Below are 144,179 nucleotides of genomic sequence, written 5' to 3' on the forward strand. Positions count from 1 at the left end.
TTGATTAGATCATCTTCAGTGACAAGGCAAACTGTGAAATTCTACCCATTTGTAATATGTATTAACTATTTAAATATTGATTTTGTACATTGAAAATAATTTGTCCAAACAATAGCATATAAATTGGTCTTTTGTACTAGTTGTGCCCTGTAGGTGACATATTGTGCAATTTTGTATGTGTCCACAAGGCAATGAGAATGTGCCCTACAGGCCTGCTGTCTGGTCAAATCTTGCTGCCTTGTGGACACATTTAATTTGACCGGTTTTGCAATATTCTAGCATATAGAGAGCAAAACTTTTACCCAGTGGACAATTTCAAGCCAACCAAAAAATTTATTTAGCTTTAGTTTTTCCTTCATCTAAGCAATGCCTACCAACTAGAGAACCTTTTATAGAGTTGATTATCATCTCACCTTCAACCATTTAACAAAATAAATGTAGACAAATATAGACATTAAAAGTGGACATTAAGTTTACATAGAGCAACAAAAGGAGATGTATTGTATTTGTCACAAAGTGAAAATACATTGAGTTCACAAGAAAACTTGAATCCACTACAAGGGTTCCAAAGTAAATTGATTCCAATACAAAAGTTAGTTAGAAAAAGAGGTTTTGACGTCAGAGGGTATCAGTCATGCCTTAGGCGATGTGCAAAGGCCACGATTGCTACACGCTTGGCATGGACAGCACATAAGAACATGTCTTCAAAGAAATTGATCAAATAAGCCTCTATAGCCTCCTGAATTGATGCAAGGGAAATTGCAGACATCCAAAGCTCTGTATTGTAGCTTTGTAGCATTTCCTTACATGTCTGTGCAAATGGCGCTTTCCTAATAAGCAGGTCTGCTATCTTCTGGTAATGCCAAATTTCAGCAAACACTCGAAAAAATCGTCGTGTTCTTTGAGGTCCACGTTGTGGGGGCCTTTGAGCTCCTTGTGGATTTTCTCTCTGCAACTTCCTAGAGAATTTTGACCTTCAATGGCACTTGGGAGGTGGCGGGAGGGCATCTTCATCCGGATCATAATCCTCATCATCACTGATATGCTTATCATTGTTGGGTTGATCAGAAGGCATGGCACCCATTCCTCTGGGTAGTGACTTTCCGGCCACAATGTGGCGACCTGGGCCAGATGGCATCGCGCCCATTTGGCATGGCAACGTCTTTTCGCCCACCCTATGATTCACTAGGATGTCCTCCCCTTCCCACGGTGGATGTTCATCGAACGTGTCCGTCTCTATGCGTTCCGGGTCAGCTAGCTCTTCTGGTTGCCAATTTGCATGCATCTTCTACTTTCTACGCGCCTCAATGGTCTTTGAATTCCTCTTTGCAGTAGTCTGTTTGGTCCTTGCCATCTAGAAAGTCTTTTTGGGGGGCTTCTTAGAGCTTTTTTGGTGTTCAATGAGGGAAGGAGTGTTATGTGTTTGTGGGGGGGGGGGGGACTGAACCCTCTTCGAAAAAGGCCTTGCCTTTAGTCCACTCATGGGCGTTGGTTGGGCCATTTCCTGAGTGCTTGCATTGTTCTTCTGTGCAACAATGGAGGTGTTGGTCTGATGACAACCTATTGAATTAAAGAGCCCTTCCACTTTTGAGATAGCATCAAGCGACCTCTCTGCAAGCTTCATTGTAAAGGCATAATCAATATAAGCTTTAATAAACAATCAAAGATGCGCATAAAAGCATGAAGTGTGCAAAAAATGCACATTTTTTAGAGGGAAGTTAATTTTAGGGTTCCATTCACTGTCTTTTGTGGCACGATTGGGCTCCTTCAGCATAGGATATCGTAGAACCGACTGCTCCCACACAAGTGTAATTTGTGAATTGTCATCTTCCTCTGTTTCGTTGACCATTATGATCTTGTGTGCATTCCCCTTATAGCCCTTAATGAAAAATGGACAAGGATACAGATCTCCTGCCCCTTGTTTGCACCCTAAAATGCACTTGATTGTTTTCAAATCCCCACCTAAGTGCCAGTCAACTTCAAACTCCCCTATGCCATCTACTTGGAGTTTTTCCCCAGCTAGTTGTGCCTTAATGACATCTATTATCCATAGAATGCATCCAAAAATCCAAGCAAGCACTCCATGGGTCTCCTTGGGAACCTCAATAGCACTAAGCCACCAAATTTCTTTCTTCGACTGCACACTGAAACATGGTGCACAATCCTCGTTCATAGCTGTATGTTTTGCATGAAATAATTCCTCGTTCATGAGAGTAATACTTATCCTTTCTAATCTTTGTTTCTTCACAATCTGACACTCATCTAACTTGAGCACAAACACCAACTTTGAACCTAGCACTGCAATGTCCAATATAACATAAGGAAAACCATAATTGAAAAAAAAAAGACTACATTACTGTAGCCTCACCATTATGTGGTACACCATAAAAATTTATCATTGCCATTTGAAGCCTTCTCAAATCAACAAAAATATTATTTGAGATTGAGTAAGGAAAGCCCTTGTCCACCCTGTCTGCACCTACGCTTGCATTGGTATGTTTCTTACCTCCTTTGGACTGCTTGGTAAAGATGGATGAATGCATTATCTCCTCTATGTGCAAATAGCCTCCTATTCGAAAGTACACGTCTTCGTTCAAGGCCTTCTTAGCAAGATTGACCTCAAGTGGTATAGAAAAAACATTTCAGTAATTCCTCTTTCCCTTAAAGAATCCTTAAGGAGACCATATAAGGCAATGTATCCCTTAGTACTAATTTCAACTTCATCACAAGCCTTATGTACATCAACATTGCTCACAAGATTTGAAAACTTTCGCATTACCTCCTTACAGCATTGTTTAAATGTTCTGCATTTGGTGCTCGTAAAATGGCTATGACATCCAATTTCTTAAGGCACAAACTTAACAAATGGATGCGAACCTCCTAGTTGTGGCCGCCACATAGCTCTTTGATAAAATTCCTATAAGAATGAACAAAAACATTACCACAAAATTCCTACAAGAATGGACAAAAACATTACCACAGAAACATAGATTGGAGCATAGAAAAATGTACCTTGTAGATGTAACCCTTGTTTTTCTAGCATCACTTTCGGGGGCTAAAGTCTCTATGGCATTGAATCTCCTCGTACGTTCCCTTGCACCTAAGGGCATCTTTTTAAGATGCAAAATCTTATCTTCAAGCTTTGCAATCTTAGCATCCTTCTCTTCCACCTGTAGCTTAAGAGTTTCCACTTCCTCCTTCGCACGAAAGATCCTTTCGCGCAATCCACTAGTGGTATGGGAAAAAAGTTGACATTGATGCAAAGACCATTGTGCGCTATCAGCTCCAATAATCGACAATCGCTTGTAGTATCCAAGAAGACTTTGCTCCCCTCTACCTACATATTGTAAGAATGAAGCAAGGCTATTGAATGTTGGATACACGTTGATGGCTGTGTCATTAGGATAGAGGCAACCATGCACCCAAAGGTCCACATTGGTGTGACATGCACCACGGTGTTGTTGTGCAGTTTGCAAGTAATGATGCTTTGAGGGTGCGAAGTCCTTTGGCAACCGAACATGTAGAGAAACCATTTTCGAATTTGATGATCTTACTGTGGATGGGAGGTTTGTAATGTCGCTAGCTCCAAGGCAAGGGGAATAAAGCTGACCTCAAGCAAGAGTGGAAAGATGCATTAAAGGCACGGAGTGGAGAGGTGAGCTATGGAGTGAAGAGCTATGGGATGGAGAGATTCAGGAGAGCTACGGAGTGGAGAGGAGAGCTATGGAGTGGAGAGCTGCAGGAGAGCTACGGAGTGGAGAGGAGGGCTATGGAGTGGAGAGCCATGGGGGGGAGAGCTGCAGCAAAGCTATGGAGTGGACGTGCAACAAAGAGAGGGAAGGAGGAAGAGTGTGTGCTGAAAAGTAGGAGAGAGAAGAGAGAGAGAGAGAGAGAGAGGGGAGTGATTTTGGAGGGAAATAAAAACAGGTGGAAAGTTTCATATTTTGCAAGTCTAGCAGTGAGATTTTGAAGAGAAAATTGATTTTTGGGTATACATATAGGTTAGGGAGAAGTTTTGAGTAAAAGTGAGGCTTTTTTGAATTTTTTTGAAAAAAGTGCTTTTTTGGGCTGAGGCTATGGATGGCCTTGATGATGTGACAAAAGAAAGGGGAGGAGGGTAGTTATTGTCATAAGGACCACCACTCTTTTGGGTAGAGAGAGAATGTACCTATCCTCCCTCCCTAGCCTTTATTTCAACCTTCAAAAATCCTGTGAGAATACCCACATTCAATGGCCTTGTCTCCTAAACCACACACATTTTCAGCCTTATTCCCTTAAAATTAGGGATCCTTACCAGGCCCTTTTGGGATTCATATTTTTTCTAATTTAGGGTCGTTTGAAATCCCTCAAATTGAGTATAGAAGTATGATATTATTTCTGCTCTCAGTAAGTCTTGCCTAAAGCTTCCCAGGTGATCACATGGATCTTCAGATCCACTGTATTTTTAGACCCATTTTTGAAAAGTAGCTAGTCTGACTCTACTGTTATGCTCAGAACCCGCTCTTCTATGTAGTGGTCCTTTGTTTAGGCCTTCAAGCTAGCTTCTTGGTAGCGATAACTCATTTAGTCCTCTTCTAGTCTTGGTGTTACCCATTCTTTTGCCATTTATTGTGGTTTGTGTAAATCTCACCCAATTCTCATCATTCAAGTGGGTTCCTTGGTCTACATTGCACTGTTGGTTGGCCACACTATGGAAAGATATTTTGGTTGGTCCAAAATTTGTTCCATTTTAGGCTCCATACCCATAATCATATCTTTGATCAAGTAGCCCTAATATCTGGTTTGTTTACCTCTTTTGGAGTCATCATAACAAATTTACTGTTATAACAATCTCTAAAGAGGTGTACAAGAAGTTTTGCTAGATCCTTTCTCTAATCTTGAAGATGTAATTGCATTAGTTTAGCATGAGCTATCCACAACAAATACGTTATGCTATTGCCCTCTCAACAATATACCTTAAGTCTTGGGTTATCAATCAGTATGCGCTTTAGAGGTTCAAATTCTACTTGGTATTCTACCAAGTCTCTCTTGATGGGAGAATCTATAATACAAAAGCCTATTGGTGAAGGGGATCGGGGAGCACCACAGATGGAGAGTGAGAGAGAGAGAAGGAGACACACACACAATGTGGGTGGGGAGACTGTGAAGTGGAAGCTCCCCCTATACAATATACTCACTATAAGTATAGGGTAACAGTGGGCGGGTGCCCATGACCTGGGCGACCAGTCAAGGCACATAGGCCTTAACCCCAACAACCTCCCACTTAAAGGCCAATGTGCCTTTAAGCAAGATCTACTAGTGTACAACTAATAGAAGGTGAGATATTCTCTCAACCTATGCCCACTGACTCTCGATGAGCTAGTGCATCCGGCTCTACTGATAGACAAACATCCCGCTGCGGAAGCCACACAGAGCTAGCTCCAAGCTCTGCAAAGAGTCTATAAGAGCTCATGCACTCCTGCAAGTATCGGTCCAATACCTGCAAACCTCCCCTATGCTCTATGCCGAGATCAGTCATCGAACAACTAATCAACCCTGCTGCAAATGCTCCCACTGTAACTGCTATGTCGGGCCTCGAGATCAGCATCTCGTACATGAGGACACCGAACGTTGATGCAACCTTGGCAACCTCTGCCACCTCCAACTCAGAACTCAACTCATGGCAATCCTATCCCCTATCATAGAGACCATGGCACTCTGACTCCGAGCTCTGGAGTGACTCCTCGTGCCCACCACATATCACATGTGTACCAAGAGTATCCATCTGTCTTGAATCTTCATCAAGCTCTGGCATAAGCATATCAAGAAATGACTCCACAATAGCCAACATCTCATCATCCATGTGAGTCATCTCTGTCATCACCTCTGATGAATCATCCTGTTGTGACTTACTAGAGCTGTCCCGCTCTACCTGTGCATCCGTAGACGCAACCTTGCACAACAAGGTCACTGCTCTGCACTCCATGCAAAGCATCCTGCAACCCACAAGCAAAAGAGACTCGCCTGCTCTCTCGCTCTCTACCTGGCTGCATGATCACAGAGACAACACCGTCTCTCCCATGATCCACGTGCAATGGGTAACTTGTACCACTCCTGGCACCTCTCGCAATCACTAGCGAACCCAAATGCATCACAAAATCTCGCTCTCGTAGCGAAATCTGACATCCACAATCTCTAAGCTGACCAATCGAGATCAAACTCACTGTCAAATCTGGTACATAGCGCACATGTCGTAGCAAGTAAGATGCACCACTCGGTAATGACAGTCTCACATCTCCTGCACCTGCTATCACATGCACCGATCCATCGGTCAAACGTACACTGCCAAGCATCCCACTAGAATAGCTACAAAACCATTCACGATGCGGCGTGACATGAAACATAGCATCTGCATCTAGCAACCACTGCGAAGGGAGTGTACTATCCACATGTATAGCATCTTGTGCATAGCTTGAGGTAAAAGTGACATCCCCGTCACTAGTATACTCCGACACTACATCTGCTTCAACTGTCAAAGCAACTGAGTCCATGGCATCACTACATACATCTCTGAGACTGTCATGTCTCCTACGATGTTGCATACGACGAAAACAACGCCGTCTAACGTGTCCAGAATGACTACAATACCAACATGTCACCTGTCGGCATGCTCGTGAATGTACATGTCTCACGCGAGTCCGTGATGACTCGGATCTATCATACATATCATGTAATCTGCGCCAAAGTGCTCTCGAAGTAGTCTCATACATAACAAGAGCATATACAGATTCCGCAAGGTGCAAAGAGAGTGTAGATAGTGCCATCTCCTCTAGCTCTTGCCACTGATCGTCAGACATGTTTGAAGGTCTACTTGCATCACCACTCAATGGTCGATGCAACCCTCGCTGTGTCAATGCATCAAGCATACACTCTCTCCATGCTGCAAAGTCTGACCCATCAAACATGCACATTTCAGAGAGATCATAATCTGAGCGATCACCTGTCTCTGCCATGAGCACAATGTAGCAAACTAGAAAGCAAAACCACATCACCAACAACACCTGGAAACTGTCTACAAATATGGCCAGAAACACAATGTAAAACCTGTGAGACACACTCCAAAATAGAGCTCCCGCAATGTCAATACAAGCCTCGCCTGTTGTGTATCACACTGCAATCTGTGAGCTAATCACCAAGCCCACACTGTGCAGTATCGATGCATACACACGCACAAATCTCCCACCTACAGAGAACACCGCACGCAAATGATGAGTGCAACCCGCAATCTCTACCTAGATCGCATAAATGATACGCATAAAACTCCTGGGAAAATTTCTCCAGAGTTTCGACGCACAATGGCTATCAATACAAAATAACCATTGTCCTGCAAGCTCAATAAAATGAGCAATCAATGCGCATCAAACTACACTCAACATACATGCATAAGCTCTGCAAAACTATGGCAAACAATGCTCGAGATCACAAGACTCTCCCACCCGAGAGCAAACCACTGTCTCAAGCAAAGAAAGATACACAACTCCTCACTCTTTCGAGAGTGGATACAAAAACACAAAACTGTGTCCAAACTGACAAAACCTGTCAAAGTGAGAGTAAACACTCGATCACAAACTATGGCGAGAATCTGGGAAAAATTCGACAGAATTTCCCCTGAAAATTGAGCAAAAAACTCAAGTACAATCTCTACCATAAACCATAACACTACTCAATGCCAATGAGTAGAAATGCCAAAATAGAGCTCCCGCAATGTCAATACAAGCCTCGCCTATTGTAGTATCACACTGCAATCTGTGAGCTAATCACCAAGCCCACACTGTGCGGTATCTATGCATACACACGCACAAATCTCCCACCTACAGAGAACACCGCACGCAAATGATGAGTGCAACCCACAATCTCTACCTAGATCGCATAAATGATACGCATAAAACTCCTGGGAAAATTTCGCCAGAGTTTCGACACACAATGGCTATCAACACAAAATAACTTGATAGCAATTGAAGGGGATCGGGGAGCACCACAGACGGAGAGTGAGAGAGAGAGAAGGAGACACACACACAATGTGGGTGGGGAGACTGTGAAGTGGCAGCTCCCCCTATACAATATACTCACTATAAGTATAGGGTAACAGTGGGCGGGCGCCCATGACCTGGGCGACCGGTCAAGGCACATAGGCCTTAACCCCAACAATTGGAAGGGGGACCGGCTCCACAAAAATACGGTCCTCAATTGTTTTCAAATTCTCTAAACTCTCTCTCTTGCAAAAGTATTGTTCATGCCAAGTTAATTAAGAGCTTTGGTTATGTTGCTACCGCTAAGTAAGTTCACCCTATATGTTCTCAAAGTAGTCTCACAAAAATGCTCTCTAATTCTCTTAATTCCGCTTCTCAAAGTTCATAGGCCATTTCCATTACATTGGTATCAGAGCTATTGGTTTTTGTTTTCTTGCTTAAGAAGAGAGGCCCTTAAGTTTTCCATGAAAGGTTGGGCCTGTTTATTACAATAGGGTAAGTGGGACAGGGATCTATTATCCTGCTTGAAGAGGACTTACTTTGAGGTACACCGTTGGGAACTATAATCTTAATAATGGAGTCTCTCGAGGCTTGCCTTTGGCTTAACCATTATTGAGCTACTAGCAAGCTCAACAGGAACTATAATCGAACGAGCAATGTTAGACCCTCTCCACTAGTCTTTGCAATCAACAGTGTGTAAACCATGGGTCTGGCTGCTTGTCATAAAAATCAATATCTAATTCTCCTAAATGATTTTCTCATATTAAACTGATCATTTAATGTGGGGAAGTGCCAAGGGAGAAAAATCTAGAATATTGGTTAAGCTAGTAGACCGGCCACAGTAGGGATCCAAAGGAGGGAAAATAGGGATCCAAAGGGGGGGCCATCTGCAAAAGAGCCATGTGAAACAATGGGCCAAAAAGACCCTAAGGTTCAGCCCATTAAGACTTCCAAAATGCTAAGGTTCCAAAATTCAAAGGTTGTGTCCAAAGGTCAACCCTATGGAAAATTGGATGCTTAGTGTGTGCCCTAAAAAGTCTTTGCACATCCCTACATGGGAGGGGGCGAGCCCCAAAGCTAGGGGATGAGAGAGAAAGCCACACACACACACACAGGCTCCCTTTACACAAAGGGAATGAGGGACACATGTCAGCTCCCTAGGCCAGATGCCCACAAGGTGTGCCAAATTCCTATTGGAAGACCCTTGAAGTGGACCAATGAGAATTAAGCTAGAGTAAATCTAGTTTAATTAATTTAAAAACATTTAATAAAAGAAACCAATGAGAATTAAGTCTCCTAGAAGACTATTGGGCAGTCTCCCAAGGGGTCCAATGAGCATTCAGGAGCCCCATGGCTTGCCTGATTCCTATTGGCCAGGAGGCAAAGGGGTCCTATGAGAGTTTAGTTTAATTATTTAATTACCTAAAGCTCTCACAAAAGGGGAAAGGGGGACACATGTCAGAAGGCTATCACTTATGCTGCTTAATTACTATTGGCTTGACCTGGGGAGGTCCAATGAGGCAAAAGCCAGACCTATTTAGCAGCTAGGGCTCGTCCAAGAGAGAGGGGGGGCTGATTTTTGCTTGGCATTGACACACACACACTCACACTTGACCATGTGTGAAGGAAGAATACTCTATCTCCTCCCAAGCTTTAATGGAGATCTCATCACCTACTCCAAGCTTGTGAGATAGAAGCCTACATCAACACTCTCTTGGCATGTGGATGCAAATCCAACCAAGAGCCAAGCTTCAATGCATGCTCATCTTCTCTACCAAGCTAATTACTAAGCTAAGCTATGCTAATATGAGTGATTATGTGAGGAGATGTACATCTTTCTCGTAAGATACTTCTTTTTCTTCTCAATCTACTCTCATACCCTGCTAGCTCTCACCATCTTCGAAGGTGTGTGAGGTCTTGGGTCTGAGAACGGGGATAATTCAAGTTGTGTTTGATTAAGTGTTTTGCTTGGTGTATGAAGCTTCCATCTTCATTGCACTAGCTAGTCTTGAAGGAACACAAAGAATTGTATTGTACAATGTCTCTCTTGATGGGAGAAACCATAATACAAAGCCTTTTGGAGGGGGGACCGGCTCCATGCAAATCCGGTCCTCAACTGTTGTCAATAGCTTAATTGCTCTCTCTCTTTTGAAAGTATTGTCGATGCTATCTAACTAGGTGTTATGCTTTTTGTTGCTCTCTCCACCCAAGCACTCTTGTAATTCTCATTAGGAATCTATTCTAATGAAATGCCCACTATGTTCATGCTAATTTCCGCTACACATAAGATTTTAGGCCATTAAATGTTACATTGGTATCAGAGCTCAAGGTTTCTCTTTTCTTGCTCAAGAAGGGAGGTCCTCAAGCTAGCTACAAATGGTTGGTATTATTAATTGCCTGTGAGTAAGTAGAATAGGGATTTTTCAGCCTTGCAGTGCGCCTGCCTTTGTGCAGTTAACGGGGCATCACCGTCGAGAGCTATGGTCTTAATAGTGGAGTCCTACGGGGCTTGCCTACGGCTTAACCACTATTGAGCTATTAGAAGCTTGACAGGAGCCGGTGCTGTTTTGGTGTCGAAAGACCCTCTCTTCTATTCCTTGCAATTAATGGTATTCGAGCCGCGGGTACAGTAGCTTGAGTGCTTTTTCTAAAGGGGTAAAGAGGAGTAGCAACTAGGGCTTGAAGTGCCAAAGTACACCTAAAAAGTTTACACCTAAAAGTTGTTAGAATGGCTGACAATAGTAAAGAGAGTGAAATTAATGTTGATAACTTTGATTTTGCTCATGAGCAAGCTACTAATGATGCTTCAATGCTTGTTAACTATCTTGTTTCTAGGCTTCAACAAGCCATGGGCAATCCATCTCTCCAAAGTGAAGTGCAACGGCAGCTCCGTGCTCACGGGATTCTCCAAGCTCATCACCATGACGAGAGAACACCTAGGAAGCCTCCTTGTGAGACTACCAAAAGAGGTCTCTCTCCGATTCGGGAAGAAGAAGAGAATCCATATGAAGGGCTCAAGAACTTACTTCTTGATGATGCATCTCCTTCCCAAAGGAGAACTCAAGAGCCTCCACCGAAGGAACGAGAAAGAAGCGAGTCTCCCGCCACCTCGGCGGAGATGGCTCCACGAAGACGGCGGGCTAAACGCTCTCCATCACCACCAAAGCGGAGAAGACCATCACACTCTTCTCCACGCCATAATTCAAAGAGGGATGATAAAAAGCAAGAGAAGAAAAAGGCGAGAAAGAGGACACCCTCTTCTCCATCTTCTTCATCCTCTTCCTCTTATGAAAGCTATCGTGAAGACGACAAAGATCAAGACAAGAAAAAGGCAAGAAAGAGGTCACCCTCTTCTCCACTTCTTCAAATTCTTCATCTTCTGAAGAAAGTGATGGTGCAACTTTTGAACCATCAAAAAGAAGAGGCCATAGGAAATCCTATGCCGCATGGAAGAGGTTGTCCAAGCTGAAGAAATTCAAAGAGGGAGGGAAGAGCATCTCTTTCCTTACCTATGATGGCACCTTCGGTGCTACAGACAAAGTTTTGGCCTTTATCCAGCAATTCGATGCGGCGTTTGGAGATGAGGGCTTCACGGAGTCCTCTAAGCTACGCCATGTAGCTATGCACTTTCAAAAGTCCGCCAGACAATGGTGGTCTAGCCTACGAGCCAACGGTGAAGCTCCACGAACATGGAAGGCTTTAAGAGCTTCCATTATGAAGCAGTTTTTGGCCACCGATGCCAAAGACAAAGTACTCACCGAATGGCGAAGCTTAAAGCTTCTCCCAATGAATCCATCCACAAATATGTAGACAAGTTTTGGGACCTACAACTCAAAGCCACTGTCTTCAAAAAGTTGGATTTTGGAGAGCAAAAGCAACAATTTTGTGCGGGCTTAACCGAAGAAATGGCGGAGTATGTCAACTCCCAAAGGCCACGTACCATATCGGCGGTAATACACCATACTATGGTGGCCTCGCGAATCAATTTCCAAACGGGGGGTAAAAGAAATAATAAGCCCCCGGAAAACAAGGGTTCCAATGAGCCTAAGGGGAAGGACAATGTCCAAAAGTCTCCTAAGGGCAATTCCAACAAAGCTAAAGAGAAGGGAGTTTACAAAGGAAAGAATAAACTCTCTCCTGAAGAGCTTGAGCGTTATCGTAAAGATAACCGGTGTTTCAAGTGCGGCGAACAAGGGCATGCGTACCGCGCTTGTCCCCAAAAGAACAACCGCCAAGATCCTCCTAGAGCTTCTTTGGTTGAAATCCAAGAGGAGGAGATTCATCAAACTCACCACAAAGGATCTCCTCTATGCCATGCTTGGGGAAAGGTAAGAGAACATGATGCTTTTATTCTCTTTGACCCTGGTTCTACTCACAATTTCATATCTATGGAGTTAGCCACCAAGCTAGGCATACAATCCTACGAGATGGGAGATATCCTACCCGCAGACAGTGCCTTCAAGGGGCAAGAAGCTTCAGTCACTCCCTTAATCGGGAAATTGAGGCTTCATGTCCAAGGCTATGTGGACAAAGAGGATTTTTTTATCTCTCCTCTCAAGCATGAGGATGTAATCCTAGGGGCACCATGGTTTGACCGCCTGGCTGCCCATGATAAATTTCCTGAAAGGAGAATCTCCTTTAAGTTCAGGGAAAAGGACATGTATATAGATGCTAAGGAGATGGGTAACACCATCCCCATTGTACATACACCAGCTTTCAACAAGTCAATAAAGAGCTCTATTTCCGTGTACATGATTTTTGTTAAAGATTCTCAAAATGAACCTAATGCTTTAGCAAAAGAAAATAAAAGCAACCAAAAGGAATTAGAGTTATCCAATTTTCTCAAGGGGTTTCAAGATGTCTTTATTGACGACATCCCTTGTGAGCTACCTCCTAAACGAGGTAATGACGACCATGCAATTGAACTTCTTCTAGGAAGTTCACCGCCTAACAAACCTCCTTATAGAGTTTCTCAAGCTCAACAAGAGGAGATTATGCGGCAAGTGAATGAGTTAGTTGAGAAGGGCATGGTTAGGCCTAGCTCATCTCCATTTTGCTCACCTGTGCTATTAGTGCAAAAGAAAGACGGCACATATCGTATGTGTGTCGACTATAGAGCACTAAATAGAATCACTATCAAGAATAGGTTTCCCGTTCCACGGGTAGAAGACCTATTTGATAAGCTACAAGGATCGACCTACTTCAGTAGGATTGACCTAAAAAGTGGCTATCATCAAATAAGGATAGTTGATCAAGACATTGTAAAGACCGCATTTCGTACTACATTTGGTCTTTACGAATACATTGTCATGCCTTTTGGCTTGACTAATGCACCAACCACATTTAACCGCTTGATGGAGAAGCTGTTCAGGCCTCATCGAACCTTCACTGGAGTGTTCTTTGATGATATTATCATCTACTCTAATTCATTGGAGGAACACAAGCAACACCTCCAGGTAATATTTCAAGTTTTAAGAGAGAATAAACTTTATGTTAATCGAAAGAAAAGTGAATTTTTCTTGCAAGAGATTCAATATTTAGGTCACATTATCTCTCAAGATGGAATCCAAATGGATCCATCCAAGTTAGAGGTAATAAAAGGATGGCCTAAACCAAGGAATCTTCATGAACTAAGAAGCTTTATAGGTATGTGTGCATACTATAGACGCTTCATAGAAAAGTTCTCACAAATTGCGGGACCATTACATGACCTAACAAAGAAAAATGTTAGGTATACGTGGTCTGCTAAAGAGAACAATGCTTTCGAAAAGCTTAAAGAAAAGCTTATCTCTCAACCTGTGCTTACACTACCGGATCTCTCAAAACCATTTGAGGTCCAATGTGATGCTTGTGGTGATTGCCTTGGGGCTGTTCTGCTCCAAGAAGGGCACGCCATAGGCTATGAGAGTCGAAGGCTCGACCCTCTTGAGCAAGCTCTAGGCATATACGAAAAAGAACTCCTTGCAGTTCTACATGCCTAAGACTCATGGAAGCACTATTTATTGGGGACTCCTTTCATTCTGCGAACGGATCACCAAAGTCTTAAGTACTTCATGACGCAGACCAAGCTTTCCGACAAACAAATGAGGTGGGCAAATTTCCTTTCGCAATTTCATTTTCATATTGCTCACATTGCTGGCAAGCATAATCAAGTAGCCGATGCACTCTCAAGACGACCGAGAGTGAATGCGGTTTCCATAGCAACTCACAATGATCTATCTTCAATGATAGATGAGTATGCTATTGATCCCGATTTTAGAGATGTGATTTCAGCCCTTGCATTAGGGAAGAAAGAAGAACCATTTACTTTACAAGATGGTTATCTTCTCTATGGCAATAGACTATGCGTTACTAACTCACTACGTGAGAAAGTAATGTATGAATCTCATGCTCCCCCATATGCGGGGCATAGAGGGATTCAGTCTACCCTAAAGGGAATTGAAACATATTTCTATTGGCCTACCATGAAAGTGAACATACACGAGTATGTTTCCAAATGTGTGGTATGTCAAAAGACAAAATTTGATAGAGGGAAGCAACTTGGATTGCTTCAACCCTTGCCAATCCCTAATTCACCGTGGGAGAGCATATCCATGGATTTTATCTTTGGATTGCCTAAGTCTATCCATGGGAATACGGGAATATGGACGATAGTAGACAGGTTTAGTAAACAAGCTCATTTTATACCTGTCAAAAAGACTATCAAAGCCCATCAAATGGCAACCCTCTTCATTTCACAAATTTTCAAGTACCATGGCTTGCCAATGTCCATAGTGTCGGATAGAGATCCTAGAATGACCAGTAATTTCTGGAAGGGTCTCTTTGAGAATTTAGGAACAAGGCTAAACTTCTCTTCGGCCTATCATCCACAAACTGATGGCCAAAGTGAAATAGCTAACCTAACCATTCTTGATCTACTAAAAGCCTATGTAACGGAAGTAGATCAAAGATCCCAATGGGAGAAGTACTTACCCTTAGTAGAGTATGCTTACAATAACACTGTACATACTTCCACAGGAAAAGCACCTTTCGAGGTAATTGAGGGAAGATCAAAAAGTCCCTTGCTACTTAAGGTACATGGGAAGATCTTCGCTGCAGATGAGTATAGCCGAGACCTACAAGAATCTTTCCAAAAGATTAAGGATGCTATCTCTATCTCGCAGCAAAGGCAAAAGGCTACTGCTGACAAGCACAGAAGAGCCCAAGCCTTTAAAGAAAACGATTGGGTCTTGTTAAAGTTTCCCAAGGCTCGATTAAGGCACACGACGGGCAAGAATCCTACGGGCCACCAAAAGTACTATGCTAAACTAGCAAAAAGGTATTATGGTCCCTTCCAGATTCTTAGGCCAATCAATGAGATGGCCTATCAACTTAAGTTGCCCAATCATTGGCTCATACACAATGCTTTTCATGTGAGCCTATTAAAGCCTTACAAAGGAGAGCCACCTCAAGAACCAACTATTGAAGATCCACCGGAGATCGAGGACCACGAGGAAATGCTGCAGCCCGAGTCCATTCTCCGACATGAAGACAAGGTATTAAGAAGCGGTAAGACTATCCGACGATATCTTATTAAGTTTAAGAATTATCCTTTTGAAGATGCTAGATGGATGCAAGGCATACAATTAAAGGATAACCTAAACCTTGTCAATGCTTACAATGCTTCCCAAGAGTAAGCAAATGTACAAAATGTTAAAAATGAACAAAAATTTTTGTCTTATAAGACTCTCTTTTTCTTTATTTGTGCACAAAAATGAAGTAGTATGCATGCTTAGATCAAGTTTGCGGAGACGACGTCTCCCAAACACCAAGTAGAGCTTGTCACTCTACTATGGAAGACTGATAGGACTAATGTGCAGACATGCTTGCGGCAGCCTCAGGCTCTCAAGCGCCAAATGGACTAGTCATCCATTATGGAATGATGTCGTAGGGTAACATAGGGATCCTCTACCCGCTAAGAAAAGGACTCATGCATATGCTTTATCTTCTCTACACCATAGTCGAGGACGACTATGATTTCAAGAGAGAGGTAATGTCATAAAAATCAATATCTAATTCTCCTAAATGATTTTCTCATATTAAACTGATCATTTAATGTGGGGAAGTGCCAAGGGAGAAAAAGCTAGAATATTGGTTAAGCTAGCAGACCAGCCATAGTAGGGATCCAAAGGAGGGAAAATAGGGATCCAAAGGGGGGGCCATCTGCAAAAGAGCCATGTGAAACAATGGGCCAAAAAGACCCTAAGGTTCAGCCCATTAAGACTTCCAAAATTCAAAGGTTGTGTCCAAAGGTCAACCCTAGGGAAAATTGGATGCTTAGTGTGTGCCCTAAAAAGTCTTTGCACATCCCTACATGGGAGGGGGCGAGCCCCAAAGCTAGGGGATGAGAGAGAAAGCCACACACACACACACAGGCTCCCTTTACACAAAGGGAATGAGGGACACATGTCAGCTCCCTAGGCCAGATGCCCACAAGGTGTGCCAAATTCCTATTGGAAGACCCTTGAAGTGGACCAATGAGAATTAAGCTAGAGTAAATCTAGTTTAATTAATTTAAAAACATTTAATAAAAGAAACCAATGAGAATTAAGTCTCCTAGAAGACTATTGGGCAGTCTCCCAAGGGGTCCAATGAGCATTCAGGAGCCCCATGGCTTGCCTGATTCCTATTGGCCAGGAGGCAAAGGGGTCCAATGAGAGTTTAGTTTAATTATTTAATTACCTAAAGCTCTCACAAAAGGGGAAAGGGGGACACATGTCAGAAGGCTATCACTTATGCTGCTTAATTACTATTGGCTTGACCTGGGGAGGTCCAATGAGGCAAAAGCCAGACCTATTTAGCAGCTAGGGCTCGCCCAAGAGAGAGGGGGGGCTGATTTTTGCTTGGCATTGACACACACACACTCACACTTGACCATGTGTGAAGGAAGAATACTCTATCTCCTCCCAAGCTTTAATGGAGAGCTCATCACCTACTCCAAGCTTGTGAGATAGAAGCCTACATCAACACTCTCTTAGCATGTGGATGCAAATCCAACCAAGAGCCAAGCTTCAATGCATGCTCATCTTCTCTACCAAGCTAATTACTAAGCTAAGCTATGCTAATATGAGTGATTATGTGAGGAGATGTACATCTTTCTCGTAAGATACTTCTTTTTCTTCTCAATCTACTCTCATACCCTGCTAGCTCTCACCATCTTCGAAGGTGTGTGAGGTCTTGGGTCTGAGAACGGGGATAATTCAAGTTGTGTTTGATTAAGTGTTTTGCTTGGTGTATGAAGCTTCCATCTTCATTGCACTAGCTAGTCTTGAAGGAACACAAAGAATTGTATTGTACAATGTCTCTCTTGATGGGAGAAACCATAATACAAAGCCTTTTGGAGGGGGGACCGGCTCCATGCAAATCCGGTCCTCAACTGTTGTCAATAGCTTAATTGCTCTCTCTCTTTTGAAAGTATTGTCGATGCTATCTAACTAGGTGTTATGCTTTTTGTTGCTCTCTCCACCCAAGCACTCTTGTAATTCTCATTAGGAATCTATTCTAATGAAATGCCCACTATGTTCATGCTAATTTCCGCTATACATAAGATTTTAGGCCATTAAATGTTACACTGCTTGAGAACTGATTTTCAAAGGTAAAGAAGAACAGCGACTAAGGTTTTTGAGCGTACTAAAGCACAAAGTAATTTTATACATAAGTTTAATTAGCATGGCTGACAATAACCAAGAGAGTAGAATGAACATTGATAACTTTGATTTTGCACATGAAGGTGCTAATGATGATGTCCCCATCTTTGTTAATTACCTAGTTACTAGGTTGCAACAAGCTATGGGTAACCCTGCTTTGCAAGCCGAAGTTACTCAACAACTTCGTGCTTATGGGATTTCCCCTCTCCAAGAGGAGAGAGAGATTAGGAGGCCTCTTGATGAGACCCCCAAAAGAAGACTCTCTCCCATACAAGTGGAGGAATCCAAAGAACAAGAAAGTAATGAATCCCTAAGTTCCTCTGAAGATGTGGCTCCACGAAGACGGCGGTCTAGACAATCGCCAACTCTTACCAAGAGGAAACGGTCAACCCACAAACCTCCTTCTCGTCACTCCGAAAGGGAAGAGAGGAAACAAAGGAAGAAAAGGGTAAGAAAGAGGTCACCCTCTTCTTCACCTTCCTCCTCTTCTGATGAAAGAAATAGCTATTCTCCTAGAGAATACAGAAGGGGAGGACATCGCAAATCTAACCCTGCATGTCGAGGTCCCAATAGCTCAAGAAGTTTAAAGAGGGAGGAAAGTGTATTTCTTTTCTCACCTATGATGGCACCTTTGGTGCTACCAAAAAAGTATTGGCCTTCATCCAGCAATTTGATGCGGCCTTTGGAGATGAGGGCTTCACGGAGTCCTCCAAGCTACACCATGTAGCTATGCACTTCCAGAAATCGGTTCGTCAAGCCTCAAAGACATGGAAAACTCTATGAGTTTCCATCATGAAGCAATTCCTTGCAAGCGATGCAAAGGACAAAGTGCTTACCGAATGGCAGAGTTTGAAGCTTCTCTCTCATGAGTCTATCCACAAATATGTGGACAAGTTTTGGGATTTACATCTCAAGGCTACTGTCTTTCAAAAGATAGACTTCACCGAGCAAAAGCAACAACTTTGTGTGGGATTACATGAAGAGATGGCCGAGTACGTCAACTCCCAATGGCCTGGTTCTATCACCGAAGTAATCCACCACACTATGGTTTCTTCGTGCATCAATTTTTGACAAGGGGCTAGAAGGAATGTCAAGCCCATGGAAAGCAAAGAAAAAGTGATGCAAAGGGGAAAACCAATGCCTAAAATTCTTCCCAAGGAAATTCCAACAACAACAACAACAACAACAACAACAATCGGTCCAAGGATAAGGGAGTTGACAAAGGTAAAAATAAACTCTCTCCTGAAGAGCTTGAAGCTTTCCGAAAGGACCACAAATGTTTTAAGTGTGGGGAGCAAGGACATGGCTACCGTTCTTGCCCAAGAGAAATGCTCGCAATGAGACTCCTAGAGCTTCCACTATCGAAGCTCCAAAAGAGGATGCTCATTGCAAAGGATCGCCTCTCTCCTATGCTTGGGGAAAGGTAAGGGAGCATGATGCCTTCATTTTGTTTGACCCTGGCTCTACTCACAACTTCATATCAACGGACTTGGCCACCAAGTTGGGCATTCAAGCTTTCAAGATGGGAGATATTGTAATTGCTGATACAAATTTCAAGGAACAACAAGCCTCTGTTATTGCCTTGATTGGGAAGTTAAGGCTTCATGTCCAAAGCTATGTCAACAAAGAAAACTTTTTCATCTCTCCTCTCCAACATGAGGATGCTATTCTAGGGGCACCATGATTCAACTGCATGGCTACCAACATGAAGTTCCCTAAAAGGCGAATCTACTTTACCTACAAGGAAAATAGCATGTATATAGATGCTAGTGAGTCTGGTCGTACTATACCACTTGTAAATCCTCCTGCTTTGATAAACCCATGAAGAGCTCAGTTTCTGCGTACACGATTTTTGTCAAAGAGTCCCTAAAAGGTCCTAATGTTTCATCAAGTGTAAATGGTAGGAACAAAAAAGAGTTAGACTTGTCTAATTTTCTAAAAGGATTCCAAGATGTGTTCATCGACGATATCCCTATGGACTTACCTCCAAAATGAGGGGATGATGACCATCGAATTGAGCTCCTACCAAAAAGCTCACCGCCTAACAAGCCTCCTTATTGAGTTTCCCAAGCTCAATAAGAGGAGATCATGAGGCAAGTACAAGAATTGGTAGACAAAGGGATGGTGAGGCCTAGCTTCACTCCCTTTTGTTCTCCAGTCCTTTTAGTGCAAAAGAAAGATGGTACATACCGCATGTGTGTGGACTATCGCACAGTAAACCATATCACTATCAAAAACATATTTCCCGTACCTCGGCTAGAAGATCGCTTTGATAAGCTTCAAGGCTCTACCAACTTCAATAGGATTGACCTTAAAAGTGGCTACCATCAAATAAGGATAGTGAATGAAGATATCCTAAAGACCGTGTTTCGTACAACGTTTGGCCTTTATGAATATCTAGTCATGCCTTTTGGCTTGACTAATGCACCAGCCATGTTCAATCATTCAATGGAGAAAATCTTTAGACCCTTCTGCAAATTCTTTGGAGTGTTCTTTGATGATGTCATCATCTACTCCAAGTCCTTGGAGAAACAAAAGCAACATCTCCATGTGATTTTTCAAGCATTGAGGGAGAGCAAGCTTTTTATCAACAAAAAGAAAAACGAATTTTTCAATACTTAGGTCATATTATCTCTCAAGATGTTATCCGTATGGATCCATCAAAGTTAGAGGTAATAAAAGCGTGGCCTAATCCAATAAATCTACATGAGCTAAGAAGCTTTATTGATATGTGTGCATATTATAGATGCTTCATAGCAAAATTCTCTCAAATAGCAGGACCATTACATGAAAGAAGAATGCTAAGTACTCATGGACTGCTAAGCATCAAAATGCTTTTGACAACCTCAAAGAGAAGCTTACTTCCCAACTAGTCCTTATGCTTCCGGATCTCTCAAAGCCATTTGAGGTCCAATGTGATGCTTGTGGTGATTGCCTTGGAGTAGTCTTGCTTCAAGAAGGACATGCCATAGCATATGAGAGTCGAAAGCTCAATGCCGCCGAACGAGTCTTGGGCATATACGAAAAAGAACTTTTAGCTGTTCTACATGCCATAGACATGGAAGCACTATCTATTGGGGACTCCATTTATTTTACGAACAGACCACCAAAGTCTCAAGTACTTCATGACGCAAACCAAGCTTCTGACAAACAAATGAGGTGGGCAGATTTTCTTTCGCAATTTTATTTTCATATTGCTCACATTGCTGGTAAGCACAATCAAGTGGCCAGTGCACTTTCACGATGACCAAAAGTTAATGGGGTGTCTATAGCAACTCACAATGATCTATCTTCTATGATAGATGAGTAAAGAGATAATGTCAGTCCTTGCGTTGGAGAAGAAAGAGGAACCATTCACCTTGCAAGATGGTTATCTTCTCCATGGCAATAGGCTATGTGTTACCCACTCCCTTAATTGTGAGATAATGTCAGTCCTTGTGTTGGAGAAGAAAGAGGAACCATTCACCTTGCAGGATGGTTATCTTCTCCATGGCAATAGGCTATGTGTTACCCACTCCCTTTGTGAGAAAGTCATGTATGAATCCCATGCTCCTCCTTATGCAGTGCATAGAGACATTCAACCTACTCTTTGAGTAGTAGAGACATACTTCTATTGACCTATCATAAAAGTGGACATACAAGAGCATGATTCAAAATGTGTGGTATGCCAAAAGAATAAGTATGATAGAGGGAAGCAACCTGGATTACTCTAGCCATTGCCAATCCCTAATTCACCATGGGAGAGTATATCCATGGATTTTATCTTTGGATTACCCAAGTATATCCGTGAAAATACGAGAATATGGACAATAATCAATAGGTTTAGCAAGCAAGCACACTTTATTCCTGTTAAAAAGATTATTAAGGCACACCAAATGGCAACTCTATTTATATGCCAGATTTTCAAACACCATGGATTGCCAACATCCATCGTATCAGATAAGGATCCTAGAATGACCAGTAATTTATGGAAAGGTCTCTTTGAAAATCTAGGTACAAGATTAAATTTCTCTTCGCCCTATCACCCACAAACGGATGGCAAAAGTGAGATAGCCAATCTTACGATTCTTGATCTACTAAAGACTTATGTTACAAAAGTAGATCAACGCTCTCAATGGAAAAAGTATTTACCTCCTGTAGAGTATGCGTACAATAATATTGTCCATACTTCTATCGAAGCACCTTTTGAAATTATAGAGAGAAGACCTAAAAGTCCCTTGCTACTTTAAGTACATGGGAAGATCTTCGCTGCCAATGAGTATAGCCGTGACCTACAAGAACCTTTTCCAAACATTAAGGAGGCTATATCCATCTCTCAACAAAGGAAAAAAGCTATTATTGACAAGCACAGAAGGGCCTTAACGTTCAAAGAAAATGATTGGGTCTTACTTAAGTTTCCCAAGGCTCGATTGAGGAAAACGACGGGCAAAAATCCTACGGGCCATCAAAAGTATTATGCTAAACTAGCAAAAAGATACTATGGTCCTTTTCAAATCTTGAAGCCAATCAATGAGATGGCGTATCAACTCAAACTGCCCAATCATTTGCTACAAACGGAAGACGTGGCGTCCCTGCAAAATAGATAAAAATAACACGCTACAAACTATAAAACGATAGATATGCATACCTGACGCATCCACGAGCACATAATCGACGATAAGCGCAAACAGAGAAAGATAGAGAGCGAGAGAGAGTGACAGAACACATGCAAGCGCACCTCCTAGAGCGGAGTGCTACGCCGGCATGGTAAAAGAGGAGGGAGAAGAGAAGAGGAGAAGACACAAACACTGGGTGCAATCTCTCCCCGTGCAAGAGTGACCATTTCCCTCTTGTACGTATTTGTTTTATAGATTTCTTGAATAGTCAAATTGGTTACAAACAAGCCGGCTGGTCATAAATGGCCAAAGCTCATAAAGAGCACTTGAATAATCAAATATACATAAAATATAATATCCTTCTGCATAATCCATTATCTGCTAATGCTTTTGTCACCTGTCAGCTGAAATAAATGAATAAATATCATTTGCATAACATCATTGGATCATACACAATGCTTTTCATGTGAATCTACTTAAGCCCTACAAAGGAGAGCCACTAAGAGAACCAATTATTGAAAACCCCCCAAAAATTGAAGACCAAGAAGAGGTGCTACAACCAACCTATCCTTCGGCAGCATGAGGACAAGGTACTACGACATGGTAAGATTATCCGATGGTATCTTATTAAGTTCAAAAATTATCCTTTAAGGATGCTAGATGGATGCAAGGAACACAACTTAAGGATAGTATGAACCTTGTCAATGCTTACAATGCTACATTAGAGTAAGCAAATGTACATGTTTCTTTTAAATGATCAATTTTTTTGTCTCATAAGACTAGCTTTCTTTTTATTGTGCACAAATTCAAATAGTATTCATGCTTTCAATCATGTTTGTGATGGCGACGTCTCTCAAACACCAAGTAGAATTTGTCACTCTACTTTGGGAAAATGAAATAGTCTAAAGACCAGACATGCTTGCGGCGGCAGCTATGTCTCCCAAGCACCAAATGGATTAGTCATCCATCTTGGAATGATGTCGTAGGTAAAAAGGGATCCTCTACCCGCTAAGAAACATTGACTAATGACTAAGGCTTTATCTCTTCTACCTCATAGTCGAGGAAGATTATGATTTCAAGAGAGAGGTAATGTCATAAAATCTAATATCTAACCAACCATATTAAACTGATCATTTAATGTGGGATAATAAACTGGAACAAGGGTTAGAATATAGACATGTGCATACGGGTCTATCTCAACACGGGGCCAATGGTAAAGGGGTCCAAATGAGATATGATATGTCAAAGAGCAAGGCTAGCTAATGGATATTAAAGACCTTAGGGTTAACTTCATTAAAGACCTCCAATGGTTAGTGTTAAAAGTCGTTTGACCTTAGGCAAGCTAGGGCTGAGCTTAAGGTGGGAACCCGACCCAAGCTTGAGGTGCTTGTCGTGCTTGCTGACTAGGGTGCTTGAGGTGCTTGTCATGCTTGCTGATTAAGGTGCTTGAGGTACTTGTCATGCTTTCTGACTAAGGTGCTTACGGTGCTTGTCATGCTTGATGAGTAAGGTGCTTGAGAAGCTTCTCATGCATGGGGGGTAAGGTGCTTGAGTCAAAAAGAGATCCTACAAAGGAGGGAGAAATCCCGAAAGTTAGGGGAATCTTTGACTTAACCTCCCACTCACCCAAAGGGCACCCCCTTTCTCAAGGGGCACATGGACACATGTCAGACTCTCCCTATGCTTAGCCACATGGTGTGCTTGAATCCTATTGGTTGGGTTAAAGAGGGGTCCAATGAGCTTCTAGTTCAATTCAACAAATATCTAGAAATTTTCAAGCTCTCTCTCTCTCTCTCTCTCTCTCTCTCTCTCTCTCTCAAAGGGATAAGGAGGACACTTGTCCAAAGACTACCAATGTTGCTTGAAATGCATTGTGCATGTGATTGGCTAGTCTTAGAGGGGTCCATTGAGCTTCAAGATTGAGCTACAAGGAGGGGTTGACCAAAGCAAGCAAGGGGTGTGCTTGGGGGTATACACCCTCTCACATACTCATTTTTCACACATTCTCACTTGGTGAAAGTGCAAGAACTCCATCTCCTTCTCCAATCTTGTTGAGAAGTTGAGAGCCTACACCAACACTCTTGGCTATGGAATGAAAATCCAACCAAGAGCCAAGATTCAATGCTTAAGCTTGCCATCTTCTCCATCTTCATTACTATGCTTTATGTATGCTAGCAAGAAGAGTGATGATAAGTGAGGAACTATCTCTTTCTCCTATGAATGTTTCTTCTTCCTCTTCCCTACCCTCATTCCCGGCTAGCTCACTCCACCTTTGAAGGTGTTTGAGGCCTTGGGATTGAGGCTGAGGATGGTTAATGCTTTTTACAAAAAGTCTATGTTATGCTCGTGATGCATGAAGCTTTCCATCTTCATTGCATCACTTAGGTCACAAGGAACACAAAGATTGTATTCTACCAAGTCTCTCTTGATGGGAGAATCTATAATACAAAAGCCTTTGGAGGGGGGACCGACTCCACATAAATCTGGTCCTCAATTGTTGTAAAGTTCTCTAAACCCTCTCTCTTGCAAAAGTATTGTTCATGCCAAGTTAATCAAGAACTATGGTTATGTTATTACCGCTAATTAAGTTCACCCTCTATGTTCTCAAAGTAGTCTCACAAAAATGCTCACTCTAATTCCCTTTATTCTGTTATTCTCAAAGTTCATAGGCCATCTCCATTACATGGTCCATACAATTGGCCGTTCTCTCGAGTGAGAAGCTCCTTGCTTACCCACTCTATGTGCTCCATAAACCATAACTCTTGCCATGTCAAAGTGGGGTTTGAAGAAATCTTATAACAATAGCAAGAGAAGGAGGTTTCTCTAAATTCTCTTTGAGATTCTACGAATGACAATACTCTTGGAACGTCGCTTTCATTCTCTCAACTCCTCTACATCCACATTCTCAACATTGTCACATGCATCCCGGATCATGGTGTCAAATTTCTTCTCTTTCAATACATGGTCATACTCCACTTGCGCTCCTTCAAAGCATTCAAGTCCATAAGAGAGCATTTACATTCATTGACTTTCTCTTCAAGTTGCATCAAACGTGTTGTTTGCATCTCAAATGTCCTCTTGAGATTCTCATTCTCAACAACAAGAATCCTTAGCGTACCATTCTCTATTGCAAGTGCATGTAATTCTTCATGTTGCTTGTATATGGTCTCTTGCAACGATACCAAGTATGCCATGATCATGGTTTCCGATTTCATTGGCAGAGTAGTTGTGTTGCTATCTCCACACTAATGAGATTTGGGATCACTTTCTACAACAGTTGTGGACCTTGTTGAAGAAGAAGAACCCTTACACGTGCTAGAAGACATTGTATGTAAAATAAGGGGTAAGAGTCAATTTTTTCGAACTTGTTTATTTCAAAAATGCTAATGCAAAAAAGCCTTCCATAACTCTGAAACTTTCTCTGTTTACATAAATACGTAGAGGGCATCGTGCTCTTCAGTTAAGGCTATAGATCACCCAAATCAGAGTTTGGATGAGGAAATGGTTGCACTAGAGAGAGAGAGAGAGAGGCACAGATTGAAGAGAGGGATAGATAGAGAGAGAGGAAGAGAGAGAGAGAGAGAGAGAGAGAGAGAGAGAGAGAGGTAGAGATGGATAAAAATAACAAAAATCTCTCTCCCAAAAGCTCGCTCCAATAGCTCCAATCACCTTATAAGCAAGAATTTTGGGTAAAATACAACATCTAAGCGATATCCAAAAAAAGCTCACTACAAAGCTCGCTAAAAAAGCTCGCTCCAATAGCTACAATTGCCTTGCGAGTGAGCGTTTTCGGTAAAATACAACATCTAGGCGATATCCAAAAAAAGCTCATTCCAAAGCTCACTCCATTGCAATCCCCTCCATCCTCTCAATGAGCATTTGCAAAACTTGACAAAAGAAGATGATCTTGCAACACAGTGCCTTATTCTTGGTGATTTCAATGTGCATTTTGATGCATCTCAGCCTGCTTACAAAAGATCGTGTAATTCACTCTACACAAAACACTTTATCCTAGTCCTGGAAGATGTAGTCACTAAATACAATTCAACACTTGACCATGCTTGACTCACAAACCGTCCCACTGCAACATTGTTGCGACTAGGATTCTACTTTTGGTTTGACCACTCTTCCATCCAAATACTTATTCCAAAACAACAATGACTTTAACCAATCTTGTCTCTTTTACTCTCTAAATACTTCTATATCCCTTCTCCCTCTCTCTACCGTCACAATGCTTTGCACTCTGACTATATACAAATAAATATTTTTTCTTTTTATGATCTTTAAAACCTCTACATTAAACCTACATATATTGTATACAGCTATTCGCAAGCGTATATGTATATGTGTGTGTGTGTACGTGTGTATATGTATGCATATAAACATTACGCAATGATCTCAAAAACCAAGTTGAAATTATGCGTCTATACTATTATAAAAGGGGGAGGGATTCCGGCCCCCTCCTTGAACACGTGTCGTTTCCTACTTGCTTCGACCACCTGCAACGATGCAGCCAGAGAGAGAGAGACAAACACTGCAAGAGAGAGGCGACCGAAGGCCGCTGGCAGTACTAGTATGAATAAAACAAATAAGAAAGATTGCAATCTAACACTAATAAGCAGCACACACAAACAAATATTTATACAAATATACATACACACACCCATACTACGTTTCTTGATTGGGAAATTTACACCAGAAATATCCCAGACGTTAAAAAGTTCCTTTCAAGTCTGTTCCTCCACGTCTACGACGACGCTCTCTCTCTCTCTCTCTCTCTCTCTCTCGACGTACGTACCTCATGGCTGTGACTGTGGAGGGGATAGTCATGGCTGATCAACCACAAGTCGTGGAACGGAAGCTTGCCTCTTTGCAAGAGGCTATCAACACTGGCCGTTTCGAAGAACTTGCAAGCATGTGCGAAGCCCTCGAGCTGGAGGTAAGGTTCGCGTGTCTTCTGTTCTGGCTGGCTATTACATATAGTGAGAGGGTGCTATCTTGATTTTAGGTTTCGCTCTGCAAATACTTTTTGATCGGCGCCCATATTTTTTGATGATTCAGCATTATTGGGTTTAGAAGATGGAGCCTCGGTGTTTTTAACATGCACATTAGAGAGCCTATTGAGGGTGACCGATGCACAGAATGCTCAAGACCCATAGACACTTGAAATAGACATGGACCAACTTTGTTTTTGGATGTTCTCCGTGTGGGAACGCATTGAGCAAATGCTTGGAAAGACAAAAGGCTACTCTCTTACAACATGAACAAAGCTTAGATAAGTGCTGGAAGGAAGTTGTTTCCAAACATTATGACATCTTCCTTTTAAGTACGGTAAACATTTCATATTCTGATATAGCATGGTGCTTGAAAATAGATGGCCTTTTCATGCCAATTTTACCCACATTGGTGAAGTTCTCAAGACCAAGTGGACTTTTCAAGGTGCTCCTTTGTGGTAATAACTCTTTGACCAAGCGATCAATGCTACTAGGAGTTTTAAAAATGATAGGTATGAAACGGGAATTGTATGCATGAAACGATTTCATACAATTTCCAAAAGAAAAGAAACCATAGTTTCAGGGAATGGCCATTTTTAGGCTTCTGTTCCCCATTCCCATTCCAACTTCCTGTTCGGAGTCCCCATTCCGTGTTGTTTTAGATGTGAGTATCCATAACAGGGAATGGCAATTCATGCCCATTTCCGCTCCCGATAATTATGAAAGAAACGAGTTTAGTACACATGTGTGTATGTATGTGTATATACATACAACACGCGTTGATACATATTTATGCATATACAAGTGTGCGTGTGTACATATAAATGCGTGATTAATTGATAGGGAATGTCTACAAGCACATGAACTGGAGGTGGGGCACTATTCCCTCGCTTTGTTCTGAAATTGGAACTCGATGGAACTCAAGAGAAGAATTCTAGGAGAGAAAATGGAGAGACATAGGCCTTGCATGCAAACTCTACTACACAAAAGAGATACAAGGTGCTCCACAATCTCCCAGAATAGAGGACGCCCCACTTCCTTGTATCGGGGTACAAAACTCCTTGACTTCCCTACAATACCTCATGATCCATGTCACAAATCAATGACATGGCATGGCCTAATGGGCAGCCTCCGGTTGAGGGGCCTAAATTCTAATGAAAGAAGCATAAGAAGTTTTCACCAACTTGCAGGTTTTGTAGAGTGGCCCAAACGAGGGCTAGGAACCTAATCCTACCAACTTACAAGACTTGGTCAAGGGGACCTAAATTCTTAAAACTATAAAACAAGGACCCAAAATTGAGTGCTGTACAGATTTCTGTGATCTGTGCTCAGATTTAGCTTGGGAGCCTTGAAAGGAGGACCCTCAGACATTGTACCTTGCGAAGAAGATAAATAAAGAAATACCGAGAAGGGGCGACAGTCTTTGGGGCCAATGCATCTAGGCGTTGAACTATGCCGTGCCGTGTCGACTCTCTCTCTCTCTCTTTCGAGTTTTGCCAAGTCATTTGCAGTTGCTCACGTGTTGCTATATATCTTTGTCTTGGAGTGTCCAAGTCTATTATAGTGGTATCAGGGCTCAGATGATTCTTCTTCTATGAAGGATCCGATCCCTTCTTCCGCAACACACATGGGTTCTGACAGTGAATCTGACAAGGGGGAAACTGTTCCATCTACACGCATGAGTGAAGAGAAAGATAGAGGTTCTAGTGGGAGTTAGCCTCTTGGGAGTAGAGTATGGCTCTCTTCCACCAAGTGACCTCGACAGGATGGAGTCCCAACGTCAACTGTAGGTTGACACTTGTGCCAACCAAATGCTTAAATACGCCAAGGATCCACAATACGCAAAGTTTTTGAAGAATCTGTTAGAGTTACACCACCGTTGCTTCGCCATTTTGTACGGCTAGTGATTGTCTCGGGTTGGCCACCCATCGCACATCATGTAGATTACATGGGCGGACACTTTAGCACGTGTCCAGCCGGTCATTTTTTAAGCCTGGCTGGGTGCACACATTTTTAGCCATTTTTGGGCTTGTATGTTTTTTGCACCTGTTACACAATTTGCCCTACCTCAACCTAAGATTCTATAAATAGAATGCTTAGGGTCTTGTAGTCATTCAGATTGTGTATTGAGAGTATCATTTGCAGAGCACTTGTGTTCTCTCTCTCTCTCTCTCTCTCTCTCTCTCTCTCTCTCTCCGGTGTTTTCGGCACGCATGGCTCACACCCTCTTCGTTGCTCACTCTCACATGGTATGAGTCACCAGAACTCTGTGATTCCCTTGCGATCTCCCTTCCAGAAGCTAGCGCTAGCAGTTTTGAGCCCCTCCATCACCAGAACTCGGAGATTCCCTTGCGATCTCCCCTCTAGCGCTAGCAATTTTGAGCCCCTCCATCGCAAGAAAACTGCAAAACGCTGCCAAGGGTTTTTTTTACCAAGCCTAGCGTTTTTGGACTAGCTAGCGTTTTCTGTACATTAGCCTTGCGCTTTTGCATCTGAAGGCATCGATCGATCTTTCCCTCTCTTGCCGCCCCCTCCTTGCAGAGTATTGCACCAACATGCACAAGATAAGCCCTGCGTTTTTCTAGGCATACCTGCGTTTTTTATGCAACTGTTGCATTTTCTGAGGTTGCTGCATTTTCAGTAAACGCTAAGCCTTTTGTACGACAGGGAGCGGCCAAGACTTGTACGGGAGACCCTTCTATTGCCAGGCACTTGCAGATCTACACCTTGGATGTCAGTGCACATCTAACCCCATGTGTATGTGGACAAGCTACTCTATGACATGGGTTCAGTTCAGTTAGAATAGAAAGTGTTATGGCACTTTTGTGAGTCTGTTTGCAGACCGTGCATGTCCAGACATTTAGAGTAGATGCATATCCTCTGGTTGCACATAGCATGATCATCAGATTTCCATCGGAACCCATCAAGAGCATTTTTACAGTGCATAGACCTATTTTCCCTATTTTAGCCATTTTTCACTTATTATTTTTAAGTGACTTTTGTTGGAAACTAGGTAGGGCAATTTTGATAAGCAAGTACATAAGAAACCTAGCGCTAGCACTTTCTGGCAGAAGAGGCAGCAGGGACCTAACATCCAACAGTGCACCTTCTCAGTAAGACCCCCCCCCCCGGGCAGGAGATAGCGTTTTCAGCCAAGGAACAAGCCATCGTTTTCAGCTTTGCAAGATCTCCTAGCGTTTTGCAACTTGCCGCAGCCTGGCGACAATAGAACAGCATATCAGCCCTAGCGTTGTCGGAACAACACAGATTCAGCCCTAGCATTTGTGGTTTGCAGATCAGCCTCGGCATTTTGCAGATTCATCGTGACAGAACCGGCATATACATTAGCGTTTTGCATTTTCAGCATCAAGATATCGCAATAGAAGTCCTGATCCTCACAGATCTCATCTTCCCACAGCAGATCCTCGCCGCACGGTTAGATCAAGGAGCGTTTGCAGATTTAGCCTGGAAAACGCAGATTTCAGCATCTGTGTTTTCAGCGCGTCGTCGTCATCGTCATCGTCACTGACATAGAGTCAGAATTCAGCAGATAAAGATTTGCAGATTTCAGCCCTTAGCGTTTTCAGATGTCAGCCCGTCTCGTCATCGTCCTCATCGTCGGCAAGTCCAAAGCATTGTAGAGTTTTGTGCAATCAATAGTAGACCGCTCTCGCCATAGAGAGTGGGGCCTTCGGAGGAGGGTTTGACAACATTCTGGTGTCGTATTCTTCTCTCTCTATCTCTCAGTCTCAGCACCTTCATTCACAGTGTTTATCCACTTGTTTGTGATCACTTGCACTCTCTCACTAAAGGAACGGAAGGCTCTCCCTTCCGTAAGTAAAAGGAACCTTGAGCACAGTTCGGAGCACTCATCTTGAGCAAAGTTCAACATTCACTTCCTCTGCACCTTACATTGGTATCAGAGCTTTGGCAGTGTTTTGTATCACTCAAGGAAAGAACCACAAGATTTTTTTTTTTGCTTGTTGCGATTGAACATAACCCAAGACCTCTTGGGCGTGTCGATTCCTAATCGTGTTTTTGAAGAGTGACAAGAAACCCAAGAAAGAAGGGCTTGTCCAACCTCCCCTTGTTTCTCTTTTCACTCATTGAGAGCGGACCGTGCACTTAGCGGCCGGCGAATTGACGTGAGGTGGGAAAAAGCAACCTTGGTGTGAGCGCAAGGCCGCCAAGGGGTGCGCCCGTAGCAAAGAGAAGAGCTCGGGTAAAGAGAAGATCCTTCTCTAACACAGATTGCAAGCTACTGAAGCACCTCAAGAACCTGACGAACCCAAGAACCTCAAGAACTCCAGAACTCAAGAACCTCAAGAACTCAAGAACCCAAGACCCCAAGAACCACAAGAACCTGTCACAAGACGGGTACCACGTGCCAATAGAAAAGAACAGACTGAACAACTTTAAGCACTTCAAATAACAACTGAAAGAGAGAGACAACACGTGACACGAAGTGGCGGAATTCCACCCCAGAGAGTATTGGCCCCAAACCTTGGCGCCCCTTTTTATATTGCATCGACACAATACAAGCCGGTACTCCAGATTCTGCACCTTCTCCCGGAAGCATGCCAGAGAATGAGCCCTAGCCTCATATTTAAAGGCCCTTGGCTTGAAAAGCAGTTACAGTAAAAAGCCTTTAAAACTATTTACGGAAATTTGTACAGCCTGCCACATCATCAGCTAGCGCAAAACGCGGAAATCCGTACAGCCTGTCACGCCATCAAATCTGCCACGTCATCAGTTTTTGTGTGTGCGGGTCCTGCTTTATTTTAATCCCTTTATGTCACTGGGCCCCATCGGACGGGGTCCCCATAAGTTGGTAGGACTTCGTCTTCTTGTGCTACTTGTTCTTCTTAGGGTTTAGGCCTCTTGGCCGGCATATGTAAGTTGGCCCCATTCTTTAGGCTTTGACACGTCAGCAGTTTGTGACATCTCCCCTTCTTGAAAGAGAGTAATCGTCCGCGATTACAACATATCTGCAAAACAACTCAAGTTAGCTCAAGAATTTCCGAGGGACATTCTGAAACACAATCAGTTTACTCTTTTTATTGAGGAGTTAGCTTCTCCTTTCTGCTCTTATGATCAAGGAGTTAGCTTCTCCTCTTGACTGTTTTGATCAAGGAGTTAGCTTCTCCGTTCTGCTCTTTTGATCAAGGAGTTAGCTTCTCCTTTCGTCCAGATTGGAACTCTTGATATTCCGGCGTAGTAAAATTAGCCATCACACCCAGACCGTACTGATCTTCTACGGGTGTCTTGATGCACTAAAATTACATACCTAGGCAATCTCATCCAATTAGGAATATTCAGTAGTTGGCACACCACAATGCAACACAAATGCTCACATATGCATGTTACAAGACAGAAACATAAAGCCGCCGATGAACACTCCTCCCGCATAACCTAACAAGGTCTGGGCCGGGAGATATTCAATGACTCCCTCATCACTCCTCCCGCTAACATAAAAAGGTCTAGGCCGGGAGATATAGAGGCCTTTTACAACCAAACGCCCCCCAGACCGCAGCCTGCGTCGTTTGGAGGTGCTGAGAGTAACCACTGCTCAGACTTCTTAATACTCCTCCCGTATAACCATCCAGGTCCGAGCCGGGAGTCACAACAACAATTATTTTACAAGCATACAACCAAATGCTCCCCAGGCATCGGCCTGCGTCGTTCGGAGGTTTTCTAGCATACAACAAAATGCTCCCCAGGCATCGGCCTGCGTCATTCCAAGGTTCAAACAATACCAAAACAGTATTTCTCACTTCTCCACTCGGGAGTAAAATCACCAATCAATGAAACCAATATTAAAACTAGAGTCAAACATTTCAAATCGGCACCAAGACAGGTTCAAAACAGATGCCATCCATTTCAAACAAAGTTTCAAACAATACTTTCTCAAACAAAGTTCAAAAGTATCTAACTATAAAACAACTAGAGAGTTCATTAAGGATTTTGTTCGGACAACCGAACTTTGAGGACGACTGGCTTGCCCTTCTGCATCACGGTGATGGTTCGGTTCCGGACTTGGAGAGTCGCATCATTCTTGTCATGCTAAGGCATGCCTAATAGAATGTCACAATTGCCCAACTTCATGATGTGGAAATCAGCTTTTCCATGATAATCTTGAATAGTCACTGGAAGAGCACCAATGAGTGGTACTACTCTCTAAGTTTGCCCTCTGGCTAGCTCAGCTTCAATTTCTCCACCCTCTGCATCATAATCAAAGTGCATCTGCTTTAAGAATTCTGGATGGATGAAGTTCTCTGTAGCTCTGAGGTCAAAGAAAATAAGGGCTTTGAAGCCATTGACTTTGCCATATGCTCGACACAATTCATTTGTACTCTCAAGGTGTATGCCATAAATATCAGGAACTAGTCCAATAGCGGGTCTAGCTCTCTTAGCAGGAGGTGGCGCTGGGGTTCTGTCGACTGTTGGTGCAGGCGTCGGCTCCTCTGGTCTATCAGTGCGTTTGGGACAATTAGAATGATTATGCCCTGTTTGAAAGCATCCTAAGCATCGGCCTTCTTGTAGTAAGGTTCCTCGTTGTTTAAATCAAATATAATACTAGCGTGCGAATACTCATAAAACAAAGGATAGACAAGGAGCTTTGAAAATAAACTTGAGAGATTAGCAACATGGCAAATTTGCCTACACGTTTCGACTTCTAAGAGTCTCATCAGGGCTTACCATTTGCTAACCATCTCTCTTGGGGAGTTCATATATAGGAACATAGAAAGCTCTTAAAAAAAGGGAGGGAAAGTTGGTTGAGTATTTGTAAAAAGGGAGGGAAAAGTGGGTGGGTTGTCTTTATTGTGTTTGACTAGGCTTGAGTCTATGAACTTTAGAGAGTACACACTATCATGTCCTTTTGGGAGTTGTACTTTGCCATAATTGTGGAAAGCTAAATGAAGTTGGATAATGAGAGAACGAGAACACACGTAAGGGAAAGATTTACAAGAGCATAGACGTTGCGTCTTGAGTGTTACATAGGAGCAAGTTACCTTTGGAAAATTTCAAGGAACTTCAAGTATAGAGGCTACAACAAGGGTGGCTAATAAGAGGCATTGTCCTGTTGGTGGGTAGGTTTGCATACAACAACTTGGTGGGTGATGATTTGGCGCAATTTCAAAAATCTGCAGTACAACTGCCACATCATCATATTTGCGTGTGTGTATGTGGGTCCTGCTTTATTTTACTTCCTTTATGTCACTGGGGCCCCATCGGACGTGTCCCCATAAGTTGGTAGGACTTCTTCTTTTGTTACTTGTTCTCTTAGGGTTTAGGCCCCTCGGCCATCATCTGCAAGTTGGCTCCATTCTTTAGGGTTTTGACACGTCAGCAGTTTTTGACATCTCCCCTTCTTGAAAGAGAGTAATCGTCCGCGATTACAGCATATCTACAAAACAACTCAAGTTAGCTAAAAAATTTCCGAGGGACAATCAGTGTGCTCTTTTTATTGAGGAGTTAGCTTCTCTTTTCTGCTCTTTTGATCAAGGAGTTAGCTTCTCCTTTCGGCTGTTTTGATCAAGGAGTTAGCTTTTCCTTTCTTCCCGATCGGAACTCTTGCTATTCCGGCGTAGTAAAAGTAGCCATCACACCAAGACCGTACTGATCTTCCACTGGTGTCTTGATGCACTAAAATTACGTACCCAAGCAATCTCATCCAATTAGGAATATTCAGTGGTTGGCACATCACAATGCAACACAAATGTTCACATATGCATGTTACAAGACATAGAAACATGAAGCCACCGATGAACACTCCTCCCGCATAACCTTACAAGGTCCGGGCCGGGAGAAATTCAACGACTCCCTCATCACTCCTCCCGCATAACCTAAAAAGGTCCGGGCCGGGAGATATGGAGGCCTTTTACAACCAAACGCCCCCTAGACCGTAGCCTGCATCGTTTGGAGGTGCTGAGAGTAACCACTGCTCAGACTTCTTAATACTCCTCCTGCATAACCATCCAGGTCCGGGCCGGGAGTCACAACAACAATACTCCCCCCGTAAAATAACCACAAGGGTCCGGGCCATGAGTAAAAACAACACTTTTCAATCATTCAATAGTCCCCCCGCAAATAACCACAAGGGTCCGGACCATGAGTATGAACAAGCATTCTCAAACATAATTTCTCACTACTCCACCCAGGAGTAAAATTACCAATCATTGAAAGTAGTTTTAAAAGGGTAAGTATAGCTCTTTGATGATTCACTGAGCTCCTCTTGCAAATAATGTTGTCATGGCCCATGACAAGTGCACATTTAATGTAGCATCTGAGTGAGGTGGAGACAAGGCACTGCCCTTGGTGGCTGGACTTGCTTGGTCAATGGGCACCAGAGGAGGAATTAGAGTTGTATGAATTGCACAAGACACAATTGCAGATGGGGACAACAAAACATCAAGAGCGAGGGGGGACTCAATATCTCACTTTGCCTCCACTGGGTCAGCAGTATCTAGGAGTAGTGGCACCAAGACAGGTTCAAAACAGATATTATCCATTTCAAACAATATTTTTTAAACAAAGTTCAAAAGTATCTAAGTATAAAACAACTAGAGAGTTCATTCAGGGTTTTGTTCGGACAACCGAACTTTGAGGACGACTGGCTTGCCCTTCTGCATCACGGTGATGTTCCAATTCCGGACCTGGAGAGTCACATTATTCTTGTCATGCCAATGCATGCCTAATAGAACGTCAAAATTGCCCAACTTCATGATGTGGAGATCAGCTTTTCCATGATAATCTTGAATAGTCATTGGAAGAGGACCAATGAGTGGTACTACTCTCTGAGTTTGCCCTGTGGCTAGCTCAGCTTCAATTTCTCCACCCTTTGCATCATAATCAAAGTGCATCTGCCTTAAGAATTCTGGATGGATGAAGTTCTCTGTAGCTTCGGGGTCAAAGAAAATAAGGGCTTTGAAGCCATTGATTTTGCCATATGCTCGACACAATTCATTTGTACTCTCAAGGTGTATGCCATGAATATCAGGAACTAGTCCAATAGCGGGTCTAGCTCTCTTAGTAGGAGGTGGCGCTGGGATTCTGTCGATCGTTGGTGCGAACGTCGGCTCCTCTGGTCTATCAGTGCGCTTGGGACAATTAGAATGATTATGCTCTGTTTGAAAGCATCCAAAGCATCGGCCTTCCTTTAGTAAGGTGTCTCATTGTTGAGGTGTCAAACGAGGCCTCTGCGGCTGATTTTCACGAGACTCTCGAGACTTTGTTTGTTGTTGCCGAGAGTTGTGTTTAGTGGCCGGAGATTCTTCTGTGGTAAACTCTAGCTTTCGCTGCATCAGTTTGTATCCGATCACGGCATGGTCCATAAGTTCTTGCATGGTAGAGACTTGCTTTGATAGACAATATTCCTGCAATGGTGATGGTAGTCCAATGGTGTATCGCTCGCATTGGGCCTCCAAGGGAACAGATCTAAAGGACACCGGAAGGTACACATCGAGAAACCTTTGGTTATATTCGTCCATGGTTTCAGTGGCAAGCATTTTCAAGTTGCCCCACTCTGCCAAAATCCGGACTTCAAACATAGAAGTCACGTAACTACGTGCAAAAACTGTCTTGAAAGCTTGCCAGGTCCTTGGAGCATGCGGTTGTGTCGCGATTGAACTCCACCATTGCATAGCATTATCTTTAAGAAATCCCGCTGCTCAAGAAATCTTGGATTCTTCTGCATAGTTCCCTAAAGCATAGATGTTGTCGAATTGCTGTAGGAACTGCAATGCTTTCTTGCGATCTTTCGCCCCGGAAAAAGTGAAAAATTTGACTGTCGTGCCACCATCTTTGAAATCTTTGGGTTGGTTAGGTGCATATCCCCGTTATGGATAATAAGGGTATCCATATGGGCTCCAACCATTGTAGCCTGGTGGTGGCGGTGGTGGTGGTGGGGGCAATGGCGGTGGCAAAGGCGGTTGCACTAGATCAGGGTCAGATGGTTGCACCATATTCTTGAAGACTCCCCCAATCGGAACAGACAGTTGAGAAGGTTGCCAATTGCAAGCTCTCGTACTTTCTGGTGCCGGAGGAGGAGGTACCACCTGGGGCATCAGAGGGGGTAACTTGTAGTTCAAAAATTGTTGAAGACTCTGTAGATTGCAAGATTCTATTGAGGATGCCGCGAAAGAATGTCGTGGAGTTCGTTGAGCAAAAACTGCGAATATTCTGCTAATCCATGAGTTCCAAGTCTGGGCGAAGATACCTCAAATAAAATTCCAATAGCTCTGATAAGTCCGGGTTGGAGGGCGAAGATACCTCAAATAAAATTTCAATAGCTCTGTCTCCTCTTTTGTAGGACTGGTATGCTTTCAGAAAAGCACACGCCTGATGCTTTGATACCACTGTCACAAGACAGGCACCACGTGCCAATAAAAAAGAACAGACTGAACAGACTTTTAGCACTTCAATAACAACTGAACTGAAAGAGAGAGACGACACGCGACACGGAGTGGTGGAATTCCACCCCAGAGAGTATTGGCCCCAAACCTTGGCGCCCCTTTCGGTATTTCTTTATATTGCATCAACACAGTACAAGCCGGTACTCCAGACTCTGCACCTTCTCCAGGAAGCATGCCAGAGAATGAGCCCTAACTTTATATTTAAAGGCCCTTGGCCTAAAAAGCAATTACAGGTAAAAGCCTTCAAACTCAAAAGCATCTGGTCCAAAAGCAAAGCCAAAAAGCTGCCAACATAAATCACGGAAATCCGTACAGCTTGCTACGTCATTAGCCAGCAACGCGGAAATCCGTACAGCCTACCACGTCATCATGTCAGCGCAATTTTCGGAAATCTGTCGTACAACTGCCACGTCATCAGTTTTACGTGTGTCTCTGTGGGTCGTACTTTATTTTACTTCCTTTATGTCACTGGGGCCCCATCGGATGGGGTCCTCATAAGTTGGTAGGACTTCTTCTTCTGTTACTTGTTCTCTTAGGGTTTAGGCCCCTCGGCCAGCATCTGCAAGTTGGCTCCATTCTTTAGGTTTTTGACACGTCAGCAGTTTGTGACAGAAGATATGGAGCTTGATCAAATGAATGTCATTACAGCTTTCTTACATGGTGATCTCGAGGAAGAGATTTATATGCAGCAACCTGAAGTGTTTGTGCTGAAGGGCAAGGAACATTTGGTCTGTAATGAAAAGTCTCTATGGCTTGAAGCAATCATCCAGACAATGGTATCAAAAGTTTGATGCATTTATGCGTTCCCTAGGCTATAAGCGTAGTAATGAGGATCCATGTCTTTACATGAAAAGACAACCCAATGGACAGATTATTATGCTTATCCTTTATGTAGATGACATGCTTATTGTTGGTCATTCCAAGGACATTGTTGACTTGAGAACCAAGCTGAAAAGTCAATTCGACATGAAAGATTTGGGTCAAGCCAATCACATTTTAGGTATGCGCATTACTCGTGACCGTAAGAAGAGGTTGTTGTACCTTTCTCAAAAAGAGTATGTGCACAAGGTTCTTGATCGTTTCAACGTGCAGAAGGGGAAGGCTTTGAGTACTCCATTGCTTGCATATTTGAAACTTAGCAAGAAAGACTGTCCCAAATCTGTTGAAGAAAAAGCTGCGATGGCTAAGGTTTCTTATGCTTTAGCTTGTGGTAGTTTCATGTATGCCATGGTGGCTACAAGTTTTGACATTGCACATGCAGTGGAAGTTGTCAGCAGATTTATGTCTAATCCTTGTAAAAAGCATTGGGATGCTGTCAAGTCGATTCTCAGATACTTGAGTGGCGCTGCAGATAGACAGTTATGCTATGGTCATGGAGAGTTATCCATTCAAGGATTTGTAGACAATGATTATGCAGGTTGTGTTGACAGTCGTAAATCAACAATAGGTTGGATTTACACATTTGCTGGTTCTGCTATTTCTTGGAGATCCGTTCTTCAAGATTGTACGTCCATTTCTACCATAGAGGCAGAGTATGTTGCATTGAGTGAGGCATGCAAAGAAGCTATTTGGCTTTCTCGCCTAGTGAAAGATCTTGGATTGAGGTAGTGTACACCAGTTCTTCATTGTGACAATCACAGTGCTATTGCCTTGGCTAACATTCCAGTATTTCATTCTAGAACGAAACACATTGATGACGTTATCACTTCAGTCGTGAATGCTTGGCAAACAAGAGCCTTGATTTAGTGAAGATTCCTACGTCAGAGAACACAACGGATGCACTGACTAAAAATCTCTCCAGCCATCAATTTCAGCATTGTCGTGCGTTGATGGGCATTTAGTGAAGAGTAGTTCTCTTCCAGTCTTATGGTCTCCCACATTGGCCATCAAGTGGGAGAATGTTAGGTTTAATGGCCATGTGGCCGACCGCCCATCACTTACTGCTACTAACCCTAAAGTGTACAGCTATACATTTGTGTGAGCCACTAACACTAAGTACAATGTGTATTGTGCCTTAGTGCATAAGATAGAGAAGAAAGAAAGGGGGCACACAGTACGTGTTGGCTCTCCCCCTCCAACCTGTGTGTGGCTATGGTGGTGTGTGTGTGTGTGTGCGTGCATCTTCCTCTTCCGCTGTGCTCCCGGCTCCTCCCCTTCAGGAATCGCTTTCGCAAAGGACTTGTTTGCTGAATTTTTCTTTTGCTGACCCCCTTTCACGCTGCTCGGAAACCCACTGTCCTCTCCCTTCAACAAGGCAAGACTAGTGTTGGCAACTTGCATAAGCTGAGTGAGGGTAGCCAATCTGTTCTTTGTATAGTTGAAACCGGCCCGTAGGGCGGTAGGCGTTGGCTTTCACCCGAAATTCTTTACTTTATACACACACACAGAGCACTTTGCAAAGAGAACCTGCGACGGGAGTTAACACTTGAATACACACAGGGCTCGGAAGCTAGAATGCTCCGAGCAGACGCCGACAACCTGTAGGCCCCAAAATTGGCGCCCCTTTCGGTATTTCTTTATTCTTTAGGAGGGTAAATTACAAGGTAAGGTCTTGGGAATCCTTCACGTGTATCCACCTAGATACCATTTGATTTGGCCAAATTTCGGCAACATAACAGCCCCAAAACTTGCGCGAAACCAATTCCCCTGCTGGAACTCGCTTGCACTGTCGTATACCCTCTGATTCCTGTCCAAAAACAGTAAATTCAGCACGCTGTATTTACTGGTTGTTGCCCTGTTTTCAGCCCCAAACAGTCCCCTAACTGTCCTCTGCCAGTGGGGCACGATTCCCAATGGTCCTGGCGTCCGTATGGCTGAAAAACAGTGAATTTACAGCGCATACACAGCGCTGATTTTGCACCTGTACGGTGAGGTTATGACCCTCACCAGTGCCTGCTTTGGAGCAGCAGCTAGCTACCCTTGTTCCTGCTCAAGGAGGCTCTTGCCTCAGCACAAAAGCATGAACCCACACAACTGTACATCAGTCAAATGAGGAGCCCTCTTGTGGGGCATCACATAACTGCACGTAGGGGAGAGAGAGAGCGCAGTGTGTAGTGTGCAGGGCATCACTCCTAGCACCACACTGTACATGAGAGGGAAAGGAAGCACTCCATAGCTCTTAACATGTGACAAAAGCTGAAATGAGGCCTCTCCCAGCATAAAAATCAGCGCCCATTTTTCTGCAAGAGGAAAGTTCACGAAAATGTGACACTTGGCGCATTTTCAAGCATTTTCCCGTTTCGGGTTCGTCGCTTAAAAATATCCCAACCGACGCGTCAGTTGACTTCGCGGCAGAGATATAAAATGTTCCCCTAGTCATACCGGAGGTAATGACGCGAACACATTTCACGGCCCAAAATAGCAGTTCCCTAAATTTTAGGAGATGCTTCCGTTGGGCTCCCACTGGTCTTCTGACCATCTATCCTCATTGGGACCGCATCTAAAAATGCAATGTGGCCCAACTGTCGGATACTTTTTGTTGGTAGTCCCACCTTGACTTCACGCCTTAATTGAGTTCACTTCCTAGTATCCACCAACTTGCTAAGTGCGACGGGGGGACCTATATGATCTTGCTCTGAGCCTAGACATCCTCTTACCATACGAATTCCAGTGCCGACCACTTCCCGTCTGCGGGTGAATCTACCGTTCATATTGGCCATACAATGTCCGACCGTTTGCTACTTCAAAAAGAGGGTCTCAAAACAAATAAAATAAACCCCATTGGAAAGAAACCAACAACCAAGGTTAGCAGTTGCCACATCTCTGTGACATGGTTAATAACTGCCACGTCCTCGTGACATACCCCTCTCTTGAAATCGCAAACGTCCTCGATTGCATACCATAAATACACGCCACTGATGATCTTGTGCTATTAACACTCTTTTATCATCGCATGTATCCGCAAGAAAGGTCGTAACATACATAGATACAAATGACTTAATGAGGCCTTCATACTTTTGCCATTTCTATCTATGGCACTGAATTCATATGTACATTTGATGTACTAGCTCTATCATTACCCCTCCTTTGCACACGTTGGGTTGGGCCATAAGTAGGCTGTAACCCAAAGGCTTCAAGGTAGAGCTGCAATACATTTGGTGACTCTGACAGTTCATGCTCTTCCATCCACTTTGCATCCATAGGTGGATAGTTCTTGAACTTCACCAAATAACGTCTTGCAACTTGTCCTTTAACTTTTCTGTCCTTATGTGCCAAAAATTGCTCAGGTACCAGGATCTCATCAAGTTCCTCAACTTCTGGCTGATCCTCAACTGGCATATCTTCTGGCACATCACCCACGAAGGGTCTTAGAAGACTCACGTGAAACGCATTATGAATCTTCCACGTATCAGGCAGTTTCAGCCTGTAAGCCACATCGCTGATCTTGTCAAGCACTTGAAAAGGCCCATAGTAACGCATGCTGAGCTTAGGAAACAGCCGTTCCTTGCCCTTCATCTTCTTTAACCTTGCCTTTTCGAACCTTAGCAGAACCCAATCACCAGGTGATAACAACAATTCACGACGGTGACGATCAGCAGCCTTTTTCTGCTTTTGCTTGAGTCTTCTCCAAGGCAGCTTTAATTTTCTTATACATCTCATCCATGTTCTCAACATATCGATCTGCCTCAAAGATCTTGTCCTTCGTATGCAAAATGGAAGGAACCTTTTTGCCGCCTTCAACAATCTCAAAAGGTGCTTTGCCAGTAGACGAATGCACCGTATTATTGTACGCATACTCAAGCATAGGCAAAGACTGTTCCCACTTGCCCTTATTATCTGACACATAGCATTTCAGCAGATCTAAGACAGTAGAATTGGCCTCTTCTGACTGTCCATCAGTTTGTGGATGAAACGAAGACGAGAACTTGAGCGTAGTACCCATGTTCTCAAACAATCCTCTCCAGAACAAACTGGTCATGCGAGGATCACGATCACTGATAATTGATTGTGGCATACCATGGTACTTAAACACATTGTACATGAACAAGCATGCCATCTGATCAGATTTTATCTTCTTCCTGACAGGGATAAAATGGGCTTGCTTGCTGAACCTGCAGATAATGGTCCATATACCATCATTCCCTGTTGGCGTCCTTGGAAGATCAAAGATAAAGTCCATAGCAATGCTTTCCCATGGCTTATCCGGAATCTGCAGTGGTTGTAACAACCTTGGTGCCTTTTGCGTGTCAAACTTGACCTTTTGGCAAACTATGCATGCTCGCAGAAAGGCATCCACATCTCTCCTCAAGGTAGGCCAATAGAAGAACGTCTCTACCGCTTTAACTGTTGCATCAATGCCACGATGCCCTGCATACGGTGGGACATGACTCTCTTCCATGACCTTATGTCGCAGTGGCCTAGTGACACAAAGTCTGGCATGCATCATCATAAAACCATCTCTGAGGAGGTAGTGCTCGTGATGTTGCCCCTCTTGTAACTGTTCAAAGATCCTTGCAAAATCTTCATCAACAGTATACTGTTCCTTCATGTCATCTAACTCATGATGATAAGGAATTGACACAGCTGAAATTTGTGGCTTTCTTGATAACGCATCAGCCACAACATTCTTCTTGCCTTCCACATGCATAATCTGGAAGTGGAACATGGAAAGAATGTTTGCCCATCGCGTATGCTTTTCGGATAACTTTGACCGTGTCAAGAAGTATCGCAAGGTCTGATGATCTGTTTGGACAACAAAATCAGCACCTAAGAGGTAGTGCTTCCAGCTAGAAAGCGCATGAATCACGGCCAAGAGCACTTTCTCATAGACTTGCATAGTCCTCTCTGGCCCTTGCAAAATTCGGCTTTCATAGGCTACTACCCGTCCATCTTGCATTAGCACTGCTCCGATGCTACTGCCACACGCGTCACACTGGACCACAAATGACTTCCTGAGATCTGGCAAAACAATAACTGGATCTGAAGTCAACTTTTCCTTTAAGAGACTAAAAGCTGAAATCTCTTTTTGGGTCCATCTGAAAGTGACCTCTTTCTTTTGCAATGCGTGAAGAGGCGATGCTATCTCTGCAAAATTTCTGATAAACCTTCTATAGTAGGAACACAATCCCAAGAAGCTTCTGACATCGTGCACAGTCTTCAAGTCTGGCCATGTCTTGATAGCTTCGACCTTTGCGGGATCCATTCTAACACCATCCTTTGAGACTATGTGGCCCAGAAAGTGGATCTCTTCGAGGAAGAATTCACTTTTCTTAGGATTGACAAGTAACCTGTGACTGCGCAGCTCTTCGAACACAATGGTCAAGTGACGCCTATGCTCCTCTTCATTCTTCGAATACACAATCATGTCATCGAAGAATGTTCCAACAAACTGTTGATGCGAGCGGAAAATCCGGTCCATCATTCTGTTGAACGTGGCAGGCGCATTTGTTAGCCCAAACGGCATCACTAGAAACTCATAAAGACCAAATGTCGTTCTAAACGCAGTCTTGTGCACATCCTCTGGGCTTATACGAATCTGATGGTACCCACTCTTAAGGTCTATCCTGCTGAAAATTGCAGCACCCTCTAAACGATCGAGAATATCATCAATGCGAGGAATAGGAAACCTATTCTTGATGGTATTCTTATTCAACGCACGGTAATCAATACACATGCGCCGTGAGCCATCCTTCTTCTGCACTAGGAGCACTGGGGAGCAAAAGGGTGAAGAACTAGGCTGAATCAGCCCCTTCTCTAATAACTCCTCAACCTGGCCCATAATCTCTTTTTGCTACGCCGCACTAACCCTGTAGGGAGGTCTATTTGGTGGGCTACACCTTGGCACCAAATCTATCCGATGGTCCTCAGGTCTCTCTGGCGGCAATTGCGACGGTAATGAATCAGAAAAACAGTCACTAAACTTTTGCAAAAATGCTGACCTTTCTTTATCTAACACAGATAAATTTGACTGATCACTATCTGAGACATCACGTGCAAAAATCAAGTACACAGAAAGATGATTCTTTATTACAGAAGTGATAGCAAAAGCAGATACAATTGGGACCGACTCTCCTTTAAGCTTAACATCCAAGATGTGAGTTTTGCCCCTATGCTGTACAGTGATCTTTTTGTTGTAGGCATCCAAGACTCCATGCACTCGGAACATCCACGGGATCCCCAACAAGGCGTCACAACCTTCCAGCGGCATGATGTAAAACTCTTCAGTGTCCACATACGACTGAATATGCAGACGCAGTTTTCCAATGATGGGAGTAACACACTTTGAGTGGCCAGGACATGCCAACCCTGCCTCTGCGGTGTACCCCATCTCTTCAGCTCTGATGCCCAGCTTCATAGCTAACTCTGGTGAGATAAAGTTGGCTTTGGCACCTGGATCAAAGAAGATGAGTGCCGTCTGATCCCTAACTTTACCCCATGCCCTGCATAACTCACTGGCATCTGTGCTGGGTTTGTCACCCACCATGTCTGGCAATAAACCTGCCGTGGGTTTAGGCTTCTTGCTTTCTGGTCTTCTTTATCCTCTGAGTCAGCTGGCCTTTTCCTTTGTGGACAATTGATAGAAATATGACCAGGCTGCTCACATATAAAGCATTTGTTCTCAGCCATTAAGACCTTCTTTTCCTCGAGCGACTTGCGCACAAAAGGCTTCCTTTTCTGTTTCTTTGCCTGCGCTCCAGAAGTCCCAGCTGAATCCTTGTCTTTGGTGGCCTGTTCTGACCCCTGTGACGCATCAGGAGCCCTTTTCACAAAGGGCTTCTTCGCTGAATTTTTCTTTTGCTGCCCTCCTTTGTCACTGCTCGGAAATCCACTGTCTTCTCCTTTCAACAAGGCAAGACCAGTGTTCGCAACTTCCATAAGATGAGTAAGGGTAGCCACTCTGTTCTTTGTACAGTAATCACGAAGCCCTTTAGGCAGCCCACAACAATACTTCTCTATCTGCTCTGTCAATGGCACAAATCTGTAGGAGGTCATTGAGAGTAATGCTTTACAAAACCTCCTATTGTACTCCAGCAAGCTCTTGCATGAAGCTGCCGTAAGCTGGTGCCAATCTGTCAGGACATCGGCTTCAAATTCATTTGATAGCCAAGCAGATGCAAACATTTGCTTGAAGTAAACCCAAGTGGCGGGTGCCTGTCCTTGCATTAACAATGTCGTCCACCATGTAAGCGCATTGTCCTTTAAGAAAGTGGCAGCTTTCCTGACCTTCGAGGCCTCTGTAAAATTCCCTCCCGCATAAGCTGTATCAAACTGCTGGAGGAAAGTGAGTGCCTTTGTCTTGTCCTCGAAACCACTGAAGGTACTGAACTTTACCGCTGCACCACCTTCTTTGTAAGCCTTCGGCTTCTCTAGTGCCCCCAAGTTGTCATACGGAATGGTCTGCAACATGGGCACTGTACTAGGCATGATCGGCACGTGTTGGCCATTCACATTTTGTATCAGAGGTGCGATATCTGACTGCTGTCCAGAAAAACCAGCCATGCCAAAATGACCCTGTGGCACCCCAAACTGGCCCTGGTTGCCGTGGAAACCTTGCTGCATGCCGATAGTACCATACATGGGGTTTGGCATGATGCCTTGCATACCCCCGAACACTGTTCCTGGCATGTACGGCTGACTTCCAGACGCATAACCAACCATACTTTGGAACACTGATCCACCCCCGAAATACCCAGGATGTACCGTGGGTGGTGGAAAAACTGAGTGCATAGCCTGGTATCCAGCTCCCTGTCCATTCAAGACAGCATGCTGGCTCTGAAAGGTGGCGGGCTGAACTGGCATAACCTGTGGAATAGGCGTTCTAGCCACCTGTTCAAGCACGGGAGGAACCTGCTTTGGAGCCCCCGACTCCGCAACATGCGAGTGTTCCCTTTCCTCCTGCGCCTCATGAAGTACCTGGGCTTGAGCTTCAACAAGCTCCGTACGCGGCGTAGGTTGCCTATTTTGCTGTTGCACTGGTGGCGCTTGCAAGAATTCCATAAACCTCGGATTCTGCACCAGCTGCGAAAAGACATTCACCGCGGCAACTAACTGAGTCTTAAACGCATCATCCTCAAGTTGCCCTGTCATAAAGCCCTGTACTATTGGAGGGACATTCACGTTGACAGGAGGTACAGACTGATGTGGCCGTGAGCTCTCGCCAATCTCAAAAACCATAGGAATCTCCTGCCTGTCTTTACCCTGAACAATCCAGGCTCACTCTTTGAGGAAAAAGTGATTGATGTCCCGGCAATGGAACCATGAAAACGGCCCGTAGGGCGGTAGGCGTTGGCTTTCACCCAAAATTCTTTACTTTATACACACACACAGAGCACTTTGCAAAGAGAAACTGCGACGGGAGTTAACACTTGAATACACACATGGCTCGGAAGCTAGAATGCTCCGAGCAGACGCCGACAACCTGTAGGCCCCAAAATTGGCGCCCCTTTCGGTATTTCTTTATTCTTTAGGAGGGTAAATTACAAGGTAAGGTCTTGGGAATCCTTCACGTGTATCTACCTAGATACCATTTGATTTGGCCAAATTTCGGCAACATAATAGCCCCAAAACTTGCGCGAAACCAATTCCCCTGCTGGAACTCGCTTGCACTGTCGTATACCCTCTGATTCCTGTCCAAAAACAGTAAATTCAGCACGCTGTGTTTACTGGTTTTTGCCCTGTTTTCAGCCCCAAACAGTCCCCTAACTGTCCTCTGCCAGTGGGGCACGATTCCCAATGGTCCTGGCGTCCGTATGGCTGAAAAACAGTGAATTTACAGCGCATACACAGCGCTGATTTTGCACCTGTACGGTGAGGTTATGACCCTCACCAGTGCCTGCTTTGGAGCAGCAGCTAGCTACCCTTGTTCCTGCTCAAGGAGGCTCTTGCCTCAGCACAAAAGCATGAACCCACACAACTGTACATCAGTCAAATGAGGAGCCCTCTTGTGGGGCATCACATAACTGCACGTAGGGGAGAGAGAGAGCGCAGTGTGTAGTGTGCAGGGCATCACTCCTAGCACCACACTGTACATGAGAGGGAAAGGAAGCACTCCATAGCTCTTAACATGTGACAAAAGCTGAAATGAGGCCTCTCCCAGCATAAAAATCAGCGCCCATTTTTCTGCAAGAGGAAAGTTCACGAAAATGTGACACTTGGCGCATTTTCAAGCATTTTCCCGTTTCGGGTTCGTCGCTTAAAAATATCCCAACCGACGCGTCAGTTGACTTCGCGGCAGAGATATAAAATGTTCCCCTAGTCATACCGGAGGTAATGACGCGAACACATCTCACGGCCCAAAATAGCAGTTCCCTAAATTTTAGGAGATGCTTCCGTTGGGCTCCCACCGGTCTTCTGACCATCTATCCTCATTGGGACCGCATCCAAAAATGCAATGTGGCCCAACTGTCGGATACTTTTTGTTGGTAGTCCCACCTTGACTTTACGCCTTAATTGAGTTCACTTCCTAGTATCCACCAACTTGCTAAGTGCGACGGGGGGACCTATATGATCTTGCTCTGAGCCTAGACATCCTCTTACCATACGAATTCCAGTGCCGACCACTTCCCGTCTGCGGGTGAATCTACCGTTCACATTGGCCATACAATGTCCGACCGTTTGCTACTTCAAAAAGAGGGTCTCAAAACAAATAAAATAAACCCCATTGGAAAGAAACCAACAACCAAGGTTAGCAGTTGCCCCATCTCTGTGACATGGTTAATAATTGCCACGTCCTCGTGACAATAGTACACTCGAAGCCCTACTTCTCAATCTTCTTTGTCAGTGGCACAAAATCTGTAGGAGGTTACTGAGAGCAACGCTTTACAAAACGTCTGATTGTACTCCTGTAGGCTTTGTTCTGGCATGTTGTGGGACATGGATTGCGATCCATGTCCAACAACATTTGACATCTGTGATCACAGCAGTAGAAAGGCGCTTTCATGTGCAGCATTTTGCACAACTTTTCTTTGAAATCTGGGGTGGGGGAACATGGATTGCGATCCATGTACTACCCCTTTTGGAAACTGTGATAACATGTCCAAATTTTGCTCATTGAGAGGAACATTTTGATGCGAAAATTCTGAATTTGGACTAGATTTGCCCATCCAAATGCCCTTTGACAATTTGCCCAAATTCCCACTTTGATTTGATTCATACTTTTTTTTGTGCTAATGTTTAGTTTGTTTGGCCATCCACGACTATGCGTTAGTGAGCTAAGTATGCCCATGTGGCGGGTGTGTGTCCTTGCATCAATAGTGTTGTACACCATGTAAGCGTATTGCCTTTCAAGAAAGTGGCAGCTTGGAGGCCTGTGTAAAATTCCCCCATGCATAAGCTGTATGAAACTGCTGGAGGAAAGTAAGAGCCTTTGCCTTATCCTCAAAGCCGCTGAAAATATCAAACTTTACAGTTGCACCACCATCTCTGTAGGCTTTTGGCTTTTCCAGTGCTCCCAAATTGTCATAGGGAATTGTCTGCAACATGGGCACTGTAATAGGGATCATCGGTGCCCCTTGGTCGTTGACATTTTGCATCATTGGTGCCATATGTGGCTGCTGGTCGGAAAATCCAGCCATGCCAAAAGCGACATGTGGCACCCCAAACTGGCCTTGATTGCACTGAGCACCCCAAACTGGCCTTGATTGCACTGAAACCCTTGCTGGATGCCAATGTTACCATGCATGGGGTTTGGCATCATGCCTTGCATACCCGCAAATACTGTTCCTGGCATATATTGCTGGTTTCCAAGCGCATAACCAGCCATACTTTGGAACACGGATCCACCCCCAAAATACCCAGGACGTACCGTGGGTGGCGGAAATACTTGATGCATAGCTTGAAAATTGACTCCTTGCCCATTTAATCCAACATTTGGGCTCTGAAAGGTGGTTGTTTGAACTGGTATAGCCTGTGTCATAGGCGTCCTAGCCACCTGTTCATGGACGAAAGGAATTTGTCTTGGAGCCCCAACTGACTCCGCAACATGCGAGTGCTCCTTACCCTGTTGAGACGCATTAGGAACTTGGGCTTGAGCCTCAACGGGTTGGCTAAGTTGCCTTGCCTACTGTGACACTGATGGCATTTGTAGAAACTCCATAAACCTGGGGTTCTGCACCAATTGAGTGAACACATTTACAACAGCAACGAAGTGTGTCCTGAATGCATCGTCTTCAAGTTGCCCAGTCATAAACCGTTGACTTTGTAACAAACTTGGACACTCCAAGTCAAGAATCAACCGCGACAGCACCAAATAACCACTTCAAAACAAGTCACAGATCACAATAGATGTACACTGGCCCGGCGGAGTTCCGTGCCTAGAGATATTGGCCCCAAAGACTGGCGCCCCTTTCGGTATTTCTTTTTATATTAATCAAATCAAAGTACAAGAGAGCGGTTAGGGTTTCACTGTCAGACTCTGCGTCCAGATGCTCTGAGAAGTGAAGCCCTCACCACTTATTTAAAGGTTACAAGGGATGCCCAAAAGCAGAGTCCCAAAAGCTTGAAAGCAAAAGCAGATTCTCTCTCTCTCTCAATGAGAGTCAGTAAAAAGCAAGTTCTCTTTTTCTCTTTCTTTCTCCCAAATCAAAGCGAAAAGCTGAGATTTGCGTCGCCGGAAATTAGGGTTTTTGGCAGAAATTAGGGTTTCTGCTATCCGCCACGTCATCACTTTGTGACATACCCCCCTCTTGAAAGCATTGTAATCGACCGCGATTACGCCTGCAAAACCGACAAAAGCCATAAACCGTCTTAGCAGACACTAACTTTTAGTACCTACGTACTAGGAACACACATCTAGCACATGTACAAAATCGACAGTCACATCACACGACATCACAGGACATCACAGGACATTCAACATTCATTCGGATCTTAGACCATGATTTATCGGCAATGTAGCTAGCAATCACATCTAGGTCCAATCGCGACCTCATCGATGTCCGATTGACTAACCCCTATTGCAACCATGTCTATTCGAGATCAATCAGACCAAAATGCTGCAGTCATTTCGGCTATCAGTTCCTGCACTCAAAAGAAGTCAAGAACAAATCAGTATCATTATCAGGAATTCCATTTCATAAAGTCATCCAGTAGAATACTGTTAGCTCTTAGTATCCCTGAAGCTCAAAGAGACATTAGTGACTTTAGTATCAAAATTGAGGCATCTGTTGACAAAGGAGCGGAGTGACTCCCCTCTTGTGCATCCCACTGCACCAGATCTTCGGCCAAGCTGAGTTTCTGGGTTTCGTTTGGAGTAGACTATGCTAAACCAAAACATCGAGGTAAAGTTTCACAATCCGAGGAGTATCTGCTAGGTCCTCCTCCTCCATTCACTTCGCATCAAATGCTCTGATACCATTGTAACAGACTTGGACACTCCAAGTCAAGAATCAACCGCGACAGCACCAAATAACCACTTCAAAACAAGTCACAGATCACAATAGATGTACACTGGCTCGGCGGAGTTCCGTGCCCAGAGATATTGGCCCCAAAGATTGGTTCCCCTTTCGGTATTTCTTTTTATATTAATCAAATCAAAGTACAAGAGAGCGGTTAGGGTTTCACTGTCAGACTCTGCGTCCAGATGCTCTGAGAAGTGAAGCCCTCACCACTTATTTAAAGGTTACAAGGGATGCCCAAAAGCAGAGCCCCAAAAGCTTGAAAGCAAAAGCAGATTCTCTCTCTCTCTCAATGAGAGTCAGTAAAAAGCAAGTTCTCTTTTTCTCTTTCTTTCTGCCAAATCAAAGCGAAAAGCTGAGATTTGCGTCGCCGGAAATTAGGGTTTCTGGCAGAAATTAGGGTTTGTAGGAATTTTAGGGTTTTTGGTAGAAATTCAGGTTTCTGCTATCCGCCACGTCATCACTTTGTGACAGACTTGGTGGAGCATTCAAATCAACAAAAGGTATAGACAGTGGTGGCCTTGAACTCTCGCCAACCTCAAAAACTGGAGGAGGAGGAGCCTTTTTGTCTTGTGAAGAGGGACCCTGTTCCTTGGTGTCATTCGTTTTGTCAGCCATAGTGTAATTTAGAGTTCTTGTGCTCTGTGTCTTCACCAAAATCCAACCAAGACTCACTTCTTAAGGAAAAAGTGATTTTGTCCCGGCGACGCAACCATGAAACTGGCCCGTAGGGCGGTTAGCTTTCACCTGATCTTTACTTAAACTTTACGACACAAAGGAACTTCACAGGTAAAGCTGTGATTGGAAATTAACACTTCAAAGGAACTACACGGCTTGGCAGCTAGAGTGCTTCCAAGCAGACAATGACACCCTGTAGGCCCCAAAGACTTGTGCCCCTCTCGCTATTTCTTTATTCTTATTGCAAATAAACGATTTGAATGCTTGCACCTAACTCTCACCAAGCTGTCCAAACCTGTCCATGGCTGTAATTGCAGGTTTTTGACCGAATTTCGCAAGCATAACGGCGCAAAAATCCCTGTAGGTCAAAAGTACACATCAACGACACTTTCCCTTGCGATTTAGAAGCTTTCCAGTGAGCTGTAGGTCAATTTCAGCATGCTGTAATTCCCTGTTTTATCACTGTCAGGTGCCCAAAACCTTGTTGAAGCATTCCACGGCTTTCTCGAGGTTCCCCTTGTGATGTCCTGTAGTTTAGGTGAGAAACCCTGAACCTGCAAAAAAACACAGCAGGCTGTAATTTTCTGTTTTGGATCGTTTTGGGCAGAGCAAACACGTCTGCGCGTGTCTCAGACACTTCCGTACACAATGGGACAGTTCCCCTTTGCAATAGACGAGTTTCCATGTGAGAAAACTCTCCGTTTTCGTGATTCTTTGCGATGGAACTGTGCGTACCTGTGGGGGATTAGCAATTAGCTAATCCTTTACCTGTTCTTGCCTTGGCAAATGCGCATAAAACCCTCAAAACTGTACATGGTCAACTAAGAAGCCCATCTATTGGGGCATTACCATATGTGCCAGAAGGGAGAGATGCGTGAGAGCAAATAACTGCGCTACATGAGACAAGGGAGAAGGCAAGCTTTCCATTAAAGCTGTGAAACCTGCACCCACTACTCACCGACACATTGTAAAGCACAATGCACAAAAATGAGCCTCCACCCTCAACTTTGGGCGTCTCCTCTTGGATAAGGCTTCTAGGAGGTGTGTGTTGGCCTGCATGGAGCTCCCCTACTGCCATGTGTCCATTTGACTCCCTTTGGTTTAATTTCCTAGTACTCACTTACTTATAATGTGTAGTGAGGGGCCTAAATGACTTCGAACTGAGCCTAGACACCCTTTTACTGCTCGGATTCCAGTGCCGACCGGCCCGACCATCTCGTGGCGACCTGCCCTTCAACACTGCGGATGAAACTCTTGGCTGTCGGTCATTTCATACTGGCCACACAATGTCTGGCCATTTGTGACTTCAAAAAGAGGGTCCCAAAAATTAAAGAAAAATCAAGGGAAAGAAACCTAAGGTTCGTGGTTGCCACAGCCTTGTGACACCCCCCTCTTGAAATCGCAAACGTCCTCGATTGCATGCCAAATATACATGCCATAGATGATTTAGTGTGATTAGTACCCTTTCATCATCGCATGTATCCGTTGAAAAGGTCATAAAACATAGATACAAATGACTTAATGAGACCTTCATACTTTTATCATTTCAACTATGATAAAAGTGAGCATAATATCTTTAGCATTTGTACAGCAGTGTCCACTTCTATTGCATTGAATCCGTATGTACATTTGATGTACTAGCTCCATCATTACCCTTGCTTTGAGCACGTTGAGTTGGGGCATATGTAGGCTGTAACCCAAAGGCCTCAAGATAAAGCTACAATACATTTGGTGACTCCATAAGTTCACACTCTTCCATGCACTTTGTATCCATAGATGGAGAGTTCTTGAATTTCACCAAATTAACTTTTTTGTCCTTATGTGCCAAGCTAAAGTACCAAGATCTCATCAAGTTCTTCAACTTCTGGCTAATCTTCATCCGGCATATCTTTTGGCACATCACCCACAAAGGGTCTTAGAAGACTCGCGTGAAACACATTATGAATCTTCCAAGTGTCAAGCAATTTCAGCCTATACGCAACATCACTGATCTTCTCAAGTACTTGAAAAGGCCCATAGTAACGCATGCTGAGCTTTGGAAACAGCCTTTCCTTTCTCTTCATCTTCTTGAACCTTGCCTTTTCAAACCATAAAAGTACCCAATCACCAGGTGAAAACAACAATTCGTGACTGTGACGAACAAACACCTTTTTCTACTTTGCGCGAGTCTTCTCGAAGGCAAGCTTGATCTTCTTATACATTTCATCCACGTTCTCTACATATTAATCTGCCTCAAAAATTTTGTCCAAGTTTGATCTTCTTATAAATTTCATCCACGTTCTCTACATATCAATCCGCCTCAAAAATTTTGTCCTTTGTGTGCAAAATGGGATGGACAGAGGTGGGAGAAGAGGGCTCATCAAGAGGCAAATCAAAATCTGGGTCTCCAAGTATCAGCAAATTGGGGGTCGTCGTGGAAGATTTGGGAGCGGATAAAGTTGAGATCCCTCGGAAAAAGAGTTGTAGCCGACAAAAATCATTCTCCTCTCCTTCGGTACATGGACATAGGCATCACTCCCAAAAATCCAAAAGTGGGAGACGTCGGGCTTCTTACCAAAATAGCCTTCAAATGGGGTCTTTTTAGAAACTGAAGAGGTTGGAGATCGGTTGCAACTGCCTCTGCCCATAAAGACTTCGGCAAGTCTCGATGCTCAAGCATGGTCCGTGCCATTTCTACCACTGTCCTGTTCTTCCGCTCCACAACACCATTCTCTGAAGGGGATCCGGTATTCGCAAGCTCTCGCTTGATGCCATATTACGCACAAAACTAAATAAAAGCATTGGAGGTAAACTCCCCACCTTTGTCCGATCGAATAGTCTTCAATACTTGATTGCTTTCCTTCTCCACAAGAGAACGCCAATTCTTGAAGAGGCTAAATGCCTCATATTTGTGTTGTAGAAAGTATACTCAAGTAAAGCGGCTGAAATCATCCACCAATAACATGAAGTAAAGAGCCTTGCCGAGGGAAGGGGGGGTCTGCATAGATCCACAAAGGTCGGTGTGAACTAACTCCAAAATGGCAATGACTCGGCGTGTAGCAAGCCTCTGGATAGATTCTTGATGTTGCTTGCCACAAATGCAGGTAATGCATTTCCCATGCTTACTCCCAACATTTGGTAAGCCAAGCATCTGCTCACGGCTCACGAAAAGCAAGCCGAAGAGCATCATTGTTCAAATGACCAAATCTGTAATGCCAAAGATCACTTGTGGGTATCGGAGTCGTTGAAGAAAGAGCATGGAGTCTGTAGAGTCCGTTCTCCATTGAGCCCCCTCTGACCTCTTTGCCAGATTGCTGATCCCGAATAGATACCGCATCCTCTGTAAAGATGACCTCTATGCCTAGCTTGCACACCTTGTGTACAAACATAAGATGAAATCCTAGCTTTGGAGCTTTGGAGTATAAAGTACCTTGGAGGTATGCATACCCCCTCTGTTGTCGGGAATGAGCTCCATAGATCCCTCGTTGTGAATAGGACTTGCAGATTTGTTGCCAATGAAGATATTACCACAATGTCGTCGCTTGTTGGACAAAAGATCCTTCAAAGGTGTCATGTGCCTTGAGGCACCACTATCCAGAATCCAATCACGATCATCTCGACCCGCAAGAGTCGATGCAACCTCCCATGTCCTTGGAGAGTCCTGTGAAGAGAGAATCTCCAAATGAACAATGGCTGGTGACTGTACCATTGCGCCGAAGAAGTTGAAGCATCTCCAACTCGCTTTGGACACTTCCTCCAATAATGTCTTTTCTCACCGCAACTGTTGCTATGCTGTTCCGCCTTCAAGGCGTCCCATTCGGTATCACTCTTCTTGTCTTTGGTGTTGTTGCTTTTCTTCTCACCCTTCTGCTTCTTGTTGTTGGAAGAACCGGTCAAGGCTTCGGAGCCCGACTTCTTCCTCGTATTGAACCGCTCCTCCTGTGTGAGTGCGCGTGTGCGGAAGCGTGAGAGAGAGAGAGAGAGAGAGAGAGAGAGAGAGAGAGAGAGAGAGAGAGAGAGAGAGAGAGAGAGAGAGAGAGAGAGAGAGAGAGAGAGAGAGAGAGAGAGACAATAGACCACATACGCAAGATATGGTGAAGAGGGGGCTGATCATGACTACCAGAGCAAAAGACCCAATACACATTGACCAGATGATCTCTGTGTGATGAGATGTGGAAGTAGGGCAAGGCCTGATAAAATCCCCACGACCCAACAAAAAAATGAAATATATGAGGGCGCCCGGACAAAGTGGGCAGCCGGCCCCAAACTAGGGCGGTCGGACCAGGTACAACCTAAACTATGGGTGACCAACTCGGAGACATCAGCCCGGAGACATGCTATCCGTACAAGTATGCCCTAGACCTGTGAAGCAACAGAGTGGTGTAAGTCTTACACCCCCTCTCAGCACCTGATGCTGAACAAACCGCATGAAGCCTAAGATGTGAGGCAAATGATGAAGATGTTTGTTGCAATGTTCACTAAAGGACAATATGCCGACAAACTCCGTGAGTGTAGCAGCAGTCTGGGGTGTCCAAACCATCAAGAAATCTCCGTGGAAAGATGTTGTCACGAGCAGTGTAGCAAATTGTTGTACTTCGTCAATACGGGGTGTAGATATTGCGTGAAGGTCCCGAACTCCTTGTCGTGAAAGAAGTGCCAATAGACCTGCAAGTGTCCTGCCCAATAGGATCTGTGGTGTCTGTAGTCAAACCGTTTGGAGAAAATGGAGAAGCCCAGGAACCGTCATGAGAATGACCGGAAGCCTGTCAATGCATGAACTTGTAACCTAGTGTGGCCAGGTGGCTAAGCTGTGTAAAACTCCAGGAAGGCGAGATGTGGCAATCTGCGTCATAAACGTCCTCCGAAACAAGGAAGGCCAGACTAAACAATCTGCATCGTAGAAGCTACTGTAAGCTGCAATAGTCACCGATAGACCGCACGGACTACCATCGGATGGTATCCTGTCAGTAGGTAGGGTAATTCAAGATGAGGGGAAAGCAAGGCTCAACAGTCTGCGCTGTGAATGGCCTCTGAGAAGAGGTGTGGTCAGACCAAGCTGTCTGCACCCTAATCATCCTGTATGAAGAAGGGAAGCTAGACTGAGAAGTTTGTGCTGTGAAAATTCTCTGAGAAGAGGAAATGCCAAACCAATCTGTCTACGCGTCTTGCCTGTATCTTCTGTCTCCAATCCTCCGATGTCAACCAAAACAGATTTCGCGCCAACAACGCCACCAAACCGCAAATTGGTGTGGCTCTCAATGTGAATGAGCTGGGAGTGGCCTGCTGCCCAAGTCGGGGGATAAGTCTGTTGCAAGGTTACCAATGGTGAGTGTAAGTAACTCTGAAGGTAGCAATCCAAATGATGAGGAGTGTAGAAGAGCAACTACACTACCATCCAAGCCAAGCTCTGGGTGACTCCGGATGTAGTCGCGGGATGCCTGATCTCTCGCATCTTATGGGTAAACTCTCCAAGAGAGTCCAAAGAACTGAAGTCCGACTCCAGTTTGTAGATCCAAGCAGTGAACCTGTCCAAGAAGAGATCCAGGATCCTCTTCCTAAGTCCATGTAGATGCTTCTGTGTAAGCAAGTGATCTGACGTGTCGAGGTCAAGTGGTAAGTGTCAAGTTGTCTGACGTGTGGATGTCAAGTGGTAAGTGTTTGTCCACCCAAGATGGTGGTGTCTTCTCTGGGAATGTCGGAATCCCATATGCCATGAGCATGGCCATATCTCGTGTGAACTCCTTTGATGAGTGCATAGGTATGTCCACTGTCCATAGCAAACCACAAGTCACCACCCCCTCTAGAGTGCGCAACCGCGGAATGATGGCTGGGATGAATGGATCTCCCAAGGATCGTACGCCCGTAGATGATCAAGCCGATGTCGAAGATAGTGTGTATTGCAACAGTCACTGAGAGACCACACATACCACCACTGGATGGTGTCCTGGAAAGAGGTAACTTCATCCTTTATAAAAAACACAAGCCAAGTGTCTGCTGTCCACCCAAAACGCAACTGCGTGGTGATGAAAACGCTGCTGTCCAGCGATTTTCAGCGTGCTCGTACGCTCCCAGCATAGCCCGAAGAGGTGCAGAGGGTGTAGGGAGGGTGGGGAATCAATGTAGCAACCTTAGGTGGGCTGAAAACAGAGTCAAAACAGCAGGTGTATGGCAGAAATCTGTAGCAGATGAAGAGGATTCTCGCTGACAATGCACCGGATGCAAGCTCGGGTGGGAAGGCAAGATTTGGAGGGTCCAGAAGCTGAGAGCTGCTCCTCCATGCTGAAAACACAGGTAGAAGATTAGGCATTTCCGATGACGAAACAACCTAACAGAGGTAGCACTGGCAGCCAGAAGCAAATACGCTGGCTTGATTTGCAAAAACGCAGGTGGAGGGGGGTCCTCTGCGATGAAAACACGGTTGTCCCATTGCATGCCTGGTTGTTTGCAAAACGCTTGCAGATTTGATCTTGGGAGTGAAACCTGATGCGGAGATGTGCCCTCAATGCTGATAACTGATGGTTGACTGTTGAGGATAATGAAAGACCGGATTCGAGCATTGACACTCTCCCATAACTTTGCCCCGCAGGGTCCTTTGGCTTTTGAAAGTTGCTCGAGACAAAATCTTCAAGCTCGTAAGAGTCAAAGATCGCCATCATGGTAGCTTTTGAAATGGCATAGTTGTCTCCATTCAATTGCCGATCCGAGGGAAAAGTAGGAAGGGTAGGTATCTTGATTGGTTGATCACCTACGCCTGAGTAGAACTGACACCAATCTCCCACTCCTCGTTGATAGTTGGTTCACCACCGCCGGTCGCTTCCTTATGATGTACTTCGTCATCACGGTTGAACTTGTTTCCGAATCATCACTCTTCTCCATGGTGTTGGAGAACTTAGGCATGTGATAAGGGTAGGTCGAGGTAGAAGAGAGTAAATTTTCAAATATGCCCACAACAGTTGAAATCAGCCCCAAAAGAGTGAAAAATGCAGAAAAAACAGCAAACCGTCTCTTTTCCTCGCGCAAAATCAGCACCAAGAGCTCGCACAAATCACCAATCCGATCCAAGAGCACGCCGTGGCTTTGATACCATGTCAAAGGTGTAGCGGAAAAGGGTGAATCGGCTGATGGACTTGTTTGCGACTGCGAGCAAACCTCCTCTCCGTACTAGGCAGCCAATAGATTTTGGATCTATCGCGATGGATCTCCTCGTTGTGAAGCTCCTAGCACGAACCGCCCACCGAACAGGCACGGGAACTCTCCGTAGGCGATGCCACATCGAGAGGGTGTCCACACGACGGAGGAGAGAGAGCGCTAGCTAGAGAGAGAGAGATCGTTGATGAATAACCCCAGGGAGAGAGAGATCGATGTGGTGAGAGAAACGAGAGAGAGTGATCGCACACAACAAAACGCTAGCAATCTGGAAAACGCTAGAGAGAGGGTATGCGCCTAAATGCTAGATCTCTGCACTGATAACACATGCCAAAAGTACAAGAAAGGGGGGGGGGGGGGGGGAGGGGGTGCATATATAGGCATATCTTTTATTTGCCCTACCTGCAGCAAAACCCCACGATCCCATAAATGGCCTAATAAATGCTAATAAATATGTAAACTCACTAAATGTGACCTGAGACACATATTTAGTAGCAGAACTACAGAAGACTCGAGACTCTGACCCCGGAAAACCCTAGGAACGGGGGTCCATCTCATGCCAGCCTACCGGGTGAGCAACACAGTGAAGTGCACCATCGTGAACAAGTACGTCTACCTCAAGTATGGCTGGGGACAACCACAAAACAGCCCTCACTCCCTAATCTGCTCGTGGGAGATACTAGAGCTACCATCGGACAAGAAAATGAACTCTAATACAAACCTGTCCCATAACTGGTGCTAACAAGCTCACAAGAGATCGTAAACTGTCCCACAAGTGATGGTGACAAGTCGACAAAAGGGCAAAGGAATGACCAAATCTGTAGGGCCACACTACCACCCGGGAGAGAACATGGAGATAGGAGATGTCCACACTCCAAGAAAACCTTGATCAAATCTGTAGGGCTAGACTACCAGCGGGAAAGGAGAGAACATGGAGATAGGAGAAGTCCACACTCCAACAAAACCTCCTCGAACTGTTGTCATTATTGGCAAAGGGTCTGGCACCACATGCTCCACCTCTAAACCTCATCCAAAAAAATCGGATGTGGTTCTAAAGATAAAAATAATATCCTCTTTGCCTGTCAAAGCCAACTCCAACACGTGCACTGGAACATGCATCTGAACTGTTGCATACCGGATGAAGAAGAGTCTACAGAAGCCGGAACTAAAACTCTTATCTTTAGATGGACAATGAAAAATCAAAGAGCAGCCTCTGCTTCAAGAAGGAAAGAGATCCCCCTCCGTTATCCACAATCCACAATGTGGTACAAAAGTGCATCAATGTGCTACCCTTCAGGTAGGTAGCTCCGTTGACAATTCCAAGAAAGATATGCATTTGCAAAAGGCACAACAAATCTCCCAATCCATCTCCTCGAAGAAAACACAACCATAGAAACCTCCTCTAGAAGTGAGGAAGAAGATCCTATTGTTGTCCAAACACTTTTTTTTTTTTTTTTCCGAGAAAAAGATCCTTCTATTAGTTAATGAAAGCTGCCCATAGGGCTACATCCACCTCTGCAAGAGAGGGCTACAACAAACATGATGGGGAGACTCTCCCAATGAAAAAACAGCATATATACAATGGGGCTAAATCAAGAGATGGGAGGAGGGAAAAGCCACACAAGTGGACAGTAGTGCCATCTGAGCACCCCCTGGACCATGGAGTAAAACGGCCCAGGGCGCCAGAGACGAAGGAAAGCCTCACGGCGCTCCCGCATGCGGTCGGAGCTGCCCTGTAGTCCCTCAAGCTGTCCTCTGAGAGTATGGATCAGCTCTAGCCAAAAGTCACGAACAGTCTCTGCTGGTGGTACAAGGCGAGCCTCAAAGATGCGGAAACAACGGGCCCGCCAGATGAACCAGAGAGCTAGGCCGCTGATGAGCTCCCAACACTCCACTCTCTCACTGCTCCACTCCTGTGGAGTAAGGTCTATAGCAGGCTGGAGTGTAGGTCGACCCCCCTGTATCACTATCATCCTGCTGGTGGAAGATAGCTCAAACTGAAGTGCCGGGCCCGTGAGGGTGGACCAAGCCGCCGCCCCCCAAGTGTACTGTCGAGCCGTGGAGAGGGCAGGCATCAGCCGAAGAACTCGTAGCCACACCTGCTGGGCCGAGGGACAGTCCCAAAGACAGTGTCGCTGACTCTCCACCAACTGGTCACAGGCTGTACATGCGGCCGAGAGACCACTATGTACAAGCCAGCTCCCTACTGCTGTGGCTCTGTGTGCAACCAACCACTGGAACAAGGTGACGCGCCTCGGCTGTCTGGAGTCCCACAGCCTCTGCCAAAAAGCTGCCAAGAACTCAACAATGAGACCCTCCTCCTGCCAATGACGTGCTGCAGCGGGGCGGGCCTCTCTCTGTGCTGCAAGTATATGACGTCCAAGCCGAACAGTGTACTGAAAGAAAGGGACTCCTGGGCGGTCTGCAGAAGAGAATGGGTCCCTCCAAAGCCACTCACCAGGGTCCCACTGTACTCGTGCCAGTGGACAGCACTCCCAAGCCCATAGCCTCCAGTGTCCTGTCTCAAGAGCTGCTGGGTCAGGATCTATGACGCAAGTCCTCCCACAGATGCCCACAACTCGGATCCTCTGGAAACAACACTCTGCTACCTGCGGGGCCTCTACTGCAACTCTCTGTAATCGTCCCCCACCCTGAAGCTCGAAGAACAGGGCTGGGACAGTCTCTGAGCAAGCCCTGACTGAAATGAGAACCTCCAGTCGTGTGAAGGCTCCCATCCACCGGGGTGCTACTGGCTCGAGAGGCGTGAGCCAATCAGCTGGAACTGACTCTGAGATGTCCTGACACATGCTCTGAACCCCTCTCATGCCCTGTAGCTGGACAACCTGCACCTCCTCTGACAAACCTGTGAACTCTAGCCAGTCACCTAGAGAGCGCGCAGGACCTGCTGCCATGGGACCCCAAGAAACATGAGGCCTACTCCCAACCAAGTGGCCTCTCTGAGTGCTAACCATGGGGTTCCAGACGAGGGGCTGCCGTAGGCGCTCCTCCGTGCACGTCGGCTGTCGCTGCTCTAGGCCACGCCGCAATAGCTCCCAAGAACGAAGCAAACTCACTGCGAATCGGCCCTCCAGTCTCTTGCTCAAACCAACTCGGCGCAACTCTGTAAAGATCCATTTGGTCGAAGGTTGCCAAGGGCCTCCTGACTGAGGCACCCTGGCACGAAGCCTCTGCAACAAGAACTCCTTCCAGGGCTCCTCGCCTGGAAGAAGTCCTCTGACGACGAACTTCCCAAGAAGGGCTCTGCTCTGTTGTGCTGGATCAATGATCCCAAGCCCTCCCTGAGAACAAGGAAGTGTGATGACCGACCAAGCCACCTTGGCTCGGGCAATCTGAGTGTCGCGACCTGACCAAAGGAAGTTCCTGATCAGCCTCTCTACCTGGCTGCTCGGGGGACAAATCCAAACCAACCTGACAACCCAAGTACCGAACTGCAGTCCCTGGAGGAATCCACCTGAAACCCTCTCCTGGCATCCAGTCTGGCACAGGAGCACTACCAAGTGAGAAAGCCACTGTCTTTCTCCAGTTGATCAATGCGCCCGATGCACAGCAGAAGGTCTCCAAAGCCTGCCCACATCTGTGTAAATTGGCCTCCTGGCCCTCTAAGTACAAGGCTGAGTCGTCGGCAAACTCAGCGTCCAGAAGCTCATCTCCCCATATAGGGAGTGCTAAGCCCCTCAAACCAACCTGCTGTGACACCAAAAATCTGCTCATCGCCTCCGCATAGAACAGAAAGAAAAAGGGGGCAAGAGGACAACCCTGTCTGACCGATCGTGTGAGCATGAAGCGCTCACCTCTACCTCCTGCCAAAAGCACCTGACTGTGGGCCTGTCTGTACAAAGCTGACACCCCTCTGATCCAAGCCTCTGAGAAGCCCATCCTGCGTAGCGTGCCCTCTAGAAAGTCCCAGTCAACTCTGTCGTATGCCTTCTCAAAATCGAGAAGAAGAATCACAAGGTCCTCCCCACGGAGCCGTGCAAGGGCAGAAGCCTCCCAAAAAGTGAAGATGTTGTCAAGGATACTGTGTTCCTTGACAAAACTTGTCTGAGTCCCATGTATAAGGCTCTCCAAAAGTGGCTGAATCCTCAAACTCAGAGCCTTGGCAAGAATTTTGTAGGCTGAGTTGAGAATGGTGATGGGGCGCCACTGTCGAATCTCATCCAAGGAGCCACCCTCCTTTGGAATGAGGTAAATCAGGCCCTCACTCATGCTATCCGGCATCACTCCTGTGTGCAGAATGTACTGAAAGGCACTACAAAGATCTGGGCCAAGCAGGTCCCAGTACTCCAAGAAGAAGCTGAAAGTCAGCCCATCCTCACCTGGACAGCTACCACGAGGGAGGGCCCTAAGAGCCGTGTGCAGCTCCTCAAGCTGAAGAGGTAACTCAAGCCTCTGCCGCATCTCCTCAGTCACAAGACAAGGCATCTGTGCCCAAACCTGCTCCCTGCATGCATCCTGTCTCTTTGACTCGGGCTCAGCCGACAGTAGCTCACGGTAAAAGTCAGTAGCAACTGCACGCATATCCTCTGGCTCACAAACAACTGACCCATCGGGTCTCCTCAACTGATTGACCTTGGCATGCGAGTGCCGAGGTCCCACTGTCTCAAAAAAAGCACCTGTCACTCTGTCACCCACCTGAGTCCACTGAGATGCTTGTCGGTGAAAGGCAAACTCATGGCGCCTCTCCTCTATGCAAGCAAGCTCCTGTCGAGCCAGCTGTAACTGCTCCTCCAACCATGGACTGTCTGGATGCTGCTCCTGCATCCTCTGTAGTGAAGCAATGCCTCGTCTGAGACGCTGCTCCTCCTCTCTCGCTGCAGCCCGTCGAGCCAAAGACTCCTGGAGAAAGAAGTGGCTAAGCTGAACTAGGCCTGAGGCCACTCTGTCTGCAGGTGGAGCCTGGCTGTCCATGCCCTCTGTCCATAGAGCCTCGACCCTCTCTCTGAGTGCTGAGTCCAACAAGACCCGCTCTGGGATGCGAAGCATCGTGCTCCCACTCCTCTGCCTGTCTGCCACTGTGAGGATCATTGGTGCATGGTTTGAGAAGGATGTCCCTGCCAAGATGCCCACTGATCCCCCCAAGTCACTGAAGTGGTCACTAGTGTAGAAGCGATCTATGCGCGATAGATTCACTCCTCCCACTCTGCGGTCCGATCTAGAGAAGGCAAGACTCTCTGGAGGCCTCACAAAGCCAGAATGCTGCCATGTATCCGAGACCCTCAACGTCATACAAAACCTCTCCCAAGCTGCTAACTCGACTCCGTGCAAAGTAGCATGGCTGCCTCCGAGCCTGTCAGAAGGGTCCTCCAACATGTTGAAGTCCCCTCCTACACACCACTGGTCAACCTGTGGCAAAGACTCAACAATCTGTGACCAAAACTCTGCACGAGCACTCGCCACATTGGGTGCATAGATGTTCAGGAAACCCACAAGGCTACCCTGAACCTGCATAGTAATCCACTGAGCCCTGCCTGGTACAATAATCCCTCTGCCCACAATGGCCTGCTGTAATGAGTCCGCAATAGTCATACATACCCCACCCTGGATGCCTCCAGGTCCAAAAGCAGCTGACCAAAAGGTATCATAGCGTCCACGCAAAATCTGACCACATCGCCGAATGCGGCTCTCAGACAAATGGTGCTCCTGAAGCATAAGGAGATCAATCTCTCCTCCCACAAGGCAACGCCGAAGCTCCTGACGCAATCGGCCCCGCTGTCGCTGAAACTGGGGCCCACCTAGTCCCTGCACGTTCCACGAGACGATCCTCATGGGGAGCGAGAGAGAACAGATGCTGCCGCAGCAGCAAGACGAGCTATCTTCGAAGCAGGCTTGGATGGGGAGTAATCCGCATCCGAGCGTCCTCTAGATAGGCGAGACTGCAGTGAGTGCCTGGTCCAAGCCCAAGTAGAGCGAGCCGTGCGTAAAGCAACCTCCTCTGTCCAGGAGTCCTCATGAATGAATACATAGCAAGGCAAACACTGCGTATCAGCAAAAAAGTACACCACAATGTGTCTACATCCTGCTGAATCTGGGGGTGTCACCGCAAACTTGGCCAGTGGCCACAAAGTTTGCAGCAAATCTGTAACGCCCAGTTCTCCCATGTGGTGAGAGAACTCGAGAACCTGTGTATGCAACCATCCCACCACTGAGTCGAGGGACCACTCTGTCTCAGTCCTGCCACAGAGGGGGAAGGAGAAACCAACTGCTGAGTCCAAGGCCTCTGTCCCCCTAGCGGCGAGGAACAAAGCTTGGACTCTGAAGCAGGCTGCCTCGTGGTCTGCTGCGGAATCGCCAAGAAAACGAGTAAACCCGTAATCGAAGAAATCCCAGCGGCGCCGGAGGTCAAAGCTCGTCAAACCACGAGGGATAGCTGCAAGAGGAGATGTCTGAATCTGCAGTGGGGGCCGCATGAAAGGCTGACCCTCTCTCGCTAGGTGACTCGTGGCGAAGGCGCTGCCAAGAGATCTCCTAGCCGCCGGCGAGGGTCCAGTCTCCTGAGCCGACTGTGGTACTGAAGCAGAAGGAGGGGGAGAAGGGGCTGGGGGGGCGGGGGAGAGGAGAAGCGGGGTGGGGCGGCAGAGACATGGGGGGGGCGAGGTGGGGAGTGAGCGGTAGCAGAGGGCGGGGGAGGGCATGAGGAGGAGGAGGGGAGATCGGAAGGCGGAGCGGCTGGCGAGGGTGAAGCGGAGGTGGTGGCTGGCGTAGGGGGCTCCTCCTGCTCAAGAGGACCAAAGCGGTTCCCCGTGGGAACCCACTGCTGTTGAGTAGGCACCTGGGGGCCACTCTGAGTGCCAGGCTGTCGCTGTGGCCCCTGGCGTCGGCGGCCACGGGCCTGCTGCCACCCCTCCTCTGCTGGAGCCCCAGGCTCGGAGGGTGGCGTTGAATCTGTGCTCTGTGTCGCTGGCTGTGGCTGCGGCCCAGCCTTGGCAGGCTGGGGCTGAGGCTGGGGTGCGGGTCGTGGTCTCCTCCGTGGACAGGCCTTCGCTAGGTGGCCCATCTGTCTGCAAATGAAGCACTGGTTCGGGAGACCCGAGTACTCCACACTCTGTCTAAACCAACCCCCACTCACCCGAGGCAGAAGGATGACCTTCGGGAGCGTGTGGGTATCTCTGACCAAAACTCGAACTGAAGGGATGCCAGCCGCCTTGGCAGCTACTGATGCTGCCGTACGAGGTGTCTCCAGGACAGTTCCGATGGCGGAGCCAATCCTGGAGAGAAGTGGAAGGTACTCCCTCCGTAAACCCGGAAAGCAGACTGAGATGGGGATGTCCGCCTCCTCTACTAGCACATCCGAAGACGGGTCAAAACCATGTCGCCACTGTCGAAAGTGGGCGCGTGATGCTCGGATGGCCAATGGACTCATAGCTATGACCTTGGAGGCCATCTCGGAAGTCTCGAACTCAATCTGGTAGTACCCCCGTCCGAGAATCTGGACATCCAAGATCTTGCCCACCTCTGCGAGGAGGCGGGCCTGGAGAAGGTCTCGCAGCTCTCCTCTGCTGGGACGAGTGCCGAGAACCTTGCAGATGACAGAAGTCGCCTGCAAGCGTTCTACCTCTGTGGCAAGGCTCGCTTGCTCTGTCGGCGTAAGAGCAAGTCGAATGGTGGGCTCAGCGGGGTCGGGCGATGGGGCTTCAGGCGAGTCCCTCTGAGGTGAAGCTGGAGCCTCCATCTGTGTCTACTGCTGAGTGGAAGAAGCGGGCGGCGAAGAAGAAACCTGCAAACAAGTCAGCCAGGCACTTTTCCGAAGAGAAAGTGCTGCCGAGCCAGGTGCAGAGGGCCTTCGGGAGCGAAGAGGATTTGGGGGGGGGGGGGGGGTGATGAGGAGACAGCGAGGGCGAAAAGGGCAGCCGTGCAATGTGCGGGTGCACAAGCAGCAGCGAGCGGGGGGGATGGAGCGGGGAAGGCAGAGCGAGAGGAGGGCAGCGGGCTGCGGCAGCTAAGGGGCAGTGCGCAGACAGGGGTGGGCAGCGGGCTGCGGCAGCTAATGGGGCAGCGCGCGCAGATAGGGGGGGGGCAGCGGGTGGGTTGAGAGGCAGTGCGCAGGGGCTGAAGGGGGTGTGGGGGCAGCGAAGGGGCAGCGGGGGGAGGGAGGGGGGGGGGAGAAGAGCGATGGCGCAACAGCAAAGGGGGGGGGGGGGGGGCGAGCAGCAGTAGCGGGCCTCGATCCAGATGATCTCTATCAGAGCCAACACATATTCTGTGATTCACACAATTAGGTTCGGCAAAAAAAAAAAAAAAAAAAAAAACACTTCTTTCCAAAGAAGCTGGAAAGGAATAGCTCCCCCTCTGGGTCCAAAAACTGCATGCTTGCTTCCCTTGTGGAAAGGCACAACAACATGACTCCCGATAGGAAAACCAAGGCAATCCAGCACTGCTACACATCCTGCAACCCCCATCAGCTTTCCTTCGGTGAAGAGAGGTTGGGGTAAACAAGGGTAAAGACGGGGAAGTCGTAGATGAGGATCCAAGGCCTCAACATACCCAAATCTGCCCCAAACTTCGAGAAAACCAGGAAAAAACAGCAAGCTTCTTTTCTTTCAGTCATGTCCACAACTGTACCAGATCAGCCACATCTAAGCATCCAAGGTGGTCGTAGCAACATAGGGATCTGGTACCATGTCAAAGGTGGTAGCGGAAGATGCAATGAAGACAAGAACTGACTCGTGATCCGGTGGACACTTCGACGCCAATTTAGAACACCTGCAATGCCACACATGAACAAGGCACACTTGTAGAGAAGAGAGATCACTGAGGTAGAAAGAGACGGGACATCTGAGAATGAGAGAGAGAGAGAGATTTGGGAAAGGCTTTCCATGCTGATAACAATCTGCTCATACAAGTGACCAAGGGTGGTCCTGACATATATCTGACAAGCCTCACGGCTAGACCCGAGGCACACACAACTGCAGCTGCTACTGACACTGCCAACTGCTCTTGCACACGAGACCATTGACATGGCCACAACATGGGCTGGGCTCCCCAACACAAATCCACCTCCTTCCAAAGGAAGAACTGGAGAGAGACGAAGGCTTCAAGGCTGCTGGTACCGCTGCCCTGAGGAAGTCGGGGTCTCTACTCCCCTCAGCCTGTTACTGCAATGCTTATTGTATGGGCTGCCCTGAGGAGAAATGTGGAAGGGGATATCTGTTGCCCATCTCCATAGACGATGAAAACCCGCAAGCACTGTCCGTCACTGCGGCCAAAATGCTGCAAGGCTGCCCAGCAAAAATGCCAGAGGGCTGGCCATGGAACGTGAGGAGAGTCCCCCTCTGGCTGCAAAACGCTGGACATGGGGCTGCCCAAAAACGCTGGACAGCCCCTCCTCATGCCAGTGGCGTCAGTCTCCAAGCTGCCCACATGTGGAAGGGGATATCTGTTGCCCATCGCCATAGACGATGAAAACCCGCAAGCACTGCCCGTCACTGCCGCCAAAACGCTGCAAGGCTGCCCACCAAAAACTCCCATGGAAACGTGGGGAGAGTCCTCCTCTGGCTGCAAAACGCTGGACATGGGGCTGCCCAAAAACGCTGGGCTGCCCCTCCTCATGCCTGTGGCGTCAGTCTCCAAGCTGCCCACTGGGGCACCCTAGGGAGGGTGCCCCCTGTTGGGGCCAGTCTGCATTGCTCATAGGCTCCCCCCCCTCTGCCTGCCTATATAGGTCCAAGAAAAAGGCTGGTCATATGCGGGTCTCGATCAAAAACTATAGATTGTGGTATCCCGTGAAGGCGGGAAAATATGGTGTAAGAATAGGGTTGCCATCCAATCTGCTTTGATAGTTTTCCTAACAGGGATGAATTGTGCTTGTTTGCTGAAGCATTTAATAATGGTCTAGATGCCATTACTACCCGATGATGTAGTAGGCAAGTAAAAAATAAAGTCCATAGCAATACTTTACCATGGTCGAGTCGGAATAGGGAGGGGCTGTAACAACCCAGAGGCTTTCTGCCGGTTGTACTTGACTTTCTGGCAAGTGATACATTGAGAAACATACTTCTCAACATCTTTACGGAGGGTAGGCCAATAAAAGAAGGTGTCAATAGCAAGATTTGTTGGGTGAATACTACGATGCCCTGCATATGATGGGGAATGAGATTTGAGCAAGATCTTGGGTTGAAGCGCTTGGGCAATACAAAGCTTTCCATGATATAAAAGATATCCATCCTTCAATGTGTAGTCCGGAATGGAGAATCCAGACACGATTCTTTCGAAGGTATGGGTGAATTGGGGATTTGTTGAATACTAATTCTTTTGGGCATCAAGTTATGGACGAGTTGCAATACTAAGAGAAGCTGCGTAGGGTCAATGGGAAAGTGCTTCTACCATCTGCAACTTTGTTAGTTTTGCCTTGGACTAAGTTTATTTGAAAGTAAAAGAGTGATAAGTAGTTTGCCCACACATGAGGAAGCCATTGCTGAATTTTTCTTCATCGAAGGATATCACTCGTGCATTCGACGTGCAAGAGAAGACAATCGGTTGTGTGACTCATTGGTAGGCCTTTGGGGCGGCGCACAGACGGGTGCGTTTCTCCAACTCTAGTATGTGCTTGTAAGGGCAACACATGCAAACGAGGGGAAACCAACAAGATTGTTTGCTTACTTGTCTTGCTGGTGATTCTATGCTGAAAATCATCCTACTCACTTGTAAATTCTGGAGGAATAGGTCATGTTCGTGTGAAGGGGGCCTGGCCGCGGGTCAGCACAGTGTCAATCTCTCTCTCTCTCTCTTTTTCAAGTCATTGCTGAAATTTCAAGCAGAAATTCAGTCATAACCATTTTTGTAAGTGTGTGTAACAATAAATAAGCTTGTGGCGTTTACAAAGCCGAGTTTCAAGTTTTCTTTAGCAGTTCATTCACAGACGATGGGCACTCAGAAGTGTTTGACTTGTTAGAGCTACCAACTCAGTGGTGTTAAGACTTGTTGGAGTGCTATATGTTTGATCGGAAGTGTCAGTGGGCAAGGAGCTCGTTCGACTTGGGAGGCTCTTGCTATCAAGATGGCAGCTCTCTTTGCACAAGATGATAGTCTCTAAGAAGTAGCAATTGATTGCTGTTGGCACCACACCTTGGTTTCTAGTGGTTTCTCTTAGTCTAACATATTACACGGTGTCTTGATATGTGTTATTTGCAGTGTTTGTTATCTCAGTTTTCTCCTAGTTATGGTGTCCTTCATGTGGACCTTTACTCATTTAAGGTGTTTGAAGGTCTTCTAGTGTGCAACTTTATGGGCTAATCTGCCACATGGGCTTTATGGACAATGGCCTCTCTGATTGGTTGTGAGCACTGCTTTTGCAAAGCTGGAGAGTGAGGCTACAATTTGAATTCTTTGTCGTAACAGGACTTCACGTGCGTAAAGCTTCTAACACTTTTTCTATCAGTCAAGGTATCTTTGGGTTAGTGATATGTACTATAGGTTTTGGTGTTTACCTTGGTTTTAAGCTTAGCATTGTAACAAGGACTATATTTAGACCTTTATATATTTGCTCATGCAAATGGGTTTATATGAATGTGATCTGGTGATTGAGCGCAGCATTCTTTTATTTTAGTGTTTGAATTAAAGTAAAAAATTCTATTTTTTCAGTACTTCAGGATGTTCTAATTGATCTTTGTGGTTTACAGCTTGCTGCAAAGGGACTGGAAAAGCCCTCCGATTGGCCATATCCTATTCACTTGCTTGGATACATCATCGTTTCAGACTTGTGAGTCTTGAGGAATTTTTTCTGTTAATATTCTTGAATGAGCTTTTGGCGTGGTATTATTGGCATGTCTTGGAATTAAATTCTTGTAAAATATTCAACCGGTCCCCCAACATAGTTCCACTGCAATTAAATGTGTTTTGACTGGTGTATGAAGCTGCTTGGTCCCTTCCTCTCTAGTCGGGAAGCATAATCACCAGAAATGGGAAATGAATGGGGGCCTTAAAATGCAAAAACGGGTTATAAAGCAGAGAAATGCTCATTTCTTGTGTTGAAACCACTTGGAATTGAGACACGGTAATGGAATTATGCAGTTGATCAGGATCTAAAAGAACAGAAACGTCCAAACGCAATGCATCTAAAGTGTGGCCAGCTCAGGACTAACTTCTAGCTGTACATAGTGGTAGAATGCTTGTACTGTGAAGCAGCTGGAGCCTGGAGATGACTCAAAGTTGAAAACAAACGAGGAAACATAGGGTTTGAATAGTGAAGCTCTTAATTAGTAGTTGGGAACGTACTTCTGAGCGACCCTCACGGGTTTTAGGTCTACTGGTTAGGGCATTACTAAACAAAGGGGTCTTTTTTCCAACTATATACTTTCTGTTTTTGTGTTAAGGTTCTCTTTTGATACCGTGAAATCCCAGGAATGGAGCAAGATTCTTATGGAAGCGCATACCGGCAGCTGTTAAACAAAGCCAGCCTGAATTAGTCGCTGCGTGGAAGATTGGTCAGTGCCTATGGACATACGATTATGCAGGTTTTCATAATGCTCTTCAATACTTTCCCTGGAGCCCGGCCGTTCAGCAAATTGTGAATGCAATAAAAGGTTAGCAGAATGAATCGTAAGTTATGGGAACGCTAATATTCTGCTAGGATGGGTGAAAGAAGGATGCTCAAGTATGGGAGGAACTTGAAAATGGTTTTGGTGACTGCTTTGTCCTTTGGTCATCACATAAATTTGTGGCCCTTGCAGATGATTATTCACGGAAGAACTTCAAATTGCTTTCAACGGCTTATTCCACCATCAGTGTCGCTGATGCAGCCAAATTCTTGGGGCTGACAGAGAGTGAAACAATTAAAAGTAAGAAAGCTTAGGTCTATGTCAAATTATGAATGCTATCAAGGATCCACAGGCTTTACATTGTGCATGTCAAACTTACTGATGGTATACTTGGGGATCGACATTGTTCATGTCAAACTTTTTAAAGCATCTGCATGAAGATCTATGCCATTCTGCATCTTCTGGCCATCAGCAGTGCATATTAAGCTTGAGAATCGCATTTGGTTAGTTGTTGGAAGTGTGTCCCTCCCCACTCCATAGATCCTCATTGAATGTGTGCGGTTGTATATATATATATTTAGATAGACAGATAGATAGAGAGAAAGTGTCTAGAAAATGAAATGAAGTGTTATATTAAACGTCTTCAAAAGGACAAAATGACCTATGAGACCAAACCGATACAATCCTAGTGGATCTATTACAATGTCTGGGTACAAAATATAATGAAGTAAAATAAAAGCTAATATGGATATCGGTATCTGAGCCTTGAGGATGTCCAGCATCGGGCACTGTTCGAGGATGTACTGCATTGGTCGTTGAAGAATATTGTCAATGTCCGTGCTGGTAAATAGTGGTACTGGACATCTCCCATGCCGTTCTAGAATAGTCCTGATCCTCTGATGGAGATGTCGTGGTGGCTCTCGTAGACGTGGGTGTCTAGCTCTCCCAAGCTCAATGGCTCTGCTGGTATAAGTCTTTGCTCTAAAGACATCAGTGATTCCCCTCTATGAATGTCTACCACTGTCTAATCTCCTTAGAAGACTCTCCTTGTGTCCGAGCTGCTCTAGCAAAAACAACTAGAGGCATCTCTGATCTTGATATCTCACGGGTCCAAAGCTTTCTCTGAATAGACAGTGAAAGCGGCCTCGTATCTCATAGTACATTGGACAATGATGTAACTGTCTTTGGCTCTATATAACATACGCGGTAAAGAAAGTGCATGTCTATGGGCAACGCTCTGGTGGGTCGGGTAGAGACTGCTGCCTTGGAACTGTGTAAAGAGATGCTGCATATGCACCCCAAGTCTTAGATGATGTGATAGCCGGTGGGGGGGGAATGCTCATGAAATGCCTCGCTTGAGTCATGACATAGGAGTCGTGAAACCGGCCCGTAGGGCGGTAGACTTTAGCTTTCACTCGAATCTTTATTTGATAAACTTTACTTTACTTTACGACACAGGAAAACTTCACGAATAGACCTTTGACTGGAATTAACACTCACACAAAGCACGTGCTTCCAAGCAGACATCGACACCGGGCGCCCCTTTCGGTATTTCTTTACTTTTATAAAACTTGGGAGAAAACTTGCAAGTTCCTACGAGTTGTCCCGCTTTTATCGGGCTGAAAATGGCCTACTCTAGCCCGATTTTGGCAGCATAACAGCAGTAGGAGGCTCCACAAACAAAATCCCCATGTAGAAGATGACTTTCCTGGTGCATACGGGCACTTTCTTAAATCTGGCGAGAATCTGCAGCACGCTGAATTCTCTGTTTTCTGCCCCGAAAATGCACCCGATCACCTGTACAGTGATCCCAACGCTTCCCCGAAGGTCTTGGGGGTATCAGGGATCAATTAGGGTCAAAACCCTAGACCTGCAAAAATACACAGCTGGCTGTATTTTTCTGTTTTGGGCTCTCCTTTGCGTGCCGGTCGCATCCGTAGCAAGCCCTCGAGCTCCCGCACCTATAGGGCTACTTGCCCTTTGAATCGGACGAGATTTCTCACGTGAAATCTCTCCGAATTCACGTGTACCTGCGGGGGATTAGCAACTAGCTAATCGAGTACTTGTTCAAGAGGCTCTTGCCTCAACAATCGTGCTTGAACCCACACAATTGTACATACAGATGAAAAGCCCTCGAGGGGAGCATCACGTTTTTGTATTCAAAGGGGGAGAGAGGTGCTCGAGAGCGGAATCATCACGCTACATAAAGCAAGGGAGAAGGCAAGCTTTCCATTAAAGCTGTGATCACTTGCACCCACTACTCACACACAATAGTTCACTCATGAGCCAAATCAGCCTCCCAGTAGCCCCACATCAATTTTGGGTGCTTCCTCCAGCTGATGTGTCTGACAGATAGCTCACAGACCGCCATGTGTCCAATTTGCCTCTTTTCAGTTAATTCCTAGTACCCACCGACTTATTAAGTGTAGCGAGGGGCAAAAATGACTTCGAACTGAGCCTAGACACCCTTTACTGCTCGAATTTGAGTGCCGACTGGCCCCACCATCTCGTGGCAACGTGCCCTTCCTGACTGCGGGTGAAACTCTTGGCCATCGTCGGCCACTTCATACTGGCCACATAATGTCCGGCCATTTGTGACTTCAAAAAGAGGGTCCCAAAAATGAAAGAAAAATCAAGGGAAAGAAACCAACTACTAAGGTTAGTGGCTCCCACAACCTCGTGACATACCCCCCTCTTGAAATCGCAAACGTCCTCGATTGCATGCCAAATATACATGCCATAGATGATTTAGTGTAATTAGCACCCTTTTATCATCACATGAAACATAGATATAAATGACTTAATGAGATTTCCATACTTTTATAATTTCGTCTACAATAGAAGTGAGCATAATACTTTTAGCAGTTGTAGAACAATGTTCACTTCTATTGCATTGAATCCATATGTACATTTTGATGTGCTAGCTCCATCATTACCCCTCCTTGGAGCACGTTGAGTTGGGGCATACGTAGGATGTAACCCAAAGGCCTCAAGGTAAAGCTGCAATACATTTGGTGACTCTAAAAGTTCACACTCTTCCATCCACTTTGCATTCATAGATGGATAGCTCTTGAACTTCACCAAATACCGTCTTGCAACTTGTCCCTTAACTTTTCTGTCCGTATGTGCCAAAATCTGCTCAGGTACCAAGATCTCATCAAGTTCCTCAACTTCTAGCTGATCTTCATCCGGCATATCTTCTGTCACATCACCCACAAAGGGTTTTAGAAGACTCACGTGAAACATATTATGAATCTTCCAAGTATCAGGCAATTTCATCCTAAGCAACATGTTACATCGCTGATCTTCTCAAGTACTTGAAAAGGCCCATAGTAACACATGTTGAGCTTCGGAAACAACCTTTCCTTGCCCTTCATTTTCTTTAACCTTGCCTTTTCAAACCGTAAAAGTACCCAATCACTAGGTGAAAACAACAATTCACGAAGGTGACGATTAGCATCCCTTTTTTGCTTTGCCTGAATCTTCTCCAAGGCAAGCTTGATCTTCTTATACATTTCATCCATGTTCTCTACATATCTATTTGCCTCAAAAAATTTGTCCTCCGTGTGCAAAATGCTTGGGATAGGAAACCTGTTCTTGATGGTATTCTTATTCAACGCACGGTAGTCAATACACATGCGCCCAGAGCCATCCTTCTTCTACACTAGAAGCACTGGGGAGCAAAAGGGTGAAGAACTTGTGTTCAATTTTTAAAAGGATTTTTTGAGGGACACATGTCTAACAACAAGAAGTGAACAAGCCCTTTCTCTAGCAGCTCCTCTAGTTGGCCCATAATCTCTTTTTGTTGAGCCGCACTAACCCTGTAGAGAGGCCTATTTGGTGGGCTACAACCTGGCACCAAATCTATCGCATGATCCTTTGGCCTCGCCGGCGGCAATCGAGACAGTAATGAGTCAGAAAAACAGTCATTAAACTCTCGCAAAAATGCTGACCTTTCTTTATCTAACGTTAGTCAAATTTATCTACGTTAGATAAATTTGATTGACAATTATTTGAAAGATCACGTGCAAAAATCAAGTACGCAAAAAGATGATTCTTAATTATAGAAGTGATAGCCGAAGCAGATACAACAGGGACAGACTCCCCTTGAAGCTTTACATCAAGGATGTGAGCTTTGCCCCTATGCTGAAGGGTGATCTTTTTGTTGAAAACATCCAGCACTCCATGTATACGGAACATACACGAGATTCCGAACAACACATTGCACCCTTCCAGTGGCATGATATAAAATTCCTGTGTCCACATATGATTGGAAATGCAGATGCAACTTTCCAGTGATAGGTGTAATACACTCTAAGTGGCCAAGACATGCCAACCCTGCCTATGCTGTTTACCCCATCTCTTCAGCTTTGATGCCCAGCTTGATGACTAACTCTGGTGAGATAAAGTTTGCTTTAGCACTTGGATCAAAGAAGATAAGTGATGTCTGGTCTCTTACTTTACCCCACGCTCTGCATAGCTCACTGGCATCTGAACTTGGCCTGTCACCCACCATATTTGGTACTAGATCGGCCGTGGGTTTAGCCTTTCCTGTCCTGTTTGTCCTCTGAGTCAGCTGGCCTCCTCCTCTAGGGACAATCTTTAGCAAAATGGCCAGGCTGCTCGCATATAAAGCATTTGTTCTCATCCATTAAAGCCTTCTTCTCCTCGAACAACTTGCGCACAAAATCTTCCTTTTCTTTTTCTTGGCCCGTCCTTCAAACGTCTCGGCTGAGTCCTTGCCTTTGTTTGCCTTTTCTGACCCGTGGGACGCTTCAGGAGTCACTTTCACAACGGGCTTCTTAGCTGAATTTTTCTTTTGTTGACCCCCTTTCACGTTGCCCTGAAACCCACTATCCTCTCCCTTCAACAAGGCAAGACCAGTGTTAGCAACTTCCATAAGCTGAGTGAGGGTAGCCACTCTGTTCTTCGTACAATAATCTCGAAGCCCTTTAGGCAGCCCACAACAATACTTCTCAATCTGCTCTGACAGTGGCACAAACCTGTAGGAGGTTATTGAGAGCAACATTTTACAAAACCTCCGACTGTACTCCTGTAGGCTCTTGCAAGTAGCCGTAGTGAGTTGGTGCCAATCTGTCATGACATTGGCTTCAAATTCATTTGACAGCCACGCAGATGCAAGCTTTTTCTTGAAGTATACCCATGTGGTGGGTGCCTGTCCTTGCATCAACAATGTCGTCCATCATGTGAGGGCATTGTTTTTCAAGAGAGTGGCAGCTTTCTTGACCGTAGAGGCCTTTGTAAAATTTCCCCCTACATAAGGTTTTTTTTTTCGGAGAAAAAGATCCTTCTATTAGTTACTGAAACTGCCCATAGGGCTACAACCACCTCTTCAAGAGAGGGCTACAACAACCATGGTGGGAGATTCTCCCAATGGAAAAACCAGCATATGTACAATGGGGCTAAATCAAGAGATGGGGGGAGGAAAAAGCCACAGAGGTGGTCGGTAGTGCCATCGGAGTACACCCTGGACCATAGTGTAGAAAGGTCCAGGACACCAGAGTCGCAGGAAAGCCTCTCTGCGCTCCCGCATGCGGTCGGAGCTGCCCTGTAGTCCCTCGAGCTGTCCTCTGAGAGTGTGGATTAGCTCTAGTCAAAAATCGCGTACAGTCTCTGCTGGTGGCACAGAGCGAGCCTCAAAGATGTGGAAACAACGGGCCGGCCAGATGAACCAAAGTGTCAGGCCACTGATGAGCTCCCAACACTCCTCTCTTCACTGCACCACTCTTGTGGAGTAAGCTCTGTAGCAGGCTGAAGTGTAGGTCGCCCCTCCTGCATCACTATCATCCTGCTGGTGGAGGATAGCTTAAACTGAAGTGCCGGGCCCGTGAGGGTGGACCAAGCCACTGCTCCCCAAGTGTACTGTCAAGCCGTGGAGAGAGCAGACAGGCATCAGCCGAAGAACTCGTAGCCACACTTGCTGGGCCGAGGGACAGTCCCACAGATAGTGACGCTGACTCTCCACAAGATGGTCACAAGCTGCACATGCGGTCGAGAGACCACTATGCACTAGCCAACTCTTAACTGCTGTAGCTCTGGTGCGACCAGCCACTGAAACAAGGTGACTCGCCGCGGCTGTCTGGAGTCCCACAACCTCTCCTAAAATGCTGTCAAGAACTCAACTGTGAGACCCTCCTCCTGCCAATGAGGTGCTGCAGCGGGGCGGGCCTCTCTCTGTGCTGCTAGTATATGGCGTCCCAGACGAAGTGTACTGAAAGAACGGGACTCCTGGATGGTCTGCAGAAGAGAAGGGATTCCTTCATAGCCACTCACCAGGATCCCACTGTACTCGTGCCAGTGGACAACACTCCCAAGCCCACAGCCTCCAGTGTCCAGTCTCCAGAGCTGCTGGGTCAGGATCTATGACACAAGTCCTCCCACAGATGCCCACTACTCGGATCCTCTGAAAACAGCACTCTACCACCTGCGGGGCCTCTACTGCAATTCGCTGAAGGCGTCCCCCACACTGGAGCTCGAAGAAAAGGGTTGGAACAGTCTCTGAGCAGGCCCTGACTGAGATGAGAACCTCCAGTCGTGTGAAGGCTCCCATCCATCGGGGTGCTACTGGCTCGAGAGACATGAGCCACTCAGCTGGAACTGACTCTGAGATGCCCTGGCACATGCTCTGCACCCCTCTCATGCCCTGTAGCTGGAGACCCTGCACCTCCTCTGACAAACCTGTGAACTCTAGCCAGTCACCTAAAGAGCGCGTTGGACCTGCTGCCATTGAACCCTAGGAAACATGAGGCCGACTGCCAACCAAGTGGCCTCTCTTAGTGCTAACCATGGGGTTCCAGACGAGGGGCTGCCGTAGGTGCTCCTCCGTGCACGTAGGCTGTCTCTACTCCAAGCCACGCCGCAAGAGCTCCCAAGATTGAAGCAAGCTCACAGCGAAGCGGTCCTCCAATCTTCTGCTCAAACCAACTCTGCGCATCTCTGTAAAGATCCATCTGGTCGAAGGTTGCCAAGGGCCTCCTTCCTGAGGCACCCTAGCACCAAGCCGCTGTAGCAAGAACTCCTTCCAAAGCTCCTCACCTGGAAGAAGTCCTCTGACGATGAACTTCCCAAGATGGGCTCTGCTTTGCTGTGCTGGATCAATGATCCCCAGCCCTCCGTGTGAACAAGGAAGAGTGATGACCTGCCAAGCCACTTTGGCTCGGGCTATCTGAGTGTCACGTCCTGACCAAAGGAAATTCCTGATTAGCCTCTCTACCTGGCTGATACAAGAACTTGAGGAGATTCAGCAAGAAGTGATGTATCACATAGTCGCCAACAACACCTGGTTGGCAACTACTACTTTGCCAGCCAAAGAAAGTCGTGCTGAGCTCCAATGTAACAACTTTCTCCTGATAGACATGAGAAGGGGAGAAATTTGCTGCTCGGGAGACAAGTCCAAACCCACCTTACAGCCCAAGTAACGAACTGCAGTCCTTGGGGGAATCCACCTAAAACCCTCTCCTGGCATCCAATCGGGCACAGGAACACCACCAACCGAGAAAGCCACTGTCTTTCTCCAGTTGATCAGTGCGCCCGATGCACAACAGAAGGTCTCTAGAGCCTGCTCACACCTGTGAAGGTTGGCCTCCTCGCCATTTAAGTACAAGGCTGAGTCGTCTGCAAACTCAGCGTCCAATAGCTCATCTCCCCGAATAGGGAGTGCTAAGCCTCGTAGACCAACCTGCTGCGACACCAAAAACCTGCTCATCGCCTCCGCATAGAACAGAAAGAGGAAGGGAGCAAGAGGACAGCCCTGTCTGACTGAGCGTGTAAGCATGAAGCGATCACCTCTACCTCCTGCCAAGAGTACCTGACTATGAGCCTGTCTGTACAAAGCTGACACCCCTCTGATCCAAGCATATGAGAAGCCCATCCTGCGAAGAGTGCCCTCTAGAAAGTCCCAGTCAACTCTGTCGTATGCCTTCTCAAAGTTGAGAAGAAGAATCACAAGGTCCTCACCACAGAGCCGTGCCAGGGTAGAAGCTCCCAAAAAGTAAAGATGTTGTCAAGGATACTGCGTTCCTTGACAAAACCTGTCTGAGTCCCATCTATAAGGCTCTCTATAAGTGGTTGAATTCTCAAACTCAGAGCCTTGGCAAGAATTTTGTAGGCTGAGTTGAGGATGGTGATGGGGCACCACTGTCGAATCTCATCCAAGGAGCCACCCTCCTTGGGAATGAGGTAGATCAGTCCCTCACTCATGCTGTCAGGCATCACTCCTGTGTGCAAAATGTACTGAAAAGCACTACAGAGATCTGGGCCAAGCAGGTCCCAGTACTCCAAGAAAAAGCTTGGAGTCAAGCCATCCTCACCTGGACAGCTACCACGGGGGAGGGCCCTAAGAGTTGTGTGTAGCTCCTCAAGCTGAAGTGGCAGCTCAAGCCTTTGACGCATCTCCTCAGTCACAAGACAAGGCATCTGTGCCCAAACCTGCTCCTTGCATGCATCCTGACGCTCTGACTGGGACTCTGCCGACAGTAACTCATGGTAAAAGTTAGTAGCAACTGCACGCATATTCTCGGGCTCAGAAGCAACTGACCCGTCTAGCCTCCTCAACTGACTGACCTTGGCATGCGAGTGTCGAGGTCCCACTGCCTCAAAGAAAGCACCAGTCACTCTGTCGCCCACGTGGGTCCACTGAGATGCCTGTCGGTGAAAAGCAAACTCATGTTGCCTCTACTCTGTGCTAGCAAGCTCTTGCCGAGCCTGCTGTAACTGCTCCTCCAACCAAGGACTGTCTGGATGCTGCTCCTGCATCCTCTGTAACGAAGCAATGCCACGTCTGAGACGCTGCTCCTCCTCTCTCGCTGCAGCCCGGCGAGCCAGAGACTCCTTGAGAAAAAAGCGGCTAATCTGGGCTAGGCCTGAGGCCACTCTGTCAGCAGGAGACTCCTGCCTGTCCAAGCTCTCTATCCAGAGAGCCTCTACCCGCTCTCTGAGTGCTGAGTCCAACAAGACTCTCTCTGGGATGCGAAGCATCGTGCTCCCACTCCTCTACCTGTCTGCCACTGTGAGGATCATTGGTGCATGGTCCGAGAAGGAGGTCCCTGCCAGAATGCCCACTGTCCCTCCCAAGTCAGTGAAGTGGTCACTAGTGTAGAAGCGATCTATCCGCGATAGATTCACTCCTCTCACTCTGCGGTCCGACCGAGAGAAGGCAAGGCTGTCTGGGGGCCTCACAAAACCAGAGTGCTGCCAAACATCTGAAACCCTCAGAGTCATACAAAACCTCTCCCATGCTGCCAGCTCAACTCCATGCACTGTAGCATGGCTGCCACCAATCCTGTCAGAAGGGTCCTCCAACATGTTGAAGTCCCCTCCTATGCACCATTGTTCTGCCTGCGGCAGAGACTCAACTATCTGGGACCAAAACTCTGCATGTGCACGAGCACTCGCCACATTGGGCGCATAGATGTTCAGGGAACCCACCAAGCCACCCTGAACCTGCATAGTAATCCACTGAGCGCTGCCTGGCACAATAATCCCTTTGCCCACAATGGCCTGCTGCAAAGAGTGTGCAATAGTCATACATACTCCAGCCTGGATGCCTCCAGGTCCAAAAGCAGCTGACCAAAAAGTATTATATTGTCCACGCAAGAGCTGACCACAACATCTAATGCGGCTCTCACACAGATGGTGCTCCTGAAGCATAAGGAGATCAATCTCTCCTCCCACAAGGCAGCGCTGAAGCTCCTGAAGTAGTCGGCCCCGCTGACGCTGAAACTGGGGCCCACCTAGTCCTTGCACGTTCCATGAGACGATCCTCATGGGGAGCGAGAGAGGACAGATGCTGCCGCAGCAGCTAGACGGGCTATCTTCGAGGCTGGCTTGGATGGTGAGTAATCCGCATCCGAGCGTCCTCTAGATAGGCATGACTGCATCGAGTGCCTGGCCCAAGCCCAAGCAGAGCGAGCCGTACATAAAGCAACCTCCTCTGTCCAGGAGTCCTCATGAATGTATACATAGCATGGCAAGCACTGTGTATCGGCAAAGAAGTAAACCACAATGTGTCTACATCCTGCTGAATCTGGAGGTGTCACCGCAAACTTGGCCAATTGTCACGTGACACATCCCAACCCTATGTGTCCGTAGACAAGCTACACCGCAGCAGGGTTCACTCAGTCCAGTCAGTTTCGATTAGCAATGATTTGGCACTTTTGTGAGTCTATTCGTAGATCGTGCATGCCCAGTCACTTAGCATAGATGCATATCCTCAGGTTGCACACAGCATGATCATCGGAATTCCCATCAGAATCCATTAGCATCAGTTAGGGGAATTTTCCAGTGCATTTAGCCTATTTTGCTATTTATTGGTATTTTCACTTATTATTTTTAAGTGACTTTCCAACAAAAGTAGGTAGGGCAATTTTGCTAAGTTACTATGTAAGCAGACCCAAGTTCACACTTTCTGGCAGAAGAGGTAGCAGGAGCTTCCCGCTCAACAGGCAACTTCTCAGCAGTACCCCCTGCAGTAGTAGACCATCGCCATACTTCCCCATCCCTTGGCGTTTTCCCTTCACAGAAGCCATCGCCATCAACCTCCCGTGCTTGGCGATTTCAGCCTCAGCCCACAGCCAGCCCTGGCGTTTTTACTAACGCTAGATCATCAGCCTTTTCAGCGTCTTCTTCAGCAGTCACTAACGCTAGGGAAGGACAGCAAAACATCAACATTTTGCTAGCGTTTTGAAGCGGGACAGCGTTTTTGCTTTCAGCCTTCATCAACAGCAGATCCACGCATTTTTCAGCCTATGCACAGTAGCAGATCAGCCCCCAAGTTGGTTGCAGATGCTCCCCCATTTTCAGCCATAAAAACGCAGCCAAAACAGTCTTTTTCAGCCACCGAAACAGTCCCCGAATTCAGCGATTAGAGGATCACAGATTTCAGCCATCAAGTCGTCGTCGTCATCACCGTCATCGTCATTGGCATAGTCCAAGTTGCATCAGTCCATTGCATTTGCATTGTACACCTTTGTGCAATCAAAGTAGACCACTCTCGCCGACGAGAGTGGGGCCTTCGGAGGAGGGTTTTACAACTCTCGGTGTCGTATCTCTTCTCTCTCCTTCTCTCAGTCTCATTCACTTGCACGCACAATCCACTCACTTTGTTCGTGATCATAATACTCTCATAAGACGGAAAGCTCTCTCTTTCTCTAAGAACTAAAAGGAACCTTGAGCAATAAAGATCACTAATCTTGAGAAAATACAACATTCATTCCGCTGCACCTAACATTGGTATCAGAGCGTGGGAAGTGTTCTGCATTACTCAAGGAAAGAACCACAAGAATTTTTTTTTGCTTGTTGCGATCGCACGAACTTGGGCGTGGCGATTCCTAATCGTGTTTTGATGAAGAGTGACAGGAATCCCAAGAAAGAAGGGCTTGTCCAGTCTCCCCTTGTGTCTCTTTTCACTCATTGAGAGCGGACCGTGCACTTAGCGGCTGGCCAATCGACGTGAGGTGGGATAAAGCAACCTTGGTGTGAGCGCAAGGCCGCCAAGGGGTGCGCCCACAGAAAAGGGTAGAACTCGGGTGAAGAGAAGATCCTTCTCCAATGCTATTTGCAAGCGAAAGAAAACCTTAAGAACCCAAGACCCCCAAGAACCCAAGTTCCTCGTGAACTTAAGAACCCAAGACCCGCAAGAACCCAAGTTCCTCGTGAACTTAAGAACTCAAGAACCCCCAAGAACCCAAGTTCCTTGTGAACTCAAGAACCCCCAAGAACCCACAAGAACCCACGATTGCAGAATGGTCATCACTCGAAGCGGAATGGATACTTCGCTTGGAAGTGATGAGCATGAGAGAGGCGAAGAAGATTTACCAGGAGGTTTTTCTGACCCTCCCCCATCTGCGACACTGATTGCATTAACTCCAATGGAGGAGTTGGAGCTGTTGTTTATGAAACATAATTTACAATGCAAAGCAAGAAATGCCGTAAGAATGGCAGCCATAGCGCGTGAGCACGGGCAAGCACGCTTGGAAGCCAAAGAACGACAAGCCAAATTGGATCGTGAATTCAAAGAAATGGAACGCAGACACGCAGAAGCCGAAGCAGAAAGACAATCAGCGAACAAAGCAAGACAAGCAGAATTTGATCGCGAGATCAAAGCAAGAAGGGAAGAGCTCTTGTGACTCTTTTCTCAAGCTCAGGCACAGATGCAACAGAATCGGGAAAAGGAGACTCTCTGTCTCTTCTTCTCCAAAGCATGATACACAGGATTTGCATGATTGTGTGAAGCATGATGATGATTTGAATAATGATGATAAGCCTGATGTTTTGAATGACAATAATAAGCATGATGATTTGGATGCCAATGATTTGCATAATGATTTGGATGACAATGACAAGCATGATCAAGATGTGATTGCTCACAAGCATGATGAGTTGCATGAAGATGACGTGATTGTTCACATGGATGATGTGTTAGTGGATGCTTTTTCTAGCGAAGCTAACCTCGTTGTAGATTCGATCAATCACGAAGGATCGATCTTGGCTCTCGAGGCTAGGTCAACAGAACCCCCTCAGAAAGAACCCACTCAAGAAGAACCCCGTCAGGAAGAACAGATCTTGGCTCTCGTGCCTAGGTCTCAAGAACCATCACAAGAAGTATTATGTGTTCGCATTATTGATACGCACGCATTGTTCGAGTGTTTCATTTGTGAAGGTTTCCTGTATTTTAGTCAGCATCGTTATGTGATCCCTTTTACTAGGCATGACATATTGTATGTTGAGCACGTTTCTCTCATGGATGAGCACGAATGTATGCGGATTGTTCATGAAAAGTTGAAAAGGTTGTATGTCAAGAAGTCACATTCCATGTCTCTTCCGTGGCATGACACAGTTTCCGAAAGAGCACATGATAGTATGAGTACCAAGCATGGGCATTTCCATTGTGATTTGCCACAGTTGATTGATTTCGATCACACAGAAAAGATTCGATCGCATTGTTTGCATGTGTTTGATGAACGGGTTGTCACTCCGTCTCTATGTTCATCTACATTGCATACACAGTCTTTAGAGAAGACAAGATTTTTTTCCTTCACTTTACATGGAATGGGTATGTTCATGGTTTTGTGTTGGAGATGGTTTCAGGAATTTTCAGCCATGGAGATTCTTGAAGAAGAAAGAAGCAGGACTCTAGACGAAGTTGAAGCATCAAAGGAGCCACAAAAGACTTTTGAGTCGCTTTCAACGCGGCCCAAAGAAGCAAGCGTTGCAGACCTTTATGAAGTTCAAGTACCGCACGACCCACACATCAGAGTGGGCCGACGAAGAGTCCCTTCCAGGATTCCGGATTCTGTTGGTGATCTCCCTTGACGCCATACAATTCGGTACCAGTACCTCACTTTGAAAAGGAGGGGATGTCACGTGACACATCCCAACCCTATGTGTCCGTGGACAAGCTACACCACAGCAAGGTTCAGTCAGTCCAGTCAGTTTAGAGTAGCAGTGATCTGGTACTTTTGTGAGTCTATTCGTAGACCGTGCATGCCCAGTCACTTATTATTTTTAAGTGACTTTCCAACAAAAGTAGGTAGGAAAATTTTGCTAAGTTACTATATAAGCAAACCCAAGTTCACACTTTCTGGCAAAAGAGGCAGCAGGAGCTTCCCGCTCAACAGGCAACTTCTCAGCAGTACCCCCCGCAGTAGTAGACCATCGCCATACTTCCCCATCCCTTGGCGTTTTCCCTTCACAGAAGCCATCGCCATCAACCTCCCGTGCTTGGCGATTTCAGCCTCAGCCCACAGCCAGCCCTGGCGTTTTTACTAACGCTAGATCATCAGCCTTTTCAGCGTCTTCTTCAGCAGTCACTAACGCTAGGGAAGGATAGCAAAACATCAACATTTTGCTAGCGTTTTTGAAGCAGGACAGCGTTTTTACTTTCAGCCTTCATCGACAGCAGATCCATGCATTTTTCAGCCTATGCATAGTAGCAGATCAGCCCCCAAGTTGGTTACAGATGCTCCCCCATTTTCAGCCATAAAAACGCAGCCAAAACAGTCTTTTTCAGCCACCGAAACAGTCCCCGAATTCAGCGATTAGAGGATCACAGATTTCAGCCATCAAGTCGTCGTCGTCATCACCGTCGTCGTCATTGGCATAGTCCAAGTTGCATCAGTCCATTGCATTCGCATTGTACACCTTTGTGCAATCAAAGTAGACTACTCTCGCCGACGAGAGTGGGGCCTTCGGAGGAGGGTTTTAAAACTCTCGGTGTCGTATCTCTTCTCTCTCCTTCTCTCAGTCTCATTCACTTGCACGCACAATCCACTCACTTTGTTCGTGATCATAGCACTCTCCATAAGACGGAAAGCTCTCTCTTTCACTAAGAACTAAAAGGAACCTTGAGCGATAAAGATCACTAATCTTGAGAAAATACAACATTCATTCCGCTGCACCTAACACCAATGGCCACAACGTCTGGAGCATGTCTGTAACTCCTAGTTCTCCCATGTGGTGAGAGAACTCTAGGACTTGTGTGTGCAACCATCCCAACACTGAGTCGAGAGTCCACTCTGTCTGGTCCCTGCGGCAAAGGGAGAAGGAGAAGCCAACTGTTGAGTCCAAGGCCTCTGTCCCCCTAGCGGCAAGGAACAGAACATGGACCCTGAAGCAAGCTGCCTCATGGTCTGCTGAGGCGTCGCCGAGAAAACGAGTGAAGCCGTAGTCGAAGAAGTCCCATCGACACCGGATGTCAATGCTCGTCAGACCACGAGGGATAGCTGCAAGGGAAGATGTCTGTACCTGCAGAGGGGGTCGCAAGAAAGGCTGTCCCTCTCTCGCTAAGCGACTCGTGGCAAAGGCGCTGCCAAGAGATCTCCTAGCCGCCGGAGAAGGCCCTGCCCCTGGGTCGACTGTGGAACTGAATCAGGAGGGGGGGGGGAGAAGGAGCTGGGGGGAGCGGTGGAGAAGAGGGACGGGAGGGAGCGACAGAGGTAGAGCGGCGGGGGGGAGGATGAGGAAGAAGGGGGAAACGCTGGGGGGGGGGGGGAGGGGCTATCGAGGGTGAAGCTGGGGTGGGGGCTGGAGCAAGGACCTCATCTTGCTCAAGAGGACCAAACCGGTTCCCCGTGGGAACCCATTGCTGCTGAGTAGGCGCCTGAGGACCACTCCGAGTGCCAGGCTGACGCTGTGGCCCCTGTCGTCGTCTACCACGGTCCTGTTGCCATCCCTCCTCCGCTGGAGCCCCAGGCTCAGAGGGTGGCTCTGCATGTGTGCGTTGTGTCTCTGTCTGTGTCTATTGGCCAGCCCTTGCAGGCTGGGGTTGAGGCTGTTGTGTAGGTCGAGGTCTCCTCCATGGACAGGCCTTCGCTAGATGGCACATCTGTCGACAAATGAAGCACTGGTTCGAGAGGCCCGAATACTCCACACTTTGTCTAAACCAACCCCCACTCACCCGAGACAGAAGAATAACCTTCGGAAGCGTGTGAGTGTCTCGACCAAAACACAAACTGAGGGAATGCCAGCCGCCTTGGCAGCTACTGAGGCTGCCGTGCGAGGTGTCTCCAAGCCAGGCCCAATGGTTGAGCCGATCGTGGACAAAAATGGTAAGTACTCCCTCCGCAAACCCGGAAAGCAAACAGAGATGGGGATGTCTGCCTCCTCTACTAGAACATCCGAAGCAGGGTCGAAACCATGTCTCCACTGTCGAAAGTGGGCATGTGCTGCTCGGATGGTCAGTGGACTCATGGCTATGACCTTGGACGCCATCTCGGAGGTCTCAAACTCGATCTGGTAGTAACCTTGTCCGAGTAGCACGTCCAAGATCTTGCCTACCTCTCCGAGAAGGTGGGCCTGGAGAAGGTCATGCAGCTCTCCTCTGCTAGGTCGGGTGTCGAGAATCTTGCAGATGACAGAAGTCGCTTGCAATCGCTCTACCTGTGCGGCAAGGCTCGCTTGCTCTGTTGGCGAAAGAGCAAGTCGAATGGTGGGCTCAGTGGGGTCGAGTGAGGGGGCTTCCGAAGAGTCCCTCTGTGGCGGAGCTGGAGCCTCCATCTGTGTCTACTGCTGTGGCGAAAAGAACGGGTGGTGGAGAAAAACTGTAGACGAGCGCCGAGCACTTGCCCAAAAAGACAGTGCTACACGAGCCAATATGCAGGAAGGGGGGGGGGGATGGCAGCGGGCGGCCTGTGGGGTAGCGCGAAAACAGGGGGGCAGCGGGCGGGCTGTGGGGCAGCGCAGGAGTGGCGGGGACGGGGGGCAGCGCGCAGGGGCTGGCGGGAGGGGGGGGAAGACTAGCGATGGCGCAGCAGGGGGGGGGGGGAGCAGCAGTAGTGAGCGGCAGTACCCCCCCTGCATTTTTATCAAGCTGTTGAAGGAAAGTAAGAGCCTTTGCCTATCCTCACAGCCGCTGAAAGTATCAAACTTCACATCTGCACCACCTTCTTTGTATGCTTTGGCTTTTCTAGTGCTCCCAAATTGTCATAGGGAATTGTGTGCAACATGGACACTGTAATAGGGATCATCGGCGTCTCTTGGCCATTGACATTTTGCGTCATTGGTGCTATATGTGGCTATTGGTCGAAAAAACCAGCCATGCCAAAACTGCTCTACAGTACCCCCAATTGGCCCGGATTGCACTGAAACCCTTGATGCATGCCAGTGTTACCATACATGGGGTTTGGCATCATGCCCTGCATACCCCCAAACGCTGTTCCTGGCATATATTGCTGGGTTTCCGGGCGCATAACCAGCCATGCTCTGTGCACCCCAAGTCAGAAATCGGGCACGATATACGAGAGAATCACTTAAAACACTTCACAACTTTAAATCACTGTTCAATTTCGTCAACATGGCCCGGCGTAGTTCCGTGCCCAGAGGTATTGGCCTCAAAATCTGGTGCGCCTTTCGATATTTATTTTTATATTGATGCTTGAGCAAAGTACAACTCACGAGGGGACCTCTGCTCTAAGACTCTGCGTCCAGATGCTCTGCAGAGTGAGACCCCTAGGGTCTATTTATTCTTACAAGGGATGCCCCAAAAGCAGTTAAACTCAAAAGCAACTGGCTCAAAAAATAGCCAGCACAAAAGGTTGAAATCTGTACAGTAGGCACGTCAGCATGTCAACGCTTTTTGTAGAACCTCAGTATGGCCGCCACGTTAGCAGTAGTCAGCGCAATTTACGGGACCCGTCTGTATAGCATGCTTCCACGTCATCTGTCCTTTGTCCGAGCAGAGTGGTGCCACATCATCATTTTGTGACACTCTGAAACACTGATCCACCCCTAAAATACCCAAGATGTACCGTGGGTGGTGGAAAAACCTCTTGCATAGCCTGGAAACTGGTTCCCCAACTGCATGAGACGATTGCCTTGTCCGCTGTGGCACTGGCGGCGCTTGCAGAAATTCCATAAACCTAGGATTCTGCACCAACCGAGAGAACACATTCATAGTAGCAACCAACTGTGTCCTGAACGCATCCGTGTCTAGTTGCCCAGTCATATACCCTTGATTTTGTGGAGCATTTAAATCAATAAAAGGTACAGACAGGGGTAGCATGAACTCTTGCACACTGGAGGAATAGCCTGTCAGTCCTGTGAAGAGGAACCCTCTTCCCTGGCGTCATTTGTCCTGTCAGCCATAGTGTAATTCCAAGTTCCTGTGCTCCGTGTCTTCGCCGCAGATCAACCAAGGCTCACTCATTAAGGAAAAAGTGATTTTGTCCTGGCGATGGAACCATGAAATCGGCATGTAGGGCGGTAGACTTTAGCTTTCACCCGAATCTTTACTCGATAAACTTTAGAAAAACTTCACGAATAGACCTTTGGCTGGAATTAACACTTCACACAAAGCACGGCCTGGAGCTAGAGTGCTTCCAAGCAGACAGCGACACCTTGTAGGCCCCAAAGACTGGCGCCCCTTTCGGTATTTCTTTATTCTTATAAAACTTGGGAGAAAACCTGCGAGTTCCTACGAGCTGTCCCGCTTTTACCGGGCTGAAAATGGCTTACTCTAGCCCGACTTCGGCAGCATAACGCAGTAGGAGGCTTCATAGACAAAATCCCCATGTAAAAGATGACTTTCTTGGCTCATACGGGCACTTTTCCAAATCTGGCGAGAATCTGCAGCGCCCTGAATTCTCCATTTTCTGCCCGGAAAATGCACCCGATCACCTCTACAATGATCCCAACGCTTCGGAAATACACAACAGGCTGTATTTTTCTGTTTTGGGCTCCGTTTCGTGTGCCGGTCGCATCCGCAGCAAGCGCTCGCGCACTTGTAGGGCTACTTGCCCTTTGAATCGGACGAGATTTCTCGCGTGAAATCTCTCTGAATTCACCTGTACTTGCGAGGGATTAGCAACTAGCTAATCAAGTACCTGTGCAAGAGGCTCTTGCCTCGACAATCGCGCATGAACCCACACAATTGTACATACAAATGAAAAGCCCTTGAGTGGGACATCATGTTTCTGTATTCAAAGGGGGAGAGGTGTGCGCGAGAGCGGAATCATCGCGCTACATAAGAAAGGGAGAAGGCAAGCTTTCCATTAAAGTTGTGATCACCTGCACCCACTACTCACACACATAGTAGTTCACCTATGAGCAAAATCAGCCTCCCAGGAGCCCCATATCAATTTTGGGCGTCCCCTCTAGCTGATGTGTCTGGCAGATAGATAGCTCACGGACCGCCATGTGTCCAGTTTGCCTTTTTTGAGTTAATTCCTAGTACCCATTGACTTGTTAAGTGTAGCGAGGGGCTTGAATGACTTTGAACCGAGCCTAGACACCCTTTTATTGCCCCTTTCGGTATTTCTTTATATTGCATCAACTCAGTACAAGCCGATACTCCACGCTCTGCACCTTCTCCCAGAAGAGTGTCAGAGAATGAGCCCTAGCCTCATATTTAAAGGCCCTTGGCCATTAAAAGCAATTTACATGAAAAACTTTAAACTCAAAAGCAATTGGTCCAAAAAGCATTTGGCCCCAAAAGCAGCCAGCGCAATTTACGGAAATCCATACAATTGCCGCGTCAGCAAGCCAGGCGAAATCCGGAAATCCATACAATCTGCCACGTCAGCAGGCCAGCGTGAATTGCGGAATTCAGTACAATCTGCCACATCAACAGCCAGCGTGAATTGCGGAATTCCATACATCTGCTGCTTCTGCTTGTTCACTTAGGGTTTAGGCCCCTTGGCCGGGATCTGCAAGTTGGCTCCGTTCTTCAGTGGCTTGACATGTCAGCAATTTGTGACAGTTGCCACAACCTCGTGACAAATCGCTTGTACAACTCCTCTAATCGAGCAAGATAAGTCCTCTTCTTCCATCGCACTAGGTGCCGGAAGGCTATCTGTGACTGTCTACGAGTAATGGCTCCCAGGAGCACCTCTCTATGGAGTGTGGCTCTCGTCTCTCTACACTCCTCATCATACCAACTGTTTTGGGGCATACCCACATAACGTCGTCTGTGCCCGGGTTGGGTGTGTGGGTATGCCTCTACTGCTGCATCATGTAGAGTCTCCGTAAATATCTGGGTAAGCTCTTGTAGTGGGCGTCCCCGGCTTCTTTGTGGTCAAGCGTCTGTAAATACTATCCATGTAGATAGAGTCAGTCTCCGATGTAAAAGTGTATCGAGTGTGCATAGGTGTCTGGGCCAAAGGAGGTGTACTAAACTGGAATGAAACTGTAAATGTGAGGAGGGCGTGATCTACTGCTACCCCGACAGGCCTGGGGCCGACAATAAAATCCTGAATAGATGGTATAAAACTGGACTGAGCCATAACACAGTCCACCGTGCTAGCCCCATGTCTGTGAGGAAAACAAGTGAACCCATTCACTGCTGGAAATTTGGAGAGAGTGAGCGAGGGTGCGTCGGGTGTCTAGAGCGAGGGGGAGTGGGTGTCTAAAGAGAGGGAAAGTGGATTTCTCGAGAGAGTGAGCGAAAGTGCGTCGGGTGTCTAGAGAGAGGGGTAGTGGGTGTCTAGAGAGAGGGAACCAGGTGTCTAGAGAGAGAGAACGAGCGGTTGGTCTGGGTGTCTAGAGAGAGAGAGGGGGGTGGATCAAATGCAAATTGTGATTGCAACCTTGTTTTTTTGAATGTGTCATTATCTTGCTGGAGATATAACACAAATGCTTAAGGCAACCTTATTGTTTTGTCCAGCTACCACTCAGATTGGATGGACATTGGATCCGGCTTCAAACATGCTTACAGTTCTGCCTGCGGTAAGCGTGGCAGCCCAGAAATTAGATTCAAGCAAGCTACAAGATTTGACAGAGTATGTCTTTCATTTGGAACATTAATGGTGAGATGGTGGAAGGAGATTGATCCTTCGAATATAACCCATAAGGGGTCAACAGAATCTAAACATCAAAAGCCCAGAAAGTGTCGTATGCGATGTGGGAGCATGTCTTCATTTGTTGATCTTCCCTCTATGGTGTTTTTGCCCTCTAAGATGCGCTGGGTCTCTCCATTGCGGAACAATGAAGCTCTACCCTCCCCCTCCAAATGACTTTGAAACACAGTGAGGCTGTGACACTCCATTGTGCCATCACAGCCGCTTGAGTGAGGTGGTGGTTTTGCTACAGTTTTTTCAATACGGCTAGTGCTTGTTAAAAGTATGCGAGTTTTTCTTTTATATAATTGGTCCTTCACATTTAATCACGACAATCTGGCAACTATTTCCGCTGGCTTTTGTTGAAATCACACCAAAAGGGTTTGAACAATGGCAAAGATAATTGGTTTTCAATGTTTTTCAAGTTGCTTTGAAAAGCATTGTTCATTCACATATCTGAAATGTGGGCTCTATTTTTTTTTTTTTTGGCTAACTTGGGAAGTTAGACAGTGGTCTCGTGATGCATACTTGTCATAAAAAATGTCTTTATTTTTACTGTTTTATGCCATTTGCTAGTAGCTAGTTGAGTCATCTTAATTTCATGTTTATGAGGCAAACGTCCTTCCACCTTTTCTGTGAAACAATATTGTTTTGAGGGTGTAAGAGCATATTGCCCTATACATGTGTATAGAAGATACTAGGAAGAGGTGCCGTCATCGGTAGCTTGCATCATGTGACGGGCGAGCTCAAACTCTCTCTCTCTCTCTCTCTCTCTCTCTCTCTCTCACACACACACACACACACACACACACACACACACACACACACACACACTACGTTACTATAGTTACTTGGCTATTTCCCCCCCCCCCCTTCCACAACACTCTTTAATCTTGTCCGACATTTAAATGGGATATTGCTTACAATAAGCCATGAATGGGCTATTTGCCCTTGCATAATAATAATAAAGTATATTTTCCTTGGAGTAATGAGCGTGAGTAAAACGCCTTGCTCTCATTACTTTGGGTAGGCGGCCTGCGCTTCTTGGCTATGGATCTCGCCTTGCAATGGTTTCTGTGTACCGCTTGATGACACCACACAGCAGGGCGGCTCGTCTCTCTCATCTTTCACGCTCTGGAACAAGCAGTCCAACCTCTATAAATAAGGTGAGGGTGCACCTTGCCCCTCACTTAGCCTCTGGTTATTTTTTGTTGTTTTTTTTTACTAAGGGGATTTACCGCTTGCTTCATGGTTCAAGCTATGGAGCTCACTACTCAAAACTTCTCAGGTTTTCTTCTAGGCCTTTACATACCTTTTGCAAAAACACAGTAAGGAAAGTTGTTTGAACATTGGGGTAGAACTGCTTGACTGGTTTTTTTCGACAGTCATCTACTTTGGTTATTAGATGTTTCTAGTAGCATGACATATGGTTGCTACTGCTTGCATATGCTTTCAAAGATGTGGTAGCGTTGTATTGTTTACAGACAGTTTTTTCGGCTTATATTGTGGGTCTCTGCTTGATTGGTTTTTTTTCGGCAGTAGTCTACTGTGTTTTTTTGATTTTTTAATAGCAAGGCATTTGGTTGCTAAATGCTTACCTAAACTTTCGATGATGTGGTTGCGTTGAACTGTCTGCAACAGTATTTTATTGGTTTTTTATGGGCCGTCTTATTCTTAGTTTTGATTGATTGCGCTTGGTTTTTTGGGGGACTTGCATAGTAAATTGAACCTCTGTTACAGTCCACTCTCTGAGGTGAGTATGGTTGGTGCTTTTTTACTCTCTAATGGTCGTTCTTCTCATGGTAAGTATATGGCATTTTTTTGTTGAGAGGCCCTTCTCAAGCCGTTACAGGTTGTATCGATTACTGGCCTTACTGGTCTTCGACGTTAAAACTGGTCTTTTTTTTTGGTTAAAAAGTTAAAAGCTAATCTTAGCTTTGTATCATTTAAATCATGGGATACCTTGTACGGATTCACAAAGTGGGAAAGGATAGCCTCTTGCTTAGCATGTCCCTTGGTTTTTAAAGGGAACTACCAATGGTTGACCATTTTGCTCTTTCTGAAGGTAAGTATATGTTTTTTTAAAGGCTTGGCATGTGGAAAGGAACCGGAAAATGACTACTCTATTTGGACCGCTGGTAGACGTGTTAGATCTGCCTTTTTGAAATTACCTATGGAGGTAATGTCAAACTGTTACATCTTTTTGGACTTATATACTAGGCTATGATACCTTCATGAGTTGGAACATGGTCCATGGCTTACTTTAAAAACAACCGGATTACTGTAAGCATTTAGATTGGTATGTATATTCTTTGAACATGACATACCTCTACCTATTGGCTAGCCATTTGTGTATAAGATGAAATGTATATTTAACCCCACTCAAGGACAGTATGATAACATATATAAATTAAAAGATTTTTTGGAATTAAAAAAAAAAGAAAACTCATGATAGTTAGGGTTCTTGGGGGATTGTATCACTATGATTAAAAGAGAGATTCTGTCACTTAGATTGGAAGAACCAGAAACATTTAACTAATAAACCTAGCTTGTTAAAATGAAAAAGTTCTTTATAAGAAGGATATGGATAACAACTGGTATGGTCCATTAATACCTGTAAAATACATCCAAGGTTAACTGAATTGTTGTTTTGTTTGGATGGATGCAGATAAGGACCCTATCTTATCTTGGAAAAGGTTTTTTTATTTTGACAAGCTACTTCACTATGGATGGCACACTCGATGATGACTTGGGAAGTTCTTTTACTTTCTGCATACTGAAAGGGGATCTCTTTCCTACAAACATTGTACTTAAATAATTCTAATACTGAGTTGTTTTTGTGCATATCTATTCCTTGATTCCATTGTGAGATGTCTTTTGAATGTAAAAATTCAATTATGTTTTATTATTAAGATTTAACAGCTACACACACATCCTATACATAAGGTTTTTCTTTCAAGAGAAACCGGGATGCTGGTTTTGGAAACTTTCTTTGGAAAGGATTTCTAAGTTGGACGCACAATCTGTAATCTCTTTATCGGTTGATTGGTGTTAGGTGGTCCCATTTTAGACTCTTTTTCTGGTTCCCTGTTCACGGCTACCATAGTCTTTGACTTTGCCGGTTGAAGGTTTGCAGGCCCAAAATATAGTACAATTTACTGTTTTTTCTATTTATGACTTACACTGTTCCCTTTTCAGGACTGCCTACCCTATAGAAAGACAGCTCGCATGAGCACCAAACACAACCCTGAGAATCATGCAAAGATTCTCGAACAGATTGGGCTTTATCTTCAGGACCATAAACCAAAGAAAGCCTTGGAAATTAGAACTAGACCCTTCCTCTCTAGGAAGGCCAAAGAATGTATTACCTACTATGGCAAACATAAGTAAACCTCACCTCACTGTTTTTGTAGACTCTTGCTCTCTCACAAGGATTGGAACTGACCTCGGAGCCCCTTTCAGTGGCCACTTCTCTTGTACTCAGATGTATTAGCAGTTTGGATGCTTTGCAACTAATTTACAATTCAACTCTTACCTTTGACAAAAAATTATCTGTCTTATATATGCTATCTTTTAATGATTGGGTGAAGATTTTAGCTACTTTGGACAAAGACTCCATGGAAGGAGTAAATTTAATCTCCCAATACATTGGCCAGCTTCCTCTGTTATCCTCACAATATCAGCAAGAGCTCGCTCTTTTGTTCTCCTCTAGTGAAAAACTATCTAACTTTCTTAGAAAGTTATGTGGACTTAATCCCTCTTTTGTCTGTGCACCGACCACTCCTTCTATTCTACAGACTGGTGGGATCTTTTGTCGAGATAGTGCAGCCCTTGAAGCAGTCAAGGAATTTCAGAGTAATCTTTGCTCCCTTAATGAAACAAACCTCTTGGAAATGGTGCTCAAAATCTCTAAAGTATTTCCTATCTTGCCCATAAAACAAATTGAAATTGAATCCCTCGGGGTGGACCATCAGCTTTGGGTCCTGCTTAACAAAGCTTTCTTAGCACCTATTTTAAGTGAAAATTGGGTTTACCTTGCCAGCCTCCCTGCCTCTACGGTGGAAGATTGCAGACTCAAGATACTGAAAGGTGGACAATTCTTGGATAAAGGAGAACTCATCAAAGCACCCTTTAACCTCAATCTCATTGACCACTCCAAATGCCCCTTTAATTTAGTCTTGTACATTCGTACCAAAGGAAACATGGAATTTGCCAAGAGTAACCCTGATTTTTATACTGAATCCATCTGGAATGTCTTTTGTCCTTATGTGAAATGTGCCTGCAGATTTCTTGACCCTAAAGCCTCTTGTGAATCCAGCATCATGTGGTTTGATCATATAGTTTGGTTTATTCTCAACCATTTAGAGTTGCTTTTCCCAGAGAAAATTGTGGACTTTCATCTTTCCCTCATTTGCTCTTGGCTAGGTAGCCAGGCTAAATAAATTGTAATTGCACAGATTGCCTTCATTATCTTCCATGGGCTCATGCTTGATATCTTGAAGGAGTTAAAGACTGATGAACCTGGCATTTACTTAACTAATTATGCTAACTTTAAAGGTTTCACTAGTCTTCTTAAACCATGTATTGATGAGAATGACTCTCCAACTCTAAAAAGGGCTAACTCTTTGATCACCCCTAACTCCTTTACCTCTTTCTTAACACCTAGTTCTTCCTCTAGCCGAGGAAAAGTTTGTAGCTTTACAAGAGGAAGAGGCAGATCTCCCCCTATTAGGAGCTTCCTTGATTTTTAAACTCTGGTTGTATTGCAGGTTGCTACAAACCCTTGCGAAAGAAGAACTCTCAACAAAGTGGATCCGGAAAATGGTTTCATCTACTTACACTGTCTCTTTCACAATGCACTCCTCGATTGGATTCAACCAAAAAATCTTTTTTGTGAGTGCTTTGATCTATTTTTTGGTAATCAGAAATTACTCGACAACATACTCATAGGATGGAAATACCATCATCTCGTAAAAAATCTGATCTATAACAATGACTTTCTTAGGCATGAGTCTGTCCCTCATTGTTCATGTGAACAATATACCTCTTTTTGTAGATATTTTGAAGGTTTTGGTAACCATGTTTGCACTTGTGATATTAGCATTATTGAAAACACTAAAATACGAAGAATTTTGGCCAAAGGGCTCAATCATATACCTAATTTTCCCAAAAACCCATACCTTGCCCTATCAGCTATACTAAGCTGTCTCACTGACCTTGTCAGTGCTCTCCGACTGGAGTTGACAGTCCTACCAGACTTAAGGAAAGTAGTGAAGGAGTGCTTCTTTCGTAAAATTTCACAACTTCCTAATAATTGGTTATTATTTGATGAATCTCGACTTACTTCTCATTTATCTCTCGTTTTTCAAAAGATCTCCAATAAATGGTTTGTTGTCAGGCTTGACAAAAGCTCTAAATGTCCTACTATTTTTTGCATGGAAGGTAGCTCGTGATCGAGTATCTGGTAAAGAATTCTGTCATATTAATGCTACACCTCAAACTATTTCAAATAAAATTGCTAATCACTTAGGGTTGCTTGGCTATTCTATGCTGAACACTAAGCTACCAGTACTTTTTCCCACTTATAAAATCCATAAGCATAAGTTTAGGTGGATATCTGATGCCTCCAATTGTATCTTCACCGATATCACCAAGGATATTACCCTTTGCCTTGACCTTATCTTATCTGAATTTGAGCTTATTTGTGCCACTAAACAGAAAATCTGCCAAGACTTCCTACATGTCCAGTATAACCCTTTCTGGCTTACTAAAATTTTTGCGGAGGTATCACTTAACCTCCCTCAGAAGATCTTCCACATCTTTACTGCTGATATCACACAATGCTACAAAAACATTCCCCTTGATGGAGATCTTGGCCTTAAAACTGTTCTTGCCAAGGTAATCAAATTAGCTTTCTCCAATGCTAGAAAGAAGAAGCTCTTTTATATCTCTCTATCCAAAAAACCTAGATGGATTCATCTGTCTCACTCCTTGCACTCCCTACACTTTGATGAAGCTAAACTTTGCTTCTACATCTCCTGGCTATTAAATAACTGCACTATAGTCTCAGGTGGTCTTTGCTTTGCTTTAACCAATGCCTTGGCATCCCCATGGGTTTTTCTTGTTCTCCACTTATGTGTAATATTTACCTTGCTTACTTTGAATACAGATGGTGCCTCAAAACCATGGAAGAGTACAAAAATAAGCTTCCACAGTTCAATCATACCTATAGATACATGGACGACTTACTAAGTGTCAACAATAGAGACTTCCCGAAGGAAATTTGTCTAATTTACCCTCACTGCTTGAAAATTGAACCTAATTCTCTCCATGAGACCATCACACCATTTGGGACCTTCTGCACACCCGTCCAATTTCTTAACCTCTCGATAACCCTTCACACCCCATCTGTTGGTGGGTTTGATCTTAGATTTGTGTGGAAAAAAGATCTTTTAAAGCTACCACTCATAGAGTTCATAAAAAAGAATAGCAATAGGCCCTACAAAGCTGCTATCAGTTCTTGTATTGGCCTACTACACCTAATTTGCTACTCCTTCTCTAACCCTTCTCTTGCCTGAGAAGAGATCTCTTTACTTATAAAAAAGTACTGACTTAATGGGTTTGATAGAAATCAGATCTGTAACACTATCATACAGACTCTCACCCATCATAGCTGGCATAGGCTACATTTTGATAAAGAGTATCTCATTTCTCTTATTAGGTAGAAGGCCCATACACAATGGGCCTATTGCCGACCCATTGTGTATGGCGCCTGGGAAAGGGCGGGTACACACACACACACACACACACACACACACACACACACACACACACTATGTTATTATAGTTACTTTGGCTATTTCCCCCCTCCCTCTATCGTTTTTCTCCCCCCCCCCCCCCCCCCCCCCCCCCCCTCCTCCCCAACACTCATTAATCTTGTCCGACATTTAAATGGGATACTGCTTACAATAAGCCATGAATGGGCTATGGGACTATGCGCTTGCATAATAATAATAAAGTATATTTCCCCTGGAGTAATGAGCATGAGTAAAACGCCTTGCTCTCATTACTTTGGGTAGGCGGCCTGCGCTTCCTGGCTATGGATCTCCCCTTGCAATGGTTTCTGTGTACCGCTTGATGACACCACACAGCAGGGCGGCTTGCCTCTCTCATCGTTCACGCTCCGGAACAAGCAGTCCAAACTCTATAAATAAGGTGAGGGCGCACCTTGCCCCTCACTTAGCCTGTGGTTATTTTTTGTTATTTTTTTGACTAAGGGGATTTACCGCCTGCTTCACGGTTCAAGCTATGGAGCTCACTATTCAAACTTCTCAGGTTTTCTTCTAGGCCTTTACATACCTCACGCCCGTGTTTGATTAAAATATCTTTTGCAAAAACGCAGTAAGGAAAGTTGTTTCAACATTGGGGTAGAACTGCTTGACTGGTTTTTTTCGACAATCATCTACTTTGGTTATTAGATGTTTCTGGTAGCATGACATATGGTTGCTACTGCTTGCATATGCTTTCAAAGATGTGGTAGCGTTGTACTATCTATAGACAGTTTTTTCGGCTTATACTGTGAGGGGCTCTGCTTGACTGGTTTTTTTCGGCAGTAGTCTACTGTGGTTTTTTGATTTTTTAGTAGTGAAGCAGTCCGGGGCGGGCAACAAGAAGAGCAACCTCTAGACACCCTTCAAGGCTCCCGTGCTGCTCAATTGGGTTGGGGTTGGAAAAAAAGAACAAACACACACACAAACCCGCAACCTAACCCTACACAAATTTGGGGCACCACCTAGTTTTGGATGCGAACTAGGACGCGTAAAGAGAGAGAGAGAGAGGGAGAGAGAGGGAGAGAGAGAGAGATAGTGCTCGGGCTGCTTTGAAACGTATCGGCAATGATCAAGAAAACACAACTATATATTTAAGAAAGAGAGAGAAAGGGGGAGGGGGTGCTTGTTACATTAATACCTTCTTACAAATCTGTCATGACAAATCAAAGTGAGATTAGTATTTGTTCAACATAGCTTGCGTAAATTTCACCACAACACATCACAAGAAAAGCCACCCCAATCACCGTCTTAAGGCTAGGGGAGTCCTCTCCACCCTGTCGCCCTCTTACAGTATGTGGGATTTATGGCTAGATTGATGACAACACCAGAGACAAGCTATCAAGAACTTAACAAAAAACACCAAGACACTTACGCATCATTGTTGTCCATTACTTCACGTTGGAAGGGAGACAAAGTATCCAAGCTTAGTCCAAATCCACCCTCCTTGATCTAGCAAATGTTGGGCTTACACTAGTAGGAGAAATGATAGATTTCCTACTCTCAATTGAATGATCACTCTCTCTCTTACAATGGCATAGAGTTCCCTTGCTAATCCCCTATTACAACACATGCACATGCATAAGACAATGAGCTTCCACTCAAGAGCTCCTTCTAGAGAGGTTGAGCTTGGCTTCTCAAGCTATAGCATAGTGCTCTTGCTTATGGCTCCCCCCTTTTTGTGCTAGCTACACCCTCCTTTTATAGCAATTTTGAAGGCTAGGGTTACTCCTTTAACCATGGTTGGGTTAGATTTTCAGCAATTTATCTAATTTCTTTTGCTTGGAATTATCAAGAAGTTGGTGGGGAAAGAGAGAGGAGAGAAATGGAGGTGATATGACTTTTCATAGAGGGTTAGTGTTAGTAGAGTTAGTATTAATTTACAAATGGAATTGGATATTTACAATGGGAGTATCCATGTAGGATACAAATAAAGAAGAAAAACTCTTAAGAGGTAAGAAAAGGTGGATTTCTTACAAGGTTGATGCTCCAAGTGTCTTGAGTAGGGCCAATTTTGACGCTTGTTGACGGTCCACTAGCTTTGACGGTACATTTTTTCTCCACTCTTGACCTTCCTTGAGAGACAAGGTAATTGAAGCTGAGTAATCAACCACCATGATGCTGTCTTTTAAGAGAAGAGGCTGAATTTTGTGGTTTTTTTTATAGATATGGGTAATTTGGAGGAGGAAAAATGAGACTAGGTGGTCAATTTTGGAATGGAATTGTGTGTGGGAGGTATGAGTTCACCATGGTTTCTCTTATTCTTCAAGGTTGAGGAGAAGGTGAGTAGGGTGTAGAGAGGAGGGGTGAGAGAGGTGGGGATGATGAGTGGAGAAGTGTGTGTGAAAGAGGAAAATGATAAAGTGGAAGAGAGAGTGTGGCTGCATAACATGGGAAAATTGGGGTCCACTAATAAAATCATAGCTCACAGCTCGTACCTCAAAAAAATATGAAAACATTTGAGGCAAAAGTTCAGTCCACGAGCTACAACTTTTGTTTGTATCACCTTTTCAAATTCGGAGAGCAAGTGAACTTTAAAAATTCAGCAAAACCGACCGTTTTTTTCCACTGCACAAGGTCCTTGTGGGATCCTTCTTTGGATGATTCTTTTGAATACCTCCAAGAGTGAGCCCTCCATAGTGCATGTATGCATGCCACCTACCCTTGACCTTATTTGGTAGGTCTATAATTGAAGATATTGTTGAGATCATGATATAAGTGAATAGTACAACTAAGAAAATCAAATATTGAGGGGTCTAAAAAATATGTACATGTCAAATATAAATAATATAGGTGGAAAAATATAAAGGGGTCAAAATAAATCTCTCTCATTATAAGTCTACCATAAAAAGATGAATATTTTTGGTGGTCTAATTATGAGAGTAATAGAGAATATATGTAGGAAGGAAAAAATCACAATAGTGAAAAAAATATACACATAAATAGAACTAGTTTTTTTGGATTTTTGTCGGATGGAGTTACACCAAAAATAAGAGAAGCTTGCATGAAATTCTTTTTATATGGAATAAAGAGTATGCAAAATGATAAGAAAAAATATGGTAATGGTGAGTCAATGTACATAGCATAAATAACACACCATAGGTAGAAATATTTAAATAAATACCATAATAATTATGAAAAATCCTTTTATTTAGGCCCTATATAAAATGAAATATTTACACACAAATGGGTCATAATATACTTATAATTTTTATTATTTTTATTTATTTTTGGCTCAACTAGCCCAGTGACTAGCTAGCTGAGGGTTTTAAAGAAAATATGGGGAAAGTTCCCTAACTCACACACGCTTATATATAGTGAAATGGTAGGGATAGCCATAGTGTTTGAGTGATTTGATAGGGTGAGGTAGCTTACTATGGCCACTATGGAAAGCCAAAAAAACGGTTATCATTAGCCCTCCCCCAAGATGATGGTATATTTATGTACCATCATAGAGCATCTTTTCCAAAGAGAGTGCTTCAGAGTCCTTGACGAGATTTTCATTGTTTGGCCCCTCAGAATTTTGGCTAGAGTTACACTCATGCTTCATGTAACAATACTTACATGAGACAGTGGCCTTTTGACAGATCTTTGGTAGATCCTTTGGTAGAAGGCGACTCAAATAGGGCTTCAAGCGATAGCCGTTTACTTTCCTGGAGTGCTCTTTACCATTCAAGTCCATAAGCTGATAGTAACTTGAATTGAAAGCCTTCTTGACTATGTATGGCCCTTGCCACCTTGTTTCAAATTTGGCATCAAAACGATTATCGAATCGATTGTCATACCTTAGCACAAGATCTCCTTCCTTGATGCCTTTGTCCTTCAGTTTCTTGTCGTGCGTTTCTTTCGCTTGTGTGGCTTTCCTCTTGTAGCACCCATATGCTGCTTCTCTTTTCCACTCAAGCTCCACTAACGTAAGAAGTCGATCCATCCATACCTCTTGATCATCTTGTGCTCCTTTGCCATGAAGTCGCATTGTTGGAATGTTGAGCTCGATAGGCTGCAAAGCCTCTTGACCATAGACCAAGTGAAATGGTGTGAACTCCGTGGCTTCCCTATATGTGGTTCGATATGCCCACAAGGCACCATCCAAGAAGTCATCCCATAATTTTGTCTTGTTTTGCACCATCTTTCTAATGATTCCTGCAATGACACCATTAGCCTTCTCCACCAAACCATTTGACTGTGGGTAGTATGGTGTGCTATGACGATGTAGAATGTGAAGCTCTTCACAAACTTCTGTGAGCAAGCCCTTCCTAAACCCTGGACCATTATCAGAAACAATCTCCAAAGGTGTGCCAAATCTGCAACAAATGTGATTGTACACAAACTTGCTAACTATCCTCTCATTCACTCTTGCCACACTTTGAGCTTCCACCCACCTAGTCATATAGTCTACAGCCACTAGAATGTAGACTTTACCATTTTTTTTCCTAAGCAGAGGACCCATAGCATCAATGCCCCACTTTTCAAAGGGTCCATTTGCAAGCACTATTTGCCTCGGGCCATGCACCAACCTTCTATTTCCATTTATCTGACAATTGTGTTAGCTTTTACACCAATGTTGAACATCCACATGCAAGCTTGGCCAAACATACCCCGCAAGCAAAATCTTCTTCACAGTTGATTCTTGGGCAAAATGACCACCACATGCCTCTTCATGCAAACCTTTTAGAATGGCTGGAATTTCCTCGATAGTTGGTACTCTTCTGCACACTTGATCCTTCCCTCTTTGATAGAGGGAGCCTTCTAGGAAGAGATAGAAACTTGCCTTCTTCATGAGTCTCCTCTTCTGAGCCTTCGTGAAGTCTTGTGGAAACTCACCCTCCAAAATGTAGCCGATAATGGGAGCCAATGACTCCAATCCCTGGTATCTCGGTTGCTTGACAGCTGCTGCCACCATGATGACCTGCACTTCTCTCTCAACACATGTAACTGCTTGTTGTGCAAGTAAATCGGCATCTTCATTTTGTTTCCTCGGAATATGATATAGTTGCACTTCTTCAAACTGATTAAACATCTTACGAATGGCATGAACTTTTGTCCTTAAGCTTTCATTCTTGCATGCCCAAATGCCTAAAATCTGTTTAACAATGAGAAGTGCATCTCCCTTTACCATGAGACGTTTTATCCCTTGGCCAATGCACATCTTCAAACCATGAAGTAGTGTGTCGTATTCTACTTCATTGTTGCTAGTTGAACCTGGTAGATTGACCTTCTCTTTCATGACCACCTCTCCACTTGGGTTGAGCAACACTAGCCCTCCCCCTGCTTTCCCTGTGGCTCGTCGAAAAGCTCCATCAAAGAACAAGGTAAAAGCATTGGGAATACTTTTTGGTGGTGGCAATGGTAGGGTCTTTACTTGAGGCACCTTAATTTCCTTCTCATGTACCCTATGAGTGAGAATCCCTGCCAATTGTGCACTCACACTATCTTCTACCTTGAAAGAGTATTGAAACTCTTGCAACTCCATAATCCACTTTGAGATCCTAGTACTAAGATTCATTTGAGATGACACCCAAGGGAACAAATTCTCTGCGGTGAGGATTACAAAAGGTTTTGGGAGCAAGTAGGATCTAAACTTTCTCACCGCAAACATGAGAGAAAGCATCATGAGTTCTGCTTCTGTGTAGTCTCTCTCAAAAGCATTCATGACTCTACAGGCAAAGTAGATGGGTCGCATCCTTGTACTGTGGGGATCTTGTTGTAGCAACACGGCACCAATTGTTTCCCTTCCAACACTAGAGCTAACAAAGAATGTGTACTCCCAACAAGGAGGCATGAGTGTTGGTAGCTCTGACAAAATGACTAATGTTACAAAAATACTCTTCAAGCTCATCAGACCATGCAAATTCTACTTGTTGTGTCAACTTTTGCAAAGGATGAAGCAACTCCGAGGCTAAGTGAATGAAGCGTGACATATACTTCACCTTCTGAATGAAAGAGATGACCTCCTTAAGACTCTTCGGTGATGGGAGCTCAATAAGAGCCTCTGCCTTTGAAGGATCCACCTCACTGCCTTTATAGGAAACCTTGTGACCGAGCAAGATCACTTCATCCTCACCTATGTGGCACTTGTCGGGGTTGAGTTGATCTCCCATGTCGTAGAGCTTCTTTAAACCTTCTTCTACCCTTTGTAGATGCAATGATTTTGAGCTATAAATGCAGAAATCATCAATGAACACCCTAATTGACTTTCCAAAGAATGCTTGAAACACCATGTTCATGAAACGTTGGAATGTTGCAGGAGCATTTGTCAGACCAAATGGCATGACTCTAAAAGCATAACAACCCCAAGGAGTGATAAAGGTTGTTTTCAACTGATCTTCCAATGCGATACCTATTTGAAAGTAGCCTGAGTAGCCATCACACACAGTGTACTTCTCATGACCAGCTACCTCATTTAGTATCTCATCCTGAAATGGGAGGGGAAAGTGATCTCTTTTTGTTGCCTCAGTGAGTGGACGGTAATCCACACACACCCTCCACTTTCCGTTTTTCTTAGGAGTGACAACAACGGAAGAGACCCACTCTGAATTCTCCACTGGATAAATGAAACCTGCTGCTAGAAGCTTTCTTACCTCCTTGAGTAAAGCCTGCTCCTTGATGACTCCTAGCCTTCGTAGCTTCTGAGCCTTAGGTGTGGCCTCTGACTTCAACTCAATTTTGTGTTGAACAGCATCTACTCCATGCACATCGGTGTAGTCTTTAGCAAAAATCCTAGGAAATTTCCTTAGCACACATTTGAACTCCTCTCTTTCATCCTTTGTAAGTGTTGTTGATAGAATACCTTCCAGCATCCCTTCATCTTGAACACCTTCGTTCTCTTGAGGACCTACCTCCTCCAAGCCTTGACAAGAGGTCTCTTGGTTGCTTGGCTTAAACATTACCCCCATGACTTCGATGGAAGACTCCTCTTCAGTAATGCTGCCGCTACTTTCTTCTTCTGAAGTGCTATCGGTCCAACCTTCTTCCGTCTCACTTTGAGATGATTCTTCATGGAGCTCCTCTTGGCGTTGCTCCTTCATGTCAAAGACAACCTTCTTATGATTGTCATTCCTGCAAATTAATTTCCCACTCTCCCAATCCTGCAAAGCTCGCATTTTCATTAGGCATGGTCTTCCTAGGATAAATGGATAACCACTTCCCTTGGTCGACATAACATAAAAATCCACCGCTTTCTTAATGCCAAAGGCCTCTACAAAGACATTTTTACAAATGCCTACACACCTAGCCTTGCTATTGTTTGCCATCTTGACTTTGATTTCAGGTGTCTCTTGGATGTGCATGCCTAGTCTTTGCATGAGTCCCTCTGTCATGATGCAAATTTGTGCACCCCCATCCACTAGACCTTTCCTAACCAATCTTCCTTTGATGTAACAGTCTAGCACCGGTGTAATGTCCTCATTCATTTCAGCTTGTGCAATTTTTACAACAGGAAAACTCTCTTTTACCTTTCTCCTAGTGCTAACTGCCTTTGTTAAATCCCTCCTAACTTGTGGGAATAATGCAAGAAACTGAGGCCATGAGATATCAGGACCCTTACCTCGCATGTCTTCCAACAGGTTGTATGGAGCCATACCATGTCCAAGAGGGAAGTCTTGGAGATTGATACGACGTCGAGTCCTCTTAGCTTCCTTGGTCTCCTTTGCCTTCTTGCCTTGTCCATGGTCACTCTGTGATGTGACTCCTTCTTTCTCTTTACCTTTTCCTCGGCCACGCTTAATGCCATTGGCTTCCATGTCAATCTCATTTGAATTTGTCACCTCTACCACATGCACATTTGGATCTGGCAAAGGTGGAACTCCTTCTACCCCTTGTGGAGGTGGTCTTGGTCCATTTGGCCTTTGTAGAAGCCTTGGTTGTTGACCAGCTCCTTCTCCTGCATTCATCACTGGGTAATTCAAGTTAGGTCTTCCTGGCTCTCCACGGGGCCAAGGACAATTATACATCCCATGTTCAGACTCTCCGCAATTCCAACATTGCAAGACTCTCCTAGTTCGTGGCTCTCTCTCTTCTGACTTCTTTGCTTGTACCTTTGGACCTACAGCTTGTGCAAGGTGAATTGACAGGCTGCTTAAAGATTCATTTAACTTCTCAATCACTTCAGCCGTTACCTCAGGAAGCTCCCTAGATGTTGATGCTTGTGACTTACCTTTGGGTCTAAGAACTTCTATTGGAATCTCTCCCCTTAAGCACTTGAGTTTCCTATACTTCTCAGCAGCCCTAGTTTCCGCTGCATCAAAAGTAGCAGGTGCACCCGCCTCAACTTTTACCTTAAGGTCAGGAAAGAGTCCGGCTATGAACCTCTCCTTCTTTAAAAATTCTTCACCATCACCAGGGTTAGCAACATTTCGTATCCATAGAGCCCAAAGACATAGAAACTCTTGCTTGTACAAGTAGTAGTCATCTAAGTCTTTTTGCTTATGAGAAACAATGTCTTGCCATAGTTTTTGAGTGTTTTGGGGATCAAAGAAGTATCTCTTAAAACGATTCAAAACTTCTGTGTAATTCCCCTTAACTTCCTCAGGCAAAGAGTCAAACCAAGTACTAGCATCTTTCCTAAGGACCACCTCAAACATTTCTACACGTTCTTGATCGGTTACTATCCTCTTGATACGGCAAGACATCTTGAAATTTGCTAAAAATAATTCTGCATCCTCTGCAGGCTCTCCAAAGAAAAGAGGATATCCAGACATTTGGCGTTGGCTCTCCATTATTATGAAAGATTACAACACGAGTTACGATAAGGGATACAATAGAGATTTAGAACCACTCGCCTGCAAATGAAGAAGTAAGAAAATACCACTCTAGGTTTTCTTCTTCAGCTATCCAAGCTTCAATAAGGTCTCGATTTGTTTGATCAAAACAAAAAGGTAGACTATTGATGAGCTCTAAGAAGGGTTGAAATTCTTCAAAGCTAAGGCGATAAACAGAAATCTCTAGAACTTCATTTTCTGGATCCAAAAGAGCAACCACGTCTCAAGTGATAAATTGCACTTGCTCTACAATTCCCAACGCACAAGCGGTTTGTATAAAAACTAGATCTTCACGCTCGTCGAAGGCCGTGAGAAAGTAGCAATTGACTAGGAGCTCCTTTCCTTCGAGTTCCACACAGTCGGAGCAAGGCAACCTTCTCACAATTTCATAAAGAACATCCTCATCAAGTCCAATCAAGTTTGCAAGATTTAAAGACTCCACTTGTGCTACAAAATTCCTGGACAAAAACTCCTTAGGATTATGGTTAAATCATTCAAAAGCATAAAGAGATTTACAATGTCTCTATGAACAAAGTGTCATAGAAGGTAGAGAAGGATGAGAATTTATACAAATTTGCAATCTTCTCTATGCTCTCTTTATTAAGACAAGCTCTGAATAGCTCCCTATCTCCTTTGTTGAAAGCGAACGGAAGACTATTAATAAGACGCAAATGAGGGAAAAATTCACCAAATGTGAGTCTATGAAGCATGAACTCTGGCCGCAAGTTTCTTGAAGAGTCTTTCTCAATGGTGAAATGCACTCGTCAAATGCCAAATTTCACTCTATTTACCAATCTTAGGGCACACACTAGTTGGATGAATGCGCGGTCTTCCTTAGTGTCCAACAACAAGAGGAAAATGGAATCCACGCGTAGGACCTTCCGTCTTAACTTCACCACCCTCTTGTTATGAGGGAGACGCCTTACTACTTGCTCCTGCAACTCAATTGGTAATAGAGCTAGATCTCTAAGGATTGAACTTTCACTGCACACACATTCCCAGTTGGAACAAATGATCGTTTTTTTGTTTCTTGTAACAACTTGGACAAAGAAAAAACAAACATACACACTATTTTACCGGGCTGCACTTCATTTTAAAATAAAATGAACACATGTACATCAAAATAAGTGTGGTAGTTGATGAGAGGTAGAATGACAGGGTTTGGTGATGCAAGAATTTCTCCTACTCTTTGGGCACCAAACATGAACACCATTCGTTGTTGAAAATGGATCTTTCTACTAATTGCAACGTTTATTCTAATGTGTGGAGTAAAATGAAAGGGAAAAACCTCTATTCCTGGGCCATTATCCATGGCCTATGCATGTCCTAATGCTTAAAATAACACAAAAATATAGACGTCCAAGCTAATATCGTACCTAATGAGAGGCAAAATAAAAGGATTTACCGAAGTGTTTATCTCGGCTAACCTAAGAGGACCTAAAATTCTACGAATTACTCGCTGAAATTGCAACTTAGTACTAACAATTATGTGTACCTTTTGCCTTGCAATGGGAATGAAGGGATCATACAAATTCTCGTGATTCATGCAAGCTACATGATTATGCTAAAGGTTGAGCCTTCACAAAACATACACAAGCCTGTTCCTCAGTGGGGGCACCAATTTGAGGCGGTCCGGGGCGGGCAACAAGAAGAGCAACCTCTAGACACCCTTCAAGGCTCCCGTGCTGCTCAATTGGGTTGGGGTTGGAAAAAAACAACAAACACACACACAAACCCGCAACCTAACCCTACACAAATTTGGGGCACCACCTAGTTTTGGATGCGAACTAGGACGCGTAAAGAGAGAGAGAGAGAGGGAGAGAGAGGGAGGGAGAGAGAGATAGTGCTCCGGCTGCTTTGAAACGTATCGGCAATGATCAAGAAAACACAACTATATATTTAAGAAAGAGAGAGAAAGGGGGAGGGGGTGCTTGTTACATTAATACCTTCTTACAAATCTGTCATGACAAATCAAAGTGAGATTAGTATTTGTTCAACATAGCTTGCGTAAATTTCACCACAACACATCACAAGAAAAGCCACCCCAATCACCGTCTTAAGGCTAGGGGATTCCTCTCCACCCTGTCGCCCTCTTACAGTATGTGGGATTTATGGCTAGATTGATGACAACACCAGAGACAAGCTATCAAGAACTTAACAAAAAACACCAAGACACTTACGCATCATTGTTGTCCATTACTTCACGTTGGAAGGGAGACAAAGTATCCAAGCTTAGTCCAAATCCACCCTCCTTGATTTAGCGAATGTTGGGCTTACACTAGTAGGAGAAATGATAGATTTCCTACTCTCAAATGAATGATCACTCTCTCTCTTACAATGGCATAGAGTTCCCTTGCTAATCCCCTATTACAACACATGCACATGCATAAGACAATGAGCTTCCACTCAAGAGCTCCTTCTAGAGAGGTTGAGCTTGGCTTCTCAAGCTATAGCATAGTGCTCTTGCTTATGGCTCCCCCCTTTTTGTGCTAGCTACACCCTCCTTTTATAGCAATTTTGAAGGCTAGGGTTACTCCTTTAACCATGGTTGGGTTAGATTTTCAGCAATTTATCTAATTTCTTTTGCTTGGAATTATCAAGAAGTTGGTGGGGAAAGAGAGAGGAGAGAAATGGAGGTGATAGGACTTTTCATAGAGGGTTAGTGTTAGTAGAGTTAGTATTAATTTACAAATGGAATTGGATATTTACAATGGGAGTATCCATGTAGGATACAAATAAGGAAGAAAAACTCTTAAGAGGTAAGAAAAGGTGGATTTCTTACAAGGTTGATGCTCCAAGTGTCTTGAGTAGGGCCAATTTTGACGCTTGTTGACGGTCCACTAGCTTTGACGGTACATTTTTTCTCCACTCTTGACCTTCCTTGAGAGACAAGGTAATTGAAGCTGAGTAATCAACCACCATGATGCTGTCTTTTAAGAGAAGAGGCTGAATTTTGTGGTTTTTTTTTATAGATGTGGGTAATTTGGAGGAGGAAAAATGAGACTAAGTGGTCAATTGTGGAATGGAATTGTGTGTGGGAGGTATGAGTTCACCATGGTTTCTCTTATTCTTCAAGGTTGAGGAGAAGGTGAGTAGGGTGTAGAGAGGAGGGGTGAGAGAGGTGGGGATGATGAGTGGAGAAGTGTGTGTGAAAGAGGAAAATGATAAAGTGGAAGAGAGAGTGTGGCTGCATAACATGGGAAAATTGGGGTCCACTAATAAAATCATAGCTCACAGCTCGTACCTCAAAAAAATATGAAAAAATTTGAGGCAAAAGTTCAGTCCACGAGCTACAACTTTTGTTTGTATCACCTTTTCAAATTCGGAGAGCAAGTGAACTTTAAAAATTCAGCAAAACCGACCGTTTTTTTCCACCGCACAAAGTCCTTGTGGGGTCCTTCTTTGGATGATTCTTTTGAATACCTCCAAGAGTGAGCCCTCCATAGTGCATGTATGCATGCCACCTACCCTTGACCTTATTTGGTAGGTCTATAATTGAAGATATTGTTGAGATCATGATATAAGTGAATAGTACAACTAAGAAAATCAAATATTGAGGGGTCTAAAAAATATGTACATGTCAAATATAAATAATATAGGTGGAAAAATATAAAGGGGTCAAAATAAATCTCTCTCATTATAAGTCTACCATAAAAAGATGAATATTTTTGGTGGTCTAATTATGAGAGTAATAGAGAATATATGTAGGAAGGAAAAAATCACAATAGTGAAAAAAATATACACATAAATAGAACTAGTTTTTTTGGATTTTTGTCGGGATGGAGTTACACCAAAAATAAGAGAAGCTTGCATGAAATTCTTTTTATATGGAATAAAGAGTATGCAAAATGATAAGAAAAATAATGGTAATGGTGAGTCAATGTACATAGCATAAATAACACACCATAGGTAGAAATATTTAAATAAATACCACAATAATTATGAAAAATCCTTTTTTTTAGGCCCTATATACAATGAAATATTTACACACAAATGGGCCATAATATACTTATAATTTTTATTATTTTTATTTATTTTTGGCTCAACTAGCCCAGTGACTAGCTAGCTGAGGGTTTTAAAGAAAATATGGGGAAAGTTCCCTAACTCACACACGCCTATATATAGTGAAATGGTAGGGATAGCCATAGTGTTTGAGTGATTTGATAGGGTGAGGTAGCTTACTATGGCCACTATGGAAAGCCAAAAAATGGCTATCAGTAGCAAGGCATTTGGTTGCTAAATGCTTACCTAAACTTTCGATGATCTGGCTGCGTTGAACTGTCCGCACCAGTTTTTTTCCGCATTTTACTGATTTTTTATGGGCCGTCTTATTCTTAGTTTCGACTAATTGCGCTTGGTATTTTGGAGGACTTGCATAGTAAATTGAACCTTTGTTACGGTCCACTCTTTGAGCTGCATATGGTTGGTGCTTTTTTACTCTGTAATGGTCGTTCTTCTGATGGTAAGTATATGGAATTTTTTGTTGAGAGGCCCTTCTCAAGCTGTTACAGGTTGTATCAACTACTGGCCTTACTGGACTTCGACGTTAAAACTGGTCTTTTTTTGGGTTAAAAAGTTAAAAGCTAATCTTAGCTTTGTATCGTTTAAATCATGGGATACCTTGTACGGATTCACAAAGTGGGAAAGGATGGCCTCTTGCTTAGCATGTCCCTTGGTTTTTTAAGGGAATTACCAATGGTTGACCATTGGTAATTCCCTTAAAACGGGAAAGGATGGCCTCTTGCTTAGCATGTCCCTTGGTTTTTTAAGGGAATTACCAATGGTTGACCATTCTTCTCTTTCTGAAGGTAAGTATATGGTTTTTTAAAGGCTTGGCATGTGGAAAGAAACCGAAAAATGACTCTACACTATTCGGACTGCTGGTAGACGTGTTAGATACTGCTTTTTGAAATTACCTATGGAGGTAATGCCAAACTATTACATCTTTTTGGACTTATATACTGGGCTATGATGCCTTCATGAGTTGGAACATGGTCCATGGCTTACTTTAAAAACAACCGGATTACGTTAAGCATTTAGATTGGTATGTATATTCTTTGAACATGCCATACCTCTACCTATTGGCTAGCCATTTGTGTATAAGATGAAATGTATATTTAACCCCGCTCAAGGACAGTATGATAACATCTGTTCTATAAATTAAAATATTTTTTGGAATTAAAAAAAAAAGAAAACTCATGATAGTTAGGGTTCTTGGGGGATTGTACCACTCTGATTAAAACAGAGATTCTGTCACTTTGATTGGAAGAACTAGAAACATTCAACTAATAAACCTTGCTTGTTAAAATAAAAAAGTTCTTTATAAGATGGACATGGATAACAACTGGTATGGTCCATTAATACCTATAAAACACATCCAAGGCTAACTGAATTTTTTTCTTGTTTGGATGGATGCAGGTAAGGACCCTATCTTATCTTGGAAAAGGTTTTTTTACTTTGACAAGCTACTTGACTATGGATGGCACACTCGAGGATGACTTGGGAAGTTCTTTTACTTTCTGCATACTGAAAGGGGATCTCTTTCGTACAAACATTGTACTTAAATAATTCTAATACTGAGTTGTTTTTGTGCATATCTATTCCTTGATTCCATTGCCAACTGTCTTTTGAATGTAAAAATTCAATTATGTCTTATTATTAGGATTTAACAGCTACACACACACACAATCTTTTTTTTAGTAATATCATTTGATTTTCTAATGGGAAACCTCAAGGCGAGGAAAACCCATTGGAAACATTACATGCTGTAAATGAAAAAACAGTCAAAGTAGAGCTCGTAGTGAAGAGGGGAGAACTTAAGTTTTGAAGAAGAAAACATAATCCACCTAAACTTGCTTGAAACTCAGATAATTACGTGCCTTCCAAAGTGTCCAAAGCACTTAGAAACTAACCCAATCAAAAAAGTATGCATAGAAACCAAATTATACCCCAATAAAACGATTGCGAAGGCATGTAATCCACAAACCGTTGCGTGTGAACATAACCATAGTAAATGTGGAATATTCTCATTATCCGCACCGTATTGAACGCATTTCAAGGAGGCCACTCCTTGAGTCAAGAAATTTACTACTTGGTTTTTTCAATGGAAGTTTACCATGCCACACTTTCGCAACTCTTTTGTGCCACCATGTAACACCTTTATCCATAAGCCATACCTTATTACAATGTTCCTCTAGCTAGAAAGATGACTGTGAATGACAATATGCTGTTTTGGCAGTCAAAGAGAGGAACGAAGATCTTGCATAATACCAATCACAAAGTCGATCTTCCACGACAAGCGGTGGAATGGGAGATCTAGCATCAACAATGTTCTTGATGATCTGCCATGCGTTTTTGTAATGCATGCCAAGACCAAAAGTAGGAGCCGCTTGTTGAAATGAGAGTACATGCCCATCAGTATCTACAACATCTGATATCGCATCGATACCTTTTTGGGAAAGAAAGTATGCATGTCTTGGAGCTCGTTGAGCAAAGTCTGATTAAAAAAAAAACTCCAATTCAAACTCTCAAGTCTAAGCGAATTGCCACTCTTAGCATCTCTACCATGCCATGACAGCTTCTTTGTGACTTGTTTCCAATCCGCTACCACATTGGAAGCCAGGGGGTAGCGTAGCTTGAAATTTTCCAAAAACAACATCCTAGTAAGAAGGCTGCTAGCGACCAAAGGCAGGTGTAGAAACCGCATGAGAGCACCAAAAAGCAAACATCAACATTGCTTTTGTTCTATCAACAACAAACAAACAAACAAACACACACACACACACACACAAAGCTCAGTAGTTATTTTATGGAGGAAAGTTGCAATGATCATAAGTGGAAAGATTTTGTGATGTGATGGTGGAAAACCTACAAACTAGAGACTTGCTTTGTGTGAGCATCCAATCAGCACATGAAGTGTTTGAGATGGTGTGTAATTATGGCAATAACTCTTAATCTTGGTCTTTGTGTTGTGTAATTTTGCTTTGTAGTTGTTTGTTTGGAAAAAATTAATTCCAAACAGTGTCATATTTTTATTTACAAAGGGGAATCATTTAAGGAATTTCAATTTTTTAAAAAGAGATTTAATAGGTAAATTCACAACCCAACGGATTTAAATAATACCCCTTGATTATACGATTCTTTATTCATGAATACAAAAGAGGTGGTGGATATTAGTGTTTGGTTTCTTTATAATATATCTCTATGAACTCGTGGGTCATGGTATGCTTGTTTGATGAGAGTTGGGAGGTAGTGTTGTCAATATTTATATGCAAAACTATTGGCTCTTTACAAGTGGGAATCAATTTGGGTTGGCCAGGCATCTCCTTTTCATGGGGGTGAATTATTGTGTGGTCAAGATTTTTCACTTGAAATTTGTAGCATGGATTTTGTAGAAAACATTTGATCTCGACTTTGAAAACTTTTTCTATTGTATTGGCATGACATATGTGCTAGAGAAGGATCCTAGCATATGGTGCATTGTCTCCTCTTGTAGGCCTAAATATCTAGACCCTCCCAACATCTATTTAAAATAAATAGTTGGACAATTCTACCCTATTTTGGTTCTTGCTTTCTTGCCTACAAACCAAGTGGAAAGTATCATTAGGTTGATTATAATGCATGTTTTAATTAACCTACGAGTGCAGACAATAAGCATTTTTAATTTTGTCTCAAGTATAACATAGCTACCAAGTGGTACAATTGCCTTTTTATAATAAATTAAAAATTGAGAGAACCTTGCTTAGGCTATGGTTCGTAGCATATGAGGAACTTACTCTTGGTGATCAGATTGAGACATTGTCGCTATTGATGTTGGTTAGAAGGCATGAACAAGTGCATGGTTTGTCTCGGGAACATGTGGCTAGCTTGGATGAACATTTGGATGAGATGTAGCATGATCACAATATGAGCTCTTTTTACTTAAGAAAGTTGTAAACCCTTATAGGCAACGCAGAGACATCTACAACCACAACTTTTGGAAAATAATGAGTCGCACAGTAGCTAGTTGAAAGCTACACAGTTCTATTTTCCATATTCTTTTGTAATTTCCTATTGTAAACACCGTTTCCTAGTTGAAAGTTGCAGAGTTCTAATCTCCATATTCTTTTGTAATTTCCTATTGTAAACATCATTTTTTTAATAAAATGAGGTCATTGGAATTCTATCTTGTATTTAACGGAGTCTTTCATAAGTTTAATTCTAGCTTGTATTTGATGGAGTCTTTCATAAGTTTATGAGCTTAGGAATTTTAATTTAGAAGTCAAATTTAATATATTTTTTAAGGATCATTATTTGAGTTGCCAACGTGATATGACAAAGAGCTACTTTCAAGAATACAAATTGAGATTTCTCACACCCACTTCAACCGTTTTTGATTCCTTTTGCATATTTGTAATCTCCTTTGCTTTCTTTTCACTTTCACTACTCTCATTTTGTGATTTGTGGAGGCTTCCCATGGCCTAAATCTCATGTTTGGGTGAAGTATTGCTCATTACTTTTGATTGAAGAAGTGTTGGAGAGTTGTTGTTAAGCTGTTATGAACATTTTGTGGTTCTTTTGAATACTTAAAAACAATGGCTGTGATTTTTTTGGCACTTGGATTATTGTTCTGTCAAGTCCATAAGTGGTTTAAAGCTAGGATAACACTCCCCTTTTGTTTCATTGCATTGCAAGCTCATCTACTCATAAAAAACTCATCGACACATACAGTCTAGTTAGTATCATGTGAGGTTGAGATTGTGTGCTTGTTGATCTTGGCTTGTTATTTTGTTTTCTTGCTCACTACTTAGTCGGATAGGTTATTCCCTTGTTTGTGACACACCTACTAGTCTCTGTGCCCTAGTCGGGTTAGCTCATTGTGTATTGACATTGATAGTTTAGTGTGCATGTTTGTCATGTTGATTGGTTAACAATTGCCCCATTGCCAAGGAGCGACTCTAGGGTGACCTATAATTAGCCTAGAAACCCTCTAGACACCTAGAGTTTCACTATCCATTCACATGGCATGGTAGAAAAAGTACAATTTTGGTTATTGAGAGAAGCTTGAAGCAAGGGATGCTTGTTGTTTCTCTTATTAGTTTTTAAGTGTTTATTAGTGGATGTGTGTCAAAAATATCCATGTCTATTGAATTGTCAATCATGTGCTTCTAAATATTATTGTCACAACTTTGTATCTGCTTGAATTTTATTTTTCCTTAATTTAGTTTTTCAAGTTCTTTAATGTATGTACCATTAAGCAAGCACAAATCTATCACTTGCTATCTTGAAATTGGCAGTGAACAACATGTCTAACATAATCAAAGTCACTTTGACTTTGAAACATTGCAAAATAGGAGAGACATTGTTGCGAAAGCGAATCACACCACCCATAAAGTGCATGCAACACAACCTAGATCAACATAGTGTTAATCAAGGACACAAATGACATGATAGGCGCACTGAGGCAATCTCTTTAACTTTTCAGACTGAGACCATCCCACACATACAACACTCTAGAAGGCTAACTACATTACAAACAATCTAGAATCTCACTGCTCTCAACTACACCAATCAACCCACATACACACAAACGGAAGGAAACTCACTGAACCATACCGAAATCGTATGAAACTTAAGGAACACCATTCCCTCACTAGAGTACACTTGTCCCAAAGCCTCTACACTCAAAATCCTAGCTCTAAACCTATCCGCAAAAAACACTTATGAAGACAGAGCCAAATTTTGAAAGTGCCCGAAACTGAAATCTATGAGTACCTATGTGTAGCTTATGTTGCTACGATTGTAATGACTACTTGCAAGCAGAAAACAAACATCATTTGATATACTTACAGCTTGTAGATGCCTCAATTCATGTGCTCTGTCTCGCGTGGAATGCTTGGCGTTGTCGCATAGCTCTCACTGAGCCTAACACGGTGGTGAAGTCGGTTCTCCAATGTGATGAGCGAGCGGAGAGTAGCGCCAAGATGAAGCTCACACTCTCTCTTTTCTCTCTCACACACAGTCGGCGACAGCTTAAATCTTGATTATGATAAAAGTCCTTTTTACAAAATGACCTACGTACCTCATATACTAAGGCTACCATAGGTTAAACCTAAAATAGAGTTCAAGGGGAAAAATGGCTTTGTATTTAGAATCTTGAAGTGCCATTGCACCCCGGCTTCTGCAACTAAACTACCTACTTATTACAAATGATGATTCTAACCAGAATATGCAACATTTCATAACTCTCAAGAAATAAGACTTTGGTATGGAATGTTGTGATGTTGACCCAGCGGTCAACACTCCCCCCTCCGAATTCATGACATCCTTGACATGACCTGGTGGTCGATGTCGGTGCGGTCTTTGTTTCTGCTTTGCTGATGTAAAGAAAGTATAGGCTATAACCTTTGCATGAGCTCGTCCTATTCATCCAATCCGATGTACATAGTCTTCACATGATTCAGGAAAATCATAATCGATGACAAACATCTACCAATTTTGTGTCATTCTTATTTTCAAAAACAACTTCTACAATCTGTAGAATTGAATGATTGGCTTTTAGATCTTGTGAACCAATGGCAGCTTAATAAGGATTTTGTAGAAATTGTGCGGTGAAACCTTCAACTTCTTTAGACCAAGTTGCACACCAATACAAAGTCTATTTGTCACGCCGAATCTGAGAGATAATTTTTCTGATTTGAGGTTCAAGATCTATGTCCATCATTCAATTCGCTTTATCAAGGACAAGATATGTAACCCTGTGAAGGTTGGTTTGTCTACCTCTTGTGTGTGCTCTTCTTCGTTGGTGACTCCTTTGTTCCCGCATCAAGGGGATCAAAGTTGCATTTACCACTGTTAGCTTTTGTGTGCTGTAAATCATTATATTTCTTCTACTTTATACATGACTTAATTAAAGCCTGACAAATCCTAGTTAATTTCCTAAATTAATAACTCTCTTTGAAAAGGGCTTATCCGACATTATTCGCGATAGATGACCATCTAACACCTATTTAGGAAAATAGGGAAAAATTCACACGTTTGGGACGATTCTTTGTGTCTCATGGACTTGAGGTAAGGTTGTATTGTACTAGGTTGTTGCACATATGAAAATTGAGATACAATGTTTAGTGGATGCTTATGAGTCTGCAAGATCCAATATGGTCCGTTTTCAACAACCATACTATACACTAGAGTGTTTTTGCACATGTTACTTCAACAAATACACACACACACACACACACACACACACACATGCTCATGCACCCAAAATTTTCTTCCCACACATGCTTCATTTGATAAAACAATTAAAATTTAAGTTGCAAGAAAAACTTGGGTGACTAAAGTGAAAAAAAACACCATTCATATTGAATAAGATTTCTTGAAGATTACAAAGGTGGGATGCCATTATCAATGTTGATAATGACCATAGCTATGGGTGGACTAATTGGAACCATTGCTAGAAGATTACAAAGTTGAAAGGCGAATGCTAAGCGATCATTCCTCTTCATTTGCATTGACATTTGATGGTGCCTCATGTTCATCAAGTTTCAACCGACTCTCTTTGGCCTTGAGGATTATTGCCTTTGGAATCTTGATTTTTTCAGGAATTCGTCCACCCTTGGGCTTCCATGCCCAAATGATGCAGCTAGTGTCTTCCCAACGTTGAGGATCATTGATGTTCTCTCTCCAATACTTGTTCCAACAATCCTTGTAAACCTCCACATCACTTGCATTCTTCTTCTTTGAAATTGGTGCCCAATATTGTATCTTCACTTGAAGATAGGTTGCCGAGTCATTGTTCTGATTAATATCTGTTGCTGCCACTCCTAACCAAATTGGGTAATTTTCATCACAAGGTTGCACAAGTACAAAGTCTCCCTTTGCCACATCAACAATTGGGTTGAATTCCTCAGCAGGTTTGTTGCGCATTGGACCACAATAGTGGCCCTCGATTATGTCAAGTGCTTCATCTAGACCATCTTCCAATAGAACTTCAAGAGGATGATCTTGTTCACGCATACTCCTTGGCCAAAAGTCATCAAATAAAGTGTTTTCACTTTGTCCAGGGTTTTGCATAGCTTGCATGAGATTCTTCCAGTGTATAAGAACTCGGTTGATCCACCTAGCATACTGACTTTCATCTCCTTTCTCTTGCAAGTGATCTTTCCACCAACTAACATACTTATTTATTCCTTCCATAACGTTCTCACTATCTTTAACATACTCAAAGGGTGGTAATACTTTTGGAACACCTTCAGGAAGCTTGGCTCCTCCTTGGTCATTTCTCTTCCATAACTCTATACCATTTTCGGGTAACCAATCCACATTTTTAGGGTGTACTTTGTACTGCATCAAAGGTATTCCATCACTCATATAGAACCTAAATTGCAATGGCTTTGAATGACCCACTAAGCTATTTGCTCCATCATGTAAGAACCCCTTTACAATCCTTTAAAGTCTGCCACCTTTTGTAGGAGAAAAGGTGATGGATGCATGCTAACACACTCACTGAAGATCTTCATCAAATGTGGAAATGTAAAAATGGCTTTTTTTCTAAGCTTCTCAGAAAAGCGACTGAACAATGCATCAATGTCTTCATGAGTGTGACCAACCATAAGAAATCCAAGTTGCACAGTGTCAAATACTCCTCGTGCAACCAACAATGATAGGTTTGCAAACACATATTGATTCTTACTTTTTGAACCACAATTGTCAAGTTGCAACAACAATGTTCTTGGCAACCTCTTGAACTCAAATACATTGCCATCCTTCTGTACATGTGCAACAACAATGTTCTTGGCAACCTCTTGAACCCAAATACATTGCCATCCTCCTGTCCATGTGCATTAGTAGCAAAGATTGATTGCATCCTTGGACAATCATTTCCCTGTCTAGAAGTAAAATTCTCAGTGTCCACATTCACATTTGTGATTAGATCAGTCTCTACCTCTTCATTCTGAGCACTCTGTTCCTTGCAGTACTGGTTTTTCTCCTCAAGCACTTTCATATGGTGATAGAGAGAAGCTGTAGACAAAACACAATAAAAAAGATTTGTTCGTGGTTCTACACTTGAGTTTTCTAAGCTCAAGTCACCAAACATATGTTTATCTCTTCTTTCTAAGTTTCTTAGACATTTTGAGAGAGATGCAATTGTGAAGTTGGGATCACTTGGCCATAATCCCAATGTAAAGTGACCATAAGCTGTTTGTCCATGTCCATGAGTGAGCATTCCTGTCAAGGATACTGGAAGCCTCTCAACTCCATTGAGAGATTTTGGAACTGGTTTAATTTGTGGTATAGCAGTCTTACTCTGGTCCATCTTGTCATGTATAATGCACAAGAACTTGGTTGGATTCATTTCTGAAGAGCTTCTCTAAGCATAGTACATATTTCTACAGCTCATTTGTTGCAACATGTGTGCTCTCCTCTGTGCCATGTATCTAGCACGCTCCACCTGATTTTTAGTAGACTCCAGCTTGACCTTTATGGATGTGCAAATGTCACATTCAGAGAATGTGCTTGATTTTGATAAAGTGATTGTCTTGAAGACTGTGTTCCACAACCTTGAGAATGTTGGCTGTGACAACGTTTTGTATTCCATTGTGACAAGTGTGTCGTTTACTTCCCGCAAAATGTCCACTTGTTTGTACATCGTTGGTAGAACACGTTGAGTTTCCCGAGTTCCATGCATGGTTGTCCTTGACTTATGTGGAATTTGATCTGCATTATTATCTATGAAGCCTTGTATGAGTGCTTTTGCCATCTCAACATGTGTCAAGCTTTTCCTTATTATTCCAGTGTTTCCATGATTGCCATTGCATGCTCCATCCAAGAATTTTTTACGCAGCCTGTAAAATGTTGACTTTCCTATTCCATGCATTACATACCATGCTTTACTACATACCTTCTTTCCATCAAAAGTAAACTCAAAGCATTCCTCTTCTTGATCTTTTCTATGAGCCATGCTCATACAATCCAATAAAAATGTGCATCGGCTAGTGTAGCTTTGTCCCCAAAAGTCTGCCCTCGCTTGCATGATTTTGGATCTGTTTTCAATCTGGCAGCATCACATCTCACAACAATCAATTGTTGCAACTTTGTGAATGTTTGCAGCATCACATTTTTTGTTGAAAGCATGAGCATTACCTTTTTTTTTCCTAGGCCTTACTCTATGTACATAACTCCTTTTCTTACCTGTCCCATCTCTTATATCATAGTCACCGGCAATGGCATCCTGCTCTCTATAATTTTGAGTATGAAGAAGAAGACCTAGTTCTCTACTGGTGGTACCTTCTTCAAAACTAGTTTCAATGTTGTTATCTATGCCATCATCCTCATAGTCATCACTGGAAGCATATAAGCTGTCAAGGGAATCTCCCATTTCTTCCATGAGGAAATCTTGAATACCCTCAATGGCAGAAGAAGATCCAGTGTCTTTGATCAAGGGCTCACCATTCTCAAATGTGAGTTGCCTAATAGGCCAGCTTACCAAATTCAAACTTGAAATATCACTTTGATGTCGATGCATCGACCCTTCCACAATGACACCCAAGATACTCTCACCTAGTTCAGTACAATTTATAGCCTCATATGGGTGGACAAGCAATACCACTCCATGATCAAGTTTTGTAGATCTATTGTCAGCCCAAAGGATGACTCTTTTCTCTTTCCAACTCACTCTATCTATCAAGCCATCTTCTTGACCAACAAGAAAATCATCATCTATTGTGTGAGATTTTCCTCTGTCCATAACAATACTATGCAATGGCCATTTGATGATGCTTCCAACTACTTGAGACATGGTTCTTGCATCCATTGTGACGAATGGAATCAAGAAGGTGTCATCAAAAATTTCTAGACATGTACCGCCACACATGTTGTGCCAATCAATTCAAAACCACAACGTTGAGATGCATCAGTGGAATGAATAACCCCACGAGCTTTCCTTGTGGAACCATCAACAGAAACACTGAATCACCTTGTTTTGGACCCTGAAATTTTTGAGAAAATAAAGAGATATCAGTAAAATTGTATGTCTGAACATATAACTCAAAATTTAATGCACTCCCAAGATACACTCACAATTTTGGCAAAATCTTGCATCCCATTCAATTAAGAAAATCTACACTGAGTCAATCCATGGAGGATGGTAGGAGGCTGGAGCTCAAGTTTGAGCCTGTATGTACATCCAAGTGCTAGAAATCTAAAGCTGACAAGAGTTGCAAGATAGGGACTATGTTACATTGCAGAGGCACCCATGGAATTTGATAGGAGGATGGAGCCTTTATGCACATCCAAGTGCTAGAAATATATAGCTCACAAGAGTTACAAGATGGATCTCGAGTTATATTGAATCAACCCATTGGGGATGGTAGGAGGCTCGAGCTCAAGTTTGAGCCTAAATGTACATCTAAGTGCTAGAAATCTAAAGCTGAAAATAGGTCCAAGATGGTGCCTAAGTTACAATGCCGGAGCATAGATGGAGCCTAAATGTAGGTCTAAGATATAGAAATCTTAAGCTTGAAATAGTTGCAAGATGGATCTCAAGCTATATTGAATCAACCCACGCATGATGGTAGGAGGCTCAAGCTCAAGTTTGATCCTAGATGTACATCTAAGTGCTATAAATACCTAGATAAAAAGAGTTTCACAAAGCCAAAGTTTCATAGAGGCAAGCATGGAATTTTGTAGGTGGCTCGATCTCAAGTTTGAGCCTAAATGTACATCCAAGTGTTAGAAATCTATACTTGTCACACGGGTTGCAAGATGTTGCCCAAGTTACATGGAGGCACCCATGGAATTTTGTAGAAGGCTCAAACTCAAGTTTGAGCATAGATGCACATTCAAGTGTTAGAAATCTACGAGCAACAAGAGGTGTGAGAAAAAACCCAAGCTATGTTGAAGTAGCTTTGAATTTGGAAGGAGACTCAAATTGAAGTTTGAGCTATATTATACATTTAAAGAGTTGTAAGGTGGATCCAAGGTAATGATGCGCTTTACATCAAACCTAAGTTTCCTTGAATGACCTATCAAAAGAGTCGGAGCTTACAAGAAGGTGAGGCTTCAAAGTAGTTGCATGAGTGGCTCAAACTTAAGCTCGAGCCTAGTTAGTCATATAGTTTTCTTTTAGGATAGGACATTAGTTCGAGTATAGGTGGACTTGGAGATTATGCGATGACAATTGAGCCTTGATGGACATTCAAAATACAATGAGTTTTTTTTCTCAGTTGTTTATGTGTAAATTGATTCTCGGTGATTATAGTCCTGGTGTTTTACGTGTTGTAGCAGGACAATTTTACATGCAAATAGGTGCAATGAAATCGGTCAAGGAAGAGGGTTGGTGGAGGCGGGTCCCTGACTCATTGATCCTAAAAGGTTTTAGCCAAGGGAAGTCAAAACTATGTCCAACTTGTGAGTATTATTTTCTCAAAACTCTCAAAAAACTAGTTCTAGACACCCCTAGCTTCGTCGAATTTTTTGACCCCTTAAACGTCGTTTTTCTGAAAACTGTTCATAAAACCTGTTATACAATAGGTTTCTAGAACAGGGTTTGTTCAGAAAAGCGTAGAGCCGATCTCAAGCTACAAGCTCATAAAAAAAGTTTTTCAATCGGACTCCGTATGTGAAAGTTATGCTGATTTTCGTGAAAAGTTTTTTTTCCACTTCTTTTAACCATCATGAAAACCATTAGTTTTGGTCCACGCATGTGAGTTTGCTAATCTAACCTTGGTAGGGTTGGTGGGAAAAGCTATCAAAGACCTTTTAATGCTTTTAAAACCTTCTGTATTATAATAGGTTTGGATTTTTCTAAAGACTGTGACGAATTCGACGACAGCGCAACAGGTGAGATTCTTTACTCCCGCATCTCCTTGCCCTCTGCGAATCTGCTCGTGGCCCCACAAGGCTCTTTTTCACAACTCTATATTAATTCTCTATCTCTCTCTCTCTCTCTCTCTCTCTCTCCCTCTCTCTCTTCTACATTAAAACATGGTTTCAATTTTTGTGCAGACTGTGAAAAAATTGACGACAACGTGACAGGTATGGCTCTTTACTTTCCCATCTCCCTCTCCTCTATGAATCTATTTGCAGTCCCAAAACGCTCTACATTAACTCTGTGTGTGTGTGTGCGTGTGTGCATATCTTTCTCTTTTTGATTGTAGGTGAAGATCTGATTGCAGTCTAGATTTGAAATTGATGACGACGTGACAAGTATGGCTCTTTACTTTCCCATCTCCCTCTCCTCTATGAATCTATTTGCAGTCCCAAAACGCTCTACATTAACTCTGTGTGTGTGCGTGTGTGCATATCTTTCTCTTTTTGATTGTAGGTGAAGATCTGATTGCAGTCTAGATTTGAAATTTGAATTTCAAATTTGAAAAGCTTATCCAAGTGCACTTATTTATCTCTCTCTCTCTCGTGTGTGTGTGTGTGTGATATCTTCTTCTAATCTTTATGTGTAATTACACTCATCTCCTCTTAATCACTCCCTAATCTCTCTGTGTAATCTCCCTTGCCTCCTCTTAATCACTCCCTAATCTCTTCTAATCTCTCTATGTAATCTCCCTTGCCTCCTCTTAATCACTCCCTAATCTCTTCTAATCTCTCTATGTATTCTCCCTTGCCTCCTCTCAATCACTCCCTCCCCTCCTCTTAATCTCTCCTAAACCTGCATCTCAAAAATTCAGTCTTCAATATCATTCTATTAGTTTCTAATCTCTATTTAATCTACTTCTAATGACTACATATACTCATTATTGTTTGCTACTGTCTCCTTGATACACCTTTTAAACTCTATCATTAAGTTAATCAAACTACAACTACGTCTAAAATCACGCTCTATAAATTGAAAGTAAGTGGCTATTCTCTAATTAGAGTACTTAATTAATAAGTACTTTAATTAAGTTTTTTTAAAACTGTAATTAAGTAGTTAATCTACTTAAAGAAAAAGATAGATAACAACACTTACTTGTACTGAGTGTGACATTTCCACTTGACGTAGATTCTTTGCTTTTGATATTTAGCTCGTTTTTGGTGCCTTGTTTCCTTGTTGAGAAACTAGAACAACGAGCTGATGTAGCTTAAACCTCACCTTCTAATGCTCTCAAAGCACTAGCATATTCCACTCTAGTGTGACCTCATGAGCTTATTGTGGATATTTTAGCATGATAGCATTGCCTCATGCAAGTGCTTGAGACTTAACCTGGGCCAGAGCATAATAGCTCTAGGGAAAGCGGCTCAAATTTAAGTTCGAACCTCGCCTACATATGCTATTGTAGCAAGTCTGGCTTAATGGCATCCTTGGGGCTACTTAGGGAAAGAGGCTCGAGCTTAAGTTCAAACCTTGCCTACATATGCTAATATAGCAAGTCTGCCTTGAACTTAAGTTTGAGCATCAACTGTATATGTTACTTTAGCACTAGGGTGTACGGTTAGCCTCATGACATTTGTGTGGCTACCAATGACAGTAGGCTCAAACTTAAGTTCGATCCTCACTTGCATATAGTAGAATAGCACCATCATGTAGGGATTGTTGCTACCAAGGGCATAGAAGAATACCTTTAGGCTCGATCTTAAGTTCGAGCCTCAAGTGCATATTCTTTAGAACTAGGATGCAAGGCTTGCCTCCTAACATCCTTGTAGCTACCAATGGAAAGAGCCTTGCTTGCAGTGTAGCCCTACTATGCAAAGGCACAGCCTCATGACATCCTTGTGGCTATCAAGGACATGGCAAAATATCTTTAGACTCAAGCTAAAGTTTGAGTATTTCATACTATAGCGCTAGGGGGAAAGGTTAGCCTTGTGAAATCCTTATAGCTACTAAGGTCATAGAATAGCATCCTTGTGGAAAACAATGGGAAAAAGGCTGCACTTAAGAAGGGATGTATTAACCCAAATGATAACTGCTTATATCCTGAAAGTTTTCAAGGGAGGCCTGACTATCTTCTTTGCAATGAGCTTCTACCATACCTTTTAAATCTAAATAATATAGATGACATTCGATCTGTTATTTCACTCATCGGCTAGGACAATCTCCAATCACAGAGGTTCATGACCTATTTACAAAGTTTCAAGACATTATGGAAGAATGGGGCATGTTCAATGTCCAAGTTCTAAGGGAAGAACTTGACAACAATTCAGTCTAAGTGGAAAGCTCATCTTGTGCATCTTCACAGCTACCATTGTGAAATAACAAGTTAAGTTATGTTCAAGAAAGTAGAGGCAAGAAAGTAGTAAACTCCTTAAGCAAGGATCCAGCTATGTTGGCATCCAAGTTTGGTGTGCCACTATTATCTTCAAACCAACTGAACTTGTTAAAATTGTCTCACAAAACACTTAAGCTTATGGGTAGGACTCACTTTAGATTTATCAAAAAATATAAAAAATAACATCAAATTTGTATCTAATCTAGCATATTTTTTATTGCAGGTGGAAGAAAACAACCAGTAAGGGCTTGGCGTGTGCATTGACTCAATCACGTGGAATGTTCACATACATCTAGAGTGGTGGAAATGTGTTAAGAAGATTTTGACCGAAACAATGTGTTGGGCTCTAGTATTCCGGCCAAAACAATGTGTTGGGTCCAATTATTTGAACATGAACCAAATATGTACACTTTTATATTTCATCAACTAGATGTTATTCAACCTTGGAAAAGAAGTCTCTCTTTTATCTTTGTGGTTGGAGCTCTTTGTACAAGATTTCTTCTGTGTATTGAAGACTTTTTTTTTCCTTTGTTGTCTTCTCAAGGGTTAAGTCTATATATATCATGGATAAAATAAATAATGTTGGTGCACAGTGTGTTAATTGAAAATAATATCTCTTCCATTGACCATCATGCCTTTTTTTTGGAACATGAGACTCTGAAGCATATAAATTTGATTTCAAATGTACAAAGCATTTACTATTGAGGTGACACATGTCATTGAGGACTCATAGGCCTAGAAGGAAATTAATTCCACCACCCTCAGATACTATACGAAAACAAAGAAGAGTATTGATCCTTGAACTCAATGGTGTTTTACTTAAGACCATTGAAATGCAACATGGTGATGTATGCCTAGATTGGGGAAAACATATGCATCTCGTTGAAGAGAGTACAAATGTGTGGCATTTTATTTGCAAAGATGCATTCACTTTCCTTGATTTTTGCATGCAATGGTTTGAGGTGTGGATTTGGAGCACTAATAGATTGCAAAGGACTCGTCGTATTCTTGAGTTATGGTTTCCACAACACCATCAAAAATTTAATGTCATAGTAGGACATGCAGCATGCCAAAAGACAGATCTTCTAATTGGATATCGCTTTGTATACCACAAGAACTTGGATGTAGCATGGATAATTTTTCATGATTTGGATGGAAATAATACCTTGATTTTTGACGAGGCCCTTTACAATGTAATGTGGAATATGCCCATAACCTACTTGATTTTTCCAAAAAATGTGGAATCAATCAAAAGAAGAGCTTGAAAGTTTTTTGGAGAGAACAATCACTACAAGGTTACTTGGTTGGATCTATGCAAGGGACAAACAAGAGTATACTTGCAATAAGTTGGTAAATGAAGCAGCTTGTGATAGAGAAACCTTGTACGTATTGGAGAAATATATGAGAAAACGCAAAGTTTAATGATGTATTTAAGTCATTGAGCCTCTTGACAATAGTATCATTTCCTCGGATGAGTTGTACAATACTTGGATCCATGTAAATATGTGAATTGGATTATTATTTTTATCTTGGTGTTTCTAAACAGCACACTATGTTGAGGTCCCTTCAATTCTAAAATTTGTTTTTGATTATTGTAGATTCTTTTATGAGTGTTGATATAGCCAATTATTTAACATTAATGTCTCAGATCTGAGCTACTGATTCAAAGAACTTTTTCTACATGAATAATGTTGTATAATGCAAATTGAGTTTAGTGCCATGCTTCCCTCATTCTTTTGATGTCAATGTAGTTGATGCATATAAGTATGTATATAAATTGGTGAAAGCGTTGTTTGGTGGTACAAAAAAAGGACCTATTTTACTTCTACCAATGAAAAAGTGGGGACTGGTAAAATTTTTGTAGTTTAGGTCAAAACTTTTCGGACCTTGTGTTTTTAGATTCTCCTTTTGAAGATCTATTCACCACTGATATATAATATGATAGATAGTTTTTCATGTGACATGTAGAAATTGTAGCTCGAAGATTTGTCAAAGGTGATGTCAAGGACAGTCCTTTCTGTACCACCAAAGCGTGCTTTTAGCCAAATACACATATCCCTATAGATATGTGTTAAGGGGTATATGAAACATAGAGTGTAACTGTGAATAGATGATAACTCAAAATACACAAAAATACTAAGTTTTTTAATAGCGTTATAAGAAATGGGACTTGAATAATTCCCAAAATTCCTAAATAGGTCTTATCTATGAGATATCATGGTCCATTTGTCCCCAAAGCTCATATACATGATGTACAAGGTATGCAGGTGGCTATCATGGCTTCAAATTTGAAAAAATTGTATCTTTGGCTACCTAGGGGTTAGACCCTCTTTCTTTGTGGAAACCCTTACCTTGTACTCTCCATGCATAGCCTCCTGACAAAGTTTAGCTTGATTTGGACTTACGTTTGGCTTTCCAAGCTTAATTTTTTGAAGTTGAATCTCAAGAATGACTAATGAGCATCTGTGGCACATTATGTTCTTGTCAGTACTATTAGTCCCTTTTGTTTGTTAGGCTTCATTAAGTCACATACAAGATAGAAGATTTACGGTATAAAGATCTACTTCTTGTATACAGCCTTGTAGTCACATGAAGTGTTTGATAGGAAACTGTACACTTGATGGGTGCTTTTGTTTAGTTGCCACCAACTTTCTTTGTCCTTGTAGTCCATCCCTGATTTTTATGACCATTCTTAGTCATTTTTGACCTCATGTTGTTATCGAAGGCTATCAGCATTGTTTTGTTACCTCTAACATTCTAGCCTTGTGAAGACGACTTTTGAGGCATACCTCATGAAGTTTCGTCATTTTCCTGTACCTGCTTCTCTTTGTACTGCTCGGCATCTCTTCAGTCTATTTGTCACCAGGATTATGGATTTTTAATTTTTATTTTTGAATCTCAAAAAGTAATAAAAGAAAACCAAAAATTGACTCAACCAAAAAAGAAAAATCAAGTTAATAACATTCTAAATGCTATGTACACTGTACACATGTCCCTAGGGGCTCATATATGGTTTTGTCCCCATACTCCTCTTAACTCTACTATGATTTGTCCCCATACTCCTCTTGTAACTCTACTATGAGGGCATATACTCTGAATTTTGTCAAAAAATCATCACAATCAAACCGCAAAAATTCAATACAACTCACAAAACATTGCCCTCTAATATTCATAATATTAGGTCCGCATTTAGAATGCCCCCATCATCCCCCCCCCCCCCCCCCCCCCTATTTGGAGTCCACCTTGACAACAGGGTATCGTCAAGGGTATGTGTTGTGCTTGGTCAATTAAGAACTGTGCCTATGCAGGCCTTGTAATGTAGCCCTTTCATGTATACACATTCAATGCATAAACAAATTTATGATGTGCAAGATGTGGGTATAAGTAATTTTGCTAGTGAGGCTTATTGGCATTTGCTGGTGAGGCTTCCTACTGTAAGCAATGTGATGGTCTTTGAGGCTCATGTGCCATTTTGCTTGATTGAAGGTTGTAGAGATTTTTTGAAGGCTTACTTATCTGTTTGATGCTTCTTTGGGGTCCATTTTAGCCTTGTGGTTGGTTGTCGTATTTGGCATTTTTCCTTAGAGTGGGTTCTTTACTAACCGTACTGTAACCGTAAGAGGAATTGAAAGAATTCAAGCGGCGGTGCAATAACACCACTGTTCTTGGTTCCCTTTGGGACCCACTTCTTTATGTGATTACAGGTTGTTTTGTTGATGCTGCTCATTTGGGAACCCATACTTGTCCTTGCCTCGTTGTGTTTGAAGAGACTTCTTTGCGATTCACCTTGTCTTTGTGTGATTCTTTAGCGGTCTTTGCTTCAGCCTTTGTACTCTTGGTTGGGGACAAGATTTAGACTTTGAGAGTTGATACTTTACGCTTCAAAATCCAAATAAACTCCTGATCTATGTGTGCTTGAATCAACTTCTTTGGAACCCAAATCTGATTTGCGGAAGCTTGCAACTTTGTGACTTTTGTAGATGTTCTTGTAGGCTCCGATCATTTTCCTGCTGGCATTGGATCTTGTGATTTTTCATCAAGATTCTTCGTCTTCTTGATCCCTACCTACTTTTGGCCAAGCTGGCCCCTTGGTATCTAGATTTGTCAAACTTTTTGGTTCTAACTTGTTCTTCTTTTCTTTTATCCTTCTTTGGTTGTTACGGAAGCGACTAGTGATGGTGATGACCTGAGTTGCTGGTAGGGAATGTCATAAGAATCATCACTATCGCATTCTAGAACTTTCCCTTTGTGGTTTGGATGATTATGGAAAGTTATAATTTGCTTGCTCTTGGGTTGTTGTTTCTGGGATGACTTTTCTATCCACTTGATTAGAGTGTTGTTAGCTTGTTGACATGGATGTGTTCTTCTTGACTAATTCTTTTCTACATGTATAGGAGCCACATGCGAGGATGCTTGTTGCAGTTCCATTTTCATTGAGGATTTTGGAATCCACTTTTGATGCACTTTGTTTTTGTAGGGGTCACATTGGTTTCTGGGTCTTTGATCTGGACCCTCATAAAACCGTGCATTTGTTAAAGTGTTGTTTATGTCACCTGCTGGATTGTCTGGATTTCCATTGTCGACATCTTCTTGAAGCTCCAAGTGTTCGACGGAGTCATAGAACTTGTATTTCTCTTAGACTTTGTTTTCTTGGATCACACTCACTGCAAATTAAGGAACTATGCCATAACCATTTGCATCACAAAACTTTGTTGTTGGATCGTCTTGAATAACACATACATTGAGAGTAGCCAAGATGTGTTCCCATTCAAGTGACTCTAATGCTTCCTAAGGAAAGGGTTCTGGGATATAATCCTTACCTTCAATTTCCCTTTCTAGGATGCCTTCCTCTCGCTTTAAGATTTCACATTGCGAAGCTCCACACATCCACAATTATTTAGGCTTACCGAACCATGCTGGAAGTTCTGATCCTCCTACAGTAGTGGAATCAAACTCTTCTACTAGAGTTCTTATCATATCCTTGTAAATATGGTCCTTAAGATTTATTCTCATCGTGGTTTCCATACGTATCAGGTAGATATGGACATAACCCCAATCTTGGACCATTTTCAATTGTCGCATGAATGGTATTTCTAGAATGATATCATAATTGTTCTTCTTGCCGAAGTCAACAATAACAAAAGTTTTCTCATATTCAATGCCACAAGAAGTAACAGCTATTTTTTCTAGAAGTCCTATGGGCCTTTCCATGAGTCCGTCTACAAGCTACAATTTTATCCTTGTAGCACTCGCTGCTGGTTTTTCCCATTTGTTCCAGACCTCTTTTGTTGTGATGGAAACACCAGCTTTACTGTCAAGGATTTCATAGTTTTTACACTTTGGAATTCCACAGGAAGAGTGGTGTTCCCATCTTCTTCCTCATAATACTCTCCAACCTTGTTTAATGGCACTGGCCTAGTGTTTAGCTAAGGCATTACCAGCTCTTTGATCCCTTCCTCAATTCGAGTCATTGGTTTTTTAACACAAAATCTCTCTAGGAATTTTTCCACAGTAGCCCACATGTTTGGTCATTTTCTGAGCAACTCGACTAACGTTATCATACAATTGACCAATGTTGACAAAATGTCTATCAGTCCTTTGAATCGATGACCTTGTTGAAAGTTAGTCTCTGTAATCGGACTGCAATAACCTCTGACTTGGCCTCGTACTCTCCAGTATAGGATGGTAGTGTTCTTAAAGAATGGGGTTGATTATCCATAGACTCTAAAGATCCTTTGTCTCTCCAATACAATTTCACTTCTAGATTCATTTGAGATCCAACCTCAAATTCCTCTATTGGTGGAAGATACACTCCTCTTCCATCACCCATTTGGTTTGTTCGTCTTCTTATCTCACTTTCTTCATTGGCCTCTCTCACTTTCTTCATTGGCCTCTCTGACTTGTTTCCACAATTTGTCAAGACCATCTATTTCTTTACAACTCTCAGGTATAGCTTTGTGAAATTCCTCAGAAGAGTTATCCGTGGTATTGAACACTATCCTTGGATCTAATGCGGGGTCCTTGAGCTTTGGTACGTGCTCGTGACTGGAATCTATCTCTTTTTGTTCTTGGTTTGGTGGGATTACTGGTGTAGAGGGGACAAGGATCACACCCTCAGGTTCTTCAGCTTGTGGTTCTAGTAACTCTTGGGTTGTTTGAATCATTTTCTTGCACATTTCAAACCTGTCCTTTTCTAGTTCCCCATATGGATATGTCATGCACCTCTGTTCTTGGGTTTGGTTGTTTTTGAGTCGTGTTTCACAGGCTTTTAGGAGGGAATCTAATGGCTCATTAACCTTTTCTAACAATAGTGATCCTCCTGAACTAGTACTTCTCGGTTTCTCATATGTGGATGGTTCTTCTAGAGGTCGAGACATCTACATAAGAGAAATGGCAAACATATTTCCTCATGTTGTCTTATCTTCTCTTCAGCTTGGGTAAGCTTATCAACTAGGGATTTCTGCTCTCGTTCCCTACTAGTTTTCATCCTAGTCTTTCTAGCTTTCCAACTATTTTGTTTGCTCTTGGTTTTTTGACTAGGTGCATCAGTCTTTGGTTCTCGTCAGTTTTTCTCTGTCTCTAGGTTCTCATTAGCTTCCTTTTAAGCTTGCACTCTCGTAACTACTTGAACTGGTACACTGTTTTTGTTTTCTGAGCTACTGGGTAGCTAAACGATTCTTGAGATATTTGTTGTGATCTTTCTTACTTGGTTTGGGTTTTTTGGATAGTTGGGGATCAATTGAGTGACACCACAGTCAAGACAATAGACATTTACTTGTGTGATCTCCGTCTGATGACATTGTTGGACCAAGTGGTTGTCATGGCTTTTGTGACAATCTGTCTGTGGTTGAGGAGCTTCTTCTTGCAATTCCTCTTGGCTATAAATAGGCTCTGACCTGGCTAAACCTCTATTCACAATGAATCACAATGTCCTTTTGTCCATCTCGTTTTTTCTTTCTTCAAGTCAAAACGTAGGAGGTGGATGTTGTATTGGTCTTATCACTCCATATGTTTCTCTCATCTTCTGTCGCTTTGAAGGGTAGTACTTGCTTTGGTTGTTAGGATAATTGTATTTGGTACTAGTGCTTGTTTATTGGATGCTTCCATCATTTGTGTGTATCTCATATCTGTAGGCATTCTAGCACCTGACAGCAGAGGTTGTTGTTCTAAGAAAAGTTGTGGTCTTGCAACTCTCACTGAACTTTGTGCATTCCCCACATTGTTTCTAGGTGGAGAAGGTGCTACTGGAATAGGTTGTACATACCTCTCCCTAGCATATTCCATGCTATAGTAGCACTCTTCCCTCGTATGGTTTGTCCATTTTCTCTCAATTTCACACCACTTAAGCTCCCTCGGATCAAAACTTACTATAGGAGATAACCTCTTGACTAGTTTGTTGATAAACTTTTCTTGATCGATAGGTGCCATTGGTTTTGCAATGGACTCACTCATCTATGAATCACTGTGCTGAGAGGATGTGTCGTCCTCTTGACTCTTAAAATCGTTTTCTTTATATTTTTCACAGTTATTCACTAGATAAAGAGCTTCTTTGATCAATTTGGTTAGCATCAAGCTCCTTATCATATGCAGATCCTTTTGAAGACCCGCATGTATCAATCCTTGGATAAAGATCAACATTAATTGTTCTTGTGTAGATAGTTCTACTCTAGGATAGAACTTCACGTATCTCTTGAGTTGTAATGCTGCTTTGCGCACTAATTCACTCTCTTTTTGTTTGAATCTGTGAATTTGCGAGCCGTATTGTAAGCTATGCCTTTCTGTGAGAATTCTTTGATGAATTCCTCAAATAGATCGTCTAGAGTCTCAAAATCACATCTTTCCACTTAGTCGAACCATGTAGCCGCGTCATCTTCAAGAGTCAGTCCAAATCCTACAAACTGTGTTGCAAAATCCAAACTTCCTCTGCTCCAATAACTCTTTTGAAAGTCACTACGTGATCTCTCGGATCTTTATCTCTGGAGTATCGCCTATTATCCATTTTTGGATCTGGGATGGTCTAACTTGACGATTGTCTAGACGTCTAACCATAGACTCTCCCAATCCTTCTCTCACTTCAAGTATTTTACTATGCTTAGGTTATTCTTGAAGAAGGCATGTCTGTCATCTCTATCATCTCTGTGATCACTTCATCTCTCGTTATTGCTCTAGAAGGGAATCCAGGTGGCTCCCTTTTTGGAGCTCACATAGGAATTCTCGTGTTTGGTGGAGGTATGTGTGGTCCTTCCTTGACCAAATATCCACCTATGTCTAATGCAGTCCACAGATTTGTGCTTTCTACAGCTTTGTATTCTTGTCCATACTTGTCGGCAACTATAGACTTCCATTGATAGTCAACTCCGTATGTATAGACATATAAGAGTTTGTAATATGTTAGCTCTTCTGGTTATGGCTCTGTGCACCTATAAAGGTTGGCCTCACTTGCTGCCAACGTATCTTTACATTCCTTAACTCTCATGATTTCTCATCCAAACTCTCTCAACAAGCTTGTTCTTTATCAACTGCAAGTTTGTAAGATCCATTGTAGGTGGATGCTCCTCTATCGATGAGATTTTGAAGCGTGTATATCTCTAGTCTTAACAGCTTTAGCTTGACCCAGGCAGAATAGGACCAATGTGTTCAAGTGCTCTGGTTAGGGAAAAGTTGAAACTATGTCCAAAATTGTGACCGTTTTCTCACAATTTTCTCAAATTGTCAATTTTAAACAAGCCAAACTTTCAGATAAACTTGGAGAGCTACTCTAGAGCTTCGTGTTGATAAAAAAAGTTTTTGAATCCGATATCGAAAGCTCAAGTTAAGGCAAAAATAGTCAATTTGTGCCTGGAGACTTCATATGCGTATGATGTCTCTTGACTTAGAATTGCTCCAAACTTTAACTGTAGACTCTCCTTGATGTACTCTAGCCAGTCCAAGTCTCAATTTGTGATTCTAACACTTTTAGACTGGTCTATTAGCCTTTTTTTGGTATGGTTGTCTGCAACTTCTCGAAAAGGTTTACTGAGCAAAAAACCATCCAAATTGAATGAAACTTGGTCTCTATGCTGAAACTTGGTCTCTAGACTGATTTTATGCTGGAAAACACTTATGTGAGCTCAAATGCAAGTTTTGACCTCTAAATTGGCACTTGAGACATCATTCACGCATCATGTCTTTTGTGGCAGAATGAAGTGAATTTTGTTCCAGTGGCTCCTTATCATTCACCAACTCTCCGCAACTTCCAAAATTCAATTTGAGCACTTTTTGTGCAAGTTATGTTCAATACAAGCAGAACCTTCCCCAATTTCTATCTTTTGGCACTTCTTAGCCCAAATGAGCTCCAAATTCAATGAGATTTGGCTAGGAACTTCTTTTATGCTCTAGGACACTAGGGTATACTCAGATGTCTGATTTGACCCAAATTTGGCCCCTAGACATCATGTGTACAATGTTTTTTCGCTCAGAGTTTACTTAAATTTCTACCCAATGTACTTCTTGATGCATACAGCAAGAATATGTGATAACAACAAATTTTGGAAGCCAAAATTGTTCAAAATCACCACTTTTTTTTAATCTTTACCTAACAACAAATTTTGGATGCCAAAATTGTTCAAAATCACCAATTATTTTTTATCTTTATGTTCTTTTATTTGCAAAAATCTCCTTAAATGCAAATAGTATGTGTACAAATGAGTTGAAATTTTACAAGAAAGCTGAACACATCATTTCCAAACCCCCTGTGCGGTCAAAAGTGCAATTGGACTGTCAAATCTGACCTTGAGACATCATACGCGTACGATGTCTATGTGCTTAGAATTGGCCCAAACTTGATTTGTAAGCTTGTTTTGTTGTGCTTAACACCCTGGTATGCTCAAATGTCAATTTTGGTTCCTAAAAGTACCCTTTATACATCATATGCGTATGACGTCTAACTACTTAGTTTGAAGTGAATTTCACTCCAGAGGTTCCTCACTACACTTTTTGTGCTAGTTATGGTCAATTCAAGCCTTTACTTTGCCTAGATGCATCTTGTGGGTTTTGCAAGCCCAAAAATGCTTCAAATTTGATGAAATTTGGCCCATATGCTTCCTAAATGATGTAGATCACAAGACTGCACTTAGTTGTAACTTTTGACCTCAGATCTGACCTCTAAGACATCATATGCGTATGATGTCCAAGTACAACAAGAATATGACGCCCCTTGGTGTGTACAACAAGAATATGTGCTCTATGAAAATTTTGGATGTCAAAATTGCACAAAATCATCACTTTTGACAAGGAAATCCCTTGAAAGAGTAATATCTCCCCAGTTTTCTATAAGCTGGGCTATAAGCCCAAATGAAATGAAACTTGGTGTATGTGTTCAACACAACATGCAGAAGATGAATATAATGTCAAAAGTTCAAACTTGCTGCCAAAATCATCCCTTAGACATCATACGCGTATGATGCCTGCTAATGAATTTTTGGACAAAATTCATTCACAATTATCCCCAAGTCTCTGGCACTAGCTTTCAAGTACTCCTACCAATTTTCATGCAAAAATGTGCTCAAAATTACAAGTTTCTCTTTTTTTCGTTTTTGACACTTCGTCTTTTTTCTTTTGAGTGTCAACAGTTGGTCAAAACTCTAGTCTCAATGTGTATTGTAAAACCTCCTTCTCAACACTTCGGTATAGTCATTTTTTGAATTTGGTCTCTAGATGCCCTTGAGAAATCACACACGTATGATGCCCAAGTTTTAAGAATTTCAATTTTTCTTCACAAAACCCTTGCACATGCTCTCTTATATGTTGATCATCAATCAATCATGCAAAAATATTAACAAAAAGCTATTTATTGCTTTTTTATTCTCAAAAGAAAACTTTTTAGAGATTCTAAATGCAAACAAGCACTTTAGCAAATAAATCAATGGGGTGAATAGCTCTAGATCAAAATCAGCATGTCCTACATAAAGCTAATCCTACAAATCCTATGGGGTTTTACATTTATGAGTAGAAAAATGCTTCAATGCCACACACGAACTAGCAAACGCTTTTATCACCTCACAAAGCACTTAACCACCAACAACTACTCTAATCTAGGAATCCTAACTAAATCTACCTAGTCAAAGACCCTCGGCAAGACACACGCTTCTTGGCTATCCATGATTTCTGAATAACTTCTTTCGGATCCACTTAAGAAAAATGCTTTCTTTAGCCAAAACTAAAGCAAGAAACCATCACACAAGTGTTAGTAGGAATACCTACTTAAGTCCTTGTATCCGCGGCAACGGTGCCAATGTTGCGATAGTAAATCACACCACCCATAAAGTGCATGCAACATAACCTAGATCAACATAATGTCAATCAAGGACACAAATGACACGATAGGCACACAAAGGCAATCTCTTTAGCTTGTTAGGCTGAGACCATCCCACACATACAACACTCGGGAAGGCTAACTATATCACAATCTAGAATCTCACTTCTCTCAACTACACCACTCAACCCACATACACACAAACGGAAAAAAACTCACTAAACCATACGAGAATCGTATGAAACTTAAGGAACACCATCCCCTCACCAGGATACACCTATCCCAAAGCCTCTACACCCAAAATCATAGCTCTAAACCTATATACGGAAAACGCATATGAAAACACAAATTTTGAAAGTGCCCGAAACCGAAATATATGAGTACCTATGCGTAGCTTATGCTGCTACGATTCTAACGACTACTTGCAAGCAGAAAAGAGACATTGTTTGATATATTTACAGCTGCAAATAGCTCGTAGATGCGTCAGTACGCGTGCTCCGTTTTGCGTGGAATGCTTGGCATTGTCACGTAGCTCTCACTGAGCCTAACACGATGGTGTTGTAGGTTCTCCAATGTAATGAGCGAGCAGGAAGTAGCGATAGGATGAAGCTCACACTCTCTCTCCTCTCTCTCACAAAGCCGACGACAACTTAAATCTTGATTATGATAAAAGTTCTTTTTACAAAATGACCTAGGTACCTTATATACTAAGGCTACCATAGGTTAAACCGAAAATAGAGTTCAAGGTGTAAAATGGCTTTGTATTTACAATATGGAAGTGTCATTGCACCCCGGCTTCTGCAACTAAACTAAACGTTTCTAACCATAATCTGCAGCATTTCATAACTCTCAAGAAATAAGAATTTGGTATAGGAATTGAGTTATTGTCGTGCTATTGACCCAACGGTCAACAGACATGGTGATTTTGGGAGTTTAAATATCTGAAAACTCATGAAAATGGTAGTTTGAGACTATATGGAGCTAGTCTAATAAGTCAATCTGATGTGACACGTGGATCATGATCCATGAGTAGACACCATTTGATTGGATCTATATATCACACCTTGCATACACCCTATATGACCTCCTACTAGTGTATCAAACAATTTGGATATCTTTGTAGTGGCTTAAAGACTAGAATCATCCCAAAAACCAAAAAACTTATCAAACATTGAAATGTGATAAAATTTGGGGTTGTCACTTTCAATTTGGCATTACTTTGATTTTCACGAATCCAACTTTGCACGTAAAGCCAAAAACCAAAAGCAAATGGGCAAAACATAGAAAACTTAGATACAATGGTGTAGTGGGACTTCAAATTGTAGAGATAGAATTTCATCCAATTTTGAAATGTGCACATTGCAATCCATGTTGTCCTGGGATATGTGTTCGCTACGTGAGCCGAGCAGGCACCGGGCCTCTGGCTGTGGGAAGTGCGGGAGAGTAGATGCCAAACACAAAGCAGAAGACTCGAAAAACACCTTAAATGCTAAAAATTTGACAACCGAAATGTTTTAAGCTGCTAATGATTAGCTTGGTGACATTGTCGAGAAATTTGCTGTCTTGCCAGGAAAGCACCGGGCTTATGGCTATAGAGTTTGTGAGAGAACTCAACAAAAACTATATGAAGGAGTTAAACCATATATGCCATGAAGACTAGGGTTTGGAAAGAAGTGCAATCAAAGAAGACTCACTCTTTCTCTCTTGCACTTACACACACAAAGAAAGAACACAAAAGAGAATGTCAAAACAATACAAAAATGAAAACATCAAGGCTATGGTCATATCGTATCATGGGTAATATGAAAGGGTTAATAGATGAGTTAATGGCATTCAATCTTGGCTGACCAAATAGGCTATGAATTGTTCTTTGGAATTGTAGTTTTGTGCTTACCATAATATATATATTTTGTCTAGTGATTGGGATTAATTCTGTGTACAAATCCTCTTGGTTCATAGCAAGATAACTACGCTTACATCAAAAGAAAAGTTATAGTCTATGAGAGGTAGTATGATGGGATCCGGTGATAGAAGTATTTCATTAAGCCTTTCTGGGCCAAAGAGAAACACTATACGTTGTTGAAAGTGTATTTTTCGGCTAATCCATACGTTAATTCTAATGGATCGTACAGAGTGAAAGCGATAGAAATGATCATCATGTGGGTTATTCATCTAGGATAGTATGTGAGAAATGTAGATATGAGAGAAGTGAAGAGATGAGAAGTTTCCCTCCCAAGCCCTATTCTTGCCCGTAGGCAATAAGGATACTGCGGGGAGAGATGTACCTGTAGCAAAGAGAACCTAGAGAGGATGAATTACTAAGAATGAGAGAGATAGGTTTGGTTAAGGAGATGAGATTAGATACATATATATATGTTGGATTAGAGATGAAAATGAAAACAACAAGAAATCAATAAAACATCAATGTAGAACACATCTTACTTGAAACCCTTCGGCACCATTATTGATGGGAGAGAGAAGAAGAGGGGAGAATTCAACGTTGATTGATACGCCAAGTACAACACCTTCTTTGATTAGAGTTGATCTTCCAAGGATAGCGTAAAAGAATGGCTAGTCTTCCTCTAGGAGAAAGTGTAGGCTTGGGCTTATGTTAATGGGGCTAAGTACAATTAGGCATTACTACTCACTCCCTCAAGAATTCCTCTCATCAATGGCTTGATTGCTTCAGTTCCTTTTCAAGGAAGAAGAGGTCCCCTTTTATAGGTGAAGGGAACCCCCAAGGGTTTACACAAGAAGAGAGGAGCCAGTGTGAATAGGAATTGGAAAAGTTGGAAATGAGCTATCCCTGCATGATGTGGGCAGATTGGGGTCCAGTATTTTGATCATATCTCCTCAACCGTGGCTCCAAATAAAAAAGTAAAAATATGGGCAGAAACTTCAGCTCATTAGCTACGATTTTTATTTTAAAATCGGTTTTCAATTCGGATTGGAACCTTGTGTAAAAAATTCATCAAAATAGGGTCCATTTCTGGCAACAAAAGTCTTCCCGTGGTCCCCTTAGCTTAGACTTTCATTTAATTCCAAAGGACACCTCATACCATATGAAAGCATGACATTGCTCCTTGACAAAGTTTTGTAATCATGCTTGCAATAATGCATTAAAATAAGTGTATCTTTGAAATCATGCCACCTAGTGTCCCACTAGGATTTGATTCCCTCCTAGTAGCTATTTAAAAAGAAATATAAGAAAAGTATAAAAAATACATAGAATATATATATATTGGAGTTTACCCTAGATATAGGATCTATCTAGGGTGTGAGATGATAATGAGATAGTAGAAATAAAGAATCAATGCTTTTTGCCCCAAGTTAAAGAGGCGGAGCTATTGAGCTTTTCCCATAGTATTTTCTGATGGTAAAGTAAGGATGGGTTACCCTTGAGAAAAATAATAGGATGAGATAGAAGGCTTATTATTATACTTAAATATGCATATGTACATTGTAGGAAAGATAATTATGTATCTAAAAAGTTACAAGATAGATCTTGTAGCATGCGTTCCCACTATGTACGTGTCACAGCACGACATCCACCCCCTCTAAACCTGCACATCCTCCGGTATGTGCCACATTATTTCTTTGTAAGATCAGCCCTATTGTACATCTTCCTTGCTTTCTTCTTCACTGGATGATTCCAAATCTTCATCTTCACTTTGATCTTTACCTGTGGTTTGCTCTTCTTCCTCATCAACATCTTCTGGATCATTGTCTCCTCTTCTCTTAAACATTTTGATCCTTTTTCCTGCAATGGGAATATTTACTTTTGTACCATCTAGTTCACACAAGCTGTAAGTAGCATTTTCATGCACATGCTCTACAACATACGGTCCAAACCATCTTTTTGAAAACTTACGCATGACTGTGTGCTGGTTATCAAGGCTACTATCATACACCAAAACCCAATCACCTTTGTCAATTGCTTTGCTCCTGAGTCGATGTCGCTTATCAAAGTATTTCTTGTTTTTCAACCTTGCATTTTTGAGTCGTTCTTTTGCAGCTTCAATGTCTCCAGGTCTTCTCTCTAGCTGTCTTATACGCAGTGCAAGGAGATCTTCCCTGCTAAGCCCCTCTTGCCAAGGTAGTACATTCCATGTGGGAATTGTATCTTCAATCGGCATCACTGGCTTTTGACCATACATTAGCTCCGCAGGCATGTAGCGAGTTACTGAGCTATGTGTTGTACGATTAGCCCATAAAGCATATGGTAACAGTTTTGGCCACTCACCAACTCTTCCTTCGCAAGCCTTGGCCAAAGCTTTGATGATAGGAGGATGCCCTCTTTCACTCTTTCCATTGCCTTCAGGGTTGTAAGCTGTAGTAAGAGAAAGCTTGATTCCTAATCTAGAAAAGAACTCACTTGCTTCTTTGGCATCCAGTTCACCTCTATCTGCAGTGATTTTTCCCACACAACCATAACGGCAAATCACCTCATCAAGAAGGAATTTGCACACAGCTTCTGTGGTTTTAGCTCTTAATGCTCTTCCTTCAACCTGGTTAGTTAGGTCCTCTCGTGCAAGAACCAAGTATCTCATCTGCCAGAGTCCTAGAGGCATTGTGACTAGATCCACAACCCATTTATAGTGCATGGCTAGTGGATATGTAGGGTGCAATCCATCATGATGTCGAACATTTGAATACACTTGACAAGTTACACATGTCTCTACAAACTGAGATACATCTTTATACATACCCTTCCACCAGCATTTTTCTCTTAACTTGGAGAAGGTTGCCCATACACCCCTGTGTCCAGCCCATAGACTCTCATGAAACTCTTGCATGAGCTTTACTTCAGTCTCTTTTTTACATATAACCCTTTGTGGTGTAGCACCCTTTTGTTTAGGATGCTTCCACAAGTAACCATCCCTCAAAAAGTACCCATATGCTTTCCTGCGTATCCTCTTGAATTCTTGTTCAGACCAATCATCCTGTTTTGTTAGAGTACTAAGGTAGCTTCCAATAAGAAGCCAATCACCTTAATAAAGCTCTTTCAAGAATGATTCAAGTAGATTAGTCATGCAGACATTGTTACCTTTGACATGAGAGATAGAATAGAACTTTGTGCCTACATCATCTTCCTCGTCAATCATTTGTGACTCATCTTCATACCTTGCCCTTGATAGCATATCTGCCACTGTATTGTCTTTACCTGCAATGTGCTCAAACTCAGGATTTAAGGACTTAATGTAGGCAATCCACCGCAACATAGCAATGTCTGGAGTTGAGCAGCTTGTAATCATCCCAAGAAGTGGTAGACAATCTGTTTCTACAACCACACATGCACCAATTAGGTACTCTTTCCCACTTTTCCATACCCCATAACTCTCTCTTTATCTGTGGATAGTTTCTTTGGCGAGCACTTAGCACCTTTGCTCCAAATCTTACCACATACCTGTGTCCTTCTTTGTCATCTTGCCCTATTGCCCATCCAATCCCTGTAGAACTGGTGTCTACTGTCACAATTACCGGCCTTTGACACTCATAGTCTACCTTTCTCAAAGTTGTTGCTGACTGGAGCAAATCCTTTAACTTTTTCATGGATTTTACATGTGCTTCTGTCCATTTAAACTTTTGATTCTTTCTAAGCAGCTGATAAAGAGGATCAACTACATGTGCATAATGTTGAATCCAAATAACATAGAAGACACATGCTCCCAGAAACCTTCTAACCTCAGTGATGCTAGTGCACGTTTCTTTCATTCTTTGGATGGCATCTACCTTTGTTCGACAAGGTTTCCTACCATATGGCCCGCACATGTGCCCCACAATAAGCACTTCATTGACACCAAACATAGACTTTTTCCCTGACAATGTAAGATTCACTTCTTCCAACCTAGACAAAATTTTATCACAATCATTTATGTGATTTACCACAAACTTGTGACATCCCTTGAGATCCAAAGCTTTATCTTTGTCACTTTCTTCACATCCTTTGATAGGCAAATCATCAATGAAAGGCATTGTGATTTGAGGAATAAAGTCACGTAAGACCTTATTCATCCCATTCATCATATGTGCAACCGAGTTGGTTGCTCCCTGTGGCAAGGTACACATACTTACCAAAACCAAAGGTGTCCTCATGGTTGTCAAGTCTCTGCTTTCGATTGCAAGCTAAAATTGATCATACCCTGAGTAGAGATCCCCCATTGAGTAGATTGCCCTCCCTGCAAATGCCTCTGCAAACTCATCGACAATTGGACCTGTACCTACATTTGGCATACTAATCCACCAAATCATTGCCAAGCACAACAACTCAAGGAGGCTTCATTCCCTTGCTTTGAGCATCAGATTTAGTTTACCTCTCGAGCCCCGGCCACGGCCTCGAGCCTCGGTCACGGCAATGCCAAGAACATCATTTTCTCCTCTGGGCAGCCATATCCATTGTAAGGGCACCACCTTTGGCATACATGTCGGCCAAGGCATTGCTAAGCATCATATTAGGCATACTTATTGGCCAAATATTCATTAAAGTACCGCATTTGGCCC

The 144,179-nt window shown here is 43.6% G+C and overlaps 1 protein-coding gene across 1 annotated transcript; it reads left to right on the plus strand.

Annotated features, from left to right (window-relative positions):
• Nucleotides 1–26,997: 26,997 nt before the first annotated feature.
• On the plus strand, nucleotides 26,998–92,073 carry COP9 (COP9 signalosome, subunit CSN8). The gene is made up of 5 exons (XM_086500379.1): nucleotides 26,998–27,229; nucleotides 70,473–70,552; nucleotides 71,194–71,375; nucleotides 71,523–71,630; nucleotides 91,447–92,073. Exons 1-5 carry the CDS (start codon nucleotides 27,092–27,094, stop codon nucleotides 91,584–91,586), a joined length of 648 nt encoding a protein of 215 aa, XP_086356505.1. The 5' UTR covers nucleotides 26,998–27,091; the 3' UTR covers nucleotides 91,587–92,073.
• The last annotated feature ends 52,106 nt before the right edge of the window (nucleotides 92,074–144,179 follow it).

This window comes from Adiantum capillus-veneris, chromosome 25 (assembly GCF_014529385.1).
Source record: "Adiantum capillus-veneris isolate H3 chromosome 25, ASM1452938v2, whole genome shotgun sequence".
In the NCBI taxonomy this organism is placed as follows: Eukaryota; Viridiplantae; Streptophyta; class Polypodiopsida; order Polypodiales; family Pteridaceae; genus Adiantum; species Adiantum capillus-veneris.

Excerpts from the sequence above, each read along its gene's own strand:
- COP9 (XM_086500379.1), top strand. The coding sequence starts at position 27,092 with ATGGCTGTGACTGTGGAGGGGATAGTCATGGCTGATCAACCACAAGTC. Across the intron at positions 27,230-70,472 it reads GCGAAGCCCTCGAGCTGGAG|CTTGCTGCAAAGGGACTGGA; the intron begins GTAAGGTTCGCG and ends TGTGGTTTACAG. Across the intron at positions 70,553-71,193 it reads TACATCATCGTTTCAGACTT|GAATGGAGCAAGATTCTTAT; the intron begins GTGAGTCTTGAG and ends GTGAAATCCCAG.